This window comes from Rutidosis leptorrhynchoides, chromosome 10, assembly GCF_046630445.1.
Source record: "Rutidosis leptorrhynchoides isolate AG116_Rl617_1_P2 chromosome 10, CSIRO_AGI_Rlap_v1, whole genome shotgun sequence".
In the NCBI taxonomy this organism is placed as follows: domain Eukaryota; kingdom Viridiplantae; phylum Streptophyta; class Magnoliopsida; order Asterales; family Asteraceae; genus Rutidosis; species Rutidosis leptorrhynchoides.
The window spans coordinates 310,575,163-310,719,341 of NC_092342.1; the positions used below are offsets into that span (position 1 = coordinate 310,575,163).

Genomic DNA, 144,179 nt, shown 5'->3' on the forward strand with positions numbered 1-144,179 from the left:
ATTTTTAGTGTAATAATTCAAGCTAGTTGCCAAATGTTTGGTTCCACGTGTCTCTTAATCATTTAGGGCTGCTAAGGAGAAATTTTTTATTGGTATAGATCAATAGTAAATACATCTAGAAGCTGCGTACAATATGAGTACAACTACTGTATGAATACGAGTAGAATTCTTGATGAAAAAGAATGGGAATGTAATTGTAACCATTTTTGTTAAGTATAAGTATTTTGATACATGTCATTAAGACTTTCAAAAGTGTATTAATACATCTTAATACAATACATATATATATACATTTTAATTAAGTCGTTAACTCATCGTTAGTCATTAAATGTATGTGTTGTTTCGAAGCTTATAAGTTAACGATCTCGTTTAATGTAATTAACCCATTGTTATTATTTCTAATGAGATGTTAAATTGTTATATTATCATGATAACATAGTGTATTAATATATCCTAATACGATATATATATATATATATATATATATATATATATATATATATATATATATATATATATATATAAAGACGTTATTACGTCGATAATCGTTACATGTATATATCGTTTCGTAATTCTTAAGTTAGTAGTCTCATTTTATGTATATAGTTCATTGTTAATATACTTAATGAGATACTTAATCATTATTTCACCATGTTTTATATATATATATATATATATATATATATATATATATATATATATATATATTGGTAGGATCAAGGGGGAAGTAACCAATCGGGGGGAAGTGGGGGGGAAGCAAAATGTTTTTTTTTTCGTTTTTTGAAAATCTTTGTTCACGAACATTATAGATTGGATGAAAATATGAACATTTAATAAAGACACTTTGTGATAAATGTTTTTATTTTGGCGAAAGAACGCTCGAAGAAGTAATATATAACAATTGTCGTGTTTTTCGAGCGTATGTTGAGGTTTTAGATATTAGGGTTTATAGGGTTTAGATATTAGGGTTTAGAAATTTAGGGTTTGGAGTTTAGATTAAGGGTTTAGATTTAGGATTTAGATTGAGTTTTCAACACGAACGGTTTAGAGTTTAGATTTTAGGGTTTAGGGTTTGGGGTTTAGGGTTCCCTAAACCCCAAACCCTAAACCCTAAAATCTAAACTCTAAACCGGGCTAAATTTTACTTCACAAAACATGAAGAAGAAAAACGTTAACATTTTTCACGATCAATATTATCTTGAATGATATTTTTGTTGATCGTTTTCCCGCCTAAATAATAACATTCATCACGAAGTGTCTTTTCAAAATGTTCATATTTTCATGTGATCTTGAAGCCTGAAAAAAAAAATCCAAAAAAACGAAAAAGGAATAAAATTTTGCTTCCCCCCGCTTCCCCCGATTGGTTACTATAGTTGTAGGATCGAGAGGGAAGTAACCAATCGGGGGGAAGCAAATTTTTTTTTCGTTTTTTGAAAAAACTTTGTTCACGAACATTATAGATTGGATGAAAATATGAACATTTAATAAAGACACTTTGTGATAAATGTTTTTATTTTAGCGGGAAAACGCTCGAAGAACTAATATATAACAATTATCGTGTTTTTCGAGCGTATGTTGAGGTTTTAGATATTAGGGTTTATATGGTTTAGATATTAGGGTTTAGAAATTTAGGGTTTAGGGTTTATATTTAGGGTTTAGATTAAGTTTTTAACACGAACGGTTTAGAGTTTAGGGTTTGGTGTTTTGAGTTTATGGAATAAACCTAAAACACTAAACCCTAAACCCTAAACTCTAAATCGGGCTAAATTTTACTTCACAAAACATGAAGAAAAAAAACGTTAACATTCTTCACGAACAATATTATCTTGAATGTTATTTTTGTCGATCGTTTTTTCGCCTAAATAATAACATTCATCACGAAGTGTCTTTTCTAAATGTTCATATTTTCGTGTGATCTTAATGTCTGAAAAAAAAATTCCAAAAAAAAATGAAAAAAAAAAAATTTTGCTTTCCCCACTTCCCCCGATTGGTTACTTCCAACTGCCTATATATATATATATATATTTTCGTGCATCAACGAATGAGTCGTTTTTGCTTCCGTAAATACATAACCCTACATTAAAATATGCAATCTGAAGGGCCCGCCGCTGCTACGCGCGGGCCGACCCTAACTACTGTGTTATAAAGATTACATTTTTATATTATTGTAAAAAGAATTTCCTTAATTATTTTTTATAGAGACCACTCATATATTATGTTGTCACTTGGTGGTGTAGTTACCAACAACTAAATTAGGGGTTTATATGCTCGAGAGGTTTTAGGTTCCGTTTCTACTTTCCATCTTAAATTCTCGTATCGTGAAAGCTTATCGTGCTGTAAACAGTTACGGAGTACATTTTATATCGTATCATCAAATTTTGATTTGATTTCAGTAGTTGCCGTTAGAAGATATCTGCTAATGTTTGCTTAACTTTCTCAACCGCAAAAAAGGTATACTTCTCCTAAACCTCGACTGCATTTTTCACCTAAGTTTTTAGTACATTTATGTCTTATTTCATGTGTTTTTGTTTTTGTTTTTTTTTTTTTTTTTTTTTTAAATCATATAAACCAAATTTCAAGTCTTTAGACAGTTAATAGTCCTATTGATTATCTGTTTATTGTTGGTTCCTATTACTTATATTTACAGGGTATTTGTGATTTTTAAAGCCCTTATTTGCTTGGTTTGATCGCTATTTAGCAAAAATAAACACCCTTTCTTTGATAGCAGAATAGCAGATGAAGAGTTTTTTTAAGGGTAAAACAAACTCCCTTGTTAAAACTGTTTATTTCTGTAGGTATAACCACTTAAATAAACATGTTGTCACATGCTTACCATTTAATTTCAAGAAGATAAAAACTTACACCGAATTCTCAAGTTTTATTTAGATGGAAAGAAAAAAAATCAACACAATTTTATTTTTTTCTCGAGTTTTTTTTTTTCCTTTTTTTTCCTTTTTTTTCAAGGAAGGTAAGAAATGGGGTGGATTTCTTTATTGTTTATATTTTCCATCTGTATTTGAGAAGGATATGAAAGGATCCAAGTATCCAACCTATCCTTATTGTTCATATATTTATAATATTTATATTTAATTTCTTTATTTTCGACTTTAGAATACATCTTATATTAAATATTAAATACGGAGTAAAATATATCATTTTTTTTTTTCCGTTTTCTTTTACATCCCATTCTTTTCGGCTAGAACAATAATTCGAGAATTATAGATTAAAATTACGAAAGAGCTTCTAATGTCAAACATTTTTATTATAATTTTTACTCTGTACTTATTAAAAAAATTAAGGATGTTGACAATTGCTTTATTTTTTTCCCCCTTAAATGAAACAAGCAAATTAAGCCATACCATACACCCCTTAATCATGCAAGTAGTTCTTGTATGTCTGGATGACTACATCACTTGTTAATGAGTATTTTGTGATTAATTTTGAAAAGAATGCATATGGGCTTCCAAGTGCGTTTACACTATGCAACATCTTGTCAGCCTAAAAAAATCATAATTTTTTTTTTTCTTGAGATAAGCTAAAATACAACAGCTGTTTTCACATTGTAAGGTAACCAAAGTTTTGTATAATAATTTATTTATTGTTTTGTTTGCATTATATGGTAACGTTCGAAAAGTCAGTACTGCTTTCCTATTCTTTATTCACCCGCGCATGTAGACAAGCTTTGCTTTATCTGTAAAATACTAGGGAGGTCTCTGTTGACGATGAAAAGCTCATTGTTTTATGGAAAATAATGGAGTATTTTTATGTAAAATCTGGCTCATCAGGACCCACCTTATTATTTTGCCTTTTATGTTTCATAAAAGGAGGGGATGATTCTCAACACACTTTTTTGATCCCCACACACCAATTGAGTATTATTAGAAGAGTAAAAGGTTAAAATAGGTGTGTGAGGATCAAAAAAGTGTGTGTGAGAATCATCCCCTAAAATCTAAACTTTTTTTTAAAATCGGTGAGAGTATTTTGTTTCCACATTTTGGTAGTAAAGTTTTTGATTTAAATATTTAATACAACTTTTGTTTGATAAGTATCCCAAGTTGCCAACTAGTGGGTCCCAGTTGTGCTCGGTTTGATGTGTTTGGGCTTAGCGTGAGCTTAAGCTATATAATCAAGTATATGTAAAAATAAAGTTTAATACAGTATCATATAGCAATTTAAAAGTTTATACAACTCGAGTTGCTCGATAAAAGTTCTCTATGTTTTTACATCCATAGGCTCATGATTGTTTTAAACATGTTTTAATTATAAATTTGGTGGAGTATATGATATACAATAATTAAAAAGCTCTGTTATCATTTGATGCATAATTAGTTTACCTATTTGGTTCAAGATTCTTGGAATGATTGTTATACATTGATTAGTAAGATTAATCATTGTTATTGTTATTATAATTATAATACTCCGTATCAGATTCTGTATTATTATTTAATTATAATCGAAGATTAATATGGGTGTAGCTATCATTTCATGTGTAAAGCATGCACCTTTGAGGATTAATATTTTTTAACAGTTAGCAAACAAATAATATTTGATTATTTTTTGTTTCTAATTGTTGAACCGAGTAAATAGTTTTTTGAGAATAAAAAAAGTTGAGCGAGTGGATCCAGATATTATACTTTATGGTACTTGATATACATATCCTTTAGGATGTGTATCACATTGCCAATTTGTCAGAAGGCATTATACTTCATCTTTTATATATATATATATATATATATATATATATATATATATATATATATATATATATATATATATATATATATATATATATATATATATATGAATATATATATATATGAATCAATGAATCATCATCATACATTCATATTGTAGTAGTATTTTCCTCTAAAGGTTTGTCATTTATCTTTTCACTTAAGACATTTCAAGTAGTTTCCAACTTATTTCAAACCATTTTGGCATTTTTCACCTATCTTTTATATAGTTTACTGCATATGTGTGATCCATATTTTCTAAATAAGTTTTTTTTAAGGCAACTTGTTGTCATCGAATACTCTCATTTGTCACGCATGCACACGTTTTCGGGCGGAAACCCGAAATGCATTACATGGATCCGAACCTTAAACCATCTCGAGGAGCAGGCGGGTTGGACCTGAGTCCTGAATACGGGTCGGTAAAACCTTCCCGGGGTTCAGGAAATAAATCTCACGGATACGTTTAAGGGGAGGGACTCGAACTTGATACATCCCAATCCCCATCCCAATACACAAGTGTAAAGGGGTGAATCACTGAACCACAAAGTAAGTTCTATTTTCTAAATAAGTTACTAGATTATTTTCAGATAAGGTGTGTGAATATGACCTTATATTTAGGAACATATCCCCTGATATGGACTTGTAACAAAACACGTTAGATGCTTACAACTTAAGGATAGTAACCATAGATGTCCCTATATTAAAAATTCCAAGTCAAATTAAAAATTGACTAAAAGACTTAAAGCATACTGCTTTGTTACATTTATTATTTATTAAAGTATATGTTTGCTTTCACCTGTTGTTACAACATGCTCATCACACCTTCCTGTCTTTTTTTTCCTTTTAAATTAAAACTTAGGCCACACTGCATACACTTATTAAACAACCATACTGTATAAAACGATTTTAAATTTTTAAATTCTTTTTATCAGATGGATACAGTCAACCGATCCACCTTGACCCCTCGAAAGAGTCGATTATCTCGTACATTTGCTAAAGTTATGCATATTCGAGCTGCGACAACAACAATAGATCATCAATTTCAGAAGGTAAAATCGCTTGAAAAAGCGAATCGTGAAGAAAACGAAAAGATTCAAAGTAAATTAGCGACGGATGCTTTTGTCGCTAAAGTTTTTGCGACGCTTTCGTCAGTGAAGGCCGCTTATGCAGAGTTGCAGTATGCTCAATCTCCTTATAATGCTGAATCAATTCAGTCAGCTGATCAGGTTATTGTATCTGAATTAAAAAGTTTGTCTGAAATGAAACGGTCTTATTTAAAGAATCATATTGATGAAACGTCTCCTGAAACTACGATACTATTGGCTGAGATTCAAGAACAAAAGAGTGTCTCAAAAACATTTGAGATCACAAAAAAGAGACTTGTGACCCAAGGCCAATCGAAAGACGCTGACATCCTTGTGTTGAAAGAAAAATTGAATGAAATCGAGCGGGAAAATAAGTTGATTGAGAGAAGATTGAACTCAAGTGGCCCGTTATCGCGTCATGAGAATCTTCATTTTTCAAAATTAAACACAACCGATTTTGTATTGTGTCTCAAGCACGCAATGAAATCGATTCGAAGTTTTGTGAAGTTAATGATCGGTGAAATGGAATACGCGAATTGGGATATAGATGCAGCAGCTGGATCGATCCAACCAAACGTTGTCTACTGGGACGCAACGCATAAATGTTATGCGTTCGAGTCGTTTGTTTGCAAGGAAATGTTTGATGGGTTCAATCTACCGAATTTTTCCGTTTCGAATGATCGTGGGTCCCGCTCGAAAACGGCGAGGCGACAACAGTTTTTCTTTGATAGGTTTATGGAGTTGAAGTATTTAAAACCAAGAGAATATATTACATGGAAACCAACATCCACATTTGCAAAATTTTGTTGGGTCAAGTATTTAAAACTTGTGCATCCGAAAATGGAATCTTCGCTATTCGGAAACTTAAACCAGCGAAATTTAGTAAGCGTCGAGAAGTTTCCAGAAACGACATTTTTCGAGTCGTTTGCTGAGGTGGCGAAACGGGTTTGGTTGTTACATTGTTTGGCGTTTTCGATGGATCCAAACGGGGTATCGATATTTCAAGTGAAAGGTGGGAGTCGTTTTTCGGAAGTGTTTATGGAAAGTGTGAACGAGGAAGCGTTTTTGTCACCGGGTTGTTCGCGTGAAGTGGCGTTTACGGTGGTTCCGGGGTTCAAGTTGGGTAAAAGTGTTGTACAGTGTCAAGTGTATATGAGTTGATGAATGATGAGATGGTGATTAGCCCATTTGGGCCATGGGCCCAGTTTTTGGTGGTGCAGGTTAAGTGTGGGGTCCAGTGGTGCTGGCTTTTGAAAGTAAAAGCGCGTACCAGTTGTAACAAGAGGTTTTGTTGGGAGATTGGATACAACGTTACTTGTTTGGTAGATTTAAATTTGTAGCCAATTTTGTTAATATTAGGAGTGGGTGGGGGTCAAATTAGCAAATGTATTTGGTAAACTGTAAACTTGATTCTTGTAGTGGAAAAGTAAATGTTTCTTCGGCCACTTGCAGCATTTATAGCATTTACTCTTTTTTAGTATTGACAATTAAAATTTAGGATTATGTTAAACGCAACCTTTAAATGTTTCTTGGCCTGAGTCGTGGTTGTTTATTCCGGTTATTAATAAAATTAATAAAATTACTTGCTTTTCAAAAAAAAAAATTTCTTATTTACAACGTTAAGTTATTATAACTTAAAGTTGACATGAATAAATATTATATACCTATATTTAAAAGGTAAAGTAGAAATGAATAATACTATTCATTTTTTCACTTTTCGCAAATTTCACCCCTAACTTTTATTAAAATACAAATTGAACCCCCCACTTTATACGTATATTTTCTCCTAAATTTCACAAGCTTAACCCCCTAACTTTTATTAAAATACAAATCGCACCCCCATTTTACTAACTTTTTTTTTTTACTAATATTCAATTTTCACAAACTTAACCCCCTAACTTTTATTAAAATACAAATCGAACCCCCACTTTATACGTACAGTTTTTTCAAATTTCACAAACTTAACCTACTAACTTTTATTAAAATACAAATCGAACCCCCACTTTACTAACTTTTTTTTTTTTAAAATAAAACCCGAACGCTAAAAGCAGCAACTTTCACAAAAGGAACAAATCTTCAATGTTATGTCGAAAAAAATTCTTTTTTACAAAATAGATCAAGACTTTTTTTTTTAACTCGCATTCAAAACGGAGCCCCCGGCGCGAAGCGAGGGCTCCACAACTAGTTGATATCAAATTTAAATAAAGAAAGTCGGTATTAAAAAAATATATTCAAAGTTTACAATTAATTCGATTGAATATATATATATATATATATATATATATATATATATAGGGGCAGGATCAATGGGGAAGTAACCAATCGGGGGGAAGCAAATTTTTTTTTTCCCGCTTTTTTTGAATTTTTTTTTCCCGGCATCAAGATCACACGAAAATATGAACATTTAGAAGAGACACTTCGTGATGAATGTTATTATTTAGGCGGAAAAAAGATCGGCAAAAATAACATTCAAGATAATATTGTTCGTGAAGAATATGAACGTTTTTTTTCTTCACGTTTTGTGAAGTAAAATTTAGCCCGATTTAGAGTTTAGGGTTTAGGGTTTGGTGTTTTGGGTTTATTCCATAAACCCAAAACACCAAACCCTAAACACTAAACCCTAAACTCTAAACCGTTCGTGTTAAAAACTCAATCTAAATCCTAAATCTAAACCCTAAACCCTAAATTTATAAACCCTAATATCTAAACCCTATAAACCCTAATATCTAAACCCCAATAGCTAAAACCTCAAAATACGCTCGAAAAACACGATAATTGATATATATTACTTCTTCGAGCGTTTTCCCGTCAAAATAAAAACATTTATCACAAAGTGTCTCTACTAAATGTTCATATTTTCATCTCATCTATAATGTTCGTGAACAAAGTTTTTTCAAAAAACGAAAAAAATAATAATAAATTGCCCCCCCCCCCCCCCCAATGGTTACTTCCCTCTTGATCCTACCACTATATATATATATATATATATATATATATATATATATATATATATATATATATATATATATAGTGATTAAACGCAGTCTAACAGCTACGTTTACCAAATCCCAATTAGTTAATAGTTTCATGGTTCGATATTTGGGTTAATATGGTACTCTGTATATATTGGAACGATATAGAGAAGATTGGAACGATACAGAGAAGATTAACATGGTCCCTGCGCAAGGATGACACGCACAAGTTGAGAAATGATCCGTAAAAATATGGTACTCTGTATATATTTTGTATTGAATCAATTCAATGGCTTTAAAAAAAGAAAAGCACGACAAGACTTTGGAATGTGTTGATCCACTTGCCATGTGGGATTGATTTTTCGGTGTTGATAAGTAGATCATGTCATTTATCTATCACAAATTAATTATTCAGTACTTCAAAAAATTTCAAACTCTTTTAATACTTTCTATAAAATAAATACGGAGTAAATAAGAGTAACAATAAGAGTGCTCTCAACGGATCGATCCTCACCACTGCCCAGCCCACTGCCCTTGTGGGCGCCGATGGCACGGCACCGCCCAGGCGTCCGCCCACCCCATCGTCCTCTCTTTCGTGCTTTTTAATCATATACGTGGACGGAGTAATTTGGTCAAAAATGACCGTTTAGAAAGAAAAAAAAATTAAAAATTAAATTCCAACGGCTATTTCAATGGTTATCTTTTTTTTTTTTTTTTTTTTTTTCCATTTATGCACTCTATATAAATCACAATCCATTGACTCATTTTACACAACTAAACTACACTCCATTCCAAATTATTTCATTCATCTCTACATTTTATACAATCCTTTTTTTTCCCCAAACAATGAGTTCAAAAAAAAAAAAAAAAAAAAAAACAAACTCAAACAAAGGCAAATTGAAACAACGCCCTCAAGTTCAAGACCGGAATGCGTTCGGTCGCGACATGATGCAAAATTTGCTTGATCAAACACAACAAAATATCGGGTTTTCTCGCTTTGCATTTTATTTAAATTATTGTAACGTTTTTTTTTATTATTGTAACTTTTTTTATTTATAATGAAATTTTAGTTTTATATTAATGGCTTTCATGTTTAATTTTAATTATTTAATTGTTTAGAAAAAAAATAAAAAGTAATAAAAAAATATGGAAGAAAGGTGTAACTGTTGGGAGTGTTTAGTCCTGGGTTTAGTCATGAGAAGAAAGTGCTGATGTGGCGTTGAGGTGGCGTCTAGTCGTGGAGGACTAAGGCGAAACCATTGGGAGCTCTCTAAGGACGTAAAGTTTTAAGTATATATTAACAAATATATAAACAATAAGTAAAACGTATAATTGTAAAGAAATAAAAATCATTTTCTATAGATAGCCCTTAAGGCTATCTTTAAGAAATTAAAACAGGCAATTTATTATACATTAACAATAACTAACCACTACATGGAAAAAACTGCTCCTTAACTCCCAATATGTACAATTTTTTAGCAAAAAAATATTCTTAATGATAGCTCCAAGGGCTATCACTAGAAAAATCCATGTTATAATGATATTTTGTAAACTAAACGTTATCGTGCTTGTTTCATCATAAGAAATGGTATAACTGCGAATACATAGTACAGTAAGATACATGCAGAATCATAGAAAAGTGAAATAAAAAAACAAGATTTCGTGGAGTTATTATGATCCAAGAAATTATTTTTATGAAATTTCAGAGATCATTCTATATCAAAGAGAAAGTATTTTGTTCAGCGCAATATAATTATTCATGTTTTCAAACTTCAAGGGGTGGCTTGATGATTGGATACTTGGTAATCTTCAAAAGGGATCCAAGTTCAATCCTCACATGCTACATTTTGGGGGCTTGCCTTTTAAAAGAAAAAAAAATTAGTCATGTTTTCAATTGGAGATGTTTCAACATTATTCACTTCCAGTTTCAATTAGTAGAGGAATATATAGTAAAATGATAAACATACCACTAAGGATTATATTTAAACTTTCTTAATTTTGTTATAATAATAATAATAATATAGATATGGATAGTCAATTTTGGTGTATACATATAGTCAATTTTGGTACACAAAGTATGTATTTTTTATATTGAGATTTTAGGCTATAAATACTCATGAATGCAAGCATTAAACTTGCACCATTTCTCACACTTACAAAGTGTTTCTTTCTTTCTCTCCATTATCATCTTTGTTCTTACACTTCATTATTAGTATTCTAAATCAAGAATCAAATCACTAAAGGTAGTTATAAGCCTACTGAATTATAACATCAAGAATCAAACCACTAAAGGTAGTTATAAGCCTACTGAATTATAACATCAAGAATCAAACCACTAAAGGTAGTTATAAGCCTACTGAATTATAACAAATTTATATTAATTCCCATTTTATAATTCTAACCTTTCATGAATAAATATTGTTAACATGTTAAAAGGAAATGTGATATTTAAAAAGGAAAGTTAATACTTCATAATTAATATAAATTAGTTTGAAAATATAATTATAAAAACTTTAACTATAGCCCTAAGGCTACATTTATCAATGTCCATATATAAATGTAGAACAGTAATCATCAAATTTGAAATATGTGCATATATAATTTTAATTAATTAATTAAATCGTGAAAAGAAGAGTATAATTAATGGGTTGCCTTATTTGGTATGATGGCCCGAACAGACCTACAACGGTCATTAGTGGGGCCCAGCCAGTTTACACTCCAACAATATTATTTTCAAAGTATATAGGCCGGATACAAGCCCATTGGTCTGAATAATATGTTTCTGTGATGGGCTCAACCGGTTCCAATGCTCTGAACACTTAACATGGTGAATGACTAGCTCAACCTTTATAATCATCATAGTAAATTTCGTAGTGATGATTATTACTTAACTCATACGGAGTAAATGCATTGGAAATTGCAGTAGGATATCATCATTTCACTGGCTACCCAACTCAGTATCATCCATTAAATTTGGACCATAAATATTAAATTTTCATGTGAAGAAAGAATATGGATCAACTTCATACTGTAACCCACAAGCATACCAAAACATCTCAAAAATGATCATGGTCCCCACATGCTGCTATGTACCATAAACCATAAAAGAAAATACTCAAACGCTGGTTTACGTTTTTATTGGCAAAAGAAAATGGTTAACTCTATATAGATGTGGTCATGATGCACTTAATGTAGGCTTTCTAATGATACCATAGTCATAATAATAATGTCATATTGTACATTAAAATTTGTCCCATGCCAAACCCGTAGCGCGCCAATGAATACATACCCTTCTCTCTTTTTTTTTTAAGGCAAATGTTATTAAAAATCCAACGAACGTACAACCAAAGAAAATTCTTACAAACTTGATTCACCCAAAAGACACGAAAAAGCACTATATGGGATGTAAAGATAACATCACCAAGCTATACAAACATGAGAACTAGCTAACAAACACGACATACACGACTTTTACATCACTTTAACATCACGACATACTAAGGTACAAGCTAGGATTAGAAATCCAAACCAACCAATCGAACTTTCTTCCTATTGATCTCGAAGTAATCCACTCGAACGTTTTTGCTTGAATCTCGTTTAAAGTCAAATGGGTATTCCAACTTTTACCTTGAAACACCATTTTGTTACGATTTTTCCAAATCAAGTAAAAGCAATTCCAACATACTGCTTGCCACAATTTCTTTCCAAAACACGAGTGAGAGGCATGATTCGGCCCGGTATTATTTGAGATGTCGGCAATGGTGGTACTTGAAAAATTGCCCAAGTTCCACCATTTATACACCCGCTCCCAAATATCAAACACATGCTTACATAAAATGAGAGAATGGTCTACGGATTCGACAACATCATTACATATAGGGCAAAGAACATCATTTAAATCAATACCTCTCTTACCGAGCTCGATCTTGACGGGAAGTCTTTTTTTAAACGCTCGCCACGCGAAAATATCGATCTTTTTAGGAACAAGATTGTTCAAAAGTGTTTCTTGATTCGAAGTGAACTCGCCAAGTACTTGTTCGTCAATAATCGAGGACAACTTTTTAACAGTCAAAACACCACTCGAAGCAAGTAACCATTCCCACGAATCACCCCCCGTATTGTTGCTGAATGAGAAACCCGAGAGCATAGAGCATAAACTGCTCAGCTCGCTGTTAGTTCTGCATGTAACTTCACGGGACCAATACCAAATAAACGTATTCACGCCACCTGTAACTGAGATACGGTCCTTTATAGAGGCGTCTTTGACAGCTTCTAACATGTACAACCTTGGATAGAGATTACATAATTTATCTGAACCGACCCAATGCTCGTGCCAAAATGAAACTGAACCGTCGTCTCCAATTGATTTCACGAAGGATCTTTTAAAGGGAACTCTATAGTCTTCAACGAGTGTACTTGAAATAATTTTTTGCCAAACGCTTGTTACTCTCTAACAACAAACCGCCACATTACCATATGTACTACGAATTACCTTTACTCAAAGAGCGTTAGTTTCGGTTTTAAACCTCCACCACCACTTTTCGAGTAAAGCTACATTTTTACTTCTTAGTGACCTGATGTTTAACCCCCCATTCCCGAAAGTGTTAATTACATTTTCTCATTTAACCCATGAGATTTTTGAACCCGAACCCCCCAAAAGAAGGATCTTCTCACACTCTCTAATTTTTTAATCACACGCGGTGTAGCGCCAAAGAGCGAAAAATAGTACAGCGGAAAACTAGATAGGACCAATTTAAGAAGAACTAATCGTCCACCAAAAGACAACGATCTCATTTTCCAACCCGAAAGCCGTTTGTTGAATTTCTCTATAACCGGATCCCAATCTTTCAACTTGTTCATCTTTAGCCCAATAGGTAGCCCGAGATATGTGAAAGGTAGTTTACTAACCCGACATCCCATATGATTTGCAATAATGTCAAGTTCTGAGTCAACAACACCAATACCAAACGTACAACTTTTCTGAAAATTGACTTTTAGACCCGATGCAAGTTCGAAGCACTTTATAAGGTTCAGTAAATTTAGGGCATTCGAGCGACTCCGTTCACCGAAGAATATGGTGTCGTTCGAATATAGAAGACGCGAAACCAACACTTTGTCATTACCAACCTCGATTCCTTTAAACAAACTCTTTTCTAAAGCTACCTTTGTGAGAATATTTAATCCCTCGGCCGCGAGAATAAAAAGAAAAGGAGATAACGGGTCACCTTGCCTTACACCTCTACCTAGATTGAACTCATTTGTAAGCGAACCATTGACCAATATTGAGATAGAGGCTGATTTGAGACAAGAAGCAATCCACATCCGCCATTTAATACCGAACCCCATAGATTTCGTAACTTCCAAAAAAAAACACCAATTAAGGCTATCGAATGCCTTTTCGAAATCAACTTTGAATATAAGACCACTTTTGCGAGATGACATGAGAAAATGAATAGTTTCATTAGCAACCAATGCCCCATCTAATATGAACCTACCTTTAAGAAACGCGCTTTGTTTTATCGAATACCCTTCTCTATTTATGCATTGTCGTTTAGCCAACTCAACCGAATGAGCACTTATAGGAAGTCAATTGAGCTTTGGATATCTCTCAAACGAATTTTACGTTATATTGCATGTTAGAAAAGGAGTTGTAATTTGATAATTTTTTATTGTTTATTGAATCGTGAAATATTGTCATAATTAGGTATTTCGACCCTTATACAAGCTTTGGGTTGTACGAAATCTCAATTGAGATAAGACAATGATCAATTTAATTGTAGACAAAAACAAAAATCAAATCAGAGTATTAATGATAGTGTGAAATGTTTCTTGTCACATAACTGTAGGTAAAGTACAAAGATCCATCATTTTAAGAGTTAAATGTCACTTTTCATAGTATTAAATGTCACTTTCGTGGAAAATGATAAGAGCTTTAGGAGTCGACGTATGTTTCCACCGTTAAACGATTTAACGCCGGAGACGTCGACTTGCCGCCACTCCGTCCAGGCGTTAAACGATCGTCGCCAACCACCGTCGTCGGCCACCGTTACCCATATAACGCTGTTTATTTTTTTTTTCTTTCTTCTTCATTTATTTTAATAATAATATTAAAATAATGAATTTAACACTGAAATTTAACACCGAACGATTTCCCCTATTTTGATCTCAGTGTTAACCCCATTGTTAAATTTAACATTGAGATTTAACACCGAACGACTCATAGTGCTCTAAGTAGTAAAATTGATTCTCTAGTTTTGGTGTTTTGAAAGTAGACACGTATATTATATTATGATAATTTAAAATAAAATCATAGATAATTATTTTGGGATGAAAGAAGTAGAAGTGAACATCATTATCATTTCTGTTGTTTTATCGAACACAATCGATAAATATTACCACAAATTGTAGCTCGCTCTAATTAACATTTACAACTTACATCTCATTTGGCCAAACATACTCTAATTACTCAATCAACTTTTATTGATTTTATTTAACAAGACTATTAATAAAATTTGTCCATTTTCTTAAATCAAGCCACCATAAATAATCACGTGCAATACTTACATTATCATAGTTGGTCTCCAACGTTTGTACCAAAAATTAAGGTGGGACCTAAACTTTAAATCAATCATGGATAATCCCAAGTTTTTAACAATGTACACGTTTGGCCCCAAATATAACAGCCCGTTAGTTTTGTGCAGTTTGGTCCTTCATGTGCACCAAGCATGAGGGGTATTAATGTCTTTTCATTTTTAGTAGTCAGTCCAACGAGATACCCTACAGTTAGTTCGCCCTAGTTGATCATATTCGACGTTAGTTTTAATTACGATCAAACTGGACACTGTTACATTGCTATCACCCTAAAACGATTACAATCTTCAAATCTTTTGAACAATCAATTAGTAACATCACCATCAGCCCGTAGTATGATATTGTCCGCTTTGGACACAAGCCGATCACCGACGGGCTACCCGCGCACGAGTACAACCCCGGATCGCACTTCTACCTCACGGATTTGCTTCTCGGGTAAACACCCTCAAAACGCGTCATACCAGAAGAGGTATCCACAACCAGAAGAGGTATCCACACCCTTATAAGGAGTGCTTTGTTTTCCTCTCCCACCGATGTGGGACGAGTCTGTTACAACTCTCCCCCCCTTCGGGACACTGCGTCCCCGCAGTGCACATCGATGCGGGCCCCAGCTCTGATACCATAAGTAACATCACCATCAGCCCGTAGTATGACGGGCTACCCGCGCACGAGTACAACCCCGGATCGCACTTCTACCTCACGGATTTGCTTCTCGGGTAAACACCCTCAAAACGCGTCATACCAGAAGAGGTATCCACACCCTTATAAGGAGTGCTTTGTTTTCCTCTCCCACCGATGTGGGACGAGTCTGTTACACAATTAATGGCATCATCATACAACTTAAGAACTGAAGGAGAAGAGATCGACGACTACACATTGAATTGTATGTTCTGACCTTTTTTTTTTTTTTTTTTTTTGGTATTTTGTTTTCGTAATGAATAAATTGTAAGTTTTTTTTTTTTTTTTTTTTTTTGGTTTCCGAATCAGTTGATGTTAGTATGGTAAGTTCTATATATGTTGTTTCATTGAAGTAATGGTAATTTAGTAATTTGGGTTTGTAAGTTCTGTTAGTTTTATTTGTATTGAAATAATGTAAAATTGAGTTTTATTAGTATTATTGATTAAGAAATTGTGTTATATTCATTGAAGTAATGGCACTTGATTATAGTGTTGAAGCACCTGAATTATGGGTTCATCCAAATGAAGTCAAAGTGTACCAAATGCAGTCATTTTGTAATTGGTCAACAGTTTGCTCAAAATGTAATTTGGTACAAAACAACGAATGCCATATAAAATTGCAGTGCAATGCCGAACATGACCTGCAATATAAAAATGGACCGAAGTTTGTCACATTATCCTGTAATATAACCCGCATACTGCAGTTTGGATAGCATTAACACAACACAACAGAACATAACTAATCAAATGCAGTTTATACTAATTTTAGATGTGTACATTCAGACTAACAGGCTGTTATATTTGGGACTAAACTTGTACATTGTTAAAAACTTGGGACCAACCATGACCGATTTAGAGTTTAGGTCCTACCTTGATTTTTTTTTTATTTTTTTTTACAAACGTTGAGGACCAACCATATATGATATTTTTTCTATTAATTATTAATTAAAGAATAAATCAACCGGTAATTTCTTTTTACATAAGGAGGTATTTAAATGAATCTATACAACTGTAATCGGTATTTGAAATTTACAAATTCTGAAACATAAAACGATTGATGATTGCAGCTTATGCTTATATTTCGAAGTTTGGTCAAGGAGAAAATGGGCTTTTATCGGAAGGAAAACAGAGAATGTTTTACAAACAATATGCTTTTTGCAAGTATAGCATACTGGCTACGTACTCTGCATGCCTGCTGAAAAGTCCTTGTTACACATTCAAAATAGTACACAGTAATTAAAATGGGTCCCCATCATTCCAAATTTTAATTAAGATAAAAATTTATATCTTTCTATATATATATGAAAAACATTTTTTTAGAAAAGTCCTAGTTATTAGGTTGAATATCCTTTATTGTTTTGTTAGATGTTATATTTATTGTGTGAGATTATATTGTTACCGAAGAGTTTCGTGAGTTCTTTATCTTTTAATTGTGGTCCTTTATTGGTTTGGTTTATTATTAGTTAGGAATAGGAATTTGGATAAATAGTAGTGCATCATCGGTACACGTGTCTTTCATGACGGTTGGATCACGTGTCGTCTTATTTTGAACGTTTATATATGTGTTTGTTTGACTAATACTTCATCCGGATCGGACCGCGCGATGCGGCGGGGTCTTTCTGGCTGTGTATTCACATTTAACATAACGTTATATACTTACAGAACTAAAAACGCGGTGACGAGGGTGTGGTTGGATTCACGTGGTTAGTACCTAGTGCACCTAATGGCCTGCACGTTTTTAGAAACCAAGAAAATCGCGTAAAAAAGGAAGACGGAACCAAGCGTGTGATGTAGTTAGTTTGGCTCGTTTATTGTGCGTCTGTGTATATGTATGGAAAATAGCCCTAAATATTAAGTGTTTTCTAAAAAACGTCTGTTTCGCGAGTACTTAGTTTTGTTGTGTTCGTAATTTTTTTTGAGTTAAACGGTGATGTCGGAAGAATTAAACTCGATGCAAGCGGGAAGATACGTCCCGTTATAAATGTGAGTGGAGTTTTTTAAAAAGGATACTAGTTTTGCAAATTTAGCCCCTGCAAATTTGGCATGTTTAACATTGTTGGGTGGTTGTATTGCAATTTTTTTGTATTGTCGTTTTATTCCTGATGGGACGACCAACTTTTACACGTCAATTAGTATATGTATCCCAACTTTTACACGTCAATTAGTATATGTATGAATGAATGAATGAATGAATGAATAACCAGTTGTTAACAGGACCGTCTCAACAATTTAAAGGCCCTAAACGAAAATAAAAATGAGCCCATATATACGTTAAAATTTTTACTACGCATAAAAAAATAATACTCCAATTTATCTATTTATTAACGTACATTGTATTTAACTATTAAAAACAAGATATTTTAACTTTAAATAACAATTTTTAATTTCATTTTAAATAAATTATTGAGAAAAATATTACATATTCAAAATTTTGAACCCTTCTAAATTTTTGGGCTCTAGGCGGTTTTCTATCTTGCTTATGCTCAAAGACATATCTGATTGTTAAGAAGAATAAACTTATTTGATTATTTCTTTTACAAGTTATTATTACTAACTCTTGTTTGAAAAATAAATTTTTAAGAGGTTACCAAAAAATACACTAATTATTATAGATATAATATATACTCAATATATAGTAGTTTATATAAATAAGGTAGAAAATTAAGAACTTAGAAATTATATAATTATCTTAAATATGACTGCTATATACATCTTTTTTTTTTTTTTTTTTTTTTTAAATTACATATTTTAAACTCGAGTTTGTAAACTAAACGCTTATAAAGTATACTAATTTTCAACTTTAAACTTGAAATATAAGCTTCAGCTACCGACTCCAGCTATATAAGTTTTTAGCTCCGATTACAATTCCCGACTAATTTCTCAACCTATACCATACAGTTAAACACACTTAATGGCGTATCTTGAGCATGTAATTCATTTTTTTCTAGAAAACTCTAAATACATTAAACAAGCTCAAGCTAACTCATCCAAAAGTAGTTACAAAAATTCAAAAACACATAGTATCATGATAGCTCAAGCTAACTACTTTGGGCACAATAATGGTGACAATGCAAATTAAGAAACTGTATGCTAATTAAAAACTTTAATTAATCAAATGTATAGACAAAATAATATATCACTAGCAGGATATACTTGCGATAGTTAAAAATGTACATATAGAACTATGTTACTAATCCAAATAAACAAACAGTGATACTCCGTATTTGATTGCTACTATCCAACTTAGAACATATATAATATTTTTAAAAGAATGCTAGCTATTATACGCGTTACAATCCTAATTAAAAGAAAGATTAGAAGATAAAACCAGAGAAGATGGACTTGAATAATATCATATTTCGAAACAACAAGAGATGAACTTCTTAAATCTCGACGTTTTGTTTTCACGAATTCTTTGCAATTTCTTGAGCATATCGTCAACAGAACAAACGAATCCCGCGGGTGATGTTAAGAAGAATTTAGGAGGAGTAAGTGGAGGAGACCACAATAAACTTTGTTCATAATCATAATTGAATTCGTATGTATCCACAAACTTGTTTAGAAGTCTATCTGATAACGATTTCGACACGAGTTGAACGACAAATGAAGAATTGTGGTTGCTACATCTGTAAGAGGATGAGGTTTCTGTTGTAATTGTTGATGTAGGTGATGAGTATTCACTCATGAAGTTAGATTTTGAAGAAAGTGTTTGAAAGGTTGATGTATGGGTTTAAAGTACTTTGGAAGCCTAGAAAACATTGTAGAAGTAAAGTTACATATATAGATTGGTCCATTTAAAAGTGTTGGTTTTTAGTGGTTGATAGTTAAATGATGTTTGAAGAAAAGTTGGTTTTGATTTTTGGATTAATTTAAAGTTTGAAAGAATCAATTTTGTACGGTGGGTTGTAAAATAAATGTCCATGAAAATACATTACATGTGAAATTTATTAGTTATATATTTGGATTAATGCTACAATTAATTAATATATTTTTTTCGATGTAGATTATATATCTAAAAAATATTATTATAGGTCATAAATTTTTAAAATACTTGTTAATGTAAACAAAATTTGACCAATTCAGTAAAATTAATTATTTTTCATTTTTCGAATTGTATGTGGCATTTGTTGAATTATTAGGAACGAGAAAAACATAGAAAAAAGGAAAAAAATTGTTGAAATAAATTAATTTTTTTTACTAAAAATAACTATTACTATTAGAACAATAGAACCTTCATCGAAAGATGAAAGAACCTACACAATTACAACCGAGACGATGAAAAATGGCACGAAGACAGTAAACATGCCTGAGTGATCCAACTAAATGCTGTAAAAAAATATATAGTTTGGTTTAATAATTTAGCAAAAAAATAAAAATAAATGTTAAGTAAAAAAGAGAGAGAAGGATTATAATAAAGTAAAGCACATTAAAAATATAAAAAATTGAAAAGTAATGAATTCTAAAAAACGAAAAATATCGTTGAACGAAAGAAAAACAAAAAAACCAACCATGATATAACAAACAAAGTAAAATAACATTTAAGAGAAAATGAAGCATACCAAACTTTAACTGATCATGCATATTTTAACCGAGGGGTCTTAACATGCTTGCTCAACGTAAAGGAGGGGTTTAAGGATCTTAGAACGTGGCTCTCCGGTCCGGCTACCGTGAATAACCCTGGCCGACATGATGATGTCGGCGGGGTGGCCAAGTGATTAAGTCCACCTTCGATGACGTCCGTCGATCAGAAGGCCCCAAGCAAGGTTGTAGGTACCAGTTAATAAAGAACTAACCTGTTAACCTTTAGAAGATGATAGAGGATGTAAGTTACGTAGGATGTGTGGTAGAAGATGGCTACGTAACGTGGTATGTTGCTAACGACGATTAGGGTTTGTATTTATAGGCAAACCCTAATTCTAGAACCGTCATAGGATAGTGATAATCGTTTCCATAACCATCTCCCCCGAATCACGGATATAATTATGGAAAAGATATTTGCTTGTTAGCTAAGCAACCGCCGTAAAGGGACCAGATACGGATCCGCATGCCGCATGACGCATGAGAGCACCATAGCGCATGCCCGTGTGTATGTTACATGCGCATGCGGGCTGCGGTATCATTAAGTCCCCCCAGTTTGATGTTATATGACGCAAGTCATATGATATCAAACTATTAAGCGAAAAAAAGAAAACAAAAGGACGACGAGCATTTAATGTCCTCGCGTGCGCCTCGATGCCTGTCACAATCGCAGAAGCCCATTCGGCTGACAAGACATAAAGTAACAGTGCCGCAGGCGCGTGCGAACCACGCGCGTGTTTGTAATCATTCTTAACTGACACCACGCGCGATCTGCAAATGCTACCCGTCGATTGCATTACACGTGTATGGCCACGATCACACCATTCCAACCCACGCTCCCCCAATCTTGCCTATAAATAGCCCCAAATCACACACATTTTCACTTTTCCGGTGTCAAGCTTCCCAAATACGCTCTCGCCTCCAAATCCTATCAATTCCGATCAACTCCGTCATATTCCGATCGTCATTTAAAGGTCAGTCGTTCTCCATTCATCTAAAAATGACCAAAGCTAATGAAACTTTCGTAGAGAATGTAGAGTCCAACATAGGCCAGAAAAACATCGACCACTTAGTTAAGCAATACCCCCCTCTAGCGGGTTACAATCCGGTACCACCACTGCCTAGCCAGCGAGCCCATCAGCCACCAGAGAATAAGGTGGCGATCTACGAACATGCTTTTAAGCATGGTAATTTTAGGGTTCCACCCACCGACTTCTTTTTAGGCGTACTAGATCATTTCAAAGTAGGGCTAGGGCAATTGCACCCGTATGCTATAGGCAAAATCGTTCTATTCGAGATGTGGTGTGTTGCACTCAACACAGTACCATTGGTGAAGGTTTTTTGCCACCTATTCCGCTTAGCCAACCACCATAAATCTTGGTTCACCTTCTTCGCACGCCAAAATTTCACAAAAACCCCGAAATCGAATGCGGGAAGTTGGAAAGAAACTTTTTTCTTCGTCGACCAGACCGTAGTAGGCACTGGCTTCCCGCAGACGCTCATTTGGTGCGAGAAGGTAGAAAAAGATGTGAACAAGATGCCAGCGTTGGATGACGAGGAGAAAAAGTTGTTGAAGCAGTGCGTCAACGCACAACTGGTGCACCGTTCGTATGGTAATGTTATGCTGCGGTTGGGGAAGATCTCCGCGTATTGGCCTTGGGAGGATGTGCGGCCGGCCATAGTTGGCCCCGATGGAAAGGGTAGGAATAGCATAAACGCGTACTTACATAAATTTTTGTATATTTTCTAACGCATGCGTTTATTGTTTGCAGAGATGAGGATGAAGAAGGTGCTTACCGCGGAGGAGATTGCTGGGATCTCTTTCCGCAAGCAGGATGTGGACAAACAGCTTGAGCAGGCAGCTGCTAGCGAACATGTGGAGGAAACGCCGGCGGAGTCAGGCAATAAACGCAAGGCGGCTGGGACGTCCGAGGCTCAGAAGAAGAAGAAGATGACTCCTAAGCAGCTGGAGGACATGCGCAACGACAATTTTGTTGCCATCGAGCCGCGGTCCGCAGACCTACCTCCCCCCATTAATGGTGAGCGTTTATTTTTTCGCATGTATACCGCGTAGAAAAATCTGCGTACTAATCTGAGTATTTTGCAGAGCATGTGGAGGAGACGCAGCCAACAACACCGCGGGTCAACCCCGAGCTGGAGGCCACTGCCACATCCAAAGACAAGGCGATACCCGTCGAGTCTGAGTCTACATTACCTCCTCCGCAAGGCAGCTTCCGTGTTGCCAACCTCCGCCAACTTTGCCAGTCCTCCGAAGAAAATGCTGCGGAGCAATCTGCATTCTTGCAGCAAATCTTCCCAGCAGAGTTCCGCGAGCAACTGGCCGCGCTGCCGTTTAACCAGGCGCTCAACGCCTTTGTCCAGAACGGGCTGGTATTCTTTGGGATGTTTGCGGATCAAGCCCGTCGATCCTCCAGCCTATACGATGTTGCACTGCGCAAAGAGGTGGAGTTGGGTTTGCTGCAGGCGGGTGTAGATCAGGTCAAGAAGGACAGGGACGCTGCTGAGGAGGCCCGCAAAGCTGTTGAATTGACTGCGGCCGAAACCAAGACCTTCTTGATTCAAGAAAGAAAAAAGAATCAAGAGCTTGTGGGTGCGGTTGATCAGGCAAAGGGAGAAACTGAGCGAGTGAGGCTGGAGTTGGAAAAGGTGACGAGGGAGAGGGACGATGCGGTTACCAACCGCGAGCTGGCCGAGGCAGATATGACAAAGCTGCGCACCGCACTCCCCGCAATTGCGCAGAAAGTGATGGACTCCGAGCCCGTGTCCGACCGGTTTAATGCCTATGTCGATGCGGTCAAGGACCATGAGGTGAACAAGGCTGTGCGGGAAGTGATCCAGGCATGCGGCCTAACTCCACCGTTCCCCGACATTGTCCAAAAGAAATTAAAGGAGGGAACGGCCGCGGCGCTGCTGGAGGCGGAAGAGGCAATCAAGTCCATCCCTATCCCTTTGATCAATGCGTTTGCGGCTGACCCGACGATGCCGCTTGATGGGTTTTTGAAGAAGGATTACTAGAGTAGTTTGTGCCGTAAGCCCTAATCTTAGGCAGGTAATTGTAAATGTATCTTGGAGCCCTAAGTCCCATGTTGGGCAGGCATGTGAAACAATTACTTATGTAATAATTTATTTGGATGTGTATATATGTTTGTCTGTTATGCATGCGTGATATCCTTGTTTATATATCGCGAATCAAAACAAATTATGAACCGCATGCGCATGCGCATAGTTAACCACAACTTATGCGTATGCGGATGGTACTGCGTAAAATAAACCAATATTTTAACTTACCTTTAATAATTTAGACTCAAAAGCTACTGCGCTATTGCTTTGTCATGTACTAGAGGTGCACTATTAGCTGTATGGTAAGCAAACGCAACTAAAAACAAACCAATGTTTTTATGCTTAGGAGTTCCTCAAGCAAACCAGTGCGAGAGCGATTACGCACAAGCAAACCAATGCTTGTATTTTTTTTTTTAAAAGTCGACTTTGCAGCCATCTAGTCTGCGTGGCGCTTGGCTAGGGGAAAACCAATTCCCTTCGCCTGCCGTTATTGTCTAGCCTTGTAACCAAACAGGCTTCTGCCGCACGGGGGCTAGAGGACACCCCTTAAGTAGGCAGGAACCGCATACAAAAAATATAAATGGACAACAAAAGTATGCGCATGTAATTATTTTTATTTGGCATTAATTATGATTACAACTGCGACATATCCGAAAGGATGAAAAATACAAAAAATAATGTGCTAAACAAATTGGAGTGATCAAGTCCATCTAGCTACATGTAACATTTTTTCAATAACGTCGCATGCCAAGTGCGTTTCACAGGTTTGCCATCTAATGTCTCTAGATGGTATGCCCCGGTGTTGCTTGCTTTTGCTACCCTGTATGGGCCCTCCCAACGAGGTCCCAGTTTCCCAGTATCTTCCGCATGACTTGCATCGTTCTGGCGCCAAACCAAATCACCGCACTTATAAGTGCGTAAACGCACACGCTGATTGTAATACTTTGCGATTTTCTGCTTGTTATTTGCTTCGTTAACAGCCGCAGAGAGTCTGCGTTCTTCAAGCAGATTAAGATTTTCCCGCAGAGCTTCAGAGTTATTTTGCTCATCAAAGTTTTGTATGCGGAACGTTGGTACCCCAATCTCTGCGGGTACAACAGCTTCTGACCCATAAACCAAACTAAACGGAGTCTCACCAGTGCTTGCTTTGGGTGTGGTTCTATGCGCCCATAAAACCTTTGGAAGCTCATCCACCCAACCAACGCGGTCATGACCCAACCTTGCCTTGATTCCAGCAACTATATCTCGGTTGGTAACTTCGCACTGGCCATTCGCCTGCGGATGCGCAACTGAAGTAAAAGTTTGCTTAATATTAAGCTCCGCACACCAACTGCGAAAAGGATCGCCGGCAAATTGTGTACCGTTATCACTAACAATTTCATTGGGTATGCCGAATCGACAGACAATGTCTTCCCATACAAAATTCCGCACTCTTTTCCCTGAAATTGTTGCCAGCGGTTTCGCTTCGACCCACTTCGTGAAGTAATCGATTGCAACAATTAAGAATTTGACATTTCCTGCGTGTGCAGAGTATGCGTAAGATAATGACGTAAGTAGCATATTTAGCAAATGAATGGCAATATTACCTTGGCCTTTGGGGAATGGTCCGACTATGTCGATCGCCCATTTGCAGAATGGCCATGGTGAGGAGACCGGTATCATTGGATGCGCAGGTGCCCTGCTGATAGGTGCATGTATTTGGCATGATTCGCATTGCTTGACAATACGCGCCGTGTCTGCGTACATAGTAGGCCAATAATAACCTAACCGCATGATTTTTGACACAATGGACCTGTGTCCCGAATGAAGGGCGCATGCACCCTCATGCACCTCGCGTATAACTTCCTCTGCCTCTTTCGGACCTATGCACCTTAAATGCGGTCCCAAATAGTTTTTTCGATACAAGACGTCACCCTCAAGGGCATAAAGCGGTGCCTTTGTGCGGACTTTCTTCGCATCAGAGGAGTCCGCGGGTGAAGTGTCGTCCCGTAAAAAAGCAATGATGGGCGTCATCCACGTTGGGCTTGATTCCTCAACCGGTGCCACTAGAGGCATCATGACAATAGATTTTGCATTGAGTTCCTCTATTAGAATTTTCTTACCCATATGATCAAAAGCCAAGGCAGCTAGTTTGCTTAGTGCATCCGCCTTCTTATTTTGCCCCCGCATTACGTGCGAGATTTGAAAAGCCTCGAACTGGTCAGCGAGATTATGAACAAGCGATAAATATTGCTGCATAGCAATGTCGTGCGCTTCGAAGTCTCCGCAGACTTGATTGCATACTAGCTTTGAATCCACGTAAGCGTGCAAGATTTTAACATTTAACTTATGCGCGATGCGCATACCTGCTAGCAGAGCCTCATACTCTGCTTCATTGTTTGTGACAGCAAAATTAAACCGCAGTGCGTACGTATGTTCCTCACCGCCTGGACCTGTCAAAATTACACCTGCGCCTGCGCCAGATGCGCTACACGCACCATCGGTGTATAATTCCCATGGTGATAGAACAGGTGCGGGCGGATCTTGATGTTCTGCTGACGCTTCGACATCCGCAGGTATTTCTGCTAGGTAGTCAGCAAGTATTTGACCCTTAACCGCACTGCGTGAAGAAAAGTTTATTTCATGTTCTCCCAATTCGGCTGCCCACTTGGCCATTCGGCCAGAAATCTCGGGCTTGTACAGTACCTGAATGAAATAAAATGATTGCGTTAGTCAATGCGGTAACCCCGGTCATTGCCGCAAAGTAATCATGTACCAACCTGTTTGATTGGCTGATCAGTTAGAACCACAATCGGATGTGCTTGAAAGTATCGGCGCAAACGCCGCGCTGTATGGACAAGCGCATATACTAGCTTCTCTATTGGCGAGTAGTTTACTTCGCCTGATGTCAGCGTCTTGCTTACGAAGTAGACCGGCATTTGTGTCTGAGAAAACCTCAGCGTTAAAGTTCTGCGAAATAAATAATGCAAGTAAATTGATAGGTTACCTTTTCGCGGTCTGCGATGAGAACTGAACTGATTGCTTCCTTTGATGCCGCAAGGTACAGCGTTAACGTCTCCCCAGGGACTGGCGCAGTAAGTGTTGGTAACTCTGCAAGCACCTTTTTCATCTCCTGAAAGGCTGATTCTGCTTCCTGAGTCCAGACAAAATCCTTTTTCTTCAAACAGTTTTTCAAAGTGTTAAAGAATGGTAGCTGACGCTCTGCGGCTTTTGACAAAAACCGCGTGATTGCTGCGAGCTTCCCAGTGAGACTCTGCACATCTTTCTTTGTTTTTGGAGATGGTAAATTATCAATAGCTTCAATCTTTTTGGGATTAGCCTTGATACCCCGCGCTGTCACCACATGACCTAGAAACTTGCCTTCCTCCTCTCCAAAGCTACATTTAAGCGGATTAAGCTTCATGTTGATCCTTCGCAGAGACGCAAACGTTTCTAGGATGTCTGCGAGCATGTCTTCTTCGGTGTTGCTTTTGATTACCAAGTCATCGACATACGCTTCAAGATTTCTGCCAATTTGAGGCTTGAATGCTGCGTCAATTACACGCTGATAGGTCGCGCCCGCGTTCTTCAAGCCGAAAGGCATCTTTGTGTAACAATAAATACCCTGCGGCGTATGAAAAGCAGTCTTGTCTTCGTCTTCCGCAGCCATTAGAATTTGGTGATAACCTTTTTATGCGTCCAGAAAGCACTTATATCTGAATCCAGACAAAGATTCAACCTTCCAGTCTATCTCCGGGAGAGGGTAATTGTCTTTAGGACATGCTTTGTTAATGTCTTTAAAATCAACGCACATTCGCCAGTTACCATCAGCCTTTTTCACCAACACCGGATTGGCAACCCATGTTTGATAACGCACTTCGCGTATAATGTTTGCTTTGACAAGGTTGTCTACTTCTGCGCATAGCCAATCACTGCGGTCTAAAGCCATATGCCGCTTCTTTTGTCTAACAGGTGTGAGCGATGGATTAACATTCAATTTATGTTCCGCAATGTCCCGCGGGACACCTGTCATATCTGATTCGCGCCATGCGAAAACATCTGCGTTTGCGGACAATATACCATGTAACTTAGCCTTGGTTTCAGCTGATAAACCTGCGCCGATTTTTATACCCTTATCTGGATGCAAGCGATTAGCAATGACCGCACTGCTTGCAATCTGCTCCCCGACGCTAGGGATGTTAATTTGCACAACTGACGCACATATCTCAATCGTTTGATGTGACGCCATTGTGGCAACTCCTCCCTTAGTAGGAAACTTAATCAAACCGTGCACTACCGAAGGTATGATGTTAAAACGCCGTATGAAATTTCTTCCCAGTAGCACATTATATCGCGAAGTCGAGCAAACCACATAAAAGTCAACTAATTCGTTCCTTATTAACTGCGGATTCTTGTCATCTTCGAGCTCTATTAATAACTCTATCCGTCCCACGGGCCATGAGCTTTCTCCGGAAAAACCAGACAGCGTGATATCAGACGGACGTAGCTGCGCCTTCACGTGTGCGGGAAGAAATTGATAGCAATGCTCGTACATAATGTCAACGCCGCTTCCAGTGTCGACATGCATGCGCTTGACCTGCACCCCGCAAGAAGGAATGCGACACTTGATAATGATAGGTTCATTCACCCTGTCAATTGACATCACAGGAGGGAAAGTGATTGGAAGAAGTTCCCAATCCTGATGATCGTTATACTTTCTTCGCTGACCTAATTTCTCTGCGTCAACCATGTTAATGGTTAAATCAGCATTTTTGGTCTTATCCACTTTCTGACACGCGAAGGTTTTAGTTTTTGACCCCTCTTCTGCGGCTTTCCCTTTATCTTTCTTTGGCGGTTTGAGGTGATCCAACTTACCCGCACGGAGCGCCTCCAGTACCCGTTCCATCAAGTTTTTACACCTATTCGTATCGTGCCCGTAATCATCGTGAAATTCACAATACTTTGTCTTATCCCGCTTACCAAATTATGTAAGCGGAGTTGGGACCGCGAAGGTCGCGCATACTGGCTCCGTCGCCAAAATTTCTTTGGGCGTTTTGGATAAGCTTTTAAGAAGCGCATAGTTCTGATTGTTGATGCCGCGCTGATTATTGCTTCGATAATTGCCATTAGATCTCCCCTTTTCACTTCTGATAGGACCGCCACTATGGTAACGCCCGCGAGAATTGTTTCCGCGGTTTTGATCTCGTGAGCGGTCATCATCATCCTTTTTTTCATTTCGCGAGCTGCTTGTGGGAACATCGTTATCTTCGCCACTCCGCATATAATCGTGACATTCTTTAAGCGCCTCAGCGTAAGTTGTTGGCACCGTATGACGCAAACGCTTGACTAGCGTTGGGTGCCGTTCTGAATTGATGCCATGCATGAGTCCTGATATCTGTTGTTCTGGCTTGAGATCTGGAATGCGCAAACATTCATTAGTATACCTTGTGAGATACTCTCCCAAAGATTCCTTGGATTTCTGCGTAATATCATGGCATTCAATGTGAGTGCGCTTGCGTGGTCTTTGATTCTGATACTGCAATAAAAACTTTGTTCGCAGATCCATGAATCCGGCAATACTGCCCGCCGGGAGTTTATTGAACCATTCGCGAGCAATGCCCTGCAAGGTCATTGGAAATATTTGGCACGCAACCGGATCCACCCAACCTTGAGTGCGCATTGCACCCTCAAAGCGCTGTAAAAAGTCATCCGGATCGGACAAACCATTGTAAGTACCTAGCGTACCAGGTATCTTTGGTGCTGCTGGAAACGGATATGCAGTTATGTGCGGAGGAAATTTGTCAAAAGTAGTCGGTAGCTCGAAAGGTGGTTTAACAGGATCCCCTTTTAAACCCGCAAAGAAACGCCACATCATGTCCTGAACGAAGTCAGGCTGCGAAAATAAGTGAACCATGTCAGGGGGTGCGGCCTGCATAAATTGCCCTGCAAGATTAGCCTGCCCCTGAATATCTTGCCAAGGTTGACCCTGCATCTGCGGATATACCCACGGCTGCGGTGTTGGAAAAGAGGGATTACTTGAAGATGCCGAATACACAGGTTGTAAGGGGAGCGAGACCTGTGGCGCAGATGCCTGCGAAAACTGAGGATACACACTCAAGAGCCCAACCGTTTGCGCTGTGCTTTGTTGTTGCGCTGTTATTGGCGCCCAATGAGAGTTTGCGTCTGGAATGACACCAAATCCCCAGCTGTTAAGTAACGCCTGCGCATCCGCAGGGGTTAAGAATTGAGAAACTGGGCGCGGTGGTTGCCAAGGTTGCAGGGGTGTAAACGACGAGTTTTGCTAAATAGTCTGCGTCTGCAGAGGTATCGAAACAGTTGTACTGTAAATAGGTACCTGGCCGCAGCAAACTACATGTGGTCCCATGGTTTCGCCACTAGCGTTTATCGGGATAACCCTTGGATCCACCGATGAAAAATCCAACCGCGTGGTTGTGACTGGTGAGTTTGCTCTTGGCGGTGTAACCCCATCCGGATATATCGGCTTAAACCGCTGAAAGGGTTCGCCGGATACAGGTGGGGGGTACATTGTGTACCCTGCTTGAGCAGCAGCCTCCGTAGTCAAAACTGGCGTTTGCTGACTACCAGACGGCGCGTGTTGAATTGCTGTTTGAGTATGCTCCGATGATTCCTCGGAAGTCATGATACTGTTAAAAAAAAAAAATTCAAAAAATTCTGTAAATAGCGAATCATAATTCAAAACCTAAAAAGAAAGAACAATTAAACAGTTTTGAATTAATTCGACTCTCAATGAAAGCACCACTTGATCATGCATATTTTAACCGAGGGGTCTTAACATGCTTGCTCAACGTAAAGGAGGGGTTTAAGGATCTTAGAACGTGGCTCTCCGGTCCGGCTACCGTGAATAACCCTGGCCGACATGATGATGTCGGCGGGGTGGCCAAGTGATTAAGTCCACCTTCGATGACGTCCGTCGATCAGAAGGCCCCAAGCAAGGTTGTAGGTACCAGTTAATAAAGAACTAACCTGTTAACCTTTAGAAGATGATAGAGGATGTAAGTTACGTAGGATGTGTGGTAGAAGATGGCTACGTAACGTGGTATGTTGCTAACGACGATTAAGGTTTGTATTTATAGGCAAACCCTAATTCTAGAACCGTCATAGGATAGTGATAATCGTTTCCATAACCATCTCCCCCGAATCACGGATATAATTATGGAAAAGATATTTGCTTGTTAGCTAAGCAACCGCCGTAAAGGGACCAGATACGGATCCGCATGCCGCATGACGCATGAGAGCACCATAGCGCATGCCCGTGTGTATGTTACATGCGCATGCGGGCTGCGGTATCATTATTAACTCTTATATATTGTATGATAAGATTATAATACTTTTTTATTATTTTAAATACCCATTTTAATTAATAGATTTGAATTTCTACATTCTATAATAGAATTACCAAAAATATACGGAGTAATGAATAAATTTTCATCGTTCCATAAAGGGATTATCACCAAAAAGCCCATTTTTTGAACTTGTTTGCGAGAGAGCTCATAAAAAAAAGGTTGACAATTTGCCCTCGCAAGGAGCAAGATGCATCTTGCTCCCTTGCGCCTTGCGTCCTTGCGACCTTAGTCACACTTGAGAGCAAGGAGCAAGGTGCATCTTGCTCCCTTGCTCCCAGGTGGAAGCAAGCACACAAGGTGCATCTTGCTCCCTTGCTTCCACCCGGGAGCAAGGTTGCTCCCAGGTGGAAGCAAAGGAGCAAGATGCACCTTGCGTCCTTGCTTCCACCTGGGAGCAAGGGAGCAAGAGGCACCCTGCGTCCTTGCTTCCACCTGAGAGCAAGGGAGCAAGATGCACCTTGCTTCCACCTGGGAGCAAGGGAGCAAGAGGCACCTTGCGTCCTTGCTTTCACCTGGGAGCAAGGGAGCAAGAGACACCTTGCTCCTTGCTCTCAAGTGTGACTAAGGTCGCAAGGACGCAAGGCGCAAGGGAGCAAGAGGCATCTTGGTCCTTGCGAGGGCAAATTGTCAAACTTTTTTTTATGGGCTCTCACGCAAACAATTTCAAAAAATGGATTTTTAGTGATAATCCCTTCCGTAAATAGTGTTATGTTTAAACTTTTAAGTATTTTTGTACAACTATAACTCTAAATATTGTCGTTTATCTATATAATATTTAATGAAAGTTGTATTAATGAAAATACGTTTTAACACCGAATTCATTCATATAATTTGATCATATAGCTTCATCAAATGCGATATAACACAAATAAAAATGTTTAAAGTAAAATTAAAAAGAGAAAAAATTGAAGAAAAAACAAACAATTATTATGATTCGCAGAAAATAACATTAACATCAATTTGAAAATAATTACCCCTTAATTTATTTATATATTTTATTTATAATTGTATTATTTTTATTATTATTATTATTGTTATTATTATTATATTATTATTATAATTTATATTTATAATAATTATAATTACAAACAACAATTAAAGAGTTTTTAAAACATCAAACATCTCGGCAAAGAAATATTTGAGCTGTTGAGCGCGGGAGAATTGAACCATAACAATTTATTTGCCTCCAATTTGACTGGCATGTGTATCCCAAAATCCCCAAATTAATATTTAGGGCTTTTTTCTCTTTATTTTTTATATGCCGGAAATTAGCCCTAATCCTCAAATCCTTGTGTGATTTGTTGAAATCTCAATTCCAATTCCAGCATAATTATATTGCGGCCTACTATCTTCCCATCTCTTGCTCCAATTGTCTTCAATTCAAAGGTCTAAAATCGTAATTCGAGCTGATCGGATGGAGATTTCACCTAACTCGGAAACTAAACCTCGTGTTCGCCGGCGATTAATTCAGTCGACTCTGTTTCCACACAAACCTCAAGAGAATGTTATATCTATAGACAAAGATATCGAACCTGATGTTGATCAGGCAGACGATGAAGACGTTAAGCAGATTAAAAAACGAAAACCGAGAGCTTCTAAAAAGGTCAGTACGTATGTGTATATGTATAATTATTTTGGATTTTACTAATTTTCTTTTTATTTAAATGTAATGTGTTTGAATTGCTAGTGATATGATATACACAAATATGTTATTAGTGAGTGTAATTGTGCTGATTTTAGGAGTAACATTATAGAAGACTGCATATCTTAGATCATTATAGCTGAAGTGAACATAGATTAAAGGTGTTTAAGGTGTCGGGTTCACTTTTTCGCATTAGAATGCAGTTATTACTGGCAATCTGACATCCATTACTGATGTAAGTCAATTGAAGGAATCTCCGTTACAAAATTGCACACAATATATCGCCTCGTAACTCGTACGGCCCCTCCCTTGCGTGCACAATGATAAATGGCTGAAAAATATAAACTATATACACATATATAACATGATTCTGTACTAAGTATGTGTATGTTGAGAGTTTCCATTACCAGTGATTACTGTGATCGTTATGATGTGTTTGAAACGTTGCTGCGTATACTTGTCCATGCTTCTGATTAATTGTCACTGACAGATGAATATAATGTTTAGTTATACAAAGTTAATGATGAGCTTGTAACTAGTCTTTGCGGTTTTTATTTGCAAAAGAAGTTAATGGCTTGTATAAAATAGTACCTGGCGACTTTGCATTGTCTCCAACCTGTATCAGAGGTGAAAACGTTCTTAATGTGAAATCATGTTACCCAATTAATGTGTAGCATGAAGGGTTATTTCTTCTTGACTGCATTATAATGATGTTATATATTGATGAGGCTTAAACATGGTTTGCGTGTTCCTTTTATGCTTTTTTTGTTTGAAACTTCTAAATAATAATCGTTGCTTAATACCAGGCTGTTGTAAATGGAAAAGAGATTGGGGAGAAGAATGCCAATGAAGAAGATTCTCCCGTTACTGTTAGTAAGTGTAAAGTTTGACATATGTCCCACCTTCTCTACGTTCTTTCTGTTTTAGTGGGTACATCATTGATATTGAATAGAGGATATTAACATTGTATTAATTTACAAATTTTGCAGAGGTTGATTTTTTTGCGAAAGTTTCCGAGAGACGCAGTCAACGGAGGAAGCAAAAGGAACCGATATCTGTCCTCTCACCTGAAAAAATTGAACAAACTTGTTCACCTTCAGATGTCATAACTGGTATGATATTTTTCCGCCATTTATCATATTGTATCCTTATCAATGCAGCCAAGATGATGCAATGTTGCTTTTGTCTTCTAGGAAACTGATTTGTCACTGATAAGAATGCTAGTAAAGTTATGACAACCTATATGGTAACTCAATAACTCATATATATTTATTAAGTTATTGGCACTTGACTAACTGTACATACTAGTACTTAAACAAGGAAAGGTCATAACTCATTACCGCACTGATTTGGTGTGTTATTAGTAACATTCTTTTGGCTCTAACTCGCAACACAACAACAATGTTGCTCATATAACACAACATTATATTTATACAATGTATAATAACATCATACGATACGCCAATGAAAAGCAGATATTTACGGTTTGTTGCTCATATAAGACAACAACAATGTTGCTCAGTTTTCAAGTAGGCTGGACTTTCACGTTACTTCATATATGGCAGTTTGTATGGAATGATTTGATTTGCATGTATACAATTTTTTTTTTTTCATGTGACTTCGAAGATTCAAAGAGCCCTAGAAAGCTTAGAAAACGAGCTAGTTCTACACCGAAGAAGCGTCAAGCTAGTGTGACCCCAGAGAAGTGGCAAAAGAATTCAACACCATCTAGAAAGGCAAATAATGGTGCATTAAATGAAGGTGATTTGGCGAGTCCCCTTAAAACAATTCCTGATCTACGGTTAGAGGCAAAATTGACTGCAGAGGTTAGTCATAATTTTTTACTCTATACTGAAGTGGACCTCCTCCATTTTGTATTTGGCGTTGCATTATGATACTGCTTCTCCGAAGATACAATTTATTCAGGATCAAATCTTTAGTTTTGGGTTTAATACTAGATATATTTCAAATCAGTTTTTCCAGTGATAAATAAACGCTTCTGATTATCCAATCAGTTTTTTTTTTTTCTTTTTTGTGAAACTGCTTATCTGAAGTAACAAGAACTATTTATATACCCTTAAGATAAGATAATTTGAGGATGTTATGATTTAATTTCCACAAACTGTATATATTTACTTTAATGGTGCAACTATTTTTATATATTATAAAAAAGATGTTGCCAACTGCACAAACTTATGATATATGATTGTTACAATTTCAAGGACATTAAAACAATATTTTTTAGAAGCTTTCCATAGTTCTGTTGTAACTGATTCTCAGATTTTGATGATTCAGTATCACATACTTGCTTTCAAAATGCAAGTTCAGACACTATCTACCAATTTATTTCGTTTCTTTTTGAGTCTGAAACAATTATCCTTTTCTATCAGGAAAATTCCCGTATATTTGCAGGAAAGGAAGTACATCCATTTTTTTCATCTTGGAAAACAGGCAAAAAAATCGTCGACAGTAATGGCACTGAAAATAGATGGTGCCATGTTCAGAAAAAGGAAAGTAACAATGATTTCAGTCCCGTTCACATATTTGAGAATACACAGGTATAAATCAATGACATCCTCTTAGTTATATAGTTTAGTCATCATATCATTTCTCGAATATCTAGATTTCATTTTATGAATTTTTACTTTAGGATCTTGAATATTATCACCTTTGCAGGGTGAAACATTTTCTTGTGATTGGAAAAACTGGACATTTTCTGAAAGCATCTCTACAAGGGCTAGTCGAAATCTCGAAGACACTTGCTTGCAGCTGATTAATGAAGGATCAGTCAATTGTTTGCAATTTGATAACTTTTGTGATATCCCTCCTGTCGGAATATCGTTGTGTCAATACAATGAGGTGGTAAGCATGTATCAGTCAGGATGAAGAAACCGTTGTTTTGTTGATTTGCTTATTAATATTTATATATCATACGCCCATTGTCTTTAGGGGTCAAGTTTAAATGTCATATAAATAAATATCCTAAATTGACAGGTTCGTGAAATTGGAAAAGGCGGCGATGTTTCAGATAATACTGAACCTGTGGCAAAACCTGATGGTCAGTGGCAAGATGCCTTGCTTTCAGAAAGGTTAACAATTTGTCTTATAATTGAGACAATGGCAATCTTGGAAATTTCTTCAGCATAATGTCTTTCAAATATTTTTGTTTACTCTTTCAATTTTATTTTTTGGATATATGAACCAAAATCTTAGTCTTTATACTACAGTCTGATTTGAGTTTTTGTTGCATTATCAGGATGCCATCAGATTATCACGATTGTAGCTATCAGCCTGTGAATAGCTTATGGACAACCAAGTATCAGCCTGAAAAGGCCATTGAGGTCTGATATTTAAAATCATATTTTCACTGCTCAAAGATGATTAGTTAACCGATTCACAGAGCATTACGACCCCTTCTTTTTATACTTGCTTTTGATTATACTATGATATCATTCTAACTTATTTTTTCACATCTTATCATATGAACTCTTGTATTATTGTGATGTACAGATATGTGGAAACTGTGAATCTGTGAAAGTTCTTAATGAATGGTTACATTCATGGTATGAAAAAGGTTCAAGAACCAACAAAATCTCTACTAATAACGATAACTGGATCATGCAAGGTGTTGACCTTAACTACTGTCCAAGTGACTGTGGTTCTGACTATAGTGATGATGAAGAAACTGGTCTAAAGAATGTTCTGTTAGTTAAAGGCCCAGTTGGGGTACACATCTTATTTTTTTATTTCACTGAAAGTTCTTCAAATGCTCATTCGATGTTTAAAGAGTTGTCTTGAAATTGTGCAGAGTGGGAAATCTGCAGCCATTTATGCCTGTGCTAAAGAGCAAGGGTTCCAAATTATTGAAGTAAAATTCTGAACCTCTGATAGAAAATTTATTTTTACATCTCGTTTGTGTTGAAGATATTAAAGCTGGTTGCTTTTCTAGGTGAATACATCAGATTGGAGAAACGGGTCACTCGTCAAGCAAAAATTTGGGGAAGCTGTTGAATCACAGTGGCTGCAATGGTTTGTCAAAATCTTTCATTGCATGTTTTTTTTATATATTAACTTAAGTTGCATAGCATGATGATCATTTTTGCATGTTATTATATAAAGCTTCCTTTTTTTATTTTGTTTTTGGTTAATGACACTACTGTTTGAAACTTGTTATGCTGTTCCAGCTCTTCACCCAATATTAAAAATCGTGATAACAAAAGTCAATTGAAGTCAACCCCAACCACATGTAATCCTGAAGCTTCCCAAAGGTCTACTGGTGATGTTATTGAATTGATACCCTTATCAGATGACGAAGATTCAAAAAATCTTGATGGATCAGTTGCAAAGCCAGTAGGGTCTCAAACTGGAACTAAAATCTTGATCCTATTTGAAGATGTAGATGCATCTTTAATAGAAGATCGTGGTTTTATTGCTACCGTACAACAGCTTGCAGAAACAGCAAAACGACCCATGATATTAACTAGCAACAGTACAAATACTATTACAATATTAAAGCTTTACGATTCCGAATTTCTATACGATTTAATTACTTTTATAATTATAATTTGTTTATTATATAACAGCAGATGATCCTGATTTACCAAATAACTTACATAGGATAGAGGTTAGCTTTGGGATACCATCATCAAAGGAGCTCCTCAACCTGGGATATATGGTAGTGGACATGTATTTGTGATTAATCTTATCATGTTACGTTAATCTTGTTACCATGTTGACTTTTATTGACTCAGTAGTTATTTTGATAGGTTTGTAAAACAGAAAAGACTGAAGTTGAACCTTGGTTGGTCGAGCGGTTTATTGATTATTGTCAAGGTGATATTCGTAAAACGATAATGCTTCTCCAGTTTTGGTGCCAAGGTCAAAATCAAAGTCAAATAAAAGGTAGTCTAACTGTATATAATATTTTTAGTTTAGCTTCAAGTGACATTAGAATATATGAATGTTGTTTTGGAATATTGGTGAAAGTGAAACTATATCTGCTGAAGTTAGTTATCCTGATTGTACAGATAGTGACGTGCGTATTTCATATGCTCCGCTGGTGTTTGATACTAACGCCGGCCATCGTGTTTTACCACACATAATCCCATCTGGTTACACTTCGAAACTGTCTGAAATGATCGAGAACGAGATTGCCAAGTCAACTTTGTTGATCGAAGAAGATGCTAGCTTTATGGATATAATCGAGGAAGAAGACGAAATAGATCTGGAAACAACACATAATATCGACGCCAAAAAGGACGAGATGTTACGCAGACACTGTTCCGATCAGGACGCAAACGATTATATTATCGCCACTAATGATCTTCCAAATTTCTCACGAAGAACACTTCAGAAAAAAGATTTAATATCTTCTGATTCAGAACCGTGCTGGAATGAAGGATTAGTTGATGTAACAGATGATGTAAATGCACAATTATTCAGTGAAATTAAAAAGTCGAGGAGGAAGTATAATGTGGTTTCTGATTCAGAAGAAGAGTATTTTGATGATGGTTTATGTCCAGCAGATAGCAAGTTACCTTTTGAAGGGGAGAACTTGGATGACACTTGTCATCCATCTGCTGATGTGTCGTGTGTTCCTGAATCTTCCTATGTTCCTGAGACAGTAATCGAAAACGGAACAATAATTAACTCTCCTATGCGTTCCAGTGGGCATGTTAACGTCGGAATAGAAGATTCTCCGACAAACGCTGACTGTGCACCAGTAACTATGGTGGAGGAAGATAAAGTTTCAGTGATGGCGGTTAAAGATCTGTGTTTAGATACAGCACCAGTTAACGAAGAGGAAATTGGAGATTCTAATAATGAATCGATGGAAACTATTCCAAGAGATTATCAAATGATGGACGAGTGTAGCCGAATAGACTTCAGTAGAAAAGCCGAATCTAGCAACGGGCATAAAACATTAGGGTCCACGGATATTGTACAAGAAACATGGAGGAAGCTTCGAAACTGTCGTAATCAATTAAGTGAACATGTCGGCACCGAGGAGAACGATACTTTGGAAGCTCTAGGGATTGCTTATGGAATGACTAATCTAATCTCTGATGCTGACTTATTACTTGCTGACTGCCAGTCACTAACTTGTGTAAGTAATTATTTTACTTTTTCATATATGAAAAAAGTGGTTGTTTAATGTTTATGTTGATGGCTGCGTCTTCTCATTTACAGGATTACTTAAAACCAGCAATGTTTTCGAATGAGAAATCACATTCGTACAGCTGGCACGATGACCAACTGCATATGTCATCAACGTTTGCTCAGCATGGCTTCTGCTTGTATGCAAAAAAAACTTTTGCTTCCGAATCGAAAAATAGTAAAATGGATTTGGCATGGGAGATGCTAACAGCATCAACCAATGCTATTTCCTTGGGAAAAATGATCAACCAGAACATGAAAATGGTCAAGAATTTAGGAAATAAAAAACTACAAAATGGAGTTACTGCAAAAAGGTACGTTTTTCGTTCTTCTTATGGTCCCAAAAAAAGCTGAGATTTTTTAAAATTATATTGCACACCCATATCAAAAAGTTTTGTAGACTAAACTATTTTTTTTCTTTTTTTTGTATAAGCAGCATGTTAGAGTCACCTCTTTGCAGTACAGTTCAGTCCATAGTGCCGTTACGAGCACAATTATCATTGAAAGGCTATGTATTCCATGAATATCTCTCATCACTTGCCCAGATTTCAAGTTCAGAATCTTCTCGTTTATCAGAAGCCATTAACCCATCAAGCCAAAGACGGTATGCTAAACAGGCTTGTCCAAAATAACTTGGTTAGTTTTTGAGCATTTTCGTGGTTTTGATGTTAAAGTTATTATTGTTTGCAGAAAACGAGTTGCTCGAAACTACTTGAGTAATGGTGGATTGTCATTATCAAGTGAAGACATTTCATTGTTGGATCAATATAGTTGTTACCGGAAACCTCCTTCTAAAACCAAAAACGAGAGTTGAAGCTTGAAGCTTATATAATGATTAATGAAGATCTGATCTATTATTTCTTTTTTTCGTGCAAGATTTGAATCATAAAAGAATAAAGATAGCTCCTATGTAGTTAAAAACCGTTGCAGTGCAGTTGATTAGGTAATTAGAGTGGCGAATACAAGGTTCAGTTCTCACCATTGATTTGTTTTTACAATGCTAATCGTAATTTGTACTCCATATGAATTTATGTTGTGCAGAGTAGCTGTTAAATTATGCAACTTAATACTAAAATATTCATGTTCTTATCAACTCTCATGCTGAAATAATCTCTCTTATTTCGGACCATCAAGACCTCCAGATGAACAGGTTTTGTCTATGTCCGAATTTACTTGTACACAATTTATTTACTCTAATACGAGTAATAGATTCACAAAAAAAATATTACTCTAGATTGGATATGATAATATAAAGAACTTGTTAGGAGCAGTATCAACTCTTAAGTACGGAGTAATAAAGTTTAGAACCTAGCAAAGGTCTGTTAATAAAGTCGATGCTACCAACTAAATTTAATGTTAGCAAATTTTTATTGGCATGTTATTTGTTTTACGCGCCTGCAACTCTTTTGTTTTACGTGCCTATAATGCTTCCTCAGCCACGATGATAAAAAAAACCCGCAAATATTGGTAAAACTACAATCATCGTTAAGCAAGGAAAGTTCTTACTGGTAGAAATCGTACACTCAGCCCATAAAGCCTATGCCCGAAAATATAATTGATTGAGGCTGTGTCATAATAATGCTATACTTTCTTCTGGATAAATTTTCAATCATAAGTAAATGATAGGTCGGGTCAATGGGTCATATGTATGAATAACATATCTTTCATTTGTTATATTAGAGAAGTAACATTACATATATTTAGATTATCGAGTTAAACTATGGATGGTGTGTTGTACTATCACAAAATAATTGCAATAATACCACTACAAAAGATCATATACAAGGAATTTAAGGCATGTTTGGTGATGAATAAGAGAACACCAATTATACAACACAAAGAATACAATGAATCTAGAGTAACAATGTATCAAACTTTTTTACTATAGTAGTGTATCACAAACAAAGTTGTGGTGTAACTCTAAAACATGCTAGCAGCTAGCGTACTGGGATCAGGGCAATAAATAATATATACATTAGGAATAATGCGCAACCAATTAATCATCAAACCTGTCACTAATCTAACCAACCAAAATATCATCTTCACAGAAATAGGACGTTTAATGGTGATTTGATTGCTGTAATAGGGATATAATGTGGATCGAGGATGGACGACAATCAGAGGCAAAGGCAAACAACACATAAACAGAAAAATATGCATGGTAAGTGCCAACACAGATGAGACTCATATATTTATGCACAATCCAACGCCCAATATTATAAAAGTAGAACTGGTCATAGCCACACAGAAATATATTCATTTATGCTGAACACACAAATCAGAGCATTGACACTTAACACCAAAGCTTAAAATCCACAATAACAAAGACGACTAGAGTCAACCCAAAGGAAGCAAAAGTTTTGTGCACCACCTGAAAAAGACACCAACTCCTTGCAGCTGCCAACAGTTATAGCACTATTTCTTACCCCGAAGTTTCACACCGAGGGCCCTTTCCAGTTTGGTGATTATCTGTTGATTTGGTATAGCTTTACCAGATTCATACTCCTGGATAATCTGGGGCTTCTCATTAATCATCTGTAAAATCAGAAAGAAAAAAGAAACATCAGACTGTAAGAATCAATAATCATATTTCTATATAGATTCCAAAAAAAAGGTAAAAACAGTAACCTGTGCGAGCTGAGCTTGTGTAAGCTTCTTATCAGTACGACCCTGCATGATAGCTCTCTTCAGTTCACTTGGTACCTTCTCATCTGTTCACAGAAATTGACAAACATCTTAAAATAATTGGTTACTCTTATTATAGCTCCACACACATTTTTTATCTTTTTCTTTCAGTGCATATTAGCAGTTTTTACCCTTTACATTTAAAGCGGTAGTAGAAGGATTAAAAAGGAGATGAAAAGTTATAATATGACTAACGGGTAAGATTTTCAGTCTCTTCATCAAGCTTTCTAGTGTTCAGGGAGGTACTACTTGAGGCGGCCTTGTTTGAACCAGCAGTAGCTGCAAAAGAGAAGAAAAATCAGATCATAAAACAAAATTACATGTCAGACTTCTTAAGGATATTCATATCAATATATAAAAACGCTCACTAGAAGACACAATTAGCTCTTCAGAAGCTTCAGGATAGAAAGGGTATTAGCTCATAGAACATCATGTATTAAAAGTAGTTTGAAGAACCTAAAGATAGTTTGGAGAACCTTAAACTTCAAGATTCACGTTGATATGTCTTTTTGAAAAACCTTGAGATCGTTTGAAAGCCAATACATGATCAAATTCAATACACTTAACCTTTGAAGAAAAGTTTGAATAAATGAAAAAAAAAATTAAAAAATGATACGACGCATATGTTAGCGCGTGATACAAAAAATCAGTAGTAGATTAGTAGCAGCCAAATATGCTTGGCATTGACTACTTCATGAGTTCATGCGTGACAAGGCAAGTTCTGTTACTTTGAAATTTCGATTAAGTGAAAATTTGTTAGAACTTAGAAGTATTCAGAAGACAATGGCCAACTACCGTTTTCAAATTGTGTAGCTAAACATATATCTTGCAGAAGCTAAAGTCTAAACCCAAACTGATTGATGAACATTTATATGAGCATAACATCTGAAATTATCCAAGTAATTAAAAAAATCCACTTATAAACATCTAGTAGTACATCTTTTTACACCTGTAGTACATCTTTTTACACCTGTAGACCAGTACATAAGCAAAACAAACTTTAAGAAAAAAGAAAATTTGAAAACCATGATCCTAGCTCAATGCTAACATAAAAATGTAACGTTTAAACATACATGATCTTTATTTCAGTAACACAAATGAACACATGATCATATTAAAACCCCTCCAAACTAACTAAGCAAAATTCCTTGCAAATAAAATTGTTAAGCCATATTTCAAACTTCAACGGTCAAGGCAAGAGCGAGTTCTATATAGATACAAACTAACCATGTATGCATACATATTCTTCAATTCAGCAACACACATAAAAACACAGTGATACTTAAATTCATCACACAAAAATTTAAAACCACTAGATAAATGCTCAATACAAATACAACTCTAACATATCATCAAAGTAAACATGTATACATACATTATCGTGTATACATACATTGTAGCAACACATATGAGCCAAAACGATAGGAAACGGATTTGTGAAAACCAAAACCCTAGCTCGATATAATCCATAAATATAGACGATTTAAAACATATGAACACACATAAACGCAGATAGATTTAGCTCTACATCATCAAAAAATCAAAAGCCTAGCTATATCATCAATACAAAATTAACACGTGTATACACAGATTAAACATGTAAACACACAGATTCTTCACTTCCGCAACACAAATTAAAAGCTGAGTAGAGTAAAATAATCAAAAACATATTTCTGAAAACCTAATTCCTAAATGAATATAGAGATGGATATTAATATTAACGTGGACTTGTATGTAAAGAAAAAAGTAAAATAAATCGAATACAAACCCTTCCGTACAGTCTCGATCTCAGCACCGGCACGGCGAGCAGCGTTGACAGCTTTTTCATCCTTACGAGCAGCGGCGGTCGGAGCTTTTTTACGGATCACCACTGGCTCCCAGTCTTGTACGATGTGACCTGACATCTTGATTTTTTTCTTAATCTCCGATTAGAGTCGTCTACGAAATATCAATTTGTGGGAAGATGAGTACGAATATTATGTGAGATAAAGTTACACTGTGGGTATGAATGAATCTTTTATACAGAAAAAAGGGAAAACATGAGCTATACGGGGTGTTTGGTTGCAAGGTTTATGTTATTTCCATTGCAAGTTATGCTAAACATAACTTTATTTACGGAGTAACAAAAAAGATACTTTTTGTTATAATTCAGTAGGCTTATAACTACCTTTAATGGTTATAAGAACAAAGAGAGAAAAAAGAGAAGAAGGAGAGAAGAAATATTGATATTGATATTTCAAGAAATATGGTACACCTTAAATGGTTACCATACATGTCTATTTATAGTATAAAATATTACTATGCAAGAAATATCATAATAATAAAATTAACATCCAATCTAGATATTTTATAACACAATCTAGATATTTTATAACACTCCCCCTTGGATGACAATTTTATTAGAGAATAACTAGTACTGCCTCGTTAAAAACCTTGCTAAAGAAAACCCATTAGGATAAAACTTTAGCTAAGGGAAAAAGAGTGCAGCATAGAGTTGACTCCCCCTCAAGTAGGCAACGCCTGAGTTGTTACATCTTCTGAACATGCCTCATGCCAATATTATGAACGTGTGTAGTGCTTTGGTATAAAGATCAGCAGAGTTGTTGATTGAACGTATCTCATTTTAATCTGGTTGTCTTTTACGAGATCTTGAGTATATGAGAAGAATCTGAGGTTTTCATCTGAAACTGTATCATCTAAATCTTTTATGTACAAGTTTAGCCCCTGTGATTTGTCTACAGTCTCCTTCATGGTTTGCTCAAACCCTTGTTTCAATTCCTATTCCCTTGTAGTCTTTTCTGAACCTTACCAACATACCATTCTTTTCCATCAAACTTATGACCGTTAAGACCGTTTATAGCTTTAGCGCCTCGTCAGCATTTATGTTCTGTTCTGTCATTTTTGATACTCTTCTTTCATTTGTATTATGTAAGCTGTATTATCTTCATAGATAGTTGTTACGCTTTTATAGCGTTCTAGTCCACAAGAATCAATAATGATTTGTATCATTGATCTTAACTAAAATCATTCCCGAGTAGCTTCATGTAATGCAATCACTTCGGCATGATTTGATGATGTTGCAACAAGTGTTTGTTTTGAGAACGTCATGATATTGCGGTGCCTCCATTTAGGAATACATATCCAGTTTGAGATTTAGCTTTATGTAGATCGGATAAATAATCTGCATCTGTATAACCAAACAAATCTTGTTTCGAGTTGTTAGAATAAAATAATTATAAATCAGTAGTTCCCCGAAGGTATCAAACTATTTGTTTGATCCCATTCCAATGTCTTTTGGTAGGGGCTGAGCTGAACCTTGTCAACAAATTAACTGTAAAAGAAATGTCAGATCTTGTATAATCTATAAGATACATAAGAACCTCAATTGCACTAAAATATAGAACTTCCGATCTGTTAAAATTTTCATGATCTTCGCAGGGATGAAATAGATCAGTGTCAATATTGAGTGATCTAACAACAATGAGTTTGTCTTTAAAAAAAATATTTTAAAATCTTTTCGGTATAAGTTGTTTGATGTACAAGTAAACCATTAGGCATATGCTCAATTTGCAATCCAAGGTAATACTTGGTTTTTTCAAGATCTTTCATTTCAAAATAATTCTTTAGAAGTTGAATGATTTCATAGATCTCTTTATTTGTTCGTATGATGTTAAGAACATTGACATAAACAACTACGATCTCATATCCGAACATTGTTTTTATAAAACATACGTGCAAAATAAGTTTATATTTATACCCTTTTTTTTATCAAGTAGTCATTTAATCGGTTATACCACATACGTCCCGTTTGTATAAACCCACTTAGAAATCTTTGTGATTTAATGGAATATATTCCCTTGGGTTTTACATTAGATGCTTATGATACCTTAACCCTTTAGGTATATTCATATATATCACTATTAAGTGATCCATACAGATAAGTAGTAACAACATTCATGAGATGCATTTAAATAACTACCAGGTTGATTAAGTATCTAATAAGTAATTGTATCCATTACAGGAGGATAATTTTTCCTCCTAATTCATTTCTGGTCTTTGTGGGAAATATTGAGTTACAAGTCTAGTTTTGCCTTGTAACTTCATTTGCACATTTCTTTTCGGATAAAAATTCATTTGTATCCCATACGTTTCACATCTTTAAAAGTGATAACAATTGATCCGAAAACTTTTCTTTTATCGAGCGATTCTAATTCAGCTCTTATTGCTCCTTTCCATTGAGCTCAATCATGTTCATTTTGTATATTCAATGACAGATTTTAGTTCCAGATCATCATCTTTATTCATGATGTCATTGTAACATTATATGAAAATATCTCATAGAGATTTTAGTTTCATTTCGGTTCCATAATATTGCATAATTTATCGCAATTTTAGTATTTACATTTATCAATATCCTCTGCAGAAGGAATATTGATTTGTGGTTCTTCTTGAACACTTTCTCTTACCTCATTATCAGCTGATTTTCTTTTTCGAGGATTTTTATCTTCGGAACCAATTGATCTTCCACGTTTGATGCGTGGCAAAGACTCAACAGTGACATTATTGCCAGCTTTTGGAATTTCAGTTCGAGCTGGAGCATTTATCGCTGGTATATATGATTTAGTCACTTTTTTATATCTGTAAATGCATAAAGTAATTAATTTGCAAGTTCTTGCATATGCATTATTTTTGAACTTTCGTTTCACATTCTTTTGTGCGAGTTCAATATACCTTAATTGATGTTCACATCATGAAGCATCATTTTATTTTTTATTTTTATTTCTCCCCCTAATCTAGGGAACAATGTTTTATTAAAATGACATTCAGCAAAACGTGCTGTAAAAACATCACCCATCATGGGTTCAATATATCTTATGATTGAAGATGTTTTATATCCAAAATATATTATCATCTTTCTTTGAAGAACCATTTTATTGTGTTGTGGTGATACAATTGGAACATACACTGCACAACCAATATTTTAAGGTAGAAAATATTTGGCTCTTGGCCAAAATCAAGTATTAAGTGAAAATATTTACGACTTCCACATGGTATAATGCGAATTAATGTCGCAGCATGTAAATTTACATGTCCACATATAAATATTGAGAGATTTGTACTCATTATCAATTGTCTAGTTATTAGCTGTAAGCGTTTATCTATTGATTCAGCTAAACCAATTTTGTGTATGCACATGAGCAACTGGATGTTCAACAACAATCCCTGTAGATATATAATGATCATTAAATGCTTGAGATGTTAACTCACCAGCATTATCAAGTCTCATCCTTTTAATGGTGTAATCAGAATAATGTGTTCTCAATTTAATAATTTGTGCAAGAAACTTTGCAAATGCCATATTACGGCTTGATAACATACAAATATGAGACCATCCGCTAGATGCGTCTATTAGAACCATGAAATATCAAAATGGTTCACATGATGGATGAATTGGTTCATATATCTTACCTTGAATTCTTTCAAGAAACATTTGTGATTCTTTTTCACAATATACTTTTCATTAATCACCATATGTGCTTTCCATTAATCACCATATGTGTTTTTTTTTTTTTTTTTTTATAAATCACCATATGTGTTTTTTTTTTATCATATATCCTTTTCACCATATACGCTTTTAATCATATGCGCTGTGTTTTTCACCATATGCGCTTTTAATCATATGCAATTTTCATCATATGCGTTGTGCTTTTCATCATATTCGCTTTTTATCATATGCGCTTATCATATGCGATGCGCTTTTTATCATATGCGCTTTTTTATGTGAATAGTAAATTAATTAATTTCGTTTTACTATTCATATGAATTAATTTAGATTTACTATTTTGTTAATTGAGTAATATATATATACATCATATACTTGTAACTCCGAAGGCTCAAATGAATTTGACCATATAGTTATACGTTGTACCTTGCACATTAATTTTCAGTAGAAGCTTTAGATGCATATTATTTTCAGTAGAAGCTTTAGATGCACTTTTTTTTTAATCACCAAATACCACAAACACTTTGTTTGCGTTTGTTCATAGTCATCAATGAAAACCATTTTCTTTAATTTTATTTTATACAATAAAATTAACGCATCATTATTCTTTTCAAAAACAATAATCTATTGTTATTGTTCACTTGTGCCATGTTTAACAACAAAAGTCAACAACCTCTGTCTTGTTTGTTGTGGCAACCAAAAACAACCTTTGCTTTTGTTACCGAGAATCCAAGACCAAAAAAAACAATTAATTTTTAATTAATCTTTTATCAAAACCATAAATGATTTTATTGATCTACGTTGATATGGCCATAAAGAATTGACGGCTGACCTACTTTTGTAAGTGTATTTCGGCTATCATCCCGAAAACGCACAACGACCTTTTTTTTTTTTTTTTATGAACTATTTGTTTCATATCTAGCTTAGGCAATTATTGTGAACATTTGGTCCCTATAAGAGCATTTATTTTTTAGACTTTTAGTTGATTTGTACTTGTCACAATTAGGGATAGCACCCGCGGGTCGTGGATGCGGATCCATTGGATCCATCACCCGTACCCGCGGATTTTTTTTAAGAGACATCCAATTGAACCCTTGTTCGTTGAAACAATTTGACTATATTTTTACTCCCCATTATTAAACGGGGCATTTTGATGCACACTCTTAAAAAAATAATTTGTTTTTTAAGTTTTATTATTCAACCTCCTTTTTTCAACGGTCACGTTTTTAACAAAACATTTGACAAGTTTGGAAAAAAGTTTTTTATTGATTATCATCAAAAGTTTTCTATTGTCACTCTACTGGATGGAATTATGGCATACAACCAAAATTGCAACCCAACACTACATAAGAACAAAAAGGTTGTTTTTAATTAACATATGTATATGTGTTAAACTCGGAATAATAATAACTTATTTTAGAAAATTAACATAAGACATGTTGAAACATTTTTGTCACATTTAGCTCATCAAGTCTAATACTTATCATTGATAGATTTTATCACGTCTAGGAGATGTTTACTTTTTTCTTGTATTAAGTCCTACTTTCATTTACCTTTGTTTGGAAAAAAAGTTTTTTTTTTTTACTTTGCTTTCCCCCTTTCTGTAAAACTCATTTAAACACTTTCTTTATTTTTTTTTTAAAAAAAACTTCCTTTTTTTACGTTACCCGTAAATTATAAATATATAAAAAAAACTTTTTGTTTAAATTTTTTTTTCTAGTTTTTAAAAGGCCACTTGACCAATTTTTTAATTCTTTCACAACACCTGATATCGTGATCGTGACCTTTCACCAAAGCAAGAGATATTCTTGATAAACTAAACACGGACTCGTGTTTGAAATTGTCGGCCACAAAAAAATTCATTTGATAAAAGTATATATATTTTTTTTAGTTATAGAAGGAGACCACTTCATTTTCAATACTTCATTTTTGACAAAAAACTATTCTATTTTACCATCCCCTTTTTTTTCTTACTTTAACTTTTAAGATATACTTTTAATAAAAATACAAACTACTTTTTCTTATTTTAACTTTTAAGATTTACTTTTAATAAAAATACAAACTACTTTTTGTATTTTAACTTTTAAGATTTACTTTTAATAAAAGTACAAACTACTTTTTCTTATTTTAACTTTTAAGATTTACTTTTAATAAAAATACAAACTATTTTTTTATTTTAACTTTTAAAATTATAAATTTAAGAATAAACATTAGTATGCATGAAATAAATAATGATTAATTGCATAAGTAATCATAAATGTTAGATAACATATAAAGACCCCGTCGTATTCGTATTGATCGGAATTAATCTCGACCCATGGTACCGTGTTGTCAAATGACGTGTTGCGTACATAAAGTACCATGTTGTCAAATGACGTGTTGCGTACAATCATGAGGTCTTATTAACATAAATATAAATATTAATGAAGTTAATAAGAGTTAGATTACAGAAAATATAATTCAGGCGGTATAACCGGCCATATATAACTTAAATAACATAAATATAAATGTTAGTGAAGTTAATAAGAGTTAGATTACAGAAAATATAATTCAGGCGGTATAACCGGCCATATATAACTTAAATAACATAAATATAAATGTTAGTGAAGTTAATAAAAGTTAGTAAACATAAATGATAGTTAGGCGACAGTGTCGACCATATATAATTTAGGTGGTAGAGCCAACCATATAATAAGAACAATAAGAACTTAATAAAAATTAGTAGTTCAAAATGTTAGTAGTCCAAAGTTTGATATATTCGAGTCTGAAAATTATTAATAATTTCATACCTTGATCAGTGACTCGTGATCGTTTGAGATATCCTTTGATTACACTAAGCTCTTCGTGCTGATAACGTGTTATAATTCAGTAGGCTTATAACTACCTTTAATGGTTATAAGAACAAAGAGAGAAAAGAGAGAAGAAGGAGAGAAGAAATATTGATATTGATATTTCAAGAGATATGGTACACCTTAAATGGTTACCATACATGTCTATTTATAGTATAAAATATTACTATGCAAGAAATATCATAATAATAAAATTAACATCCAATCTAGATATTTTATAACACAATCTAGATATTTTATAACACTTTTATCATTTTTATTTATTTATTGCCAAAATAAACGCAAACTTATATAAAGGGTGTTGATTCGTACACCGGTAAAATTATCCATACACCACCAAGCGTGCATTAGAATATTGTATTGTACAACTTAGTAAAATAATTTTGGTGGTGTATGGCTAATTATTAACGGTGTACGAATCAGCCCCCTTATATAAAAATTAAAACGTTTTTTTGCAGCAGTTAATTCAGCCGTCACGACTTCAACTAAACTTCCGGGGAACTTTTGCTAGAATCAGGAAAATGCTTTTGCTTTATAGAGCCAAGAAAGACCTTTGAAAGCAACACATAAGGAATGAGAGTCAGAAGGAAGACCCCTATGAAGTAAAGTCTGTAACGCTTTTACCCGCAGAACTCAAACCTATCTGAGGGTTAGGTGAAAGGGATCGGGAGAGCAGTTGAAGACCTCTCGCCTTCGTTGAGCGTATTTCAAAACCTCCCTAAAAGTGCACTTCAGGAGTTTAGCGGCCACGCTTGTACCTGTACGGCTCTTTCAAAAAGCATCTTCAACCAGAACATATAGACAAACAACAATGATGCTCAAACCTGAAAATCGACCAAAACAATCCAAACTAGAGTCTCACCTACCATAACCGAACCGATAACCACAACTATATAACATAACAATACAAATACAAAATCCAACAAGACTCACAAACGCTATGAACGAGTCAAAACCATCTAACAATCTAAGTGACCCGTCATTTTCAATTTACCATTTATAATTTTCCGGCAAAATTTTTTACAGGAACGATTATCAATCTTAAAAGAAAAAACATTTGAGGATTCATTACCAACCAAAAGTCCCCGTCTAGGGAAGAATCAAATCACGATTTATGTTTCGGAATAATCCTTCGTTAGACAATTCGGTTTCCGCCCCAATTAAAGTTACCGAAGAAGAAGTTCGCACTCCACGATCTTCAAGGCCAACAAAGTTCTCACGAGCATTTTTGAACAACGTTTAGATTTAATTTACATTTAAGAGGTGTTTTAATTTACATTTTAAAATGTAAAATTTGATGTTTTATACAACGTATAACTGTAACTATCATTACATAAATAAATAATTGACCGTAACAAAACGTGTTCTACATTAACAACATTTAGATTTAATTTTATTAGTTTGACAACAAAATAATATTTAATAATAAATTTTTTTAGGTGCTTAACAAATAAGATTATTTAATAATTTATTTAATAACCAAAATAGTCATTTTTTTATTTATGGAAGTTTTATAAAAAGTATTTAGGGTTAAAAATCAATAATCATGTTTTGCTGTAGCAATAAAGTAATTAATTTAATATTTTCACGTTTTAACCTTCATATATCATAGTTATTTGATTTTTATGATGGACTTGTCAGACACTATTAAATGATTATTTATGATTTAAAAAAATAAAATAAAAAATTACCTCTGAAATGCAAATCCTAAAACCCCTTTAATATTTGTAAACGTTACGATAAATTGTGTTATTAAATTTAGAATTTAAGTTGAACTCATGTAACATAGTAATAGAAAAAGTTATAACAATCAATTAGACTCTTTTTATCGCGGCGTTATAGTTCGGCATCACCACCATCGCGCCACTAACGTGACACGATTAAGGCAAAATATGTTGGTGTTACGTATGGCATCACAAGAAGCTTTATGTAGTGTGAAGAGTTATGACCAATCAGATGCAAGCAAGATAATTTGGACCAATCAGCTATACACACTACTCCCTATCATACTCAATTACCACTATTTACCTTTCTCGTATTACATTTTCCACAGCACCAGCACTATATCTCACAAAAACTTCCCATCACACTCCTTGACACTACCATCATTAAAATAAGTCTTAAAAAATATCTTTAAAAGTTATTTTCTATTTTTAAATGGAAGTAAACACTTACTTTAAAAAGTTATCAAAATAATATTACACGAGACAATTTGATTTTTAGAATCGAAAATGATGGGTGTCAGAATTTCTCACTTTTCAGGCAGTCTTATCCGTGTAAGAATTAGCAATTCCTCTTCCTACTCGTTCCAGAATGGGCGTTAGGTGAACTTTATGATGAGTTTTTCTTGTTTAGGTTATTCGGTAGAGCACCTATTTTTAATTATGTTGTACAAGTTCTATCCGGGGAAAAATTAACTTAACAAAGAAATGAAATGTTCTTCATAGTTTCATAGTTAGGGATGTAGCGACACTATTATATATACTTGTACAGTTTTCGTGTTTGGATTATTCGGGAAGAATGACTAATCTGCCAGCCCCAACTTGCTACCTTGGATGGTTTATTAACTAAATATATACTGTAACAAAAATACAAGAGAAAATCACTATCACTAACTGCACTAAAAATAAACTTATACAGTATATAAACCTCATTAATCGCCATTAAACTGTAAGTATATATTGATTTGATTTGTTCATAATTATTCGAGTATTATTACTGTTTTTCAATTTTTCAATACGTCAAACACTCAAACTCCAGTTTTTATGGGTGTCCTATTATTATGGGTAGAGCTCATAACTTTATGGTGGACCCATTAAAATTCAGTTATTTTTCTGTTTCTTATATTATATTTTCCAGAATTTGAAAGCCTAATTAAGATTACACATTGTGTTTATGTAATGGCTGATGATATTGATAAGAAGAAAGTTGGGAAATTAGCCTCTATTGATGCTCAATTGAGGCTTTTAGCTCCTGCAAAAGTTTCAGAAGATGATAAACTTATTGAATATGATGCGTTGCTTTTGGACAAATTTCTTGATATTCTTCAAAATTTACATGGTGAAGATCTTAGAGAAACGGTATATTTACAAATTTTGTTTCTGTCTTAACGATGTATTTAGATCTTAAATGATGCTAAAACGATTGGTACGTTCAACGAATTTGATTGTTTTAGAAAAATAAATACTCACACGCACCCTCGTTAATGGAACCTATTCGTATGAAATGGTCACGGATAACCCTGTTAAGCCTCTAGGTAACTACACATAAAAAGAAAACATTATCCGTTTACGTGACACATGTAAGAGGGTATGTTTGGTAAAATTAGCCGTTACCTAGTAGCTGATAGCTGTTAGTTTTTTATATGTATTAAGGTGTTACAAAGTAGCTGGAACAGTTAAAAAATGAAGAAAAAAAAATGTAAGATGATAAAAAACTATGAGTTTTTTCTTAAACGCTAGTTCTAGTAGTTTTTAGCTTATAGCTTTTTCCTTTTTCTAAAAGTTCTAAGCTCTTTTAACCAAACCAAACATTCTACTCCCTTCGTCCCTAATTTACTGTCCACTATTCCTTTTCGGATGTTTCAAATTAATTGTCCACTTCCATAACTAATAAAACTTCCTCCCCTAGAAGAATATTGGATTCACGAGTTTTATTAGTTATTCAACTTGTCATGCATAAAAGAAGTTTCTTATTTTGCAGGTTCAAGAATGCTACGAGCTTTCTGCCGAGTACGAAGGAAAGCATGACCCAAAGAAACTAGATGAGCTTGGAAACTTGCTAACAAGTTTAGATGCCGGTGACTCCATTGTAGTTGCAAAAGCGTTTAGTAACATGCTTAACTTGGCAAATTTGGCAGAGGAGGTGCAAATTGCTCATCGTCGAAGGATCAAAGCAAAGACTGGTGATTTTGCTGACGAGGCTTTAGCAACAACTGAATCTGATATCGAAGAAACGATCAAGAGACTTGTGAATAAGCTTAATAAGTCTCCTCAAGAGGTTTTTGATGCATTGAAGAGTCAAACAGTTGATTTGGTGTTTACTGCTCATCCAACTCAAGCTGTTAGGAGATCATTGCTGCAAAAGCATGGAAGGTGTGTCATCTAATTCTATTATTAAGTCTTACTATTCTCAAAAAAGGACTATCTGAAGAAAAAGTATAACCAACTCTTTCATGATAAGGAAAAAGTATCCAAGTTTCAAAAATTGATTTAAAACAAATTTTTATGGGTAATGTGACCCGAAACAATCGAAGTGAAGACTGTAGATGAGTGTAACTTTGACTGTGTTGACTTTTTAGCGCGACACCTAAAATAACTGGGTTAATATTAAAATATAGGAAAATGCTAACCACAGTCATCAGGGCTGTCGTTAAGCTGCATAAAAAACTTGTACCATTCAATAACTGTCACATTAAAGTCAAACGTAACCGCCGCGTACAAATTTTTTATGCATCTTAACGACAACCCTAAGGGCTGTCGTTAGCAAATTCCTAGAATATATTAATAGGTTATTAGTATTTGGTCCAACCCAATCGTATGGATGAGCTCATTCATACAATTGGGCCGGACTAATACTAACCTATTAATATATACTAATAATTAAACTATCCCAAGATAGCCTATTGGTTGGGATCTTGAAGAGGTCTCGTGTTCAAACCTCAATAGCGACATGTCTTGTGGTGGCAGAAAAAGGGTCCGACCGACAAGGGATACCCCGGTTAGGCTGCGTACATATGAGTAAAAATACTTCTTTTTACGGGTAGCCTTAACAGGAAATACCTTATCCGTTTACCCGTTTACCTATAAACAATTCGGTTACATCTAAACCGAAATCAAGATATAGGTGGTTATCTTTTTTTACAATAAAGCCTGTCGCAAAATTTACTTCAACATTTTTCTTAAGCTGGTTTTGTGTGTACTCTTAGGATTCGTGACTATTTGGCACAGTTATACGTCAAAGACATCACTCCGGATGATAAGCAGGAACTAGACGAGGCTTTGTCGCGCGAGGTAAGTATTAGGACTCTAAAATGTCAAATTTGACTATAAATGTAAAATTAGTATTTGCTAAAATTGGTAACAACTAATAGTCTGTTATCACATTTTTTGGCTTAAACATTTGTTGCATACTAGTCATATTGTGATTGAATGTTTACAAATATCACTTATGTAATCTGCAGATTCAAGCAGCTTTTCGAACAGATGAGATTCGAAGATCTCCTCCAACTCCACAAGATGAAATGAGAGCTGGAATGAGCTACTTTCATGAAACAATTTGGAAAGGTGTTCCTAAATTTTTGCGACGTGTTGACATAGCTCTTAAAAACATTGGGATCAATGAACGCATTCCATATAATGCACCTCTTATACAATTCTCTTCATGGATGGGTGGTGATCGTGATGGTACGTTTCCTACCACATGAATAGTTTGTTCAGTATCTAACTGTGACTTTGTGACAATTATAGGTGTCAAAAACATGTCAAATTATTCACGTTTTAAAGTATCAAAAATAATGTTAAGCGTCAAAAAATAAATAATTTTTGTTGTTGTTGTTGTTGTAGTGAACGAAACTAAATGACCCGAATCGTAATGATTTGGAATCATATGCAGGTAATCCTAGAGTAACTCCTGAAGTTACAAGGGATGTTTGCTTACTTGCGCGAATGATGGCTGCAAACACGTACTTTTCTCAGATTGAGGATCTAATGTTTGAGGTACGCAAATCAAATACTTGAGCTGAAGATTTGCAAATACTATCTTTGAGCATTTTATTTACTTTACCATCAAAAATTCTAGTTGTCCATGTGGCGATGTAGCGTTGAACTTCGTATTAGGGCAGAGGAAATCTATAGATCAGCAAGGAGAGATGTAAAACATTACATAGGTGATCGTTGTTAACACATTTTTCGTAACTATGACTACATATATGATATAACTTTTTGAAGTGTGAATGTTTGTTTTTTTCTTAGAGTTTTGGAAACAGGTTCCACCTACTGAACCTTATCGTGTTGTTCTTGGTGATGTGAGGGACAAGTTATATAACACGCGTGAACGCTCACGCCATCTATTAGCCCATGGATTTTCCGACATCCCAGAGGAGTCTGTTTATAGTCGTGTTGGACAGGTATCATGTCATCTTATGACGTATGGTTATTCTCATTTGTGCATATATGATGTAGAGGTGGTGGGACATGTCGGATGTGGTTGGTGGGTAACGGGTTAAAACTTATAGTATTGGCACATATCAAAACGGCCGGATTGGATTGACCTAAAACACTTTTTGTCCATAATTTTGTTTCTTACATTTAGGGGTATCAAAATGATTACTGTATTTCAATAAAACGGGTAAACAAAGAAGTTTTTTTCTATTCATGCTACCAGGGAGGGCTGATATAATTGGAGAAGGCGAGTATTTTTAATCAGATGTACACGATCTAACTGATAGAGATAAATCATAGCCCATACAGATTCATTAATGAGTAATTGGGTCAAAATTACCACCTTTAACTTTATGCTTCTGGGATTATGTCTTGTAGTTCTTGGAACCACTTGAGCTATGCTACAGATCCCTTTGTGCATGCGGTGACAATGCAATTGCTGACGGAACTCTTCTTGATTTTCTAAGGCAAGTGTCCACATTCGGGCTGTCACTTGTTCGACTCGATATACGTCAGGAATCAGAACGTCACACAGATGTGCTAGACGCTATTACTAAACATTTGGAAGTAGGTTCGTATCGAGAATGGTCTGAAGAAAAACGTCAAGAATGGCTTTTGGAAGAACTAAAAGGAAAACGTCCGCTTTTTGGTCCCGATCTCCCACAAACAGAGGAAATTGCCGATGTTTTAGATACATTCCACGTGTTAGCCGAACTTCCATCTGACTGTTTTGGAGCTTACATCATCTCAATGGCTACATCACCTTCTGATGTACTTGCAGTTGAGCTTCTTCAACGCGAATGTCGTGCAACAAACCCGTTACGTGTTGTTCCCCTTTTTGAAAAACTTGCAGATCTCGAAGCTGCACCTGCAACCGTGGCCCGCCTTTTTTCAATTGGTTGGTATATAAATCATATCAACGGTAAGCAAGAAGTCATGATTGGATACTCGGATTCAGGTAAAGATGCAGGGCGGCTTTCAGCTGCGTGGCAGCTGTACAAGGCGCAAGAAGAGCTTGTAAAGGTGGCTAAAAAGTATGGAGTTAAACTGACGATGTTTCATGGACGTGGTGGGACCGTTGGAAGAGGTGGAGGGCCGACCCATTTGGCTATTTTGTCACAACCACCTGAAACCATTCACGGGTCACTTCGAGTTACTGTTCAAGGTGAGGTTATTGAACAGTCGTTTGGTGAGGAACATTTGTGTTTTAGAACACTTCAAAGGTTTTGTGCAGCTACACTTGAACACGGTATGCATCCACCTATCTCACCTAAACCCGAATGGCGTCAACTTATGGAAGATCTTGCAACCTTTTCAACTGAAGAATATCGTTCTATCGTATTCAAGGAACCACGCTTTGTCGAGTATTTTCGCCTTGTAAGTACCGTTAACCTTTTCAATCATTAAGTTCCAACTATACTGTCTCATAAGTGGCCACTACTGACAGAAAGTATTTCTTTTTCAGTATTGTGTTTTTTTTTTTTTTTTTTTTGTTTTTTTTGTGTGCTTTTATATAATACTATGAAAGTCATATTAATGAAAAAAAACATTTAAATGCCAATCTATTCATATAACTATTATCAAATATTAAATAAGACAGATAAAAATATTTAAATCAAAATTAGAAAAGAAAGACTTTGAAAAGTCAATAGTGAACATTTATACTTATAATGGATTGGATGGTACATAAACAAGGTAAATGTTACAAATAAATGTTACGGAGTATTTGTTTATTTGTTCCTTTATATGTTTATAGTCTACACCTGAAACGGAGTATGGTCGGATGAATATTGGAAGCCGTCCGTCGAAAAGGAAGCCAAGTGGAGGCATAGAATCACTACGAGCTATTCCGTGGATCTTTGCGTGGACTCAAACAAGGTTCCATCTCCCAGTTTGGCTTGGTTTCGGGGGTGCATTCAAAAAAGTTATAGAAAAAGATGCCAAGAGTCTTTTAATGCTACAAGATATGTACAAAACATGGCCTTTTTTCAGGGTCACTATCGACTTGATCGAAATGGTCTTTGCTAAGGGTGACCCTGGTATCGCCGCTTTAAATGACAAACTGCTTGTTTCCGACGATCTGTTAAAATTTGGAGAATCGTTAAGGGAAAATTATAATGACACCAAAAATCTTCTCCTTCAGGTATGAATATTTATTATCTTTATTGATTCGACTTAAACGAAAATATGTGTAACAACTCAGCCCATATTTGTTTCTTCTAATAGATTGCTGGACATAAGGACCTTCTTGATAGCGATCCTTACTTGAAACAACGGCTTAAACTGCGTGATTCGTATATCACAACTTTGAATGTATGCCAAGCTTATACTCTCAAACGCATTCGTGATCCAAATTATCATGTGAAGTTAAGGCCTCATATTTCTAAAGATGACCCGGAACCGAGTAAACTAGCTGATGAACTTATCAAACTGAACCCAACAAGCGAATATGCACCGGGTTTAGAGGACACACTCATCTTAACCATGAAGGGTATTGCTGCTGGAATGCAAAACACTGGTTGATTATTTGACTAATACCACATTTTTATGGACGTTTATCGTCTTTTGAATATTTCCTAATGTATCCGTTTGTGATTAATATTTGCTGCATTATTGTTGGATGGTACTTTGAATATATATTTGGTTGCTTCCCTCATTAGTTGTGCTATTTAGTAAAGATTAAATTGTTTACAATAATGTTTGGCAAAATTGATGACCAAAACAATTGGTAACTTCATAAAAGAACCTAACAAGTGCCAACAACGTCGTGAATTGAGTTTTTTCCTAACATGTTCCTAACGTGTGCGTGGATGTCATACCGCGAAGGTAGTTAAGTCACTTCTAGGTAATGTCGATATCGTCGTTCGAAAAAAAATACATAATAATTTTGTTTTTCAAAAATCAAACGTAAATAAAAATTGTAACAAACATAAAAGTTATAATGTATGCATTAATAGTGTGAAATTGATGTATTAATCAAACTCTTGATTTATCTATCATCACTATCCTCTCTAAAAATCCTAAATATTAAATTTATAGTCGATAGCTAGAACCGGAAGTTTCAGCTACAATTTAGAAATGGAAATTGAAGTTATTTGGAAAAGTAACTGAAATTGAGAGTTTATAGTTGTGAATTGAATTAAAATGGAGTACATTATAAATATAAAAATATAAAATAATATACAAAGTGTTTTTATTGTTGTTGATCATTTCACATGTAAGCTCTATTATTTTTCTTTTTAAAGCTAATTCAAAGAACTTATATTTGTAGACCTTATGATTTCAGTAATTGTGTGATTTTATGTACCAAACAAAGAATTTAGATTAAACTTTTAAACATATAAGCTTAACCCTCTATAAATTATCATAACCATGTCACTCAAATAAGTCTTACATAAACAGTGATAAATAAAATTGAGAAAAAATTAGACTGCTAACCTAATGGCTATTGATTATGTAAATCTTTTTTATGGAGTAAAAATGTAAAATAGAGTGTGTTTGACATACAAGCTTCTTGGAGCTTATGGGAGCTTATTGGAGCTTGAGCTTATTATTTTAATAAGCTCCATGTCATAAGCTTTGTTTGGTAGACATAAAAAGTAGAGGTTATGAAAATAATAAGCTCTGAAAAAATAAGCTACTTGTAGTAGCTTATGAAAAAAAGTAGAGCTTATGAACTGAAAAATAAGCTCCAGCTAGTTTACTAAACACTTATAAAAAATAATAAGCTCCAGTTACCAGCTTTAAAAATAAGCTCCAGCTCCAGCTATAAGCTCTAGCTCCAGCTAGTTTCATCCAAACACCCCCATAGAGTAATTGTTTTTGCAAGTAAAGAATTCCTCGCTTAATCTATGACCAATTGACAAACGTTTAGATTAGAGGCCCCAATTTGCAATTATTATTATTATTATTATTATTATTATTATTATTATTATTATTATTATTATCCTATATGCTACAACACCCGCCGTATTTCCGTCGTATCAGTTGTTTCGAATTTTCGTTTTGAGTTTGCGTTCACACTACAACCGATCCCTCGACTTCGGCTCAATTTACAAAACGGCCCAAGTTTATATTTTTCTAGAGGTAAAAAATGTAAATATATAATTTTATTAAAATAAAATAAACTAATTCCACCCGAATTTACGACGGGCCCTACTTTCTCGCTCGGTGCAAGTTAAATTTTTCCGAGACCACCGTTCAACTCGAAAAAATCTTACGAACCCAATGGGACTAACTATACGCGAAACGGACATTTCTCAAAAAACGCTAAACACATCGGGCTATCTTCAATACATATACATACACTTATGATAAACAACCCAAACTACTTACATCATATCGATGGTTATGTTTACATTTTTTTACACAATCTTCGTGACGTTAAAAATGCATATGCCATTAGGTATACTAGGTACTAACTACGTGTATTCGAAAACATCAGAGCGTTTTTATTTTCGTAAATACATAACTCTACGTTAACTATGATTATGTAACCCGAAAGGCACCGCGGCATCGTGCGGGCCATTTTTCTAGTTTATGAACAATTGCTTCATAATTACAATCGAACCCTTCACCAAAGCCTAGCTCGACCAGAGAATAAAAAGAAAATATTGTTATAATTCAGTAGGCTTATAACTACCTTTAGTGGTTTGATTCTTGATGTTATAATTCAGTAGGCTTATAACTACCTTTAGTGGTTTGATTCTTGATGTTATAATTCAGTAGGCTTATAACTACCTTTAGTGATTTGATTCTTGATTTAGAATACTAATAATGAATTGTAAGAACAAAGATGATAATAGAGAGAAAGAAAGAAACACTTTGTAAGTGTGAGAAATGGTGCAAGTTTAATGCTTGCATTCATGAGTATTTATAGCCTAAAATCTCAATATAAAAATACATACTTTGTGTACCAAAATTGACTATATGTATACACCAAAATTGACTATCCATATCTATATTATTATTATTATTATAACACTCCCCCTTGGATAGCAATTTTATTTTGTTGAAGATCAACTATAAATTACTGCCTCGTTAAAAACCTTGCTAAAGAAAACCCAGTGGGAAAAAACTTTAGCTAAGGGAAAAAGAGTGCAGCATGGAGTTGACTCCCCCTCAAGTAGACATCGCTTCAGCTGTTACATCTTTTGAACATGTCTCATGCCAATGTTATGAACGTGTGTTCTGAAAATAGCAGTTGGAAGTGCTTTCGTGAAAAGATCAGCAGAGTTTTTGCTAGATTGCACATATCTCATTTCAATCTGGTTGTCCTTAATGAGATTTTGAGTGTATGAGAAGAATCTAGGTGGTATGTGTTTTGTTCGGTCACTTTTGATATACCCTTCTTTCATCTGTGCTATGCAAGCTGCATTATCTTCATAGATAGTTGTTGGACTTTTATCGCGTTCTAGTCCACAAGAATCAGTAATGAGTTGTGTCATTGATCTCAACCAAAAACATTCTCGAGTAGCTTCATGTAATGCAATCACTTCGGCATGATTTGACGATGTAGCAACAAGTGTTTGTTTTTGAGAACGCCATGATATTGCAGTACCTCCATTTAGGAATACATATCCAGTTTGAGATTTAGCTTTATGTGGATCAGATAAATAACCTGCATCTGCATAACCAACCAAATCTTGTTTTGATTCGTTAGAATAAAATAATCCTAAATCAGTAGTTCCTCGAAGGTATCGAAATATGTGTTTGATCCCATTCCAGTGTCTTTTGGTAGGAGCAGAGCTGAACCTTGCCAACAAATTAACTGCAAAAGAAATGTCAGGTCTTGTACAATTTGTAAGATACATAAGAGCTCCAATTGCACTAAGATATGGTACTTCTGGTCCAAGAATGTCTTCTTGATCTTCACATGGACGAAATGGATCAGCTTCAACATTGAGTGATCTAACAACCATAGGAGTACTTAATGGTTTTGCCTTGTCCATATTGAAACGTTTCAAAATCTTTTCAGTATATGTTGTTTGATGTACAAGTAAACCATTAGGCATATGCTCAATTTGTAAACCAAGGCAATACTTGGTTTTTCCGAGATCTTTCATTTCAAATTCTTTCTTTAGAAGTTGAATGGCTTCATGGATCTCTTTATTTGTACCTATGATGTTAAGATCATCAACATAAACAGCTATGATCACATATCCGGATGTTGTTTTCTTAATGAAAACACAAGGGCAAGTAAGATTATTTGTATACCCTTTGCTTATCAAGTAATCACTCAATCGGTTATACCACATACGTCCCGATTGTTTTAACCCATATAAAGATCTTTGTAATTTAATCGAATACATTTCTTTGGGTTTTGCATTTGATGCTTCTGGTACCTTAAATCCTTCAGGTATCTTCATATATATATCACTATCAAGTGATCCATATAGATAAGCAGTCACAACATCCATGAGATGCATTTCTAAATTTTTAGAAACTGCCAGACTGATTAAGTACCTAAAAGTAATTGCATCCATAACAGGAGAATAAGTTTCTTCATAATCAATTCCCGGTCTTTGAGAAAAACCTTGAGCTACAAGTCTAGCTTTATACCTTGTAACTTCATTTTTCTCATTTCTTTTTCGGACAAAAATCCATCTGTATCCTACAGGTTTCACATCTTTAGGAGTGAGAATGATGGATCCGAAAACTTTTCTTTTATTGAGTGATTCTAATTCAGCTCGTATTGCTTCTTTCCATTGAGCCCAATCATGTCTATTTTGACATTCAACCATAGATGTTGGTTCTGGATCATCATCATTATTCATGATGTCATATGCAACATTAAATGAAAATTTCTCATCAAGATTTTTCATTTCATTTCGGTTCCATAATATTTTTGAATATGCATAATTGATTGCAATTTCTGTATTGATATCATCAATCTCCTCTGCAGTAGGAGTACTGATTTGTGGTTCTTCTTGAACACTTTCTTTTACTTCATTATCAGCTGATTTTCTTTTTCGAGGATTTTTATCCTTTGAACCGATTGGTCTTCCACGTTTCTGACGTGGCAAAGATTCATGAGTGACGTTATTGCCAGCTTTTGGAATTTCAATTCGAGCTGGAGTATTTACTGCTGGTATATATGATTTTGTCACCGTTTTTGTATCTGTAAATGCATCAGGCAATTGATTTGCAAGTTCTTGTATATGCATTATCTTTTGAACTTCTGTCTCGCATTCTTTTGTGCGAGGATCAAGATACTTTAATTGAGGTTCACACCATGAAACATCATTTTCTTTATTTTTCATTTCTCCCCCTAATCTAGGGAACAATGTTTCATTAAAATGACAATCAGCAAAACGTGCTGTAAAAACGTCACCTGTCATAGGTTCAATATACCTTAATATTGAAGATGTTTCATATCCAACATATATTCCCAACCTCCTTTGAGGACCCATTTTTGTACGTTGTGGTGTCGCAATTGGAACATACACTGCACAACCAAATGTTCTAAGATGGGAAATATTTGGCTCTTGACCAAAAGCAAGTTGTAGGGGGGAATATTTATGACTTGCACTTGGTCTGATGCGAATCAATGCAGCAGCATGTAAAATTGCATGACCCCATATAGATACAGGGAGTTTTGTTCTCATTATCAATGGTCTAGCGATTAACTGTAAACGTTTAATCAATGACTCGGCTAAACCATTTTGTGTATGCACATGAGCAACAGAATGTTCAACAACAATTCCTATAGACATGCAATAGTCATTAAATGCTTGAGATGTAAATTCACCAGCATTATCAAGTCTCACCCTTTTAATGGTGTAATCAGGAAAATGAGCTCTCAATTTAATAATTTGGGCAAGAAATTTTGCAAATGCCACATTACGGCTTGATAACAGACAAACATGAGACCATCTGCTAGATGCGTCTATTAGAACCATGAAATATCTAAATGGTCCACATGGTGGATGAATTGGTCCACATATATCACCTTGAATTCTTTCAAGAAACATTGGTGATTCTTTCTCAACCTTAAGTGGTGAGGGTCTAGTTATCAATTTTCCAAGAGAGCAAGATGTACATGGAACCATTGTATCATGATGGATTTTTCTATCCTTTAGTGGATGTCCATGAGTACATTCAATAATCCTTTTCATCATTGTTGATCCTGGATGGCCTAATCTGTTATGCCATAAACTGAATACACCAGGATCAATATATTTTTCGTTAACTACCATATGTATTTCTGGTACATTTATATGTGTATAATGTAATCCAGAACTAAGTCTTGGCAGTTTTTCAACCACATGACTCTTGTCAGTGATACTTAAATATTTCTCATTTTCTGTTGTCACTGACTGATAATCATACCCGTTAAGGTATATGTCGGAGAAACTCAATAAATTTCTGCTTGACTTGGGAGAAAATAAGGCATCATTTATTAAAAATTTTGTACCATTTGGTAGTATGAAATTTGCCTTTCCTATCCCTTTTATCAAGTTAGCAGGTCCTGATATTGTATGTATAGTTCCTTCCGTTGGTTTTAGATCAATAAAATATTTCTCGGATTTAAGTATAGTGTGTGTAGTTCCACTGTCTGCTATACAGAGATCTCCACCACTTGATTGATGTTGTATTCCAGCAAAATTCATATTGAACTTCATATATAAGAAATAAATAGTGAGTACATTAATATTACACAATATTTTAAACGCAAATAGATAGTACTGAAACATTTAGCAAACATAATGACAAAGACAGACGATATTAAATCGTTTATTTTTCAAAAGACACACAACTTAAACATTCAAGAAATCTTCATATAAATCAGATGGTTTCTCAGTGACTGTTGGATCAATATTATCCACAAAATTTACTTCCTTTTCTTTACCTTTCAGCGAATCCTGATACATCTTAACAAGATGTTTAGATGTTCGGCAAGTATTAGCCCAGTGGCCCATTCTACCACATCTGTAGCAAGATTCTTCAGAATTTTTAGAAGAATTTTCTTCAACATCTTGTTTAATGGGCTTGTTTTGTGGTTGATATTTATATTTTCGTGGATTACTATTTCTTTGACCACCACGGCCACGACCACGACCACGTCCACGCCCATTACCATTACCATAAGGATGGTTTCTACCATAGTTATGGCTTTTGGCATGATGATGGTGATGGTTATTATAACCACGACCTTGCCCGCGTCCTTGTCCCTGTTTATAATTATTTGCAGTATTTGCTTCAGGGATTGCAAGTGTACCAGTAGGACGGGATTGCTGATTTTTCATTAATAGCTCATCATTTTGCTCTGCAACTAAGAGATATGAATTAAGTTCAGGATATGTTTTGAACTTTAGCATTCTCAAATTTCTTTGCACTGTGATGTTTGCAGCATTCATTGTGGAGAAAGTTTTCTCCATCATGTCTGCATCACTAATTTCATGTCCACAGAATTTAAGTTGTGAACATGTATTATACAGAGCTGAGCTGTATTCATTTACTTTCTTAAAGTCTTGGAACCTTAATGTTCTCCATTGTTCCATTGCAGCTGGAAGTAAAATTTCTCTTTGATTATTGAATCTGCTTTTGAGACCTTCCCATAAAACATGGGGATCTTCTACAGTCACATAATTATTTTGTAAGCATTCATCAATATGTTGATGAATAAAGCAACATGCCGTAGCTTGTTCTTTTTCAGAACAAGTGTTGTTTTCATTTATGGTTTCAAGAATGCCCATTGATTTAAGATGCATTTTTACTTTTATAACCCATGGCATGTAGTTGTTTCCAGTTGATTCTAAAGGAGTAAATTTAAGCTTTTCCAGATTCGACATTTTCTATTATCAAAAATTAAAACAAACATCATGATAAATTAGAGTCAATTTATATTCATAAGTATATAAACATTAAACATAAATTTAATATAACATAAATGATAAGTAGGTGACAGTGTCGACCATGTGTAAGTAATCATAAATAAATGTTATATAACAAAAATATAAATATTAGTAAACATAAATGAAAATTTGGCGACAGTGTCGACCATATATTTTTTCAGGTGGTATAACCGACCTATATCATTCTGGTGGTATAACCGACCATATATCATTTTGGTGGTATAACCGACCATATATCATTTTGGTGGTATAACCGACCATATATCATTTTGGTGGCAGAGCCAACCATATTTAGTATTAAGATTATCGTGCTGATAACGTGTTATAATTCAGTAGGCTTATAACTACCTTTAGTGGTTTGATTCTTGATGTTATAATTCAGTAGGCTTATAACTACCTTTAGTGGTTTGATTCTTGATGTTATAATTCAGTAGGCTTATAACTACCTTTAGTGATTTGATTCTTGATTTAGAATACTAATAATGAATTGTAAGAACAAAGATGATAATGGAGAGAAAGAAAGAAACACTTTGTAAGTGTGAGAAATGGTGCAAGTTTAATGCTTGCATTCATGAGTATTTATAGCCTAAAATCTCAATATAAAAATACATACTTTGTGTACCAAAATTGACTATATGTATACACCAAAATTGACTATCCATATGTATATTATTATTATTATTATTATTATTATTATAACAAATATCAAATTTACATAAATTTTCCCAATTCACTTTCTCTCTCTAAAACCCCTCTTTTTTATCTCTCTAAAAAAGCAAAATTAGCGTAAATATTCCCCTTCGATGGCGAACAGTAATCTACCTCGAAGAATTATCAAGGTTTATGTTTAATTAATGAATGAATTAATACAAACAATATTAATATTAATACATGATCTAATTCTCCATTTCTCAATTATTTAGCTGTTGAAATATGTATTTATTTTCACCGATCACCGTATTATTTGTACGTCTGAAAACCCTAACTTAGGTTTTGGATTTGTTATTATGATTCAGGAAACTCAACGCTTACTCAGCGAACCAGGTGAACTTACAACTTGATGTATACTAATTCAATGAATTATTGTATTGATTTCATTTTAACTTGTACGTATATGCTGAGGGATGTTTAGATAAATATGAAATTTGTGTTTACTGCTTATGATTTTTAATGGTGTAGCTCCGGGGATAAGTGCATCGCCATCTGAAGATAATATGCGGTACTTTAATGTCATGATCCTTGGTCCAACACAATCTCCTTATGAAGGTAGCTCGATTTAAATCACTATTCTAAATTCTAATTGTGTTGGTATGTGGAACATTAGTTTTAGCTTATTACTGACTTATTGTATTTGTTTAAGTCTTTACATGGTCATACGTACGTCGAAAAAGGTGGGGACTCTGAAAGGTGAATGTAGGACATTAGTTTTTGCTTATACGGAACTGATTGATATTGATACTAGCTTAACCTTTAGATGCATCACTTTGCGAATACGTTTTTAATGTACCTTTTCGGAAGTCTGAAAAGTTACGGAATCAGAAACTATGACCTATATAAATATAAATAATAATTGATAGTTATAAAAGTCAACCTTGTTTTCTTTCATTGTTTAGTTTAATACTGATCTGAAGAGGTGGGAAGTTGACATTATCATGCAAAGACTAGCTGTCAGGCTTTTTTTTTTAACCACATCTTTTGTGTATTTGGTTTGTGCACTTGCACTTGCACGGGTCGGAAATGGTTACGGGGTGACCCGGTTAGGCCGTGTACATCTAAATAAAAATACTCCACTTCCCAGGGTAGTGGGTAGTCTAAACAGGGAAAATCTTATCCGTTTGTTCTATATAAATATCTGTCGGTTCAAGGTAAATGTTAAAGTTTCTATTCTGTGCATGAGTCTTACTTGCGTTGGCTTATAGGAGGAGTTTTTAAGCTGGAGTTATTTTTGCCAGAAGAATATCCCATGGCTGCTCCCAAGGTATGTGGATATATAATGATGTATGTTAATGTTAGTTAAGACGTTTGTCATTTCCTGCATATGATAATTCCTCTTACAAGGTTTGATGTTCAGTTGGGAGGCTTATATTGATATATTGATAGTCATTATCGTTATATATCGATTGACCTGCTTTGTCGGTTCCCCTGTACTATGAACAGTTCAATGCTGCTTTCTGAAGTTTTGCAATCGTCAAAGAGGGTGTGCCTCCGTTAATGATCTATATATGATACTCTGTATTGTTTATTGAGTGGAATAACCGAATAACACATTGTTACTATCACAATATTCTACGTTACTAAACATACTGGCTTTCTTTGGTCATATCATTATGAAGCAATTTGGGGTGTTAAATGTGATGATATGTTTGCTTGTAATTTGTTGATATATGGAAGCTATTCGTAACTAAATTTACTATTAACACATGTAAGAACTATTCATGTCAGTAGTTCTTATCATCGTAGCATTTTTTTTTTGTTGGTTCTCTGTTGGAAAGTTCATTGCATGCATGGGCCCCTTTAGGATGTTATAGACGCATGCATCTATAATGGCTTGGTATGACTGTTCTTATATAAGCTTGCAGTGTACAGATATTAATGTTCACCATACTTTAACAGGTTCGGTTTCTTACAAAAATTTACCATCCAAACATTGACAAGGTCTTTCCGGCTTCTCTTTTCTTTTCCTTTTATGATCATACCAAGTTTGTTTGTATCTTAGTATAATTTATTTTTGCAGCTCGGTCGGATTTGTCTTGATATTCTGAAAGATAAATGGAGCCCTGCTCTTCAGATTCGCACTGTACTCTTGAGGTATACTTGCCCATGATTTTCTTACGAGCTTATGCAACATATTTAATTTTACAAGAGGTGACAAAATGGATAGTTTGGTATGAGTTGGGTCGACCCACCAAACTCTTCCTAATGTGTAAAATCTGATTGCAAAAACTATATATCATAAAATCCAAATCAACACTTCTCTTGCAATAAACTATGTAAAATATAATTATGCAATTTATGATGGATTTCACATGCTTTTGACTCAACCTCTTTGGCCGTTCGTCTTGTTTCCTTTTGTCTCAACCTGTTTATATGGGTCAATATTGCTAATTTACAACTTTAAGGATTGTGTATAAAGGTTGCTTGGTATACTAACATACTTGCAGACAAAATGAGGAGGAACTTTTGATAGATAGAGATAATGAATTTGTTCAAACTGCTAATACTAAATCAATGTTTGACAATTGCATTGTTTCAATTTTAACTGCTAGCATTCAAGCTCTTCTAAGTGCTCCAAACCCAGATGATCCTCTCTCTGAGAACATCGCGAAACACTGGAAATCTAATGAAGCTGAAGCTGTTGAAACAGGTAAGCATTATACATATTCTTGTTATTCATTAGATTATATATGATTCAACAAAAAAGTTGCATCATATATATGTTAATATACACTTTGGTTTTCTTTTTGGAAATTACAGCAAAAGAGTGGACCCGTTTGTATGCTAGTGGCGCTTAACGGAGGTGTGGGTCATCCATCATGATCATGATCTAATATAATAACAATGTACTTGGTTAGGTCTTGAAATTTAAGATTAAAAAATCTGAATGATTATGCTATTAGTCCTGAAATGTTGTTCACTTCTTTCTATACCCTTGTGTTTTTCGAGTATATGAGATAAGCAACTCTCTTTCTAATTTTCTTTTGTGAATATCTATATATTTACTTAACTACTTGAGCTAGTAATTTCGTATGTGTATAAGCAGTACCTCGTGTCATTGCTGTAAGAACTTTCATTTTACCAATGGCTTCACAAACCTTAACCTAAAATAGATCAGATAGGTCATCTCATTAATAGGTACCAAAGGGCTATTGGCCTAGTGGTATCGAGGTGGCCTTTCCAATTAGGAGGTTGAGGGTTCGAGTTCAGCTTATGGTTTATGACAACTTGTATATAGATTTCGTGGTTAATTTGTGTAGTGGTGTGTGTGAGTTTGTCTTAATAAGAACAGGTTAAAGTTAATGTGTGTCAAAATGGTAATCGTGCTAAAACTATATTAATTGATAACTATGTTGTGGTCATACAAATTTATGTATGACCATATCCTTTATGTGGTTTCTATAATTGGAGAACACTGACCGTCACCACAACAATAGAAAATGTAGGTTAAAAAACCGACATCAATCTTCACGGGCCTATTTATGTTTGTTTGGGATTGCATTTTCAAAATACTCGCAACTTTTACCATGTCTCAACCTCTTTAAGTAAAACTAGAACTTTTTGTATTTTACCTTGCCTTTTGCCGACTATTTACATTTTGCTAGCGCAATAATCAGATGATTTACTCAAATCGCAATTCAAAACAACTCTAATAAATAGTCTAAAGACAATTATAACATCTAAATCGGAAGAATTTTTCATGCCAACCTGCGCTCATAAATGACTATTTTGTCCCAAGACTCGGAAAGTCAAAATCGAACCTCGCCAGTTTTGTTCCTTCAGTAGCAAACCAAACCTAAACGACATTCGAATGACCCATAGAATCTAAAGAAAAACTATAATCAAAATCGACACTAGTACGGTCGCATCATATAACCAAACCATTTCGATAAAAGAAAAAGTAGAAAAAGGATTTTTTTTTTTTTTTTTTTTTTTTAAAGGGAAGGGTTGTTGGATGCAAGCAAGGTATGTACAACAGAAATCATCATCCCTAATGAAATTTTTTAACCTTCCTCTACACATACAGCAAAACATTGTACAACAAACAAGTGCCAACACAACATATGCAACTTGAACATTCATTGTTTTTATTTTCATCGCATACCGCAATTACCAAATCCTTAACCTGCAAAACTTTCTTAATCGTCAAATGTACAACTTTATTGCCGATCAGCTGTTTGTACCAGAAATTATTATCCGGCTGTTGACACAACAAAGTTCCCTCCTATCATTGGGTTGACTTGAATACCCGTAACATTTAAGTCTCCTTCGGCTTTTAAAGGTAGTGGTGGTGGTTCTTGAAATGAAAGCTCTGGGTATTGGTCTTCCCATTCTTGTAAGAGATCGGACATAATCTGGTCCTCAACGAACGTATCTACAGCTTCAAATGTATAATTAATGTGTTTACAAAAAGCATATCATTGAATTATTAATCAGTTTTATAAATATACAGTAATTTTTAAATACGTTCTGTTTACTTTCAACTCATTTACGTTATGAGTAAATTTTTTGCATTAACCCATTAAACACATTAGAGGTTGATTTAAAAGGTAAATCAACTCATTTCAAGGTAGATGGGTTGAAATTGCCACATCTAAGGAGAAGGAAAGATGTGTACCTTGGATTGCACCCTGATACATTGGTTTTGTGAGCCAAACGGTTCCTGGGAAAACCATAAGGTTGGTTTTGGTCAGGTTCTTCTTTTCATCAGCTTCCAAGGGTGTGAACCCAAATCCGTTGGTCCAGGTGTCAACCAAGCTGGGGATGGCTGATACCACCAGTTTTTCTACTTTCAAGGACTTCAACATCTAAATAATCGAGTCGTTCACAGGATGTGTCAGTTCAATGCAAAAATATTGAACTTTATGCTAAATTATTGAATTTTAAGATAATTATTACCTAAAGCATTTTATTATTTGATGCGAAATTTTCGAAGCCTATGCCAAATCTTTTATTACCACAAAATTATTCAAATCTATGTTTTTTGAAATATTTTAGTATCCAGATTATTTCCTGCTCGCATAAAATTAGTATTTCTGGGTATTGTCTAGAAAAGTTCCTTTTTTACAATTAATTTAAACATATTATATCATACAAATCTATATTTGCACATAGAGGATTACCTCTTCAATAGCATTCACGAGGCGTCTACACATCCCCTTGCGCCGATATTTGCTGCACGTGGCAATTAACGGCATCTCGGCAACCTTTGTCCCATGGATCCTGAACAATTAATGTAAACATATCATACCATTTAATTTAATTTAATATGTAGCAAATACTGGTCTAGATTATATAAAGAAGTGAATTTTGGAACTGTTGAAATACCAAAGTCATTTGTTAAATCATGTAGATAGCATAATCGTTAAGAGTAGCTTATGTGAAATTGTACCTTACAGATGCTACACATAGTATCACATCATCTTTCTCCAAAATCATTGTATAAAACCCCTCAAAGTCAAGACGAGCAAATTCTGATCTGGAAAAAAAAAAAAAAAAAAAAAAAAAAAAAAAATTTACTAAATAACTCAAACAAAACATCAACTCTTGATAGTGATAGCATCTAAGGTTCAGAAAGACACGAGACGGAGACGGGGTCGAGATGGGCGTTGACCAACGTTTGACTTTTAAAAATAAATATTTAAAAAATAAATGATTCACAAATAAGATGATTTGGTGTCAGTTTAAATTATAGGTTTTTTATAATAATACTTATAATTATAGCGTATTTATTAAATTTTCTTTAAAAAATACTATGTAAGTTGGTGTTTTTCTCAACTAATTTTTTTGGGCTTGGGATTCTCGTTTACACTAAGATTAAGGCAAGACAAAAGGTCAACTTTTGACCGACTTCGACCGACTTTAACCTGACTTTTGACCGTCGTCTGACTTGTTAAATGTTTTTCTTCGAACCAGGGAGGGCTAGTCACCAAACCACCGCATCGGCCGCCGCAACGGCCGTTTGCAACCATGGATACCATAAATACCTAAAAAGGGGAAATGCAGAAAGAAAACATCAAGATGGAGATGGTGCTCACCCCCAATTGTATAAGACATGGGGTATCATATCAATCCCTGTTCTTGGATCCACCATTGGAAGAAAACATTCCTCCATGATTGTAAGAGCAACAGCTAATTTCAGATTGCATTCAGCTTTCAAAGCAACCGCAGAATGAACCTTTTGGTCCCCATGAATACACTTCAAAAGCGTCCATGAATAACCATCAGATACAGGATTCAAAACCCCAATCCGGGAATGTAGCCCCGAGTAAACCTACAAACATTAACATTTGCAATTATCAATAACGTCCAATATTGCACAATATTTACATATTTCAAAATATGTCATTTCACATTACCTCCTTACAACTTACTCCACAAAACCCTGTAGCAGAAGACACCAACTCACTTTCCATTCCCTTCTCTTTCAGACATTCGACATGGTCTGTTTGAATGCAACATAATCATTAAAGATATGAATATGATTATAAATTGATAATCAATTAACTATGGAGAAAAACATCTTCTGGATATGAAAAATGGTTATGTGCAAACTTGGATTAAAAAGAATGTATTTCAATTGCCATACAGATAAATGTTCTCTTTAAATATCCAAGTTATTAAGAAAATCTTGGTTTTCAAGTGCAGAAACTTACGTTTATGTTCGCATTGCAAACATTTCAGAGCACCTAAGCTCGAACCATCGTTATTATTGACCACATTTTCACAAATCCAGCAAGAGCACTTAGAACAATACCAATTGCCTTCAGGTAGCTCCTAAAATAAGCAAGGCCCATAAAGGGGGACACAGTCATATAAATAGATATAAAGATATGAACTTAAATAACAAAAAAGTAAGTACCTTTATTTTAGCATCTAGAACCCTAACAGTTCTTGAAGAAGTACAGATACACTAAATCTTGGTGGGCTTTAATTAAATACTAACTGAAGAAGATTAATATGAAAGTATAAGACAAACCTGTACACACAGGCATTTTAAATGAAAAGTTGACGGGCAGTTATCACAACATATCAACTCGCCACCATCACCACACAAACCACAACTATCATCATTTTCGTCAATATCCTCAACCTGAATAGTCCGTGTGGCACCTCTCCTAACCTTGTATTCAGCTGACCAAGCTTCCAGCTGGCACAAAGTAAACGGCTTGCCATACTCCATAAAAAGATTTATACACGGGCTTTTCAGGCTAAAACCAGCATGATATTTAAACTCAGAAACTGATAAAATCTTCTCACAACATCTACACTTAATACCATCTCGAGTAACTAAACCATCTTTCACCACTTTATGATCTTCATTTCGAAACTGAATCACTTCATTAAGTTTAATAACCCCAAAGTCTATTAACCATGATAGCACCGTTCTAGCACCGAGCCCTGACCACCTCCCTTGCACATGATGGTTGCCATCTTTAGTAAGACTACGTGGACGTAACCTGCAACCGCCTTTTCGACCCTTGTTGTACTTCCTTTTTGGGACACAAGATTTCTTTTTTATTCCTGATGATTTATTAGGCGAACAGCTTTTTAAAATGGCTGAAAGTAAAAGGTCATCGTCATTAAGTTGACAATTCCCTTTTTTCAAATTTACACGTTTCTGACGAATGGACTTTGTAGAATTGGTCTGCTTCTTTTCATCCCAATCCTCGGGATAACAGAAAGATGATTTTATACAACTGCCATAACTGTCTGATTTTAACTGAACACTAATCTCGCTAAAATCTTGCATACCACAAGAAACACTTAATTTCATGTCAGACAACCTTTTTGATTTCTTGTGTTCTTTAGTGTTTGTGACACAATCCGGTACATACGACCCGAGATCCATACTATCTTGTTGGATACATATAGATTCAGACCCTCCAATTGATCCATACTGATTGTTCGTTTGGCTAGGATATAATACCAAATCGCTACTCTCTTTTTCACATCTTTCAGTAAGCTGATTTACAATGAAAGCTTCATTCTTTAAAGGCAAAACAGAGTCATCACTAAAGACAAAACTATCAACTACACTTCGCTTCGTTTTAACTGGTTTTCCTTCTTTCAAGTAGCCCAAACTTTTGTCAATAAACACCAGTTTTGCAAACGGGTCAAGTAAATACCACCAGTGAGCTAAACCAGTAGCAGGGTCCAGATTTTTAATCTGTTCTTCAATCTCAATTAAGGTGTTACAAAGATCAGATTGGAATTCAGTAAAACTAGTCCATTGTATGCCATCACTTTTACCAATAACATAACTTGCATCTGCAACTAATTTCTGACCACACATGTTCCAAGCTCTGTAAAATTCCCGAATTGGCCTTCCTGAAGGAGACTTAAAGACGAATTCTCCATGACCTCTACAATGTTTAGTTCTGTTACGTCTTCCTACAACCCATTTTGCAGCTCGAAGTAATCGATGAATGTGAAAACGCAGTAAGGGTCTAGGATCGTTGGTTGACTCTTTGGGTGGTATTAGAAATTCATCTTCATCAAGTTCAACAAATGATGAATCTTTCCACTTTCGTTTAGTACAGTTTATAGGATCACGTTCAATAAATGAAGTAACTTTCCATTTGGGTTTAGTACAGTTTATAGGATCGGGTTCAATAAAGGAAGAAACTTTCCATTTGGGTTCGGGTCTGGAAACTAAAAGCTTGCTGACGTGGCTTTCTTGAGAGACGGGTGATGCAATAGTAGTGGTTATTTCATTTCCTTTTTGATCGTTTGTGTCAGAACTCGATTTTGAACCATCCTTGTCAGCAAATTCTCCATTAAATCCTTTTAACAGATAGCAACTGGATTTAAAACCTTGACCAGATGATTCAACTAAACGACATATTACAGTTGTAGTTGGTTTAAACAAACAAGATTCGATTTTTACTATTGGAATTGAAGAATTAATGCCTTTTTCTAAGTAAGGATTAGCATTGACTTGTTCTTCAAGTAACACTTTCCTTCTTTTAACTTCAACGTCAGGGTCGTTGCTTTCCGATAAAGTTAACTCCTCGGACTCTTTCTTGTTGATGCTTGTCATGACCGAAATATCACTGTTACAGCCGTATGAAAAGTCTTTGGGCTTATTACTTTCATTTGCGAAATGTATTACTCCAGTTACACGACACTTTTTGCTAGTTTTTTCATTTTCATGACCAAAAAACACTTCTCTAAAAATGGAATCCTCGTCCTTTGAACCGTCGAAATCGTCATCGTGCAAATCTTCTATACCTCGGCTGAACAGAATCTTTAAGGACTTGTTGCAGTTCCCCTTCATTTATGATGTCTTTTCGTAGTCCCTTATCCAGTATAAAAAATAAGTGCACAGTCCCTGTAACTAACAAAATTAGAAAATCTCCACAGAATTAAAAAGTAAAAATGATTATAGCTAAACTGACAATGACCTGACCATGAAAATCACCCTCTCGCAATAATATAAGACCAAAATCAGACGATTGACTGTATGTGAACATGATTAATATCTAACTATGGCTAGTGACAACCAAATCAGCATGTAGAACTAAGCAAATAAATTTGATTTGTGTGTGTGTGTGTGTGTGGAAAACGTGTGTGCTACTCCGGCAATTGATATTGCTGATATAATTTTTTAAAAAACCCTTATAATTTCTTGCCCACAATCTACTTAAGGAAGATTATTTACTAAAAGAACCAAGGCTTACTAGATAAAAAGTGATCATGAAGAAAAAAAGATGTCCACACAATAAACCAACTTAACCATTTTGTAACGGTCCCGAAAGAATAGCTAATTTGACTACTAATGCAAAACGTATATGATAAAATCAGACAACAATGAGCTGTGAGATACAGAAACAGGATGGAAAATAATCTACTAAGATGTACATTATAAAGGAAGTACTAAAACACTGAAAATAATCGACTTTTCTTACTGCCTTGCTCTCTTTAGTCCTTTATGTCGTTATCAACTTACCATTTAAGTAAAGGCATTAACTGAATTAGCAAGAATCGTCTCTTTTTCCTATAAGGCTACAATATTCATATTTGCAAACCAATCATCTATAGGCAAAAAGCTTGAAATTATACATGTGTTACACATATAAGTGATTATGAAATCCAAAGTAACAATAAGCGAAGGTAGCTCATTCATGAGCGAAGAATGAATTTATCCGTATCTAATATGCGTGTTACTAAATAAACCTAGCCAATCTATGCTAGACCCCAATTATCATCCCAAAATGGAAAGGTTTAATAGTATTAAGGTAAAAATAGACTACAACTACCTACATTGTTGCAAATTTGGGAGATTTTTACTAAATTACTAAATTATTACATAACATATAACTATAGATTCCATGCATTAAAGCAACAATAAACGTGGGTGAGACGGCACACACAGCTAACAGATTTAACCAGAAAAGGTGAAGCACTAAACCTACAAACAAAATATACTTATATACAACTCTGAAAGCTGATAAATTTTTCCTCTTTCGACAATTCAAGGGGAAATCAAATTAATTTATCAATGAATAGGTATCCAACAAATCAGGTTAATGCCTCTAAAAGTAACATATAATCGACAACTATGATGTAAAATTAGCACCGAAGAATATAAACTATTAAATAAGTATAATTTACTAATTTCAACATAAAAACCAGCATAAAACCAAAAAAAATTTCAAACCTTCAACATAAATTGAACACAAATCGTTCACAAAACCCTAAAACTAAGTGACGAATCCAAAATAAGCACCATATCAATCAATTAGAAGTGCGGGATGAAATTGAGCTAAAATAAATACAAATCAAACCTGTAAAGTGCGAATTGAGCTCTAATCAAACTTATGGTTTGAAGATCTGGGAGAATTTTAGAACGATAGAGTGAAATGAAATGAAATGAAATGAAATGGGAAAAAGTTGAACTAGTAATAATAAATTTAACAGTAAGGTTGATGTTTAAACCCTAAAATTGCAGTGTGCAGTTGCTGTTAATGTGTGTTTGTAAGGATTGGGCTTTTGGAAATTTGAAGAGCCCGAATGCTCAGCACTGATGATGTATTCTCTGAAACAGATGGCTGATGGCAGTATCTTTTGTCTTTGATGACCTCATCTTTTCTACATTATTTTTTTCTATATTTATTATTTAATTATTTAATATTTAATCTTTGATTAATTAATTTATTATTTATTAATTTAATTTAATTATTAAACTATTTTTTTTAAAAGCAAATATATTTATAAAAAACCACCGAGATACAAAGAATGATATCTAATGACCCGTCCTAATCCATTTGGACGAATACATTACATTTGGTTACATCGCGAGGTATTTGACTTCTATATGATACATTTTACAAACATTGCATTCGTTTTTAAAAGACAAACTTTCATTACATCGAAAGTTGACGGCATGCATACCATTTCATAATATATCCAACTATAATTGACTTAATAATAATCTTGATGAACTCAACGACTCGAATGCAACGTCTTTTGAAATATGTCATAAATGACTCCAAGTAATATCTTTAAAATGAGCAAATGCACAGCGGAAGATTTCTTTCATACCTGAGAATAAACATGCTTTAAAGTGTCAACCAAAAGGTTGGTGAGTTCATTAGTTTATCATAATCAATAATTTTCATAATTTTAATAGACCACGAGATTTCATTTTTCCATAAACATACATCTCATATCAGGCATTTTGCAAACTGCATAGAGATAAAAATCATTCATATGGTGAACACCTGGTAACCGACCTTAACAAGATGCATATAGAATATCCCCATCATTCTGGGACTCCCTTCGGACATGATAAATTCGAAGTACTAAAGCATCCGGTACTTTGGATGGGGCTTGTTGGGCCCAATAGATCTATCTTTAGGATTCGCGTCATTTAGGGTGTCTGTTCCCTAATTCTTAGATTACCTGACTAAAAAGGGGCATATTCGGTTTAATAATCCAGCCATAGAATGTAGTTTTAAGTACTTGTGTCTATTTCGTAAAACAGTTATAAAAGCAGCGCATGTATTCTCAGCCCAAAAATATATATTGCAAAAGCATTTAAAAAGGGAGCAAATAAAACTCACAATACGATATTTTGTAGTAAAAATTGAAATGTCCCGTTCATATCAATTTATAAACGTTCCATATTAATTGATTTCGTTGCGAGATTTTGACCGCTATATGAGACGTTTTTCAAAGACTGCATTCGATTTTAAAACAAACCATAACCTTTATTTTATCGATAAAGGTTTAAAAATATTACGACGATTATCAAATAATGATAATATAAAATATAGCGTTTTCACACGATTATTACATAATGGTTTACAATAATATTACACATCAATTTAAGTCCTCGAATGCAGTTTTTAAACAATATTATACAAGCATGCTGACTCCAACTCTTGTCCATAAATTAGCATGCAACAGTGGAAGCTCTTAATAATCACTTGAGAATAAACATGCTTTAAACGTCAACAAAAATGTTGGTGAGTTATAGGTTTAACCTATATATTTATCAAATCGTAATAATAGACCACAAGATTTCATATTTTCATTTCTCATAAACAACATGCAATCTGCATAAAAATCATTCATATGATGAACACCTGGTAACCGACCTTAACAGGATGCATATAGAATATCCCCATCATTCCGGGACTCTCATCGGACATGATAAATCGAAGTACTAAAGCATCCGTAACTCGGATGAGGCTTGTTGGGCCAAATAGATCTACCTTTAGGATTCGCGTCAATTGGTGACAATTATAATAAACACAAATTCTTAGGCTACCAAGCTAAAAAGGGGCATATTCGGTTCGATAATTCAACATAGAATGTAATTTTGATCACTTGTGTCTATTTTGTAAAACATTTATAAAACTGCATGTATTCTCATCCCAAAAATAATAGATTTTAAAAGTGGGACTATAACTGTAACATCCCGCCTTTTTCCGTTTACTTTTTCGTTTAATTATTTAAAGTCCGTTATATGTTTATAACATCTCCCGTTAATATGCGTTTTAAATTATCTCGTTAGGTAATTCACGCACCCGAATGGAACTAGAGGGACCAAACTTGCCCGAGTGCCAAACATTTAACTAGGTCAAATGGTCAACACTCCATCTCCTCCACCCATTATTTTCCATTTTCATTTTCACTTTTCATTTAATACTTTCAACTTTTCTCTCAATCTTCATCTTCAAGAATCATCATCTAAATTCGTTCAAGCAAGCTTCAATCAAAACAAATTACATATTTGGAATCCTTGCAACTTCCTCTTCGATTCCATACCGATTTCATTACATTTGGGTAACTTTCTAAAATCACTAGATTTTGTGTTCTTGATATTTTTTTAAGTTATAAAGTTGTTAATTAGTGTCTATGGCTCAAGTCTAACATGATTATATGATTTATATGCTCGATTTTGTTATTTGAAGTAACTAGCTCGAGTATGAACTTTGGTGTGTTTGATTTGGTGATTTGGTTGTTTGAATGTTGTTAAATGTCATAAATGCATATATTAAATGTGTTCCTGGTATCACTAGCTTCAATTTGATGTGTAGGTTGCTTGAGAAAACTCCATAAACTTGATTAGTGATTTTGGTGAATTTGAGTTAGGATTTGATAAGCTTGAAATGAATATTTGATGCATTGAATGCCATGAATTATTGTTGGTAAGTAGTTAGTTGTATTGTATGCTCGATTACCTACAAAACGGCGTGTTGTATGTATGCATTAAATTCCTGAATCATAAATGTGCACCTACAAAATTTGAAGCATTAAATGTGTGCATTGATTGATCATTTGATTTGAAAAGTCAGTTATTGCAAATAATGTTTTCGGTTGGTGAAATGTGCTTAGTTGTCTTCCTTGTCAAAAGAGCTTTCCAATGATATAAGGTGCGAGTCATAAGTGTTTACGGTTTGTGATTTGTGTTTGTTCAAAGTTCGGAAAAAGACTTGAACAATTGGAACTGACCAGGTACCAGCACCTGTTAAATGCCGCGGCGCGGCAGCCTTGGGTCGCGGCGCGACCTAAGGCGTGTTCAGGTTCTGACCAACATGTCAATTATATGAAAAATGTTTGGCATCGATTCACATGAGACTTGTTCTAACATGTTTATATATGAATAATTAGCACAGAAAAATAGTTCGGGACCCGACCCGAACGTGTTGACTTTTTCGTTGACTTTGACCGACCAAAGTTTGACTTTTTGTCAAACTTAACCAAATGATTATGCAATCTTTCTAACATGATCCTATACTTGTATCTTGCATGAAACTTGACAATTTGATTCACATGATACATAATCGAGTCGTATTGAGCCATAGGACTAATTGGACATCTTTGACCTATCGTGTTTACCGTTATTGATACAACCTATTTGTTTAGGTCAAGACTAGCATTGTTCTTTGCACACGTCACTTGTCGAAGTACTTATTTACTCTTGCGCTTAAGGTGAGATCATAGTCCCACTTTTACTCTTTTGAACTTACTTTTGGGATGAGAAAACATAAACGCTTCTTTTAACTAAGTGAGCACAAGTACATGAAAACAAACATTCTACATACGAGTTTAGAACAAAAATCCTCAATTCGATTATCATTAGTTACAATTGACGGTGTAAGCGAGAACTTATGTTATATGGCCATATGGGTTTGACAAACCCTCATTCGGACGGTTCGCTACCGTTATGCGGATGAAATATATTTTCGGGAAACAGTGTATGTTCTAACACTATTGTGATGGGGTACTATTGAAGGAAACGTTAAGCCTTGATAATTGGGTGCTCGTGAAAATTAACTTTTAGAATGTATTACTATTTATCAATGATGCAAATCTTGTGATTCGACTTACTTTTACTCACTTACTTACTTAAACCTATGATTTCACCAACGTTTTCGTTGACAGATTTCTATGTTTTTCTCAGGTCCTTGAACATTAGGTGATACATGCTTCCGCTCATTCTTTTGATACTTGCTTTGGATGTAGAGTATACTTGCATATGTGGAGCGTCTTTTGACTACTTTAAACTGTGTCGCACGTGTTTCATTTGTACTTTAAACATCGTTATGTACTAGTTATGGAAACTACTTTTGTAAACTTTGAAACATCCACACTTATGAAATGAATGCGACATATTTTCGGTCAAACTTTGTCTTAAAGACTTATGACCATGTAATGGGACCTACGTAGTCGGCGTCGTCAAACATGATTTGGTCGGGTCGCTACAGATGGTATCAGAGCATTGGTTGTAGGGATTTAGAGTTCATATGTGTCGACCCCGAGTCATAGGGTACATTGGTGAGTTTAGACTACAACCGGCATATAGACTTGATGTAGGAATTACTTGACTACTTGTGCATTTATACTCGAACTCTCCTACTCATATCTATTCTTATTCAATCTTAATCTCACGTTACTTGATTTAATTGACGCGCCACCTTGACTATATGAAGTAATGTCGAATGCACATATGAATTAGGGTAATATAATTTCCGGGATTATATTATGGTGACTCATATGAACGTTCTGACATTATGACATAAAGAATTTAAGGCGAGTCAAGGAAAATTTTCTCTCTATCTTTAGTCCATATCACGGTTAGTATTATTTAGAATACTAACCAACGGTATTCTTTTGTTTTGAAGGAACAATGCCTCCTCGCCGTGTGTCACGCCGTGAAACTCCCGAACAAGCACTACAACGAATGGTGGCCACCGCCGTAGAGGCGGCCATGGCCGGTCACTCCACCAACAACAACAACAATAACAACAACCACAACAACAACAACCAAGGGGCCGGTAACTCTAGCGAAGGGTGCTCCTACAAGGCTTTTATGGGGTGCAAACCTCACACTTATGATGGAATCGAGGGACCGGTTACTCTTACTCGATGGTTCGAACAAATGGAGGCCGTCTTTAGCATAAGCGGTTGTCGGGATCAAGACAAGGTTAAATACTCCACTCACACTTTCGCCAGTGTCGCGCTCACGTGGTGGAACACCTATGTTCAATCGGTGGGTACCGATGAAGCTCATGCCCTCTCTTGGGCCGATTTAAGGGAAAATATGATTGTTGAATATTTCCCTCGCGAAGAAACCCGAAAGCTCGAACAAGAGCTAAGAGCTTTAAAGGCGGTCGGGAACGATCTCAAAGCTTATAATCAACGTTTCACCGAATTATCCTTGATGTGTCCAAATCTCGTGAACCCCGAATCTCAAAGGGTTGAACTCTATATGGATGGTCTTCCAAAGAGCATCAAACAAGGTGTGATGTCCTCCAAACCCGTAATCATCAAGCCGCTTTGAACATGGCCCGCCAATTGATTAAAACGGTTGATGAAATCGTAGTGCCGGCTCCTAAGGCCGAGGACAAATCGGGTGGCAACAAAAGGAAATGGGAAGCCACTCCATCAAGCAACTACAACAACGACACCTTCACCAAAAAGCCTTTCACCAACGACGGCAAGAAAGGGTATGCCGGAACTCAACCTTTTTGCAACAAATGTCACAAGCACCACTCGGGTGAGTGTGGCAAGCTAATTTGCCACCGGTGCCAAGGAGTTGGTCATAGGGCCAACAATTGCACAAGTACCGCCCCCGTCGCTCGAAAAGGGCCCAATCCTCCAAAGACGGTCACTTGTTACGAATGTGGCCAAACGGGCCATTATAGGAACGAATGCCCGAAGAAGAAAGCCAACCCAACACAAGCGGCCGAGCTTTCAACATTAACACCGAGGAAGCCCGGGATGACAATGAACTAGTCACGGGTACGTTTCTTTTCAACAACACTTATGTTACTTGTTTATTCGATTCGGGTGCCGATAAGAGTTTTGTATCCAAGACTTTGACTCATTCTTTTAGCACTCCACCACTTCCACTAGATACCACTTATACCATTGAAGTAGCCAACGAGAAACTATTGAGTGCCGACACATATTTCCGGGGGTGTACGTTAAACATTTTGGGTAATGAGTTTGAAATTGACTTGATACCCATGGAACTAGGAAGCTTCGATGTAATAATCGGTATAAATTGGCTAGCCAAAACGAAATCTCACATCCTTTGTGATCTTAACGCAATCCGAATTCCTATCGAGAATGGTGAACCCTTGATTGTTTATGGCGATAAGAGTTGCACCGGACTCAACCTCGTTTCATGCATTAAAGTTAGAAAACTACTCCGTAAGGGTTGTTTTGCGATCCTTGCTCACGTTAAGAAAGTCGAGTCCGATGAGAAGCACATCGATGATGTGCCAATTGTTAGTGACTATTCCGATGTATTTCCCAATGAATTGTCGGGTCTTCCACCTCATCGACCAGTTGAATTCCAAATCGATCTTATTCCGGGAGCCGCACCCGTAGCACGTGCACCATATAGACTCGCTCCATCCGAAATGCAAGAATTGCAAAGTCAAATCCAAGAACTACTTGATCGTTGTTTTATCCAACCTAGCCATTCACCTTGGGGCGCTCCGATTTTGTTTGTTAAAAAGAAAGACGGATCCCTACGAATGTGCATTGATTATCGTGAACTAAATAAATTGACGGTTAAGAACCGATATCCTCTTTCTCGCATCGATGACCTCTTTGATCAACTACAAGGGTCTTGTGTATATTCGAAAATCGATCTCCGCTCGGGTTATCATCAATTAAGGTTAAGGGGGAAGATATCTCCAAAATCGCCTTCCGAACTCGTTATGGTAGTTATGAATTCCTTGTCATGCCATTTGGTCTCACTAACGCCCCGGCGGTGTTCATGGATCTTATGAACCGCGTGTGCAAACCGTATCTTGACAAATTCGTTATCGTGTTCATCGATGATATTTTGGTTTATTCTAAAAGCAAAGAAGAACACGAGGAACATCTCCGACTTGTGCTTGAACTTTTAAGACAAGAACGACTCTATGCCAAATTCTCCAAGTGTGAATTTTGGTTAAAGGAAGTTCAATTTCTTGGACATGTTGTAAGTGACCAAGGTATTAAAGTCGATCCAACGAAAATCGAAGCCATTAGTAAATGGGAGACTCCTACTACTCCTACTCACATTCATCAATTCTTGGGTCTCGCCGGGTACTATCGTAGATTCATCAAAGATTTCTCTTTGGTCGCTCATCCTCTAACCGCGTTAACTCATAAGGGAAGAAAATTCGTTTGGGCAACCGAACAAGAATCCGCATTTCAAATCTTGAAAACGAAGCTAACCACCGCTCCTATCTTGTCACTTCTCGAAGGCAACGATGGTTTTGTTGTGTATTGCGACGCCTCGAAACATGGTTTTGGGTGTGTGTTGATGCAACGAACGAAAGTCATTTCATATGCTTCTCGATAACTCAAAATTCATGAACGAAACTACACAACACATGATCTCGAACTCAGAGCCGTTGTCTTTGCACTAAAAATGTGGAGACACTATCTTTATGGAACCAAGAGTACTATCTTTACCGATCAAAAAAGTCTCCAACACATCTTCGACCAAAAGCAACTAAACATGAGACAACGAAGGTGGATTGAAACCTTAAACGATTACGATTGCGAGCTTCGTTACCATCCCGGAAAGGCAAATGTAGTAGCCGATGCCTTAAGTCGAAAAGAAAGAGCGGTGCCTCTTCGTGTCCGAGCCTTAAACATCACCATCCACACCAACCTTAATAGCCAAATTCGGGTAGCCCAAGATGAGGCTCTCAAGGATGAAAACGTTTCACACGAGCTCTTAAACATTCTCGTCTCTCGATTCGAAATTAGGGAGACCGGACTCCGATATTTCGCCGGAAGGATTTGGGTGCCTAGATACGGAGACCTACGAAGTCTAATTTTAGATGAAGCCCATAAGTCACGATACTCGATCCATCCCGGTGCCAATAAGATGTACCACATCCTAAAACAACAATATTGGTGGCCGAACATCAAAAGGGACGTAGCTACTTACGTTGCCAAGTGTTTGACTTGCTCTAAAGTCAAAGCCGAACACCAAAGATCATCCGGGTTACTTCAACAACCTGAGATCCCGCAATGGAAGTGGGAAAGGATAACGATGCATTTTATCACCAAACTACCGAAAACGTCGGGCGGTTATGATACTATTTGGGTCATTGTGGACCGTCTCACCAAATCCGCACACTTCCTCGCCATGAAAGAAATGGACAAAATGGAAAAACTTGCACAACTTTACATCAAGGAGATCGTAGCCCGACACGGTGTACCTTTATCGATTATCTCCGACCGAGATGGCCGTTTTGTTTCTAGATTTTGGCGTACCTTGCAAGAAGCGTTGGGAACGCGTTTAGACATGAGCACCGCATATCATCCTCAAACTGATGGACAAAGCGAACGCACAATTTAAACCTTGAAGGACATGTTACGAGCTTGCGTGGTTGATTTTGGAAAAGCTTGGGACAAGCACTTACCTCTCGCCGAATTCTCCTACAACAATAGTTATCACGCGAGTATTAAAGCCGCACCTTTTGAAGCGCTATATGGCCGAAAATGTCGTTCACCTCTTTATTGGGCCGAGGTAGGTGACGTGCAAATCACCGGACCCGAACTCATTCACGAAACCACCGAGAAGATCGTACAAATCCGAGATAGGCTTCGGACGGCCCGGAGTCGTCAAAAGTGCTATACCGACAAAAGACGCAACGACCTCGAATTTTAAGTCGGTAACCGCGTCATGTTAAAAGTTGCACCTTGGAAAGGTGTCATTCGTTTTGGGAAACGTGGGAAACTAAATCCGCGGTATGTTGGTCCTTTCGAAATCTTAGAGCGTATTGGAACCGTTGCTTATCGTTTAGATCTTTTGCCTCAATTGAACTCCGTTCATCCTACCTTCCATGTATCTAACCTGAAAAAGTGTCTTGCCGAACCCGATATCATCATCCCTCTCGAGGAACTTACTATTGATGACAAACTTCATTTTGTGGAAGAACCGGTTGAAATTGTGGACACCTCCGTCAAGACATTGAAACAAAGCCGAATTCTGATTGTTAAAGTCCGTTGGAACGCCAAAAGGGGACCCGAGTTTACTTGGGAAAGGCAAGATCAAATGCAAAAGAAATACCCTCACTTGTTCCGGTTCCGGAGATGCAAGATTCCAAGGAAGAAACAACGACTACTACGCCTACTTAAATTTCGGGACGAAATTTCTTTTAAGGAGTAGGTAATGTAACATCCCGCCTTTTTCCGTTTACTTTTCCATTTAATTATTTAAAGTCCGTTATATGTTTATAACATCTCCCGTTAATATGCATTTTAAATTATCTCGTTAGGTAATTCACGCACCCGAATGGAACTAGAGGGACCAAACTTGCCCGAGTGCCAAACATTTGACTAGGTCAAATGGTCAACACTCCATCTCCTCCACCCATTATTTTCCATTTTCATTTTCACTTTTCATTTAATACTTTCAACTTTTCTCTCAATCTTCATCTTCAAGAATCATCATCTAAATTCGTTCAAGCAAGCTTCAATCAAAACAAATTACATATTTGGAATCCTTGCAACTTCCTCTTCGATTCCATACCGATTTCATTACATTTGGGTAACTTTCTAAAATCACTAGATTTTGTGTTCTTGATATTTTTTATAAGTTATAAAGTTGTTAATTAGTGTCTATGGCTCAAGTCTAACATGATTATATGATTTATATGCTCGATTTCGTTATTTGAAGTAACTAGCTCGAGTATGAACTTTGGTGTGTTTGATTTGGTGATTTGGTTGTTTGAATGTTGTTAAATGTCATAAATGCATGTATTAAATGTGTTCCTAGTATCACTAGCTTCAATTTGATGTGTAGGTTGCTTGAGAAAACTCCATAAACTTAATTAGTGATTTTGGTGAATTTGAGTTAGGGTTTGATAAGCTTGAAATGAATATTTGATGCATTGAATGCCATGAATTATTGTTGGTAAGTAGTTAGTTGTATTGTATGCTCGATTACCTACAAAACGGCGTGTTGTATGTATGCATTAAATGCCCGAATCATAAATGTGCACCTATAAAATTTGAAGCATTAAATGTGAGCATTGATTGATCATGTGATTTGAAAAGTCAGTTATTGCAAATAATGTTTTCGGTTGGTGAAATGTGCTTAGTTGTCTTCCTTGTCAAAAGAGCTTTCCAACGATATAAGGTGCGAGTCATAAGTCTTTACGGTTTGTGATTTGTGTTTGTTCGAAGTTAGAAAAAAGACTTGAACAATTGAAACTGACCAGGTACCAGCACCCGTTAAATGCCGCGGCGCGGCAGCCTTGGGTCGCGGCGCGACCTAAGGCGTGTTCAGGTTCTGACCAACATGTCAATTATATGAAAAATGTTTGGCACCCTATGGACCTCCGATTCACATGAGACTTGTTCTAACATGTTTATATATGAATAATTAGCACATAAAAATAGTTCGGGACCCGACCCGAACGTGTTGACTTTTTCGTTGACTTTGACCGACCAAAGTTTGACTTTTTGTCAAACTTAACCAAATGATTATGCAATCTTTCTAACATGATCCTATACTTGTATCTTGCATGAAACTTGACAATTTGATTCACATGCTACATAATCGAGTCGTATTGAGCCATAGGACTAATTGGACATCTTTGACCTATCGTGTTTACCGTTATTGATACAACCTATTTGTTTAGGTCAAGACTAGCATTGTTCTTTGCACACGTCACTTGTCGAAGTACTTATTTACTCTTGCGCTTAAGGTGAGATCATAGTCCCACTTTTACTCTTTTGAACTTACTTTTGGGATGAGAAAACATAAACGCTTCTTTTAACTAAGTGAACATAAGTACATGAAAACAAACATTCTACATACGAGTTTAGAACAAAAATCCTCAATTCGATTATCATTAGTTACACTTGACGGTGTAAGTGAGAACTTATGTTATATGGCCATATGGGTTTGACAAACCCTCATTCGGACGGTTCGCTACCGTTATGCAGATGAAATATATTTTCGAGAAACAGTGTATGTTCTAACACTATTATGATGGGGTACTATTGAAGGAAACGTTAAGCCTTGATAATTGGGTGCTCGTGAATATTAACTTTTAGAATGTATTACTATTTATCATTGATGCAAATCTTGTGGTTCGACTTACTTTTACTCACTTACTTACTTAAACCTATGATTTCACCAACGTTTTCGTTGACAGATTTCTATGTTTTTCTCAGGTCCTTGAACATTAGGTGATACATGCTTCCGCTCATTCTTTTGATACTTGCTTTGGATGTAGAGTATACTTGCATATGTGGAGCGTCTTTTGACTACTTTAAACTGTGTCGCACGTGTTTCATTTGTACTTTAAACATCGTTATGTACTAGTTATGGAAACTACTTTTGTAAACTTTGAAACATCCACACTTATGAAATGAATGCAACATATTTTCGGTCAAACTTTGTCTTAAAGACTTATGACCATGTAATGGGACCTACGTAGTCGGCGCCGTCAAACATGATTTGGTCGGGTAGCTACAATAACTCACTTTCACAGATTTTTCCTTCGTTGGAAATAAGACTTGGCCACTGGTCGATTCACGAACCTATAACAAATATGTACATATATATCAAACTATGATTTAAATATATTCACAACATTTTTTATTACGTTTTTATGATTTAAGTTTGTTAAGTTAGCAGTCCTCGTTAGTAACCTACAACTAGTTGTCCACAGTTAGATGTGCTGAAATAAATCAATATATATTATCTCGAATCAATCCATGACCCGGTGTATACAAGTCTCAGGCTAGATCACAACTCAAAGTATATATATTATTTTGGAATCAACCTCAACCCTGTATAGCTAACTCAAACATTACTGCATATAGAGTGTCTATGGTTGTTCCGGAATATATATATATAGATGGGTCGATATGATATGTCAAAACATTACATACGTGTCTATGGTATCCCAAGATTACATAATATGTATATAATACAATATAAATTAGTTAGGATATGTTTAGTCTAGATTTGTTACAAAATTTTCGTAGCTAAAACTAGCAAATTTATCAAATTTTGTTTTACCCGTCATTTCTTCGTTTCAAATCCGTGTTGAGTGATTCAAGTTGCTATGGTTTCATAATGAACTGAAATTTATGAAACTAAACAGAAAAAGTATAAGTTTATAGTCAGAAATACAGGTTACATGTCATTTTTTAAAGAGGTAGTCATTTCCGTCGAAAGAACGACATCTTGATGACCATTTTGAAAAACATACTTCCACTTTGTGTTTAATCATGATTTTTGGATATAGTATCATGTTCATATGTAATATAATTTTTCCAGAAAACAAACTTCCAATTCAAAGAGGAAAATAGTTTTTATTTTTCTAACCCAAAACAGCCCTCGGTTTCACTACGACGGCGTATGTCCGGTTTTACGGTGTTCTTCGTGTTTCCAGGTTTTAAATCATTAAGTTAGCATATCATATAGATATAGAACATGTGTTTAGTTGATTTTAAAAGTCAATTTAGAAGGATTAACTTTGTTTGAGAACAAGTTTAGAATTAACTAAACTATGTTCTAGTGATTACAAGTTTAAATCTTCGAATAAGATAGCTTTATATGTATGAATCGAATGATGTTATGAACATCATTACTACCTCAAGTTTTTTGAATAAACCTACTGTAAAAGAGAAAATATATCTAGCTTCAAAGGATTCTTGGATGGCTTGAAAGTTCTTGAAGTAGAATCATGACACGAAAACAAGTTCAAGTAAGATTTCCACTCGAAATAAGATTGTTATAGTTATAGAAATTGAATCAAATTTTGAGTATGAGTATTACCTTGAATTAGAAAGATATCTTACTATAAATAAGAAAGATTTCTTGAGATTGGATGATCACTTGAAATGGATTTGCAAGATTGGAAGTAAGCTAGCAAGTTTGAAAGATTTCTTGAAGTGTTCTTGAATAGTTGTTTTTTATGATGATTAAAGCTTGTAATTGAAGCTAAAAGATGGTGAAAATGCTTGGAGATGATCAAGTATGATATTAGGAGTATTTTGAGAGAGAATTTGGAGTGTAAGTATGAGAAAATAGAATGGAAAAATGGGGTGAAATCATAAAAATGGGATTACTTGTTATAAAGAAAAAAAAGATCCTTAAGTTTGTTTTTAGCTCATTAGTCATACAAGTTGTTAAATAATGATTCCACATGTTTTTGACTCTAAGATGGCTGCTAAGAATGAATGATTAAAGGTGTACATACCAATAGTAAATACATCTAGAAGCTGTGTATTGTACGAGTACGAATACGGGTACATACGAGTAGAATTGTTGATGAAAATGAATGAGAATGTAATTGTGAGCATTTTTGCTAAGTAGAAGTACTTTGATATGTGTCTTGAAGTCTTTAAAAAGTGTACTAATACATATTAATACACTAATGTATATACATTTTAACTGAGTCGTTAAGTCACTGTTAGTCGTTACATGTAAGTGTTGTTTTGAAACCTTTAAGTTAACGATCTTGTTAAATGTAATTAATCCATTGTTATAATACTTAAATAAGATGTTAAATTGTTATGTTATCATAATAACATGGTGTATAAATATATCTTAACATCATATATATATATGTTAAAATACTATTACAACGATAATCGTTACATATATGTCTCGTTTCGAAATCCTTAAGTTAGTAGTCTTGTTTTTACATATGTAGTTCATTGTTAACACACTTAATGATTTACTTAATTATCATTTTATCATGTTAAATATAGTGTAATAATATCTTAATATGATACATATGTATTTAGTAAGACGTTGTTATAACGATAATCGTTATATATATCATTTTCGAGTTTCTTAAATCAATAATCTCATTTGTTTGTATATAACTCATTGTTAACATATTTATGGAGATACTTACTTATCATAATCTCATGTTAACCATATATATATATATATATCCATTTATATAAAACCATGTAGTTTTTACAAGTTTTTAACGTTCGTGAATCGCCGGTCAACTTGGGTGGTCAATTGTCTATATGAAACTCATTTCAAATAATCAAGTCTTAACAAGTTTGATTACTTATCATGTTGGAAACATTTAATCATGTAAATATTAATCTCATTTAATATCTATAAACATGGAAAAGTTCGGGTCACTACAGTACCTACCCGTTAAATAAATTTCGTCCTGAAATTTTAAGCTGTTGAAGGTGCTGACGAATCTTCTGGAAATAGATGCGGGTATTTCTTCTTCATCTGATCTTCACATTTCCAGGTGAACTCGGGTCCTCTACGAGCATTCCATCCAACCTTAACGATTGGTATTTTATTTTGCTTAAGTCTTTTAACCTCACGATCCATTATTTCGACGGGTTCTTCGATGAATTGAAGTTTTTCATTGATTTGAATTTCATCTAACGGAATAGTGAGATCTTCTTTAGCAAAACATTTCTTCAAATTCGAGACGTGGACAGTGTTATGTACAGCCGCGTGTTGTTGTGGTTACTCAAGTCGGTAAGCTACCGATCCGACACGATCAATAATCTTGAATGGTCCAATGTACCTTGGATTTAGTTTCCCCTGTTTACCAAATCGAACAACGCCTTCCCAAGGTGAAATCTTAAGCATGACCATCTCTCCAACTTCAAATTCTATGTCTTTTCTTTTAATGTCCGCGTAACTTTTTTGTCGACTTTGGGCGATTTTCAACCGTTGTTGAATTTGAATGATCTTCTCGGTAGTTTCTTGAATTATCTCCGGACTCGTAATCTGTCTATCCCCCACTTCACTCCAAAAAATTGGAGACCTGCACTTTCTACCATAGAGTGCTTCAAACGTCGCCATCTCAATACTCGAATGGTAACTGTTGTTGTAGGAAAACTCTGATAATGGTAGATGTCGATCCCAACTATTTCCAAAATTAATAACACATGCTCGTAGTATGTCTTCAAGCGTTTGTATTGTCCTTTCGCTCTGCCCATCACTTTGTGGATGATAGGCAGTACTCATGTATAGACGAGTCCCTGATGCTTGTTGTAACGTCTGCCAGAATCTTGAAACAAATCTGTCATCCCTATCAGAGATAATAGAGACTAGTATTCCATGTCTGGAGACAACTTCCTTCAAGTATAGTCGTGCTAACTTCCATTTTATCATCTTCTCTCATTGGCAGAAAGTGTGCTGACTTGGTGAGACGATCGACTATTACCCAAATAGTATCATAACCACTTGCAGTCCTTGGCAATTTAGTAATGAAATCCATGGTAATATTTTCCCATTTCCATTCCGGGATTTCAGGTTGTTGAAGTAGACCTGATGGTTTCTGATGTTCAGCTTTGACCTTAGAACACGTCAAACATTCTCCTATGTATTTAGCAATATCGGCTTTCATACCGGCTACCAAAAGTGTTTCTTGAGATCTTTGTACATCTTTCCCGCTCCAGGATGTATTGAATATCTGGTTTTATGTGCTTCCTTAAGTACCTTTTCTCTCACATCTCCAAACCTTGGTACCCAAATTCTTTCAGCTCTCTATATCGAGTTCCATCTTCCCGAATATTAAGGTGTTTCTCCGACCCTTTGGGTATTTCATTTTTCAAATTCCCTTCTTTTACAACTCCCTGTTGCGCCTCCTTTATTTGAGTAGTAAGGTTAGTACGAATAATTATATTCATAGCTTTTACTCGTATAGGTTCTCTGTCCTTTCTACTCAAAGCGTCGGCTACCACATTCGCCTTCCCAGGGTGGTAACGAATCTCGAAATCGTAATCATTCAATAACTCAATCCATCTGCGCTGTCTCATGTTCAGTTGTTTCTGATTAAATATGTGTTGAAGACTTGTGTGGTCGGTATATATAATACTTTTGACCCCATATAAATAGTGCCTCCAAGTCTTTAATGCAAAAACAACCGCGCCTAATTCCAAATCATGCGTCGTATAATTCTGCTCGTGAATCTTCAACTGTCTAGACGCATAAGCAATTACCTTCGTTCGTTGCATTAATACACAACCGAGACCTTGCTTTGAGGCGTCACAATATATCACAAAATCATCATTCCCTTTAGGCAATGACAATATAGGTGCCGTAGTTAACTTTTTCTTCAACAATTGAAACGTTTTCTCCTGCTCATCCTTCCATTCGAATTTCTTCCCTTTATGTGTTAATGCAGTCAAGGGTTTTGCTATTTTGGAAAAATCTTGGATGAATCTTCTATAGTAACCAGCTAGTCCTAAAAATTGGCGTATATGTTTCGGAGTTTTCGGGGTTTCCCATTTTTCAACAGTTTCAATCTTCGCCGGATCCACCTGAATACCTTCTTTGTTCACTATGTGACCGAGGAATTGAACTTCTTCCAACCAAAATGCACACTTTGAAAATTTAGCGTACAGTTTTTCTTTCCTCAACAACTCTAGCACTTTTCTCAAATGTTCTTCGTGCTCTTGATCATTCTTTGAGTAAATAAGTATGTCATTGATGAAAACAATGACAAACTTGTCAAGGTATGGTCCACACACTCGGTTCATGAGGTCCATGAACATAGCTGGTGCGTTAGTCAACCCAAACGGCATAACCATAAACTCGTAATGACCGTAACGCGTTCTGAAAGCAGTCTTCTGAATATCATCCTCCTTCACCCGCATTTGATGATACCAGAACGTAAAACAATCTTCGAATAAACTGACGAGCCTTGTAGTTGATCAAATAAGTCGTCGATTCTCGGTAGTGGATAACGGTTCTTGATGGTAAGTTTGTTCAACTCTCGGTAGTTGATACACAACCTGAATGTACCATCCTTATTTTTGACAAACAAAACAGGAGCTCCCCATGGTGATGTACTTAGTCGTATGAAACCACGTTCTAAAAGTTCTTGTAGTTGGCTTTGGAGTTCCTTCATTTCACTGGGTGCGAGTATGTATGGAGCACGAGCTATTGGTGCAGCTTCCGGTACAAGATCTATTTGAAATTCCACAGATCGGTATGGAGGTAGTCCCGGTAATTCTTTCAGAAATACATCGGGAAATTCTTTTACGACAGGAACATCATTGATGTTCTTCTCTTCGGTTTGTATTTTCTCGACGTGTGCTAGAACGGCATATAAACCTTTTCTTATTAGCTTTTGCGCCTTCAAGTTACTAATAAGGTTTAGCTTCGCGTTGCTCTTTTCTCCGTACACCATTAAGGGTTTTCCTTCTTCTCGTACAATGCGAATTGCATTTTTGTAACATACGATCTCTGCTCTCTCCTTTTTCAACCAGTCCATGCCAATTATCAAATCAAAACTCCCTAACTCTACTGGTATCAAATCAATCTTAAACGTTTCGCTAACCAGTTTAATTTCTCGATTCTGACATTTTTATCTGCCGAAATTAATTTACCGTTTGCTAATTCGAGTAAAAATTTATTATTCATAGACGTCAATGGACCACTTAATTTAGCACAAAAATCTCTACTCATATAGCTTCTATCCGCACTCGAATCAAATAAAACATAAGCAGGTTTTTTATCGATAAGAAACGTACCCGTAACAAGCTCCGGGTCTTTCAGCGCTTCTTCCGCATTAATGTTAAAACTCTCCCACGGCTTTGCCCATTATTATTTCCCTGGTTTAGGCACGTAGTTTTGTAGTGGCCCTTCTTTCCGCATCCAAAACAAATAATATGGGCAGTATTTGTTCTTTTAGTCACTGGTCCGAATGCTTCACACTTCGCTGCAGCATGACCCTTCCTATTACATTTGGTACATACTACTTCACAAAATTTACCCGGATGATATCCTTCACACCTATAGCATGGAATTTTCTGATTGTTGTTGTCATTGTTGTTATTGAGATTGCTATTGGGATTGATGTGGTTGTTATTGTTGTTGGGACGTTTGGTGAAGTTATTGTTGTTGGGATGCTTATTGTAGTTGTTGTTGGGATTGCGATTGTTGTTGTTACGATTAATGTTGCGGTTGTTGGGATAGTTGTTGCGATTGTTGTTGTGATTGTTGTTGTTGTTGTTGTTGTTGTATTGGTAACTCTTGTCACTGTTTTCCTCCCACTTTCTCTTGACTTGTTTCGTGTTGGCCTCTTCGGCTGCCTGTTCTTTAATCCTTCTCTCAATCTGATTTATGAGTTTGTGAGCCATTCAACTTGCCTTTTGTATGGAGGCGGGCTCGTGTGAACTCACATCTTCTTGAATACTTTCTAGTAACCCTTTTACAAATGCGTCAATCTTCTCCTCTTCATCTTCGAACGCTCTTGGATACAATAGGCTCAACTCTGTGAATCATCGTTTGTACGTGGTGATGTCGAAACCTTGCGTTCGTAATCCTCTAAGCTCTACCTTAAGCTTATTGACCTCGTTTCTGGGACGATACTGCTCGTTCATCAAGTGCTTGAATGCTGACCACGGTAGTGCGTAAGCAGCATCTTGTCCCACCTGGTCGAGATAGGTGTTCCACCATGTTAACGCAGTACCTGTGAAGGTATGCGTAGTGTAATTTACTTTGTATTCTTCAGCACATTTACTTATGGAAAACACCGATTCAACCTTTTCGGTCCACCGTTTTAATCCGATTGGACCCCCGGTTCCATCGAATTCCAAAGGTTTACAGGCACTGAATTCTTTGTAGGAGCATCCTGCCCGATTTCTTGTGGAATTAGTTCCACTGATAGAACCAGAGTTATTGTTGTTATTTTGCATTGCGGCCTGCACTGCGGCTATGTTCGCAGCAAGGAAAACACGGAAGTCTTCCTCACTCATGTTCAAGTTCTGACGAGTCGTCGGTGCCATTTCCTTCAAAAATAGCCAAAAGAATTGAGTTAATCATATAGAATTTAAGAGTAGTCAATAGTATTTCGTAGCATAATATGAACTCTTTTATAAAAGCTTTTTCTTCATATTAGCGTTTTATAAGTTTTAATTCGGGTAATACCTACCCGTTAAGTTCATACTTAGTAGCTACTATACAATTCAACTACTACGATTCTATATGAAAAACTAAATACAATAATATTTTGCGTTCAAACTTTTATACAATATTTTTACAAATTTACAATACCGCTATTTTACATATAGCATGAAATATAGCACACAATAACTTTGATACAAAACAGTTGTGACAACAATCCTAGTTAATACGCAAGTCGTTCAGCAAAGGCAATAAAAACACGTAATTCATAAGGCCAGAAACAAGTCATGCATTCTGGTTTTACTAAGACTACTTCCCATCCTTGGTCTTGTAGAACATAACCGTTGTGGCCGTTGACAAGACATCATGTTGTAACGCCGTCAAAGGGACAAGGGTTTCGTAATGCCCAACAGCCCCGTAACAATCTAAAAACCTTGTTTCTTACCCCAACTACTGAATCCGTCACTTGTGGGAAGGTTTTATTTAAAAGTTGTAATCCGATGTTCTTTTTCTCACTTTGGTGAGAAGCGTACATCACTAACCCATAAGCATAACATGCTTCTTTATGTTGCATGTTAGAAGCTCTTTATAACTCACGAAGTCCTACGTTGGGATATGTTGAGTCAAAATAGGTTCTTAACCCGTAGCGTAAAATTGCATTTAGGTTTCCTGCATTTAACGCTTTAAAGAAAACACGGCGTAACTTAAGGTGTCCCCAATGTGATATACCCCATCTTTCAAATGAAATCCTTTTATAAACTAAGGCATGCCTGGAATGTTCTTCAAATGTTCTACAAACTAATTTTGCCGTAAATAATTTTGTCGACGAATTCTGACCGACTTTAGACAAGATTTCATCAATCATGTCCCCGGGTAGGTCTTCTAAAATTTTTGGTTGTTTATCCTTAACGTCCATTGTGTTTTTATACTGTAAAACAGAAGAGAATTAGATTCGTAAAAGATAATAATACAAGCAATTTTCACATACAACAAGAAAAGTACAAGCACACTTATTTTACATATTTTACACCTTATGATTACAACTCTTTATTCCGACTCACTAGTTTCTTCCTCTTCGGACTTGTTTCATTTTGCTAATTTCTAGGGATATATGATGTTCCTCTAATACGAGCCGTTGTTTTCACAAATGGTTTAGAAAAACCTGGTGGCTTAGAGGTTCTCGGGTTATTGTTACAACTTAAGAAATACGGGTGTTGACGATACATATAAAGTTCATCAGGGTTGGAATCAGGTTTCTCTATTTTGATTCCCTTTCCCTTATTATTTTCTTTTGCTTTTTCAAATTGGGTCGAGGTAATTTCTATAACATCATCGGAATCCTCAACGGGATCCGATTCATCGGAAAATTGGTAATCTTCCTAATATTTTGCTTCCTCGGCGGAAACACCATTGACCATTATTAATTTTGGTCCATTAGTTGAGGGTTTTCTTTTATTTGTCTGTTTTTCAGTGGTTCCTAAAATTTCCCCTTCCGGAACCTCTTCTTCTGGTTCCTCTTCTTCCGGTTCCTCCTCTTCCGGTTCCTCCTCTTCCGGTTCCTCTTCTTTCGGTTCCTCTTCGGGAATTTGTGAATCTTCCCAAAATATATTCGACTCTTCATTATTATTAGGTGAGTCGATGGGATTTGTACTAGAGCTAGACATCTATCACACATTATCAAATACATTAAGAGATTAATATATCACATAATATTTACATGTTAAATATATATAGTTTTCAACAAAAAGTGTTAAGCAATCGTTTTTAAAGAAAAATATACGGTCGAAGTCCAGACTCACTATTGAATCCTACATACTCGAAAAGATACACTAATGTAAATTTCTAGTTCTATAAGACCAACGCTCGGATACCAACTGAAATGTCCCGTTCATATCGATTTATAAACGTTCCATATTAATTGATTTCGTTGCGAGGTTTTGACCTCTATATGAGACATTTTTCAAAGACTGCATTCGATTTTAAAATAAACCATAACCTTTATTTGATCGATAAAGGTTTAAAAATATTACGACGATTATCAAATAATGATAATCTAAAATATAGCGTTTTCACATGATTATTACATAATAGTTTACAATAATATTACACACCAATTTAAGTCTTCGAATGCAGTTTTTAAACAATATTATACAAGCATGCTGACTCCAACTCTTGTCCATAAATTAGCATGCAACAGCGAAAGCTCTTAATAATCACCTGAGAATAAACATGCTTTAAACGTCAACAAAAATATTGGTGAGTTATAGGTTTAACCTATATATTTATCAAATCGTAATAATAGACCACAAGATTTCATATTTCCATTTCTCATAAACAACATGCAATCTGCATAAAAATCATTCATATGATGAACACCAGGTAACCGACCTTAACAGGATGCATATAGAATATCCCCATCATTCCGGGACTCTCATCGAACATGATAAATCGAAGTACTAAAGCATCCGTAACTCGGATGAGGCTTGTTGGGCCAAATAGATCTATCTTTAGGATTCGTGTCAATTGGTGGCAATTATAATAAACACCAATTCTTAGGCTACCAAGCTAAAAAGTGGCATATTCGGTTCGATAATTCAACATAGAATGTAATTTTGATCACTTGTGTCTATTTTGTAAAATATTTATAAAACTGCATGTATTCTCATCCCAAAAATAATAGATTTTAAAAGTGGAACTATAACTCACTTTCACAGATTTTTCCTTAGTTAGAATTAAGACTTGGCCGCTGGTCGATTCACGACCCTATAACAAATATGTACATATATATCAAAGTATGATTTAAATATATTTACAATATTTTCTATTACGTTTTTATGATTTAAGTTTGTTAAGTTTGCAGTCCTCGTTAGTAACCTACAACTAGTTGTCCACAGTTAGATGTGCTGAAATAAATCAATATATATTATCTCGAATCAATCCAAGAACTAGTGTATACAAGTCTAAGGCTAGATCACAACTCAAAGTATATATATTATTTTGGAATCAACCTCAACCCTGTATAGCTAACTCAAATATTACTGCATATAGAGTGTCTATGGTTGTTCCGAAATATATATATATATAGATGGGTCGATATGATATATCAAAATATTGCATACGTGTCTATGGTATCCCAAGATTACATAATATGTATAATACAATATAAATTAGTTAGGATATATTTAGTCTAGATTTGTTACAAAATTTTCGTAGCTAAAACTAGCAAATTTATCAAATTTTGTTTTACCCGTCATTTCTTCGTTTCAAATCCGTTTTGAGTGATTCAAGTTGCTATGGTTTCATAATGAACTGAAATTTATGAAACTAAACAGAAAAGGTATAAGTTTATAGTCGGAAATACAGGTTACGTGTCATTTTTTAAAGAGGTAGTCATTTCCGTCGAAAGAACGACATCTTGATGACCATTTTGAAAATCATACTTCCACTTTGTGTTTAACCATGATTTTTGGATATAGTATCATGTTCATATGTAATATCATTTTTCCAGAAAACAAACTTCCAATTCAAAGATAAGATAGTTTTTATTTTTCTAACCCACCCCGGTTTCACTACGACGGCGTATGTCCGGTTTTACGGTGTTCTTCGTGTTTCCAGGTTTTAAATCATTAAGTTAGCATATCATATAGATATAGAACATGTGTTTAGTTGATTTTAAAAGTCAAGTTAGAAGGATTAACTTTGTTTGCGAACCAGTTTAGAATTAACTAAACTATGTTCTAGTGATTAAAAGTTTAAATCTTCGAATAAGATAGCTTTATATGTATGAATCGAATGATGTTATGAACATCATTATTACCTCAAGTTTTGTGGATAAACCTACTGGAAAAGATAAAAGTAGATCTAGCTTCAAAGGATCCTTGGATGGCTTGAAAGTTCTTGAAGTAGAATCATGACACGAAAACAAGTTCAAGTAAGATTTCCACTCGAAATAAGATTGTTATAGTTATAGAAATTGAATCAAAGTTTGAGTATGAGTATTACCTTGAATTAGAAATATATCTTACTGTAAATAAGAAAGATTTCTTGAGATTGGATGATCACTTGAAATGGATTTGCAAGATTGGAAGTAAGCTAGCAAGTTTGAAAGATTTCTTGAAGTGTTCTTGAATGGTTGTTTTTTATGATGATTAAAGCTTGTAATTGAAGCTAAAAGATGGTGAAAATGCTTGAAGATGATCAAGTATGATGTTAGGAGTATTTTGAGAGAGAATTTGGAGTGTAAGTATGAGAAAATGGAATGAAAAAATATGGTGAAATCATAAAAACGGGATTACTTGTTATAAAGAAAAAAAGATCCTTAAGTTTGTTTTTAGCTCATTAGTCATACAAGTTGTTAAATAATGGTTCCATATATTTTTGACTCTAAGATTGCTGCTAAGAATGAATGATTAAAGGTGTATATACCAATAGTAAATACATCTAGAAGCTGTGTATTGTACAAGTACGAATACGGGTACATACGAGTAGAATTGTTGATGAAAATGAATGAGAATGTAATTGTGAGCATTTGTGCTATGTAGAAGTACTTTGATATGTGTCTTGAAGTCTTTCAAAAGTGTACTAATACATATTAATACACTACATGTATATACATTTTAACTGAGTCGTTAAGTCACCGTTAGTCGTTACATGTAAGTGTTGTTTTGAAACCTTTAAGTTAACGATCTTGTTAAATGTAATTACTCCATTGTTATAATACTTAAATAAGATGTTAAATTGTTATGTTATCATAATAACATGGTGTATAAATATATCTTAACATCATATATATATATATATATATATATATATATATATATATATATATATATATATATATATATATATATATATGTTAAAATACTATTACAACGATAATCGTTACATATATGTCTCGTTTTGAAATCCTTAAGTTAGTAGTCTTGTTTTTACATATGTAGTTCATTGTTAACACACTTAATGATTTACTTAATTATCATTTTATCATGTTAAATATAGTGTAACAATATCTTAATATGATACATATGTATTTAGTAAGACGTTGTTATAACGATAATCGTTATATATATCATTTTCGAGTTTCTTAAATCAATAATCTCATTTGTTTGTACATAACTCATTGTTAACATATTTATGGAGATACTTACTTATCATAATCTCATCTTAACCATATATATATATCCATTTATATAACACCATGTAGTTTTTACAAGTTTTTAACGTTCGTGAATCGCCGGTCAACTTGGGTGGTCAATTGTGTGACGACCGGGAAATTTTTGACTAAATTTAAACTTTATCTTTATATTATTCTGACACGATAAGCAATGTTTTTAAGTTAAATCTCAAGGATTTTAAACTATGTTTATACATTCATTTAAACCTCGACCAAATTCCAATGATTCACGAACCATTAAATGAACATATATGAATATGTATGTATATGTGTATATATTATAAATTGAAAATGTCAACAAAGTATTTAAACGTATAATGCTTTATATGAACGTATTTGTTTCAATATGATTATCGACGAAATTAAAAAAAATATATTAAATGATTGAATTATCAGAAACATTGAATTATGATTACAAGTCTCTGTTGAGAGGTCCACTATGATTTGAGAAAATCTATTCCACTTAACGATATTCGGAATAATTTGTAAAGCTATTTATAAATAAAAACAAAAAGTGTCATTTACGAAAGTTAGACAAAAGTTAGTGGAGAATCGGTTTCCATAATATTCAATTAATCTATTTTCAAACGTACAAAGGCGTTTTCAGTTTAAAAAGAACTTTATTATTAAAACGTATATAACTTTTATAAATATCTAGAATCACTTTTGACAACTCATTACTTAACCAGTATAATAAATATAACGATATTTATATTTTATTTCATTAAATATATATAACGATTTAAATTAATATTATATATATTTATACGCGTATTATACATACATAGTTTTTATACTTTTACTATACTTTAACTTTACCTTTACTTTACTTTTACTTTACTTTAACTTTAATAATAACTTTAATAATTCATACTTTAATAATTCACTTTAATAATTCATACTTTAATAATTCACTTTAATAATTCAAAAATCTATTATAAATAGAATTCAATAGGTTTCATTATTTCATAGAAACTTGAAAATATATTTCTCTAAACTCTCTCAATCGATTTACATATATATATATATATATATATATATATATATATATATATATATATATATATATATATATATATATATATATATATATATATATATTTGCTCTGTATTATTTCAAGATATTATTAGTATACATAAAATATTACGACGGAGTGCTGTCCGAGTGATTTCAAAATAGTTTTTTTGAATGAGTCGAAGCTAAGGAAATTATGGGTTATAGCTATGGAGGTGATGGGTATGGTTCATGGGTATGCTCGTGAGGTCATGTCATAACCCGTCCTTAACCATAAGAACGTGTTAGATAACGTATGATTTCATTGCGAGGTATTGACCTCTATATGCGACATTTTTAAAAAGGAAAACTGCATATATTATACATTACAAACCAAACCATTATTTTTGTTACAAGCTTTAGACAATAAAAAGATGATTATCGTTTAGCGATAATCTTCGACTTACAAACTTTACAAATGATAATAACAACACGATTTCTAGCATATTTTACAACACACGTCCTCGGATATGCAGTTTTATTTTTGACACAAGTATGAGTACGCATGATCCTGCTTAGATTCAACATAATGCAGCGGAAGCTTTAATTATCACCTGAGAATAAACATGTTTAAAAATGTCAACATAAAGTTGGTGAGATATAGGTTTAGTGCGCAGCAATATATATATATAGACCACAAGATTTCGTATATAAACATTTCAATAAAAATATTCTAAGTGGTTGAGCACTTGGTAACCATACTTAACATTTTCACGTCGCATATTCCCTTTAATATGAAATCTTACTACACCGTACCAAGTGTAGTCACAAAACGAAGTACTGTGCAACCGTTGAATACTGGTCGTCCAGTCCGGTTGGGGTTGTCAGGCCCGATAGATCTATCAACAGGATTCGCGTTTACAATACCGCTGTAAATAACAGTTACCAAGCTACAGGGAAGTATGCCAGTGGTACAACTCAACGTAGAATATATTTTTCAGTTACTTGTGTCAATAACGTAAAACATAAAATACATGTATTCTCATCCCGAAATATTTAGAGTTTAAAAGTGGGACTATATACTCACTCTTGTCTTGATGATATATATATATTTTGACTCGGTCTTCCGGTTGATATCACGAACCTCAAGTTCCTTGGATAAGTTTGCTGTAAAAGAGGAGTAAGAAGCTAGAATCAAAAGGGTGATAGAAGTGGATGAAAGATTGGAAGTAAGTTGGTGTTCTTGGAAGGTTTTCTTGAAGTGTTTTTGTATGGTTTTCTTATGGTGTTTTAGTATGGTTTTTGAAGCTAGATCTTCATGGAACTTTGCTGGATTGTTGAAGGTGTTTAAGGATTATAAGTGTGTGTGTTTTAGCTAAGAGATTGAAGTAGTAAATGAATCAAAATGATGGTGCATATATACACCTCAAAAACGTGTTCCATGGGAGACATGGACAAAATTCCCATGTTGTATTTTTGTGTATTTGTCATGCTTGCTTCCAAAATCTAATTACCTAGCTCCAAGGGCAGTAACAAGGGTTGGTTAGGTGGTGATTTGATATGTATATACCAATAGTAAATACGTATAGAAGCTTGGTATGATACGAGTACAAATACTCTAGGTATACGTATAGAAATTTTGTGAAAAATGGAATGAGGATTCAAATATAGCTATCTTTTGTGAATACACTTATATGATTTTATGTATTTAAGTTCTTAAAAGTGATTAAATACATTACTTATACAATATATGTATAAACATTATATGTCTTAAGTATTTATGTCAAATAACGTTACGTATAGTTATCGTTTTGAAAACTTAAGTTAGTAGTTTCAAAATACACATATAACTTGTTGTTATTAATATAAAATGAGGTATTAAAACATTTATTAATCATGTTAAATATGTATATATACATTTATATAAACAAACGTATAATTATCATATATTGTATAGTTCGTGATATCATCGGTCAAACTAGACGGTCAAACGTTGTGTAAAACTCTTTTCGGAAATATAAGTCTCGACAATTTGGATTGCTTATCATGTTGGCAAGGTTTAATTTATGTAAATATTAATCTTATAAGTATAGAATGATCGAAAAAGTGCGGGTCGTTACATTACCTCCCCGTTAAATAAATTTCGTCCCGAAATTTTAAAATTGTACCTATTTTGCGTCATCGAGAAACAAGTGCGGATACTTTCGTTTCATTTGATCCTCTCGTTCCCACGTAAACTCGGGACCTCTTCTAGCATTCCAACGAACCTTAACAATCGGTATATTGCTCTGTTTGAGCTGTTTAACTTCACGGTCCATGATTTCGATTGGTTCTTCGACGAATTGTAGTTTCTCGTCGACATGGATTTCTTCAAGAGGAATGGTGAGGTCTTCCTTTGCAAGACACTTCTTAAGGTTTGAGACGTGAAAGGTATTATGTACTCCGGTGAGTTGTTGCGGTAACTCGAGTCGATAAGCTACCGGTCCAATGCGTTCGATGATCTTGAACGGGCCCACGTACCTTGGGTTCAGTTTACCCCTTTTGCCGAAACGTATTACACCTTTCCAAGGTGACACCTTTAGCATAACCATGTCCCCGACCTGAAACTCTAATGGTTTCCTTCGGACATCGGCGTAGCTCTTTTGGCGACTACGGGCTGTTTTCAATCTCTCCTTGATTTGCACTATCTTCTCAGTCGTTTCATGTATGATCTCGGGACCAGTTAAATGTCGATCTCCTACTTCATTCCAATAGATAGGAGATCTACACTTCCTTCCGTACAATGCTTCGAATGGCGCAGCTCCAATGCTCGCATGATAACTATTATTATACGAGAATTCTGCTAACGGTAGGTATTTATCCCATCCGTTTCCAAAATCGATCACACATGCCCTGAGCATGTCTTCGAGAGTCTGAATCGTTCTTTCACTCTGTCCATCGGTTTGTGGATGATATGCGGTACTCATATCCAACCGAGTTCCTAGTGCCTCCTGTAGTGATTGCCAAAACTTTGAGGTAAATCTACTATCACGATCGGATATAATGGAAATAGGTATTCCATGCCTTGAAACAACTTCCTTTATATACAATCGTAATAGTTTCTCCATTCTATCCGTTTCCTTTATAGGTAAGAAATGTGCAGACTTGGTGAGACGATCAACAATCACCCAAATGGTGTCGTATCCCCAGGCAGTCTTTGGTAACTTTGTGATGAAATCCATGGTAATACCATCCCATTTCCATTCTGGGATTTCTGGTTGTTGAAGTAACCCTGACGGCTTCTGGTGTTCTGCTTTGACCTTAGAACAAGTTAAACACTCCCCAACATATGTTGCAACGTCGGTCTTTAAATTAGGCCACCAATAACGTGTCTTAAGATCTTGGTACATCTTTCCAACTCCAGGATGTATCGAATATCTTGTCTTATGTGCCTCGTTCAATATCAACTTCCTTAATCCACCCAACTTCGGTACCCAAATACGATTTGCAAAATATCGAATTCCATCTTCCCGCATAACGAGTTGCTTCTCATACTTCTTCATTATTTCATTTCCTATATTTTCTTTAGTAAGTGCTTCTCGTTGAACTTCTTTGATTTGTGAGTTGAGATTCATGCGAATTTTTATGTTCATCGCTCGTACCCGAATTGGTTCTCGTTCCTTTCTGCTTAGAGCATCGGCCACCACGTTCGCCTTCCCGGGATGATAACGAATTTCACAATCATAGTCGTTTATCAGCTCGACCCACCTACGTTGCCTCATGTTCAGCTGTTTTTGATCGAAAATATGTTGAAGGCTTTTATGATCAGTAAACACAGTGCATCTAACCCCATATAAGTAGTGTCTCCATATCTTTAACGCAAACACGACTGCTCCCAGTTCTAGATCATGCGTCGTATAATTCCGCTCGTGAATCTTCAATTGTCGGGATGCGTATGCAATAACTTTCTTTCGTTGCATAAGAACACAACCAAAACCTTGTCGCGAAGCGTCACAATATATTTCAAAATCATCGTTCCCTTCAGGTAACGATAAAATAGGCGCCGTAGTTAACTTCTTCTTCAATAATTGAAATGCGTTCTCCTGCTCCGAGGTCCATTCGTATTTCTTCCCTTTTTGCGTTAATGCTGTCAACGGCTTAGCTATTCGAGAAAAATCTTGAATAAACCTTCTATAATAACCGGCTAAACCCAAAAATTGGCGTATCTGCATTGGTGTCTTAGGAGTCTCCCATTTTTCAATGGCTTCAATTTTTGCTGGATCAACCTGAATTCCTTTGCTACTAACAACGTGGCCAAGAAATTGTACTTCTTTCAACCAGAAAGCACACTTAGAAAATTTAGCATAAAGTTGTTCTTTTCTCAACAACTCCAGTATCAACCTTAAATGCTCTTCATGCTCTTGCTCACTCTTGGAATAGATAAGAATATCATCAATGAAAACGATAACAAACTTATCTAAATACGGACTACAAACTCGATTCATGAGGTCCATGAATACAGCTGGCGCATTTGTCAATCCAAACGGCATGACCAAAAATTCGTAATGACCATAACGTGTCCGAAAAGCAGTTTTTGGAATGTCCTTTTCTTTGACGCGTAGTTGATGATAGCCCGATCTTAAGTCGATTTTTGAATAAACACATGATCCTTGCAATTGATCAAATAAGTCATCAATTCTCGGTAGTGGATACCGATTCTTGATAGTTAACTTATTTAATTCACGATAATCTATACACATTCGGAAAGATCCGTCTTTCTTCTTGACAAACAAAATTGGAGCTCCCCACGGTGATGTACTTGGTCGTATGAATCCACGGTCCAATAATTCTTTTAACTGACTTTGAAGTTCTTTTAATTCGGACGGTGCAAGTCTATATGGCGCACGAGCCACTGGTGCAGCTCCTGGTACTAAATCTATTTGAAATTCTACCGATCTAAATGGAGGTAATCCCGGCAATTCTTCCGGAAAAACTTCAGGAAAATCTCTTGCCACAGGCACGTCGTTGATGCACTTTTCTTTCTTTTCGACTTTATTAACATGTGCTAAAATAGCGTAACATCCCTTTTCTAAACACTTCTTGGCTTTCAAACAGCTAATGAGTTTTAGCTTTGAATTACCCTTCTCTCCATAAATCATCACCGGTATTTTATCCTTACCAGGAATACGAATTGCCTTCTTAGCACAAACAACTTCCGCTCCTATTTTGGACATCCAGTCCATGCCGACTATTACATCAAAACCTCCCAATTCTACGGGTATTAAGTCGATTTTAAACGTTTCTCCGGCTAAATTTATTTCACAATCACAACAAATTTTATCGGCTTTAATTAGTTTACCATTAGCTAACTCAATCAAGTACTTAGCATCTAAAGGTAATGATGAACAATTCAATTTAGTGTAAAAATTTATACACACGTAGCTTCTATCGGCGCCAGTATCAAATAAAATAGATGCTGATAAGTTATTAATGGTAAACGTACCCGTAACAAGCTCCGGGTCTTCTCGTGCCTCTCTAGCATTAATAACAAACGCTCTTCTACGTGCAGGTCCGCCATTCTGATTCGGGCACTGACTCTTATAGTGACCTTGTTTTCCACAACCAAAACAAGTAATGGTAGCCAAAGCAGTTCTATTTGCGTTGGTGGCAGGAGTCTTGTTGCCATTTGTAACGAGAGCCTTACAATCTTCCGCAAGATGACCTTGTCGATTACACTTGGTGCATAACACACTACAGTAACCAAAGTGATGTTTGTGGCAACGGTTGCATAAAGGACTTTGTCCTTTATAACCAAAACCTGAACCACTACTCGCACCTTTTGTGGTTTCTTGTTTCTTATAAGGTTGTTGTTGGTTACCTCGATCATAACTTCCATTCCACTTTTTCTTGTTTCCCAATACCTTCACCTCAGTATTGAATGCTTTCTTGTCCAAAATGACCTGATCCATTAGCTCGTTCGCCATGGTTATAGCTTCATGAATTGTCTTAGGTTTCGATGCTGTAACATTTGCCTTGACCTTTTTGGGCAAACCAGCTTTGTACATTTCAATCTTCCGTTCTTCGGTTGGAACCAATTCAGGACATAGCAAAACTAATTCCATGAATCGCTGGTTGTAGTTGGTGATTTCAGTACCAACCACCTTCAAACTTCGTAACTCATCTTCTAACTTAATAACCTCATTCCTTGGACAATACTCGGTGATTATCATTGCTTTGAATTCTTCCCATGGAGTATCATAAGCTACATCTCCTCCTACCGCCTTCACATAATTCTTCCACCATGTGAGTGCACTATCTTGTAAAGTGCACGATGCAAACTTGGTCATGTCTTTTTTATCACAACCACTGATTTTAAACACCGTCTCCATCTTTTCTATCCATCGGGTTAAACCGATAGGTCCTTCCGTTCCACTGAATGATGATGGCTTGCAAGCTTGGAACGTTTTGTAGGAACATCCTACACGAGAATTTGGATTAACTGCAGTAGCTCTTGCAGCTTCGACCCATAGCATTCTATCGTTCACTCGCTGGTTGATGAAGTTCTCGACTTCTTGTTCCGTCATTCGGTTCAATCGCGCCATTTCCTAATGAAAGAAAATAATTATTCACATGGATTATTATAGATGTAGTGTGTATTTATAGTACATTATAGCTTGTTAATAATATGAACCAGGTATTATTATAAAAGCCTTTTCTTCTTATTAGCGTTTTATAATTATATCTAGGGTAGTACCTACCCGTTAATATTCATACTTAATAGCTTAGTACAGAATCAATTACTACAATCTAAATAATACTTAACCATGGAAAATTATTGCATTTCATACTTCAATATTTTACATATGCTTATCTTACATCGAACATTAAGCAAACCACACTATTAATATTATACAAAACATTATTCGGTTCCATGGTTTGACACAGCAGCGCATCGTTTGATCTATTTTCTAGGACGTTTAGACACAAAGATTTGCTTAACGCTTATCCTAACTGTCTGCCTATATTTTGGCTGTGGGACTGAAGAACTGGATGCCGGGACAGAACGAATAGGAATAGCGGGGATAGGGGTGGTAGTGTTGAGTGGAATTGGTGCCACATCATTCTCATTAAACTCGGGATTTGAATTTTCTAATTCATTAGCCTTTCGTTTCTTTCCTAGTTCGAACTCTTCTTTTGTAATTTCCTGTATTTCTTCCTCGGGTTCACTTTCCTCCTCGGGTTCACTTTCCTCCTCGGGTTCACTTTCCGGGTTCTTTATAGTTGGTTCATCCGGAATTTGTGAGTCTTCCCCAAGGATATCATTTTCGTCATCGGACAGGTTAATGACTGGAACGCCATCTGAAGATTCTGATTCGGAGTCGTTGATTGTGATAACAATTTTTGAGCTCGACATCTATCACACAACAACTAACCCATTAGTACTTATATAATATTTACATATAAATTTTAACCAACAGTGATAAGCAATGGTTTTTTTTTTTTTTTTTAAATCAGACCCGGTCAAAGTCCAGACTTACTAATGTATCCTAATGGCTTCTCGGTTAGACACACTAATGCAGACCTGGTTCGCTAAGACCAACGCTCTGATACCACATGTCATAACCCGTCCTTAACCATAAGAACGTGTTAGATAACGTATGATTTCATTGCGAGGTATTGACCTCTATATGCGACATTTTTAAAAAGGAAAACTGCATATATTATACATTACAAACCAAACCATTATTTTTGTTACAAGCTTTAGACAATAAAAAGATGATTATCGTTTAGCGATAATCTTCGACTTACAAACTTTACAAATGATAATAACAACACGATTTCTAGCATATTTTACAACACACGTCCTCGGATATGCAGTTTTATTTTTGACACAAGTATGAGTACGCATGATCCTGCTTAGATTCAACATAATGCAGCGGAAGCTTTAATTATCACCTGAGAATAAACATGTTTAAAAATGTCAACATAAAGTTGGTGAGATATAGGTTTAGTGCGCAGCAATATATATATATAGACCACAAGATTTCGTATATAAACATTTCAATAAAAATATTCTAAGTGGTTGAGCACTTGGTAACCATACTTAACATTTTCACGTCGCATATTCCCTTTAATATGAAATCTTACTACACCGTACCAAGTGTAGTCACAAAACGAAGTACTGTGCAACCGTTGAATACTGGTCGTCCAGTCCGGTTGGGGTTGTCAGGCCCGATAGATCTATCAACAGGATTCGCGTTTACAATACCGCTGTAAATAACAGTTACCAAGCTACAGGGAAGTATGCCAGTGGTACAACTCAACGTAGAATATATTTTTCAGTTACTTGTGTCCATAACGTAAAACATAAAATACATGTATTCTCATCCCGAAATATTTAGAGTTTAAAAGTGGGACTATATACTCACTCTTGTCTTGATGATATATATATATTTTGACTCGGTCTTCCGGTTGATATCACGAACCTCAAGTTCCTTGGATAAGTTTGCTGTAAAAGAGGAGTAAGAAGCTAGAATCAAAAGGGTGATAGAAGTGGATGAAAGATTGGAAGTAAGTTGGTGTTCTTGGAAGGTTTTCTTGAAGTGTTTTTGTATGGTTTTCTTATGGTGTTTTAGTATGGTTTTTGAAGCTAGATCTTCATGGAACTTTGCTGGATTGTTGAAGGTGTTTAAGGATTATAAGTGTGTGTGTTTTAGCTAAGAGATTGAAGTAGTAAATGAATCAAAATGATGGTGCATATATACACCTCAAAAACGTGTTCCATGGGAGACATGGACAAAATTCCCATGTTGTATTTTTGTGTATTTGTCATGCTTGCTTCCAAAATCTAATTACCTAGCTCCAAGGGCAGTAACAAGGGTTGGTTAGGTGGTGATTTGATATGTATATACCAATAGTAAATACGTATAGAAGCTTGGTATGATACGAGTACAAATACTCTAGGTATACGTATAGAAATTTTGTGAAAAATGGAATGAGGATTCAAATATAGCTATCTTTTGTGAATACACTTATATGATTTTATGTATTTAAGTTCTTAAAAGTGATTAAATACATTACTTATACAATATATGTATAAACATTATATGTCTTAAGTATTTATGTCAAATAACGTTACGTATAGTTATCGTTTTGAAAACTTAAGTTAGTAGTTTCAAAATACACATATAACTTGTTGTTATTAATATAAAATGAGGTATTAAAACATTTATTAATCATGTTAAATATGTATATATACATTTATATAAACAAACGTATAATTATCATATATTGTATAGTTCGTGATATCATCGGTCAAACTAGACGGTCAAACGTTGTGTAAAACTCTTTTCGGAAATATAAGTCTCGACAATTTGGATTGCTTATCATGTTGGCAAGGTTTAATTTATGTAAATATTAATCTTATAAGTATAGAATGATCGAAAAAGTGCGGGTCGTTACAGGTCAATCTAGTGTTTATCATCTCCGTTGCTTCTACGTACTTTCCTGCAATATTGAATCTCAATATTGATACGTGAGCACTTATAACTTAACTTTTATATATCAATAGTGTATCCCTGACTAGTGCTCGAGTATATAGGATTATGCATACTTGTACATTCGATATTGTCCTTAGATAGGTTTGTTGAATCCTGAATTAGATACATATGCTACTGAGATATGGTATATGATATGCATGTCGTTGAAAAGCTAGCGGAAAATTAAGAACTTTTCATTTAGATATCGAATGGTTTCGATGAACGGATTAGAAGTTATAGTCAACTGAATTTTAGTATTATTGTTAAAACGATCATTATTACTATCGTCGTTATTATTTTAATGGAAATATCATTGTTATTATAAAATATCATTATTACTATTATGTTAGTATTATCATTTTATCATAATAACATTTTTAGTAAATATAAATATTGTTATTTTTTTATAGAATAATAATAATTATTATTACAAAATAATACAACTTTTACTTATTATTATTATGATCAATATTATTTTATCAAATAAATAGGGGATATAAAGATATTTTTCACCACGCGTAATATAATTACATTAATAATACTTACCACTATAGTTTTACGATATTAAGTGAACTTTATAAATTTTACTACTTAAGATATATAAAAGTATATTTTATCATATATAAACGTTAATATAAATTTTTATTAATAAATGACTTTTATTATTATAAATATATTTAAATATATAAAACGATTATAGTTAAGTTATATAATAAACACGTATAAATTTTAGAAGTCATTTTGGGTCAAGTTGACTTTTGTTGACATTTGTTGACTTTTGCATACTAGTCTCGAGCATTAGGATTGTGGTACACTATGACTTGACCAAAAATTGTTAGACAAATATTGACCAACATATAAATATATATAATTAATATAGGTTCGTGAATCCGAGGCCATCCTTGCACTTGTTAAATGATGTTATATGTATTTTTACTACGAAATACAGTATGGTGAGTTTCATTTGCTCCCTTTTATATATATTTTTGGGACTGAGAATACATGCGCTGTTTTTATAAATGTTTTACCAAATAGGCACAAGTACTAAAACTAATTCTATGTGGGTTTAAACCAGAAATATACCCTTAGCTTGGTAACATTAAACTACTTGTCTATGTACGGTAGACGAGAATCCTAAAGATAGATCTATTGGGCCTGACAAACCCCATCCTGACTATGGGATGCTTTAGTACTTCGAGGTTATTTTAAACACACCTGATCTGGTGTACTTCAGAGGGTAAAACATGAACGCTAAGGCTTGTTACCGGGTGCCTACAACTTATAGAATACTTTTATACATTTGCAAGTGTACATATATTTATAAACGGAAATCTTGTGGTCTATTAATATATTGAAATGATTGTTATGATAAACCTATGAACTCACCAACCTTTTGGTTGACATTTTAAAGCATGTTTATTCTCAGGTATTAAAGAAATCTTTCGCTGTGCATTAGCTCATTTTAAGGATATTACTTGGAGTCATTCATGGCATATTTTGAAAGACGTTGCATTCGAGTCATTGAGTTCATCAAGATTATTATTAAGTCAATTATAGTTTGATGTATTATGAAATGGTGTGCATACCGTCAATTTTCGTTGTAAAGAAAGTATGTCTTTTAAAAACGAATGCAATGTTTGTAAAATCTATCATATAGAGGTCAAATACCTCGTGATGTAATCAACTATTGTGAATCGTTTATAATGTATATGAACGGGTCCTTTCAGTTGGTATCAGAGCGGTGGTCTTAGCGAACCAGGTCTGCATTAGTGTGTCTAACTGATAGTCGCTAGGATGCATTAGTGAGCCTGGACTTCGACCGTGTCTGCATGTCAAAAGTTTTGCTTATCATTTTTGTTGGAAATTGCCTGCTTATCATTCTTAGTCTAGACACGTTTTACTGTATTGATTGCATGAATAGTGTATAGAAAAAATTCATATCTTAGCGTATCTGCTAATCCATATCTTAGCGTATCTGTTACTGTAAACTTTGCCTGACATATCCCATAAATTCCTCCGTAATCTACGAAATCTTTTGCGCTATATATATAGATATTCTATGTAATTATAATACCACTCGATAGCCGGAAAATCATTTCATATCGAAAAATCCTTTATTCAATCGAACGAAATGGAATTCGTCATTAGCTCAAGTCCCTCGAATTTTGATATGGAATCCCACTCAAGCTCCGAAAGCAGTGTGACCGGAATGGATCAACCAATTAGCCATCATCTATTCTGGATGAATTGAGGATGGGTTCGTAGCCTCCTCAATAATTGGAGACAAGAAGAAGGTGATCCTTTCCATCCACCACATTGCCCTCTTGGCGATGAACCTGAAGCACTTACCGGTGAACCGGTCCGAAACACCATTTTCTCTCTCATTTCCAGAGTATCTCGTCACGATTATATACTACATCAAATTCTAGATTTTATTTATCCACTCGTCCGAACCGACAATCACCCCGATGTAATAGAAGAAGTCAACGAGCTTCGCGCTCGAGTAGTAGCTTTAGAGAATATGGTGCAAGGGTTACAAACACCAACAGCAGCACCAGCAGCATAACTAGTACCACCATCAGCAACACCAACAGTACCATCACCACCACCAACAGTAACATCCGCATCCCACACTTCAACATCACAACCTATATCCCACGAGTACCAATGACATACACTCTATAGATACCAAGGAATACCAACAACAACAAACGATGAAGTATTGATTCATAACTTCATTGGAGAAACATTTTGCGACGATTATGTAGTCTCTAAAGTCTTAGAGATTATCTATTCTAGCCCTAACCATAAATTAGATGAGTGAACCCAAATGATAGAAGGAAGAGTAGAAACCCTGACAAGAATGATGTGTGGTTTACAAGCTAGACTTGATTTACCAACAGCATCAACAGTACCATGAACATCACCAGTACAGTCAGTGCCATCAGCGTTGTCAGAATCAGCAGCACCTATAACATCACAAACTCCGTCAGTTCAGGAATCACCGTGGACATCATTATAAATCAACAACAAGTATGTCATATCAATGAGTTATGAAGTATTAACTCATTTCCACTGAAGGATTTATATGTATATCTTATATATATATATAATTTTTTAGACCATAATAAATATTTCCGTACTAAGCTATTATGTGTGAATCTTAACTACTCGGTTAATTCATGTTACTAATATGCAATAATGTACGTCCTTCGTCCACAACTTAACCATCATTAACTACAATCTCTGCCTCAATTCAATAAATCCCAATTCATAATAAATCAAATGAATTATTCAAATATAAGTTTGATTTTTCACTTTCATCGTCGATGTACTCGAAACTTTTCAAATAACATTATTCGTACCTTGCGAAATTCACAAGAATTCCACAAACACCAACAAATAACGAAGTATTAATTTATAATTTCAATTTTATTGAATAAATGCTCCGTAAAAGTTAAGTAATTTCTAAAGTCTTTAGGGATTATTCAGTTCTAGTTTCAACCGTAAATCAAATGAGTTTAATTTAATATTAACTCATTAAATCTATGTTACATCTGAAGAAAATATGCACATATATATTTTCATAAAGACTGTAATAAAATTCTGTTGTACAAAATATTAATTGTGAAATTTTTTTTAATGGGTAGGTAATACCCGAGAGATATATAAATTCACAATTAATATGTTACATTTTTCGAATCTTATTAAGCAAATCATCAACTATACTCCCTAATCTCACAACAATATACATTCTTGTATAAAAATCAAAACAACCATTCTCACCCAAATTTGATTACGCATTCTGATTTTGACAAATCAAAATCTAAGTCATGATTTAACAGAAGACATCACTCTTAGATTCCTACATCTTTCAAAGCTATACTTTGACTTCAAAACTGTGTTAGAACATCATATGTATATTAACGATTACAAACTGTGTTCAAACTCTCCGAATTTTTCGAAGACACTTCAAACAATGAACAATCGAGATGATGATCCAACCACATATTACCCATAGTTATGTACCTAAAAAGCTCTCGAAGCCAAAGTCATAGTTCGACGCGTATCCGTGTCAGACCCTTTGGCATTTATTAGCTAAAATGACTTTTTAATTCCTTTTCAAAGTAGCCAGTTTTGTCACAGCTCCAGCAAGTCAACTTCGACTTTTCAGTCAGACTAGTCTTATTATAACCTCGATAGATACGTTACCCTTTCGTCATCATTACTGGGGAACCTTTCATATCTCGCCACCTTAGCAATAAACTTACCAACAACTTCAATTATATTTGACTTTTCGAAAAATCATTATATTTATTGAAATCACATTATTTACTCATTCGCATCTTGTAACGAGAATTGTCATACGAATCATCGGAAATCAGTAAACAGTATTTTGAAATCTCGCAGCATGTTTACGCCAACAGTTATATGTGTACGTAAAACGTCTATCTCCCGGGCTTACATACTTTGAATGTGAAGTTCTGAAAAATATTTTGAACTGCAAACTAGTTCTTGAAATGCTAATGAAGCATCAAAAACTATAAACGATCTTAACAGTAAAAAGTTTGATGACAAAGAATGGTAAGGTGGTAAAGCTGAGAAAAAGAGAAGGTTTGGAACTGGAAAACGGATTGAGCAAAGTATGAAGGAGGCTGTGGACAAATCACAAGGACGAAATCTACCTTCAAAGAATTCAAATGATTCAGTGTCTGCTGAAATCCTTAACAAATACCTTGCTCCTTGCTCTAAAACCCTTGCGGACAATATTCTTCATCATCCTCTTATCTTAAATATTCTAAGATATCATCGTATCTTCCATTATAAATATCCTCCATATTTCTGAAGATATTTTCATAATCATTCTTATCTGAAATCATTTATCCCCTCGCGTTATCTGTATCACATCATAAAGGAAACTGTTTTAGTTTCTAAATTCTGAAACCTTCGAGTATAAAGTATGAATGTTTTGAAGTAGTGTTGGGAACTGAAGCATGAGTTAGTATAATATAATGACACTTGATTAATGTGATTATATTACAGTAAGTCATGCTAAGTTTTTAAATGAAACGTGATGATTCACAGATCATAACATCATCATGTGCCATATTACACGACTCTTGTATTCTATTTAACCTCTAAAATATCAAGAAAATATTTCTTGATGAATCGGTCTTTTCCAGGGTATTCTGGTAATTTAACAAATCAAGACCGTGCCATTACCATTTCCTTCTTAGAACATTAACAATGTTCATTCCGAAATTTATATCTGCGAATTATGGACCATTACAACCGATGCTTAATCGCAAGAAGAAGAAACGAAAGGACAAAGCTCTAAAATAGAAATTGGAGTATAAATCACAGCAAATAGGAGGGAGTATTAACTGTGGATGACAATGATTATAGAAGACAGAAGCAGGGACTTTGAAATATAAGGGAAGATATAAAACCCAACAACCACCCAAAAATTATAAACCGTATATATCAATGCATATAGCAATATAAAGACACGGAAGAACTAAAAACACTATAAAACCGAGAGTATAGTAGAAGTAAATAGATTCTTCCGAAGGCAGATGAAAAATAAGAACGACAGATATCAATGTGAGGAGTATATCGAGAATCAGTACTGGATGAAGTATATTGACAAATACTTTAAAATATGAGTTGAGGGAGAAAGAATAGAATGTGTGAGTTGTAAGGAAACGAAGGAGGTGGATTTATAGTGAAATACCCGATAGAGAAATCAAGATGGATTATCGTATTAATTCGAAGAGAATCATAATCTCCTTAATCACCGAAGCATCAAATCCAATATGGATTACAAAGATTTTCTTTAAATTCGGAGATCAATTGTGATGACGTCAAAAGATATGACGAATCACTATAATCTTATTTCCTTCATTTACGATAACTTCCCTCATACGCTTTGAGTAATCGAATTATTTTATCCATACTTCTTAGACATGATAAAACTTTATAATCGTCATAATAACATTCTCATTATTAGCCATGATGACCTCTATCAAATTTCGGGGACGAAATTTCTTTAACGGGTAGGTACTGTGACGACCCGGAAATTTTTGACTAAATTTAAACTTTATCTTTATATTATTCTGACACGATAAGCAATGTTTGTTAAGTTAAATCTCAAGGATTTTAAACTATGTTTATACATTCATTTAAACCTCGACCAAATTCCAATGATTCACGAACCAATAAATGAACATATATGAATATGTATGTATATGTGTATATATTATAAATTGAAAATGTCAACAAAGTATTTAAATGTATAATACTTTATATGAACGTATTTGTTTTAATATGATTATCGACGAAATTAAAAAAAAATATATTAAATGATTGAATTATCAGAAACATTGAATTATGATTACAAGTCTCTGTTGAGAGGTCCACTATGATTTGAGAAAATCTATTCCTCTTAACGATATTCGGAATAATTTGTAAAGCTATTTATAAATAAAAATAAAAAGTGTCATTTACGAAAGTTAGACAAAAGTTAGTGGAGAATCGGTTTCCATAATATTCAATTAATCTATTTTCAAACGTACAAAGACTTTTTCAGTTTAAAAAGAACTTTATTATTAAAACGTATATAACTTTTATAAATATCTAGAATCACTTTTGACAACTCATTACTTAACCAGTATAATAAAATTAACGATATTTATATTTTATTTCATTAAATATATATAACGATTTAAATTAATATTATATATATTTATACGCGTATTATACATACATAGTTTTTATACTTTTACTATACTTTAACTTTACCTTTACTTTACTTTTACTTTACTTTAACTTTAATAATTCACTTTAATAATTCATACTTTAATAATTCACTTTAATAATTCAAAAATCTATTATAAATAGAATTCAATAGGTTTCATTATTTCATAGAAACTTAAAAATATATTTCTCTAAACTCTCTCAATCGATTTATATATATATATATATATATATATATATATATATATATATTAGCTCTGTATTATTTCCAGATATTATTAGTATACATAAAATATTATGACGGAGTGCTGTCCGAGTGATTTCAAAATAGTTTTTTTGAATGAGTCGAAGCTAAGGAAATTATGGGTTATAGCTATGGAGGTGATGGGTATGGTTCATGGGTATGCTCGTGAGGTCAATCTAGTGTTTATCATCTCCGTTGCGTCTACGTACTTTCCTGCAATATTGAATCTCAATATTGATACGTGAGCACTCATAACTTAACTTTTATATATCAATAGTGTATCCCTGACTAGTGCTCGAGTATATAGGATTATGCATACTTGTACATTCGATATTGTCCTTAGATAGGTTTGTTGAATCCTGAATTAGATACATATGCTACTGAGATAGGGTATATGATATGCATGTCGTTGAAAAGCTAGCGAAAAATTAAGAACTTTTCATTTAGATAACGAATGGTTTCGATGAACGGATTAGAAGTTATAGTCAACTGAATTTTAGTATTATTGTTAAAATGATCATTATTACTATCGTCGTTATTATTTTAATGGAAATATCATTGTTATTATAAAATATCATTATTACTATTATGTTAGTATTATCATTTTATCATAATAACATTTTTAGTAAATATAAATATTGTTATTTTTTTTATAGAATAATAATAATTATTGTTACAAAATAATACAACTTTTACTTATTATTATTATGATCAATATTATTTTATCAAATAAATAGGGGATACAAAGATATTTTTCACCACGCGTAATATAATTACATTAATAATACTTACCACTATAGTTTTACGATATTAAATGAACTTTATAAATTTTACTACTTAAGATATATAAAAGTATATTTTATCATATATAAACGTTAATATAAATTTTTATTAATAAATGACTTTTATTATTATAAATATATTTAAATATATAAAACGACTATAGTTAAGTTATATAATAAACACGTATAAATTTTAGAAGTCATTTTGGGTCAAGTTGACTTTTGTTGACATTTGTTGACTTTTGCATACTAGTCTCGAGCATTAGGATTGTGGTACACTATGACTTGACCAAAAATTGTTAGACAAATATTGACCAACATATAAATATATATAATTAATATAGGTTCGTGAATCCGAGGCCAACCTTGCACTTGTTAAATGACGTTATATGTATTTTTACTACGAAATACAGTATGGTGAGTTTCATTTGCTCCCTTTTATATATATTTTTGGGACTGAGAATACATGCGCTGTTTTTATAAATGTTTTACGAAATAGGCACAAGTACTAAAACTAATTCTACGTGGGTTTAAACCAGAAATATACCCTTAGCTTGGTAACATTAAACTACTTGTCTATGTACGGTAGGCGCGAATCCTAAAGATAGATCTATTGGGCCTGATAATGTAGTGACCCGAACTTTTCCATATTTATATATATTAATTGAGATTGATATTTACATGATTAAATGTTTCCAACATGTTAAGCAATCAAACTTGTTAAGACTTGATTAATTGAAATATGTTTCATATAGACAATTGACCACCCAAGTTGACCGGCGATTCACGAACGTTAAAACTTGTAAACACGACATGACGATATATATATGGATATACATATGGTTAACATGAGATTATGATAAGTAAGTATCTCCATAAGTATATTAACAATGAGTTATATACATATAAACAAGACTACTAACTTAAGGATTTCGAAACGAGACATATATGTAACGATTATCGTTGTAACGACATTTAAATGTATATATATCATATTAAGATATATTAATATATCATAATATCATGATAATATAATAATTTAACATCTCATTAGATATAATAAACAATGGGTTAACAACATTAATTGAGATCGTTAACTTAAAGGTTTCAAAACAACACTTACATGTAACGACTAACGATGACTTAACGACTCAGTTAAAATGTATATACATGTAGTGTATTTAGATATATTAAAATACTTTTGGAATACTTCAAGACATATATCAAAACACTCATACTTAACGAAAATGGTTACAGTTACTTTTCCATTCTTTTCTTTCATCAAGAATTCTAGTCGTATTCTTACCCGTATTATACACAGCTTCAAAACGTACTTACTATGAGTATATACCAATAGGAACTAGCATGGGATTCCACTCTTGATTATGTCATGTATGACTAATCAATTTTAACTTCTACCATGAGCTAGTCAACTAACTAGAACTCCTTTTAACCCCACTCACCACTCACCAATTACCACTCATCATTCACTCCATTTCACTTCCAATTCTCTTTCTAATTCTCTCTCAACACACACACACTATTATGAACGTATTTTTCCAGTAGTTAATCATCATCTTCATCAAAAATCACTTCAAGAATCAAGCTATAATCATCATAGGAAGAACACTTCAAGAACACTTCAAAAATCCCTTCAAGTTTACTAATTTACTTCCAAGCTTTCTAATCCATTCCAAGTAATCATCTAAGATCAAGAAACCTTTGTTATATACAGTAGGTTATCTTTCTTATTCAAGGTAATATTCATATTCAAACTTTGATTCAATTTCTATAACTATAAACTATCTTAATTCGAGTAAAAATCTTACTTGAACTTGTTTTTGTGTCATGATCCTACTTCAAGAACTTTCAAGCCATCCAAGATCCTTTGAAGCTAGATCATTTCTTGTCACTTCCAGTAGGTTTACCTACTAAACTTGAGGTAGTAATGATGTTCATAACATCATTCAATTCATATATATAAAACTATCTTATTCGAAGGTTTAAACTCGTAATCACTAGAACATAGTTTAGTTAATTCTAAAATTGTTCGCAAACAAAAGTTAATCCTTCTAAATTGACTTTTAAAATTAACTACACACATGTTCTATATCTATATGATATGCTAACTTAATGATTTAAAACCTGGAAACACGAAAAACACCGTAAAACCGGATTTACGCCGTCGTAGTAACACCGCGGGCTGTTTTGGGTTAGTTAATTAAAAACTATGATAAAATTTGATTTAAAAGTTGTTATTCTGAGAAAATGATTTTTATTATGAACATGAAACTATATCCAAAAATTATGGTTAAACTCAAAGTGGAAGTATGTTTTCTAAAATGGTCATCTAGACGTCGTTCATTCGACTGAAATGACTACCTTTACAAAAACGACTTGTAACTTATTTTTCCGACTATAAACCTATACTTTTTCTGTTTAGATTCATAAAATAGAGTTCAATATGAAACCATAGCAATTTGATTCACTCAAAACGGATTTAAAATGAAGAAGTTATGGGTAAAACAAGATTGGATAATTTTTCTCATTTTAGCTACGTGAAAATTTGTAACAAATCTATTCCAACCATAACTTAATCAACTTGTATTGTATATTATGTAATCCTGAGATACCATAGACACGTATACAATGTTTCGACCTATCATGTCGACACATCTATATATATTTCGGAACAACCATAGACACTCTATATGTGAATGTTGGAGTTAGCTATACAGGGTTGAGGTTGATTCCAAAATATATATAGTTTGAGTTGTGATCAATACTGAGATACGTATACACTAGGTCGTGGATTGATTCAAGATAATATTTATCAATTTATTTCTGTACATCTAACTGTGGACAACTAGTTGTAGGTTACTAACGAGGACAGCTGACTTAATAAACTTAAAACATCAAAATATATTAAAAGTGTTGTAAATATATTTTGAACATACTTTGATATATATGTATATATTGTTATAGGTTCGTGAATCAACCAGTGGCCAAGTCTTACTTCCCGACGAAGTAAAAATCTGTGAAAATGAGTTATAGTCCCACTTTTAAAATCTAATATTTTTGGGATGAGAATACATGCAGGTTTTATAAATGATTTACAAAATAGACACAAGTACGTGAAACTACATTCTATGGTTGAATTATCAAAATCGAATATGCCCCTTTTTATTAAGTCTAGTAATCTAAGAATTAGGGAACAGACACCCTAATTGACGCGAATCCTAAAGATAGATCTATTGGGCCTAACAAACCCCATCCAAAGTACCGGATGCTTTAGTACTTCGAAATTTATATCATATCCGAAGGGTGTCCCGGAATGATGGGGATATTCTTATATATATGCATCTTGTTAATGTCGGTTACCAGGTGTTCACCATATGAATGATTTTTATCTCTATGTATGGGATGTGTATTGAAATATGAAATCTTGTGGTCTATTATTATGATTTGATATATATAGGTTAAACCTATAACTCACCAACATTTTTGTTGACGTTTTAAGCATGTTTATTCTCAGGTGATTATTAAGAGCTTCCGCTGTCGCATACTTAAATAAGGACGAGATTTGGAGTCCATGCTTGTATGATATTGTGTAAAAACTACATTCAAGAAACTTATTTTGTTGTAACATATTTGTATTGTAAACCATTATGTAATGGTCGTGTGTAAACAGGATATTTTAGATTATCATTATTTGATAATCTACGTAAAGCTTTTTAAAACCTTTATTGATGAAATAAAGGTTATGGTTTGTTTTAAAATGAATGCAGTCTTTGAAAAACGTCTCATATAGAGGTCAAAACCTCGCAACGAAATCAATTAATATGGAACGTTTTTAATCAATAAGAACGGGACATTTCAGCTGGTATCCGAGCGTTGGTCTTAGAGAACCAGATAATTTGCTTTAGTGTGTCTTATCGAGTTTGTTAGGATGCATTAGTAAGTCTGGACTTCGACCGTGTTTTCTTTAAAAATGATTGCTTAACATTTTTGTTGGAAACTATATATTATTAACATGTATATATTATGTGATATATTAATCTCTTAACATGTTTGATATTGTGTGATAGATGTCTACCTCTAACACAAATCCCATTGACTCACCTAATAATAACGAAGATTCGAATATATATTGGACTGATTCACAAGTTCCCGAATCAGAACCAGAAGAAGAATCAGAACCGGAAGAAGAATCAGAACCGGAAGAGGAGGAACCGGAGGAGGAAATAGAACCGGTGGGGGAAATAATAAAACGGTTAAGTAAAATAAAATCCTCAACCAACCGACCAAGTTTAATTATGGTCAATGGTGTTTCCGCCAAGGAAGCAAAATATTGGGAGGATTACCAATTCTCCGATGAATCGGATTCCGACGAGAATTCCGATGATGTTATAGAAATTACCCCAACTGAATTTAAAAAGGCAAAAGAAAATAATAAGGGAAAGGGCATAAAAATAGAGAAATCTAATTCCAACCCCGATGAACTTTATATGTATCATCAACCCCCGAAGTCCTTAAGTTGTAACAATGACCCGGGAACCTCTAAACCACCAGGTTTTTCTAAACCAATGTGGACAACGATGGCTCGTATTAGGGGAACATCATATATCCCTAGAAACTTGGCAAAACGAACCAAAACCGAACAAGAAGAAACGAGCGAGTCGGAATAAGATAGTTGTATTCGTGTGGTGTAATATATGTAATATAGTGTGCTTATGCTTTATGATATATGTAAAAATTGCTTGTATTAATAAGTATTTTTTTTATGAATCTAACTCTTGTCTATTTTACAGTATAAAAACACAAAATGGATAGACAACCCAATATTTTAAGAGACCTACCCGGAGACATGATTGATGAAATCTTGTCTAGAGTCGGTCAGAATTCCTCGGCACAACTATTTAAGGCGAGATCAGTTTGTAAGACATTCGAAGAACGTTCCAAGAATGCCTTGGTTTATAAAAGGCTTTCGTTCGAAAGATGGGGGATATCACATTGGGAAATCCATAAGTTACGATGTGTTTACTTTGACGCATATATTGCGGGGAACCCAAATGCTATTTTACGCAACGGGTTAAGAAATTATTTTGACTCAGTATATCCGAATATAAGACTTCGTGATTTAGAAAAAGTGGCTAACATGCAACATAAAGAAGCATGTTATGCTTACGGGTTAGTAATGTTCGCTTCTCACCAAAGTGAGAACAAGAACATCGGGCTACAACTATTAAACAAAACGTTCCCACAAGTGACGGAGTCGGTAATTGGGGTAAGAAATGAGGTTTTTAGGTTATTACGAGACTGTTGGTCATTACGTAACCCTCGTCCCTTTGACGACGTTACAACACGCTGTCTTATCAACAGCCATAACGGTTATGTTCCACAAGACAAAGGATGGGAAGTAGTCCTAGTAAAACCAGAATGCATGACTTGTTTCTGGACGTATGAATTACGTGTCTTTATTGCCTTTGCTGAACGACTTGTGTACTAGCTAGAATTATCTTCACAACTATCTTGTATCAAAGTTATTGTGTGCTATATTTCATGCTTTATGTAAAATAAGCGGTATTGTAAGTTTGTAAAATATTGTATAAAAGTTTGAACGTGAAGTATTATTACAATCAGTTTTTCATATAGAATTGTAGTAGTTGAATTGTATATTAGCTACTAAGTATGAACTTAACGGGTAGGTACTACCCAAATTTAAACTTATAAAACGCTAATATGAAGAAAAAGCTTTTATAAATGAGTTCATATTATGCTACGAAATACTATTAACTACTCTTAATATTCTGTATGATTAACTTGTTCCATTTGACTATTTTGAAGGAAATGGCACCGACTAGTCGACACACCGTGAATATGAATGAAGAGGAATTCCGTACTTTTCTAGCTTCAAACATAGCTGCAGTACAGGCTGCGCTACATACCAACAATAACCTTGGATCTGGCAGTACAGGAAATCGTGTAGGATGCACCTACAAAGAATTCACTACCTGCAAACCTTTGGAATTTGATGGAACCGAAGGACCGATCGGATTGAAACGGTGGACCGAGAAGGTCGAATTGGTGTTTGCCATAAGTAAGTGTACTGAAGAGGACAAAGTGAAGTACGCTATGCATACCTTCACAGGTTCTGCATTAACATGGTGGAATACCTATCTAGAGCAAGTGGGACAAGACGATGCGTACGCACTACCGTGGTCAGCATTCAAGCACTTGATGAACGAGAAGTACCGTTCTAGAACCGAGGTCAATAAGCTCAAGACAGAACTTAGAGGGTTACGAACCCAAGGATTTGATATTACCACGTACGAAAGACGATTCACAGAATTGTGCCTATTGTGTCCGGGAGCATTCGAAGATGAGGAAGAGAAGATCGACGCGTTTGTGAAAGGATTACCGGAAAGAATCCAAGAAGATATAAGTTCACACGAGCCCGCCTCCATACAACAGGCATGTAGAATGGCTCACAAACTAGTGAACCAGATTGAAGAAAGAATTAAAGAACAGACTGCTGAAGAGGCCAATGTGAAGCAAGTCAAAAGAAAGTGGGAGGAAAACGGTGATAAGAATCACCAATACAACAACAACAGCAATTACAACAATAATCGCAACAATTATCCCAACAATCGCAACATCAATCGCAACTACAACAAACGGCCCAACAACAACAACAACAACAACAACAGCAACTACAACAATCATCCCAACAACAATAATAACCGCAACAACAACAACAATCAGAAGCAGCTATGCCAAAGGTGTAAAAAGTATCACTCGGGGTTCTGCACCAAATTTTGCAACAAGTGTAAAAGAAATGGTCATAGCGCGGCGAAGTGTGAGGTCTACGGACCAGGGGTTAATAGAATGAAAGGAACAAATGGTGTCGGAACGAGTAATGGCGGAGCAAGTAGTGTCGGAGCAAGTTATGCCAATGTAGTTTGTTATAAATGTGGAAAACCGGGCCACATTATTAGAAATTGCCCGAACCAGGAGAACACGAATGGACAAGGCCGCGGAAGAGTTATCAATATTAATGCGGCAGAGGCACAGGAAGACCCGGAGCTTGTTACGGGTACGTTTCTTATTGACAATAAATCTGCTTACGTTTTATTTGATTCGGGTGCGGATAGAAGCTATATGAGTAGAGATTTTTGTGCTAAATTAAGTTGTCCATTGACGCCTTTGGATAGTAAATTTTTACTCGAATTAGCAAATGGTAAATTAATTTCAGCAGATAATATATGTCGGAATCGAGAAATTAAACTGGTTAGCGAAACATTTAAGATTGATTTGATACCAGTAGAGCTAGGGAGTTTTGATGTGATAATCGGTATGGACTGGTTGAAAGAAGTGAAAGCAGAGATCGTTTGTTACAAAAATGCAATTCGCATTATACGAGAAAAAGGAAAACCCTTAATGGTGTACGGAGAAAAGGGCAACACGAAGCTACATATTATTAGTAATTTGAAGGCACAAAAACTAATAAGAAAAGGTTGCTATGCTGTTCTAGCACACGTCGAGAAAGTACAAACTGAAGAAAAGAGCATCAATGATGTTCTCATTGCAAAAGAATTTCCCGATGTATTTCCGGGATTACCCCCACAGCGATCCGTTGAATTTCAAATAGATCTTGTACCAGGAGCTGCACTAATAGCTCGTACTCCTTACAGACTCGCACCCAGCGAGATGAAAGAACTGCAAAGCCAATTACAAGAACTTTTAGAGCGTGGTTTCATTCGACCAAGCACATCACCGTGGGGAGCTCCTGTTTTGTTTGTCAAGAAGAAAGATGGTACATTCAGGTTGTGTATCGACTACCGAGAGTTGAACAAACTTACCATCAAGAACTGCTACCCACTACCGAGAATCGACGAATTATTTGATCAACTACAAGGCTCGTCTGTTTATTCAAAGATTGACTTACGTTTCGGGTATCATCAAATGCGGGTGAAAGAAGATGATATTCCAAAGACTGCTTTCAGAACACATTACGGTCATTACGAGTTTATGGTCATGCCGTTTGGTTTAACTAATGCACCAGCTGTGTTCATGGACCTTATGAACCGAGTGTGTGGACCATACCTTGACAAGTTTGTCATTGTTTTCATTGATGACATACTTATTTACTCAAAGAATGACCAAGAACACGGTGAACATTTGAGAAAGGTGTTAGAAGTATTGAGGAAGGAAGAATTGTACGCTAAGTTTTCAAAGTGTGCATTTTGGTTAGAAGAAGTTCAATTCCTCGGTCACATAGTGAACAAAGAAGGTATTAAGGTGGATCCGGCAAAGATAGAAACTGTTGAAAAGTGGGAAACCCCGAAAACTCCGAAACACATACGCCAGTTTTTAGGACTAGCTGGTTACTACAGAAGGTTCATCCAAGACTTTTCCAGAATAGCAAAACCCTTGACTGCATTAACGCATAAAGGGAAGAAATTTGAATGGAATGATGAACAAGAGAAAGCGTTTCAGTTATTGAAGAAAAAGCTAACTACGGCACCTATATTGTCATTGCCTGAAGGGAATGATGATTTTGTGATTTATTGTGATGCATCAAAGCAAGGTCTCGGTTGTGTATTAATGCAACGAACGAAGGTGATTGCTTATGCGTCTAGACAATTGAAGATTCACGAACAAAATTATACGACGCATGATTTGGAATTAGGCGCGGTTGTTTTTGCATTAAAGACTTGGAGGCACTACTTATATGGGGTCAAAAGTATTATATATACCGACCACAAAAGTCTTCAACACATATTTAATCAGAAACAACTGAATATGAGGCAGCGTAGGTGGATTGAATTATTGAATGATTACGACTTTGAGATTCGTTACCACCCGGGGAAGGCAAATGTGGTAGCCGATGCCTTGAGCAGGAAGGACAGAGAACCCATTCGAGTAAAATCTATGAATATAATGATTCATAATAACCTTACTACTCAAATAAAGGAGGCGCAACAAGGAGTTTTAAAAGAGGGAAATTTAAAGGATGAAATACCCAAAGGATCGGAGAAGCATCTTAATATTCGGGAAGACGGAACCCGGTATAGGGCTGAAAGGATTTGGGTACCAAAATTTGGAGATATGAGAGAAATGGTACTTAGAGAAGCTCATAAAACCAGATACTCAATACATCCTGGAACGGGGAAGATGTACAAGGATCTCAAGAAACATTTTTGGTGGCCGAGTATGAAAGCCGATGTTGCTAAATACGTAGGAGAATGTTTGACGTGTTCTAAGGTCAAAGCTGAGCATCAGAAACCATCAGGTCTACTTCAACAACCCGAAATCCAGGAATGGAAATGGGAAAACATTACCATGGATTTCATCACTAAATTGCCAAGGACTGCAAGTGGTTTTGATACTATTTGGGTAATAGTTGATCGTCTCACCAAATCAGCACATTTCCTGCCAATAAGAGAAGATGACAAGATGGAGAAGTTAGCACGACTGTATTTGAAGGAAGTCATCTCCAGACATGGAATACCAATCTCTATTATCTCTGATAGGGATGGCAGATTTATTTCAAGATTCTGGCAGACATTACAGCAAGCATTAGGAACTCGTCTAGACATGAGTACTGCCTATCATCCACAAACTGATGGGCAGAGTGAAAGGATGATACAAACACTTGAAGACATGCTACGAGCATGTGTTATTGATTTCGGAAACAGTTGGGATCGACATCTACCATTAGCAGAATTTTCCTACAACAACAGCTACCATTCAAGCATTGAGATGGCGCCGTTTGAAGCACTTTATGGTAGAAAGTGCAGGTCTCCGATTTATTGGAGTGAAGTGGGGGATAGACAGATTACGGGTCCAGAGATTATACAAGAAACTACTGAGAAGATCATCCAAATTCAACAACGGTTGAAAACCGCCCAAAGTTGACAAAAGAGCTACGCTGACATTAAAAGAAAAGATATAGAATTTGAAATTGGAGAGATGGTCATGCTTAAAGTTGCACCTTGGAAAGGCATTGTTCGATTTGGTAAACGAGGGAAATTAAATCCAAGGTATATTGGACCATTCAAGATTATTGATCGTGTCGGACCAGTAGCTTACCGACTTGAGTTACCTCAACAACTCACGGCTGTACATAACACTTTCCACGTCTCGAATTTGAAGAAATGTTTTGCTAAAGAAGATCTCACTATTCCGTTAGATGATATCCAAATCAACGAAAAACTCCAATTCATCGAAGAACCCGTCGAAATAATGGATCGTGAGGTTAAAAGACTTAAGCAAAATAAGATACCAATTGTTAAGGTTCGATGGAATGCTCATAGAGGACCCGAGTTCACCTGGGAGCGTGAAGATCAGATGAAGAAGAAATACCCGCATCTATTTCCAGAAGATTCGTCAACACCTTCAACAGCTTAAAATTTCGGGACGAAATTTATTTAACGGGTAGGTACTGTAGTGACCCAAACTTTTCCATGTTTATATATATTAATTGAGATTGATATTTACATGATTAAATGTTTCCAACATGTTAAGCAATCAAACTTGTTAAGACTTGATTAATTGAAATATGTTTCATATAGACAATTGACCACCCAAGTTGACCGGCGATTCACAAACGTTAAAACTTGTAAACACGACATGACGATATATATATGGATATACATATGGTTATCATGATATTATGATAAGTAAGTATCTCCATAATTATATTAACAATGAGTTATATACATATAAACAAGACTACTAACTTAAGGATTTCGAAACGAGACATATATGTAACAATTATCGTTGTAACGACATTTAAATGTATATATATCATATTAAGATATATTAATATATCATAATATCATGATAATATAATAATTTAACATCTCATTAGATATAATAAACAATGGGTTAACAACATTAATTGAGATCGTTAACTTAAAGGTTTCAAAACAACACTTACATGTAACGACTAACGATGACTTAACGACTCAGTTAAAATGTATATACATGTAGTGTATTTAGATGTATTAAAATACTTTTGGAAGACTTCAAGACATATATCAAAACACTCATACTTAACGAAAATGGTTACAGTTACTTTTCCATTCTTTTCTTTCATCAAGAATTCTAGTCGTATTCTTACCCGTATTATACACAGCTTCAAAACGTACTTACTATGAGTATATACCAATAGGAACTAGCATGGGATTCCACTCTTGATTATGTCATGTATGACTAATCAATTTTAACTTCTACCATGAGCTAGTCAACTAACTAGAACTCCTTTTAACCCCACTCACCACTCACCAATTACCACTCATCATTCACTCCATTTCACTTCCAATTCTCTTTCTAATTCTCTCTCAACACACACACACACACACTATTATGAACGTATTTTTCCAGTAGTTAATCATCATCTTCATCAAAAATCACTTCAAGAATCAAGCTATAATCATCATAGGAAGAACACTTCAAGAACACTTCAAAAATCCCTTCAAGTTTACTAATTTACTTCCAAGCTTTCTAATCCATTCCAAGTAATCATCTAAGATCAAGAAACCTTTGTTATATACAGTAGGTTATCTTTCTTATTCAAGGTAATATTCATATTCAAACTTTGATTCAATTTCTATAACTATAAACTATCTTAATTCGAGTAAAAATCTTACTTGAACTTGTTTTTGTGTCATGATCCTACTTCAAGAACTTTCAAGCCATCCAAGATCCTTTGAAGCTAGATCATTTCTTGTCACTTCCAGTAGGTTTACCTACTAAACTTGAGGTAGTAATGATGTTCATAACATCATTCAATTCATATATATAAAACTATCTTATTCGAAGGTTTAAACTCGTAATCACTAGAACATAGTTTAGTTAATTCTAAACTTGTTCGCAAACAAAAGTTAATCCTTCTAACTTGACTTTTAAAATTAACTACACACATGTTATATATCTATATGATATGCTAACTTAATGATTTAAAACCTGGAAACACGAAAAACACCGTAAAACCGGATTTACGCCGTCGTAGTAACACTGCGGGCTGTTTTGGGTTAGTTAATTAAAAACTATGATAAAATTTGATTTAAAAGTTGTTATTCTGAGAAAATGATTTTTATTATGAACATGAAACTATATCCAAAAATTATGGTTAAACTCAAAGTGGAAGTATGTTTTCTAAAATGGTCATCTAGACGTCGTTCTTTCGACTGAAATGACTACCTTTACAAAAACGACTTGTAACTTATTTTTCGGACTATAAACCTATACTTTTTCTGTTTAGATTCATAAAATAGAGTTCAATATGAAACCATAGCAATTTGATTCACTCAAAACGGATTTAAAATGAAGAAGTTATGGGTAAAACAAGATTGGATAATTTTTCTCATTTTAGCTACGTGAAAATTTGTAACAAATCTATTCCAACCATAACTTAATCAACTTGTATTGTATATTATGTAATCCTGAGATACCATAGACACGTATACAATGTTTCGACCTATCATGTCGACACATCTATATATATTTCGGAACAACCATAGATACTCTATATGTGAATGTTGGAGTTAGCTATACAGGGTTGAGGTTGATTCCAAAATATATATAGTTTGAGTTGTGATCAATACTGAGATACGTATACACTGGGTCGTGGATTGATTCAAGATAATATTTATCAATTTATTTATGTACATCTAACTGTGGACAACTAGTTGTAGGTTACTAACGAGGACAGCTGACTTAATAAACTTAAAACATCAAAATATATTAAAAGTGTTGTAAATATATTTTGAACATACTTTGATATATATGTATATATTGTTATAGGTTCGTGAATCAACCAGTGGCCAAGTCTTACTTCCCGACGAAGTAAAAATCTGTGAAAGTGAGTTATAGTCCCACTTTTAATATCTAATATTTTTGGGATGAGAATACATGCAGGTTTTATAAATGATTTACAAAATAGACACAAGTACGTGAAACTACATTCTATGGTTGAATTATCGAAATCGAATATGCCCCTTTTTATTAAGTCTGGTAATCTAAGAATTAGGGAACAGACACCCTAATTGACGCGAATCCTAAAGATAGATCTATTGGGCCTAACAAACCCCATCCAAAGTACCGGATGCTTTAGTACTTCGAAATTTATATCATATCCGAAGGGTGTCCCGGAATGATGGGGATATTCTTATATATATGCATCTTGTTAATGTCGGTTACCAGGTGTTCACCATATGAATGATTTTTATCTCTATGTATGGGATGTGTATTGAAATATGAAATCTTGTGGTTTATTATTATGATTTGATATATATAGGTTAAACCTATAACTCACCAACATTTTTGTTGACGTTTTAAGCATGTTTATTCTCAGGTGATTATTAAGAGCTTCCGCTGTCGCATACTTAAATAAGGACGAGATTTGGAGTCCATGCTTGTATGATATTGTGTAAAAACTGCATTCAAGAAACTTATTTTGTTGTAACATATTTGTATTGTAAACCATTATGTAATGGTCGTGTGTAAACAGGATATTTTAGATTATCATTATTTGATAATCTACGTAAAGCTTTTTAAAACCTTTATTGATGAAATAAAGGTTATGGTTTGTTTTAAAATGAATGCAGTCTTTGAAAAACGTCTCATATAGAGGTCAAAACCTCGCAACAAAATCAATTAATATGGAACGTTTTTAATCAATACGAACGGGACATTTCAGATAAACCCCATCCTGACTATGGGATGCTTTAGTACTTCGAGGTTATTTTAAACACACCTGATCTGGTGTACTTCAGAGGGTAAAACATGAACGTTAAGGCTTGTTACCGGGTGCCTACAACTTATAGAATACTTTTATACACTTGCGAGTGTACATATATTTATAAACGGAAATCTTGTGGTCTATTAATATATTGAAATGATTGTTATGATAAACCTATGAACTCACCAACCTTTTGGTTGACACTTTAAAGCATGTTTATTCTCAGGTATTAAAGAAATCTTCCGTTGTGCATTAGCTCATTTTAAGGATATTACTTGGAGTCATTCATGGCATATTTTGAAAGACGTTGCATTCGAGTCATTGAGTTCATCAAGATTATTATTAAGTCAATTATAGTTGGATGTATTATGAAATGGTGTGCATACCATCAATTTTCGTTGTAAATAAAGTATGTCTTTTAAAAACGAATGCAATGTTTGTAAAATCTATCATATAGAGGTCAAATACCTCGCGATGTAATCAACTATTGTGAATCGTTTATAATGTATATGAACGGGTCCTTTCAAATTGTCTATATGAAACTCATTTCAAATAATTAAGTCTTAACAAGTTTGATTGCTTATCATGTTGGAAACATTTAATCATGTAAATATCAATCTCATTTAATATCTGTAAACATGGAAAAGTTCGGGTCACTACAAAAATATGCATACGATGATACTGAACAACGCAGGGTTAACCTCGGATTCACGAACCTCAAAGGAGTAGTCCTAAAAAAAATGCCCAAGTCCGGGTTTGAACCTGCGACCTCCCGCTAACCCGATAATGCCTTTAACCATTCCTCTATCACTCCATTTCTGATTTAATGGATACACCAAATTTACTTAAACTAATATAACTGTCCGTCTTCTTTTTCTTTTAAAAAAAATATAATGCCACACCCGGGGCTCTAACCCGAAACCTCTCACTAAATCCTAAACATCATCAAACCATTACGCTATCCTTGTTTTTCTATTAATAACCACCACTTAAATCTATATATATCGAATTTTCTGTTTCTCCTTCTTTATTACCATATCCATCATCATTAATATCATATCGTCACTATCATCACAGAACATCATCATCATCATTTTACATCGTCTTCCTCACAACACCATAACTGTAAGCATCATACTACTCATCATTTCATTATATATTTTCTTTTACCATCACCTTCGTTCATCATCGAGGGTTTCATGATTTGTTTTAAATTTTTTTTTTAAAAGAAACAGCAGATAAATCTTTAATAACATTATGTCTAACATAACCCATTTCCAAGTCCATCAATTCGATTCCAAGGCCTAACTATTCAATTCAAGGCCCAATTAACCATGCATAGTACACGGCTTCATGCAAACCGTCCTTCCAAATATTAAATAGTTTTTTTTTCGGTTCATGATGTTCGTAGGGGTGTATACAAAATAGTTATAATTTTACTATGAAATACGACGAAATATGATACAAGTTTTAATTAATTTATTTACAAATGGGATATACCTAAACTCTGCTACAACACTATAGGCAGTGTACCTAATCGTAGAGTAGTATAGTTTTTAGTAAGTCTGGTTCGTTCCACAAGGAGACGACTTATTTTACACTATATTTTAAACAACTATATTTGTACAAAATATATATTTTTATATATAATAATAATATAAAAGGGGGTTTACCATTTAATGACCGGTTTGTCGATTTTATATTTTAAGTCACAATTAAAACCTAATGAAAAATATAAATGACGATAATTTAAGTGCGTAAAATAAAATGCGATAAGAAATAAGATAAAATTATTATACTTATTTAAACTTCCGTAATCATGATATTTGACTTTTTGATTTTAATTAATTTTCCTGGGTTAATTGTCTTTTGTCCTGGATTATTTAATATGTCCATCTAGTTTTTGTCCATAACAGTCCATCAGTCATAAATATAAAGTGCGAGTGTCCTCGTCAAATTATCCTTATATCCGAAGTCAAATATTCCAACTAATTGGGGACTTAAACTATAATTACACCAATTTTCCTTGTATGTAATTCACCCCTGTTTTAATAAGTCCATTGACTATTAATCCATTCCCGTGTCCAGTTAAATGAACGATTATTAGTACTTATAAATATCCCGCCCATCGTGTCCGATCGAGTGTATATGGCTATTTATAGGTACGTCCAATTGTAAATCTTTATATTAAATTAACGAACTATCATTCAATTAAACAAATATAAAGCTCATTAATAGCCCATAGTCTAATTTCCACAAGTGTCATTTTTTTGTTCAAACCCCAATTATGGTACAAAGCCTAATTACCCCATCTTTAATATTTAGCCCAACATCATGATTACTTCTATTTAAATAAGCATAATTTTAACTTAGTTACAAGACATTAATTTAAAAAGGAGAACATAACTTACATTGAGTATTTATCGCGTAGCTTTACACAGACAGAACTTTGACTTTAAAACCCGTAAAATAACCTTTACATAACCCAAACTAACCTAATATAAAACTAAACTAATATATATTATAAATATATATATAATATATATATTAAGATACAGAGAGATATTGATATTGTGTAAAGAACTCGGCCAGAATTCGTTGCATTTACAGGACCTGGCCTGGAATTTTCATCCATGCGATCGCATGGAATTTCTGCCTTCTGGCCATGTGATCGCATGGCCACCCTGGATCCAGCTGTTTTGCTTTGTTTCTAGCTTGTCGACATAATTTAATAAATATATATAATATATATATAATTTATATAATTATATATATATATATATATATATATATATATATATATATTATATTATATTCTTGTGCATAGTAGACTTGTAATTTTAGGTCCGTTGCGTCGCGCGTTGATAGTTGGCTCAGGTCCCGGTTCAGGATTTTCGAACGTCCTTTCGTACTATTTAATATCTTGTACTTTGCGTTTTGCAATTTGTAATTTGCACAAAAAAATATTTTCCTTAACTCCCAAAATCCGCGCAAGTCTTTAACTCACTTTTAGTGGCACTTTTGAGTGCACTATAGCTTTAGTGGCACTTTTCAGGCTTTAGTGGCACTTTTTCTTCAATTCTTTAATCTTCGTGCTTTGTCTTCACATTTATTTATTTAAACGATTACAACTTAAAAATAGAATAATTACAACTAAAAACTTTACATATTGAGATGATATTGCGACTAAATATATGTTCGTTTGGAGCACTATCAGTTCACTTAAAAACAAGGTCCACAAACTTAGTCAAAAAGTTGTTGATTTAAAAAAATAAAAACGTAGTGGATGTACAGGAGTCATACGCTTTTCCATCCAACATCATCATTTTCATCTTAACATCATCTAACTTATCATCACAATATTAACATCATCATGGTAACTTTAACATTTTTGACTTCCTCTTCATATTTAATCATGTGTGATTTATAAAACAAGAATAGAAACGTTAATTGGGTGTCCCAAACAAAATTATCTTTATCACTTTTCTTCTTTTCTAATTATCTTCAATTAAATAGCATTATGTACATGCCCTTCCACAATCCTTTTAATATTCTAAGTGGTCATTTGCTTGTATATATCGACCAAAAGAAAAGGAACACTTTCTAGTATGCCATTAATATTTGTTAGTGGTGTTGTGTGTGTGGGTCACGAAGTAAAAGAAAACAGCAAATAAGGTTTTGGGTGTCAATTTCAGACAGGAACAGATGCACGTAAATAGCAGCATAGAAGCACAAAGGATTTTGGGCTGGATTTGTTTTTAAACAGCAACGTACAACCCAACAGAAATACTAGGATCTCGGCCCATGTACCATGAGAAAAGGATTTCGGTCAAATTACACGGCTTGTTTTAAAGGAGTTCAATAACGTAAAAGTGGTAGGGTTATTGTGTAGCTGGCCATTGTAACAGAAAGTAAAGCATGCGAATAATAATAGCACAAGTGGGTTATTTGCTTTAAGGAATGTCGGCCACAAGGAACAAAGAAAAAGAGAACGTGGATTCACCTTTTATTTATTATCAATCTTTATCACTTTATCAACTCTATAATATCTATCATCGGTTCCTACCGTGTACCAATTTTACTCGCGTTTTTAATCTTAACAGAAACAGCAAACTTGCTGTTGGTCACGAAGGAGAAAAAGAAGAATAACATACAGAAGGGATTTTTCAGTGATGGTGTTGATTGATGGTGATTTGAGGTGCTCTGATAGCGGGTATGATCAGAATAAAACGAAGGTGATTCAAGTTGGTTTAATGAAGAGAAAGGAAAAAGAAAAAAAATAGAGGTGTTGGCGGTTATGGTTGTGGTAGTGATCAAAGTGACGGATGGTGGTAGAAGGTGATGATTTGGGAAATAATGAAGGTGATTCTTGATTAACAAAAAGGTGCTGTTATGGAGGTAAACAGAAGGTATGTGATTGTATATATCTAGTATGTATGTGTATGTATTTATATATATATATATATATATATTTATAGAAAAATGATTCTATGGTGTGAAGGTGGTTTTTCCTTTCTGAATTGCAGAAGGGAATATCCTTATGTAAGGTTAGTAATCGTATAATTGAAGCTTAGTAAAGTTGATATGATCGATTTGTTTGCATTGTGAAGAGATTTGGACGTGTAACAAGAATCAGACAGGAAATTTCAACCAGAAGAACAAACAAAAATATATAAAGCAGATAGTGAAGTGTAACAGATTTGTACGATTATTTGATATTTATTTCTGACAGATTTTGTTATATAGTTTGGAAGCAGTCGACCACAAGAATCAATAGAGAAGAAAGAAAGAAAAGAAATAGAAAGTAGAAAGTGATGGCTAACAGATTCGTACTACATTTGATATCAATATCCCACAATTTTTGTATCTGTCTGTTTGATTTATTTTTCATTGAATTGTAGTAATGAATCTTATAGAGTATAAGTATATCATGGATACAGTAACAAGATTTGATAGATGGTTGTTTGTAGTGGAGATATTGGATTCGACAAGATTTCTATCAGGGGCAGAATATAAAAATATAAAAGCTGCAATTGATATAATATAAAAGCTGCAATTACTGTTAAACTGATTTCGTCTGTATTGTGGAATAATCTCTGACATGTAATAATGTTAAAGACAGAAAACAAAATCAAGTAAAGTTAGATAGGTAAGTTAATCAGAATTTGATTCTTTTATCTGACTATATACATATAATATATAATTAATATTAATAATTAGTAATTATGATATATTAATTATAATAATACTTTCAATATTATTAATAATAAAAATAATAATAATAATCTCAATACTAGGTACAATAATAGTCATTAATAATAATCATGATATTAATAACATTAATAATGATAACAATAATATTAGTAATATTAATAATATGACAAATTTAATGTATCAAATCTTATATCTATATATTAGATTAAAATGATAATACTTACAATATTGATATTAATATCAATATTAATATTTGTTTTAATATTGATTATGAGAGTATAATAATAATATAACTAATTACATATATTACAATTTATTTAATATTTAAAAATTATTTAATAACATATACTGAATATTTAGTTTTTACATATTTTATATATATTACATCATAATATTAATTATATATAGAATTCATATACATGTATATATATAGATTCATTTTAATTCAAATGATTAAATTGTGTTTTTATTATTTCAAATCATTATATTTACTTATATTTTTATTTATACATATATATCTATATTTATTTATTTACCAATAATTGTTCGTGAATTGTTGGAACTAGTCGAAGGGTGATTGAATATATGATGAAATGTCCCGTTCTTATTGATTAAAAACGTTCCATATTAATTGATTTCGTTGCGAGGTTTTGACCTCTATATGAGACGTTTTTCAAAGACTGCATTCATTTTTAAACAAACCATAACCTTTATTTCATCAATAAAGGTTTAAAAAGCTTTACGTAGATTATCAAATAATGATAATCTAAAATATCCTGTTTACACACGACCATTACATAATGGTTTACAATACAAATATGTTACAACAAAATAAGTTTCTTGAATGCAGTTTTTACACAATATCATACAAGCATGGACTCCAAATCTTGTCCTTATTTAAGTATGCGACAGCGGAAGCTCTTAATAATCACCTGAGAATAAACATGCTTAAAACGTCAACAAAAATGTTGGTGAGTTATAGGTTTAACCTATATATATCAAATCATAACAATAGACCACAAGATTTCATATTTCAATACACATCCCATACATAGAGATAAAAATCATTCATATGGTGAACACCTGGTAACCGACAATAACAAGATGCATATATAAGAATATCCCCATCATTCCGGGACACCCTTCGGATATGATATAAATTTCGAAGTACTAAAGCATCCGGTACTTTGGATGGGGTTTGTTAGGCCCAATAGATCTATCTTTAGGATTCGCGTCAATTAGGGTGTCTGTTCCCTAATTCTTAGATTACCAGACTTAATAAAAAGGGGCATATTCGATTTCGATAATTCAACCATAGAATGTAGTTTCACGTACTTGTGTCTATTTTGTAAATCATTTATAAAACCTGCATGTATTCTCATCCCAAAAATATTAGATTTTAAAAGTGGGACTATAACTCACTTTCACAGATTTTTACTTCGTCGGGAAGTAAGACTTGGCCACTGGTTGATTCACGAACCTATAACAATATATACATATATATTAAAGTATGTTCAAAATATATTTACAACACTTTTAATATATTTTGATGTTTTAAGTTTATTAAGTCAGCTGTCCTCGTTAGTAACCTATAACTAGTTGTCCACAGTTAGATGTACAGAAATAAATCGATAAATATTATCTTGAATCAATCCACGACCCAGTGTATACGTATCTCAGTATTGATCACAACTCAAACTATATATATTTTGGAATCAACCTCAACCCTGTATAGCTAACTCCAACATTCACATATAGAGTGTCTATGGTTGTTCCGAAATATATATAGATGTGTCGACATGATAGGTCGAAACATTGTATACGTGTCTATGGTATCTCAAGATTACATAATATACAATACAAGTTGATTAAGTTATGGTTGGAATAGATTTGTTACCAATTTTCACGTAGCTAAAATGAGAAAAATTATCCAATCTTGTTTTACCCATAACTTCTTCATTTTAAATCCGTTTTGAGTGAATCAAATTGCTATGGTTTCATATTGAACTCTATTTTATGAATCTAAACAGAAAAAGTATAGGTTTATTGTCGGAAAAATAAGTTACAAGTCATTTTTGTAAAGGTAGTCATTTCAGTCGAAAGAACGACGTCTAGATGACCATTTTAGAAAACATACTTCCACTTTGAGTTTAACCATAATTTTTGGATATAGTTTCATGTTCATAATAAAAATCATTTTCTCAGAATAACAACTTTTAAATCAAAGTTTATCATAGTTTTTAATTAACTAACCCAAAACAGCCCGCGGTGTTACTACGACGGCGTAAATCCGGTTTTACGGTGTTTTTCGTGTTTCCAGGTTTTAAATCATTAAGTTAGCATATCATATAGATATAGAACATGTGTTTAGTTGATTTTAAAATTCAAGTTAGAAGGATTAACTTTTGTTTGCGAACAAGTTTAGAATTAACTAAACTATGTTCTAGTGATTACAAGTTTAAACCTTCGAATAAGATAGCTTTATATGTATGAATCGAATGATGTTATGAACATCATTACTACCTTAATTTACTTGGATAAACCTACTGGAAAAGAGAAAAATAGATCTAGCTTCAATGGATCCTTGGATGGCTCAAAGTTCTTGAAGCAGAATCATGACACGAAAACAAGTTCAAGTAAGATCATCACTTGAAATAAGATTGTTATAGTTATAGAAATTGAACCAAAGTTTGAATATGATTATTACCTTGTATTAGAATGATAACCTACTGTAAGAAACAAAGATTTCTTGAGGTTGGATGATCACCTTACAAGATTGGAAGTGAGCTAGCAAACTTGAAAGTATTCTTGATTTTATGAAACTAGAACTTTTGGAATTTATGAAGAACACTTAGAACTTGAAGATAGAACTTGAGAGAGATCAATTAGATGAAGAAAATTGAATAATGAAAGTGTTTGTAGGTGTTTTTGGTCGTTGGTGTATGGATTAGATATAAAGGATATGTAATTTTGTTTTCATGTAAATAAGTCATGAATGATTACTCATATTTTTGTAATTTTATGAGATATTTCATGCTAGTTGCCAAATGATGGTTCCCACATGTGTTAGGTGACTCTAAATGGGCTGCTAAGAGCTGATCATTGGAGTGTATATACCAATAGTACATACATCTAAAAGCTGTGTATTGTACGAGTACGAATACGGGTGCATACGAGTAGAATTGTTGATGAAACTGAACGAGGATGTAATTGTAAGCATTTTTGTTAAGTAGAAGTATTTTGATAAGTGTATTGAAGTCTTTCAAAAGTTTATAAATACATATTAAAACACTACATGTATATACATTTTAACTGAGTCGTTAAGTCATCGTTAGTCGTTACATGTAAGTGTTGTTTTGAAACCTTTAGGTTAACGATCTTGTTAAATGTTGTTAACCCAATGTTTATAATATCAAATGAGATTTTAAATTATTATATTATCATGATATTATCATGTATGAATATCTCTTAATATGATATATATACATTAAATGTCTTTACAACGATAATCGTTACATATATGTCTCGTTTAAAAATCATTAAGTTAGTAGTCTTGTTTTTACATATGTAGTTCATTGTTAATATACTTTATGATATGTTTTCTTATCATAGTATCATGTTAACTATATATATATATCCATATATATGTCATCATATAGTTTTTACAAGTTTTAACGTTCGTGAATCACCGATCAACTTGGGTGGTCAATTGTCTATATGAAACATATTTCAATTAATCAAGTCTTAAAAAGTTTGATTGCTTAACATGTTGGAAACATTTAATCATGTAAATATCAATCTCAATTAATATATATAAACATGGAAAAGTTCGGGTCACTACAGTACCTACCCGTTAAATAAATTTCGTCCCGAAATTTTAAGCTGTTGAAGGTGTTGACGAATCTTCTGGAAATAGATGCGGGTATTTCTTCTTCATCTGATCTTCACGTTCCCAGGTGAACTCGGGTCCTCTACGAGCATTCCATCGAACCTTAACAATTGGTATCTTGTTTTGCTTAAGTCTTTTAACCTCACGATCCATTATTTCGACGGGTTCTTCGATGAATTGAAGTTTTTCGTTGATTTGGATTTCATCTAACGGAATAGTGAGATCTTCTTTAGCAAAACATTTCTTTAAATTCGAGACGTGGAAAGTGTTATGTACAGCCGCGAGTTGTTGAGGTAACTCTAGTCGGTAAGCTACTGGTCCGACACGATCAATAATCTTGAATGGTCCAATATACCTTGGATTTAATTTCCCTCGTTTACCAAATAGAACAACGCCTTTCCAAGGTGAAACTTTAAGCACGACCATCTCTCCAATTTCAAATTCTATATCTTTTCTTTTAATGTCAGCGTAGCTCTTTTGTCGAGTTTGGGCGGTTTTCAACCGTTGTTGAATTTGGATGATCTTCTCGGTAGTTTCTTGTATAATCTCCGGACCCGTAATCTGTCTATCCCCCACCTCACTCCAACAAATCGGAGACCTGCACTTTCTACCATAAAGTGCTTCAAACGGCGCCATCTCAATGCTTGAATGGTAGCTGTTGTTGTAGGAAAATTCTGCTAACGGTAGATGTCGATCCCAACTGTTTCCGAAATCAATAACACATGCTCGTAGCATGTCTTCAAGCGTTTGTATCGTCCTTTCGCTCTGCCCATCAGTTTGTGGATGATAGGCAGTACTCATGTCTAGACGAGTTCCTAATGCTTGCTGTAATGTCTGCCAGAATCTTGAAATAAATCTGCCATCCCTATCAGAGATAATAGAGATTGGTATTCCATGTCTGGAGACGACTTCCTTCAAATACAGTCGTGCTAACTTCTCCATCTTGTCATCTTCTCTTATTGGCAGGAAGTGTGCTGATTTGGTGAGACGATCAACTATTACCCAAATAGTATCAAAACCACTTGCAGTCCTTGGTAATTTAGTGATGAAATCCATGGTAATGTTTTCCCATTTCCATTCTGGGATTTCGGGTTGTTGAAGTAGGCCTGATGGTTTCTGATGCTCAGCTTTGACCTTAGAACACGTCAAACATTCTCCTACGTATTTAGCAACATCGGCTTTCATACCCGGCCACCAAAAATGTTTCTTGAGATCCTTGTACATCTTCCCCGTTCCAGGATGTATTGAGTATCTGGTTTTATGAGCTTCTCTAAGTACCATTTCTCTCATATCTCCAAATTTTGGTACCCAAATCCTTTCAGCCCTATACCGGGTTCCGTCTTCCCGAATATTAAGATGCTTCTCCGA

At 34.6% G+C, this 144,179-nt stretch overlaps 8 protein-coding genes and 1 non-coding gene across 11 annotated transcripts; 6 read left to right on the forward strand and 3 right to left on the reverse strand.

Annotated features, from left to right (window-relative positions):
• Positions 1-2,314: 2,314 nt before the first annotated feature.
• Positions 2,315-7,318, forward strand: LOC139872781 (protein GRAVITROPIC IN THE LIGHT 1-like). Its single transcript, XM_071860707.1, has 2 exons — positions 2,315-2,451; positions 5,666-7,318. The coding sequence occupies exon 2, from the start codon at positions 5,666-5,668 to the stop codon at positions 6,977-6,979; it is 1,314 nt and encodes a 437-aa protein (XP_071716808.1). The 5' UTR covers positions 2,315-2,451; the 3' UTR covers positions 6,980-7,318.
• Positions 7,319-8,936: 1,618 nt separating this feature from the next.
• On the forward strand, positions 8,937-9,042 carry LOC139873822 (U6 spliceosomal RNA). The gene has a single exon (XR_011767537.1). It is a non-coding gene; the product is annotated as a U6 spliceosomal RNA (small nuclear RNA).
• A 3,235-nt stretch (positions 9,043-12,277) lies between these two features.
• Positions 12,278-13,069, reverse strand: LOC139871237 (uncharacterized). The gene has a single exon (XM_071858969.1). It carries the CDS (start codon positions 13,067-13,069, stop codon positions 12,278-12,280), a length of 792 nt encoding a protein of 263 aa, XP_071715070.1.
• An 8,249-nt stretch (positions 13,070-21,318) lies between these two features.
• LOC139871239 (uncharacterized) lies at positions 21,319-22,506 on the forward strand. Its single transcript, XM_071858970.1, has 3 exons — positions 21,319-22,337; positions 22,410-22,463; positions 22,496-22,506. Exons 1-3 carry the CDS (start codon positions 21,638-21,640, stop codon positions 22,504-22,506), a joined length of 765 nt encoding a protein of 254 aa, XP_071715071.1. The 5' UTR covers positions 21,319-21,637.
• Positions 22,507-32,434: 9,928 nt separating this feature from the next.
• Positions 32,435-40,020, forward strand: LOC139872105 (uncharacterized). 2 transcript variants are annotated; one of them, XR_011766871.1, is made up of 19 exons: positions 32,435-32,685; positions 33,531-33,597; positions 33,714-33,836; positions 34,351-34,550; positions 35,115-35,282; positions 35,401-35,586; positions 35,719-35,813; positions 35,981-36,065; positions 36,235-36,450; positions 36,533-36,592; positions 36,674-36,753; positions 36,909-37,213; positions 37,308-37,399; positions 37,491-37,626; positions 37,752-38,830; positions 38,914-39,194; positions 39,317-39,484; positions 39,571-39,823; positions 39,922-40,020. XR_011766871.1 is itself a non-coding variant. In XM_071859915.1 (18 exons), the coding sequence occupies exons 1-18, from the start codon at positions 32,497-32,499 to the stop codon at positions 39,692-39,694; spliced, it is 3,654 nt and encodes a 1,217-aa protein (XP_071716016.1). In that variant the 5' UTR covers positions 32,435-32,496; the 3' UTR covers positions 39,695-39,939. The 2 variants fall into 2 exon arrangements, 1 of the variants encoding a protein (XP_071716016.1); XM_071859915.1 differs by having other exon boundaries at positions 39,571-39,939.
• Positions 40,021-41,039: 1,019 nt separating this feature from the next.
• Positions 41,040-43,552, reverse strand: LOC139872558 (multiprotein-bridging factor 1a-like). Its single transcript, XM_071860456.1, has 4 exons — positions 43,334-43,552; positions 41,761-41,844; positions 41,509-41,591; positions 41,040-41,415 (listed from the first exon to the last, which is right to left on the reverse strand). The coding sequence occupies exons 1-4, from the start codon at positions 43,467-43,469 to the stop codon at positions 41,296-41,298; spliced, it is 423 nt and encodes a 140-aa protein (XP_071716557.1). The 5' UTR covers positions 43,470-43,552; the 3' UTR covers positions 41,040-41,295.
• A 9,265-nt stretch (positions 43,553-52,817) lies between these two features.
• Positions 52,818-58,601, forward strand: LOC139873573 (phosphoenolpyruvate carboxylase 2-like). Its single transcript, XM_071861509.1, has 10 exons — positions 52,818-52,997; positions 53,620-54,011; positions 54,845-54,929; positions 55,100-55,322; positions 55,531-55,634; positions 55,717-55,804; positions 55,890-56,044; positions 56,457-57,455; positions 57,835-58,221; positions 58,305-58,601. Exons 1-10 carry the CDS (start codon positions 52,818-52,820, stop codon positions 58,599-58,601), a joined length of 2,910 nt encoding a protein of 969 aa, XP_071717610.1.
• Positions 58,602-66,649: 8,048 nt separating this feature from the next.
• Positions 66,650-69,659, forward strand: LOC139871785 (ubiquitin-conjugating enzyme E2 35). The gene is made up of 8 exons (XM_071859513.1): positions 66,650-66,774; positions 66,952-66,979; positions 67,115-67,201; positions 67,855-67,913; positions 68,549-68,590; positions 68,670-68,743; positions 69,202-69,299; positions 69,410-69,659. Exons 1-8 carry the CDS (start codon positions 66,739-66,741, stop codon positions 69,445-69,447), a joined length of 462 nt encoding a protein of 153 aa, XP_071715614.1. The 5' UTR covers positions 66,650-66,738; the 3' UTR covers positions 69,448-69,659.
• A 916-nt stretch (positions 69,660-70,575) lies between these two features.
• Positions 70,576-77,532, reverse strand: LOC139871811 (increased DNA methylation 1-like). 2 transcript variants are annotated; one of them, XM_071859547.1, is made up of 9 exons: positions 77,440-77,532; positions 73,629-75,983; positions 73,306-73,426; positions 73,009-73,094; positions 72,688-72,923; positions 72,042-72,128; positions 71,773-71,872; positions 71,268-71,457; positions 70,576-71,024 (listed from the first exon to the last, which is right to left on the reverse strand). In XM_071859547.1, exons 2-9 carry the CDS (start codon positions 75,927-75,929, stop codon positions 70,843-70,845), a joined length of 3,303 nt encoding a protein of 1,100 aa, XP_071715648.1. In that variant the 5' UTR covers positions 75,930-75,983; positions 77,440-77,532; the 3' UTR covers positions 70,576-70,842. The 2 variants fall into 2 exon arrangements, with proteins under 2 accessions (XP_071715648.1, XP_071715647.1); XM_071859546.1 differs by having other exon boundaries at positions 70,576-71,030.
• Positions 77,533-144,179: the final 66,647 nt, after the last annotated feature.

What these genes read in the sequence shown, in the direction of transcription:
- LOC139871237 (XM_071858969.1), bottom strand. Translation starts at nt 13,069, where the DNA reads ATGTTAGAAGCTGTCAAAGACGCCTCTATAAAGGACCGTATCTCAGTT.
- LOC139871239 (XM_071858970.1), top strand. Translation starts at nt 21,638, where the DNA reads ATGACCAAAGCTAATGAAACTTTCGTAGAGAATGTAGAGTCCAACATA. An exon ending in AGTTGGCCCCGATGGAAAGG is followed by an intron (nt 22,338 to 22,409) that starts GTAGGAATAGCA and finishes TATTGTTTGCAG; the next exon opens with AGATGAGGATGAAGAAGGTG.
- LOC139872105 (XM_071859915.1), top strand. Translation starts at nt 32,497, where the DNA reads ATGGAGATTTCACCTAACTCGGAAACTAAACCTCGTGTTCGCCGGCGA. An exon ending in AAATCAAAGTCAAATAAAAG is followed by an intron (nt 37,627 to 37,751) that starts GTAGTCTAACTG and finishes CTGATTGTACAG; the next exon opens with ATAGTGACGTGCGTATTTCA. An exon ending in AACCCATCAAGCCAAAGACG is followed by an intron (nt 39,485 to 39,570) that starts GTATGCTAAACA and finishes TATTGTTTGCAG; the next exon opens with AAAACGAGTTGCTCGAAACT.
- LOC139873573 (XM_071861509.1), top strand. Translation starts at nt 52,818, where the DNA reads ATGGCTGATGATATTGATAAGAAGAAAGTTGGGAAATTAGCCTCTATT. An exon ending in TTGCTGCAAAAGCATGGAAG is followed by an intron (nt 54,012 to 54,844) that starts GTGTGTCATCTA and finishes GTGTACTCTTAG; the next exon opens with GATTCGTGACTATTTGGCAC. An exon ending in TTGTCGAGTATTTTCGCCTT is followed by an intron (nt 57,456 to 57,834) that starts GTAAGTACCGTT and finishes ATATGTTTATAG; the next exon opens with TCTACACCTGAAACGGAGTA.
- LOC139871785 (XM_071859513.1), top strand. Translation starts at nt 66,739, where the DNA reads ATGGCGAACAGTAATCTACCTCGAAGAATTATCAAG. An exon ending in TACCTCGAAGAATTATCAAG is followed by an intron (nt 66,775 to 66,951) that starts GTTTATGTTTAA and finishes ATTATGATTCAG; the next exon opens with GAAACTCAACGCTTACTCAG. An exon ending in ATTCGCACTGTACTCTTGAG is followed by an intron (nt 68,744 to 69,201) that starts GTATACTTGCCC and finishes TTTAACTGCTAG; the next exon opens with CATTCAAGCTCTTCTAAGTG.
- LOC139872558 (XM_071860456.1), bottom strand. Translation starts at nt 43,469, where the DNA reads ATGTCAGGTCACATCGTACAAGACTGGGAGCCAGTGGTGATCCGTAAA. An exon ending in GATCGAGACTGTACGGAAGG is followed by an intron (nt 41,845 to 43,333) that starts GTTTGTATTCGA and finishes TCTCTTTTGCAG; the next exon opens with CTACTGCTGGTTCAAACAAG. An exon ending in AGAGACTGAAAATCTTACCC is followed by an intron (nt 41,592 to 41,760) that starts GTTAGTCATATT and finishes TTCTGTGAACAG; the next exon opens with ATGAGAAGGTACCAAGTGAA.
- LOC139872781 (XM_071860707.1), top strand. Translation starts at nt 5,666, where the DNA reads ATGGATACAGTCAACCGATCCACCTTGACCCCTCGAAAGAGTCGATTA.
- LOC139871811 (XM_071859546.1), bottom strand. Translation starts at nt 75,929, where the DNA reads ATGAAGGGGAACTGCAACAAGTCCTTAAAGATTCTGTTCAGCCGAGGT. An exon ending in TTTGCAATGCGAACATAAAC is followed by an intron (nt 73,095 to 73,305) that starts GTAAGTTTCTGC and finishes GCATTCAAACAG; the next exon opens with ACCATGTCGAATGTCTGAAA. An exon ending in TCGTGAATGCTATTGAAGAG is followed by an intron (nt 71,458 to 71,772) that starts GTAATCCTCTAT and finishes TCGATTATTTAG; the next exon opens with ATGTTGAAGTCCTTGAAAGT.